Source organism: Myotis yumanensis, unplaced genomic scaffold, assembly GCF_028538775.1.
Source record: "Myotis yumanensis isolate MYYU_CA2020_CCGP unplaced genomic scaffold, mMyoYum1.0.hap1 SCAF_5, whole genome shotgun sequence".
NCBI classification, from domain to species: domain Eukaryota; kingdom Metazoa; phylum Chordata; class Mammalia; order Chiroptera; family Vespertilionidae; genus Myotis; species Myotis yumanensis.
The window spans coordinates 15,876,856-15,998,751 of NW_027223756.1; the positions used below are offsets into that span (position 1 = coordinate 15,876,856).

Genomic DNA, 121,896 nt, shown 5'->3' on the forward strand with positions numbered 1-121,896 from the left:
CCTATTCGTAAGACAATTTGGTTAGGGGCATCCCTGTATAAGGAATGATATTATAGAACATGGTTCAGTGTTTCCTAACTACTTGTCTTCAGGCTAGCCCTGCGCCACCAATTTCAAACCCAGCTTTCTTTTTAATGTCTGTTATGGCTTGGCAACTCTTTAATCTTCCTCCTCTTCCTCAGTGCTGGGATCAGAAGTCAGAAGTTTCCATTGTTTACAGACCCACCGTATAATTTGGGCTGGGAAATATGGGCAACTCTTATGTTGAAAAGCACCCCATTGCAGATCAGCAAGCCTAACTACAAATGCCCCTATCTGCTCATCTATAGTTCCTCAAAACACTGTTGGCTCTGACTAGAGGTCCACAGTCTAAACAAAGCCCTGCCCCATTGGCACTAATTCATCTGCCTCTTTAAGTCATCAAAGTGAAATTCTCTAACCTTAAAGCCACAATCACTTTCATTGCCTTGTTTATTCTTTTTTTAAATTATTTTTTTAATTTTTATTGTTTAAAAAAAATCTTAATTGCTGAGATTATTATAGATGTCCCTCTTTTTTCTCCCCATTGCCCCCCTCCACCCGGTTCCCACCCCACCCCAGGCCTTTGCCATCCTATTGTCTGTGTCCATAGGTAATGCATATATGCATATAAAATCCTTGTTTAACATCTTCCCACCTCCCCCATCCCCCCTTCCCTCTGAGAATCATCAGTCTCTTCTATTTCCATGACTCTGATTCCATTTTATTCACCAGTTTATTCTATTCATTAGATTTCTTATTTGTTTATTTTGATTTTTAGATTCAACTGTTGATAAGTATGTATTTGTTGCTATTTTGTTTATATTTTATATCTTTTTCTTTTTCTTCTTCTTCCTCTTCTTAAAGAATACCCTTCAACAACATTTCATATAATACTGGTTTGGTGGTGATGAACTCCTTTAGCTCTTTCTTATCTGTGAAGCTCTTTATCTGACCTTCAATTCTAAATGATAGCTTTGCTGGGTAGAGTAATCTTGGTTGTAGGTCCTTGCTATTCATCACTTTGAATATTTCTTGCCACTCCCTTCTGGCCTACATAGCTTCTGTTGAAAAATCAGCTGACAGTTGTATGGACATTCCCTAGTAGGTAACTAACTGCTTTCCTCTTGCTGCTTTTAAGATTCTCTCTTTGTCTTTAGCCCTTGGCATTTAAATTATGTTGTGTCTTGGTGTGGCCCTCTTTGGGTTCCTCTTGTTTGGGACTCTCTGTGCTTCCCGGACTTGTAAGTCTATTTCTTTCACCAGGTAGGGGAAGTTTTCTGTCATTATTTCTTCAAATAGGTTTTCAAAATGTTGCTCTCTCTCTTCTTCTGGCACCCCCATATGTGAGTGTTGGTACACTTGAAGTTGTCCCAGAGGCTCCTTACACTACCTTCATATTTTTTTATTCTTTTTTCTTTTTGCTCTTCTGGTTGGGTGTTTTTTGCTTCCTCATATTTCAAATTGTTGATTTGATTCTCAGAATCCTCTACTCTGCTGTTGAATTCCTATATATTAATATTTCAGTCAGTGTATGCTTAATTTATGACTGGTCCTTTTCCATTTTTTGGAGGTTTCTAGAAGATTCTTGAGTAATCTTATAACCTTAAAACTGTATTTGTTTCTATGTATTGGTAGAGCTGCTATGTCTCCTTGAGTTGGTAGAGTGGCCTTGTGTAGTAGGTGTTCTGTAGGGCCCAGTGGATCAGCCTCCCCAGTCACCTGAGCTGGGAGCTCTAGGTGCAACCCTTTGTGGGCTGTGAGCACAGTCTTGTTGTAGTTGAGGCTTGATTGCTGTTGGTGTCACTGGGAGGAATTGACCTCCAGGCCAATTGGCTGTGAGGACCAGCTGCAACTACAGTGGGAGAGCTGCTGTGCAGGAGACACCCCTATGAAGCAGGATTTGGTTCAGTGGGGCTTTGGTGCTCACTGAGTCTGCCCCTTGAGTGTGTCACTTATGGATATGTAAAGTTGTAATCTGGTGTGGTCTGACACTGACCACTGGGTACACTGGCTCTTGGGTCTCCAGGGAGGTGCAAAGTCAGCCACTGCCTGGGACCACACATCAGGAGTGACAGAGAGATCTTCAGATTTCTCCTCTTTGTATCAGGTTTGGAAGTGCCCAGATGAGGCCCAGCTATGAAGCAAAGCAGGCTGGTGCTGTTGCTGGGTCTTGGGCGTTTTATTGATGGTTTGGAGCTCCCTGACCCAGATGCAGCTTGTTTGAGAGATTTAAGCCTGATCAAGGACAGGTCATTAATTTGCAAAAGCCTCTGCCACACAGCTTGGTTAGGGTTGTAAATTGGATGAGGCAGGGTCTTAGGGAATCACCAGGGAGGAGCAAACAGAAATGGCTGCTAGTAAGCTGTGAGGTCTCAGTACAGGAACAATGATCCCTGTGAACTCTTCTGTCTGGGAGAAAGTCGCCCCCAAGTTCCTGCCCTGATGCCAAATGATGCAATTCCTCTTCGTATGTGTCTGTATCCCCCAGAGCCTCACCCTGGTGCTGGAACTCAGAGGAAGCAGGACCTTGTAAGTTCAGTCCCTGGTGTTGGCCTTTTAAGAGGAACAGCTGGGTCTCCAGCAGCATCTGTGTCACTGAGCCCCCAATCTACACTGGTTTTTATAACCCATAGTTCTTACTTCTTTTCCCAGCTCTGGGACCCTGGGCTGGGGATCTGGTGTGGGTCTGGGACTTTTGCTCCTCTGGGCCACCTCCGCAGAAATGATCTCCTGATTAAAATAGCGGCACATGTGGTGCCAGACCAGCCCGTTCTGCGCCTCTGCACCTCCTAGCAGTCTCAGTGGGCTTTCTTTACTTGTCTAGTTGTAGGACTTCCCTTCAGCCGGCTTTTTAGTGGTCTGGTTGATGGTTGTTGTGTATTGTAGTTGTAATTTTGATGTGGTTGTGGGAGGTGGCGAGTACAGGAGTTTATCTACACCACCATCTTCAAGATCTGCCTTGTTTGTTCTTATTATTAATTGGAAGCTAATGATGTTTGTAATAAGAATAACCTCCTTTAAATGTGTGTTTAAATGTCAGTATGTTTAGAATATCAAACGAATCTGTGCTCTGGCTATTTGCAAATAAAAACTGTTTTCATTGCCAATAGACTGGAAATAAATTCAGTCCCAAGTTTTGCATAGAGTAGCTGGCTTATCAAATTTAAAGGCGAGAGCAGTGTTTTTCTAAGTGTATTAGTTGGAACCAAAGCTTTTTAGGTATTCTGACAATATTTGGTCAAATAAGCTCAGGAAACACATGCCAGGCCATCTGGAACAGTGTCAGTTATCTCTGTGAAGGTTCTCAAAAGTCTCACGCTGGAGAAACATGACGAGCTCTGCATATCGCAGCACTCCCCAAACTTACTTACTTACCCGTTTTTTACTTTGAACATAATGTTTACTAACATCTCACAAGTCCACTTTGGCAAAGACTGATTACTATTAGATCTGGTGGCTTTGCTTTTTAGCTGTTAACTTCACACATGGTTTTGTGTATTGATCTTCTTAAATCTTTTACCGAGAGAAGCTGGTGGCCAAATATAATGGGTTTTGCACTAACCGTCTGATAGTATGAAAAAAATGAAGAGCTGAAACGAATAGTTGCAAATGATCATTGTTTACTAAATTGACTTTTTCATGAAAGTTGATATTGCACCCCGGATTTCAAGTGGGCAAATGTGCTAAGTTCCCATGCAAGCATACTTTTCACAGTGTAAGCCAGCTGTTAGTACAATTACTCCTGAGCCAAAAATATAAGCTACTTTTGAACATTGAACTGATTTTGAAATGGAATTCTGGGGAATTTGAATTACAATATTTTAAAGAAGTATAATTTTAATGTGGGCAGGGTAATTCTCAAAATGTTCCACTTTTTGGAATAGACTGCTGAGGCACATCCTTTTTTAGCTTTCTGAATCATCTTTTCAGGATTTTAGAAAAATTCCAAAGGCTTTACAACAAAACTAAAATTAAATGTAGAAGGGGGTTACTTTCTATCCAATTGTACTTGATGAAAAAAATCCATATCTTCTAGACAGATTTAATCTTTATTTCTGCGTTCTCCTTTCTAATTGCCTGGTCCAAACCTACATGTCTCCTTTCTGATGTTGAAACACAGACAAATCTTGCTAAACTTCTCACTAAGTGAGGAAGCTTGTAGGAGACATGGGAAGATGAAGAGTGCTATTTATTTGCTACACCTTTGTGTCTCTGACCCTTATCTGAAACCACTTCAGGGAAATGTTTTCTAAAAATAATGAATAGCGTCTTATATATATTCTTTTTCAAAGGAAGATCTTCAAAAAGCCAAGTGTTTGCCTGTGTTCCCTGAGACACTGTCTGGGAGGCTAACAACCATTTCTAGAGAATGTCTTTTCTTCTAAGCTGTACATTATTACATAAGTCATAGGCTGCCCCAGTTTGCCCAGTACTGAGGGGCAGGGTGTCCAGGGACATGGGACCGTTCAGTGCTGAAACAGGGAAACTCCCGGGTAAACTGAGATGAGCTAGTCACTTTATTCAAGGAATAAAATGAGTGTAAAGTCATCCAGAGGGCTGGCTTGCACAGATTGTGCTATCCAGATGTAGAGTTTTAAATTGCCATGCTTCATTCAAAAAGGCAGAGTTTAGCTGAATTTGTGTCAGGCCTATTACAAAGGCATGGGGTATGTTTCAGGATGGGGTCTGTATGAGAACTGGAGATATGTTAACTGTGAATACCAAGGGTGCTTTTATCAGCTTCATGTTTACTTGGGTGACTAAAAGAAAAAGATCAAAGTGGTACCTTTTAGTGATATTTCATTTTATAAACCAGGGAAAGAGAGAGAGACATGATGAGTTTTTTGTGTGTTTTTTTAAATTTTTTAAAACATTTTTTTTTAATTTCAGAGAGGAAGGGAGAGGGAAAGAGAGAAACACCAATGATGAGAGAGAATCATTGATTGGCTTCCTCCTGTACGTCCCCTACTGGGGATCAAGCCTGTAACCTAGGCATGTGCCCTTAACCAGAATCGAACCTGGGACCCTTCAGTCTGCAGGCTGACGCTCTATCCACTGAGCCAAAGGGCAAGACATGATGAGTTTTGATGTCATTTGAGAGGTCATTTTAGATCTGAGCACTGATTGGCTAGGAAGGCAGGCCCATTCTAGATGGAACTTTGGGTCAAAATATGAAGAATGAGGAATTGAGCGTGTGAGAAGAAAAGTCCCTTCAGCAGGAAGGGACACCAATCCCACTTTCTGGACAGTCTTTGCTTTGTAACTTCCCTTGCCTATTGCTACTCATTCTTCATATCTCAGCTTAGAGCAGTGGTTCTCAACCTTGGCTGCACATTAGAATCACCTGGGAATCTTTATAAAATCCTGATTTCTGGGCCTCATCCTCCGGAAATTCTGTTTCTTTGTTATGGGATGGGGCCCCAGAAATCAGGATTTTAAAAAGATTCCCAGGTGATTCTAATGTGCAGCCAAGGTTGAGAACTACTGGCTTAGAGCTATGCCAGATGTCTCCCAATGGCTGCTTTCCTTTTCTGTTTTCAGTGATAGAACCCTATATTTTCAACTGTGCTTTATTTGAAGCAGGGTGTGGCCTAGGAACCTATGTTCCAGACTATACGATGTCAAGGGAAGATTCATGTGCAACTTCCAGGAAATGGCCTTTAAGGGAGAGATTGTGTCCTTTGCTCTCTTGTCCTTCCAGCTGGGAGGAATATGGGAATGGTGGCCGGAATCTGAGCAACCACCTTGGACCACATAAGCCCATGCCTAGGGTGGTAGAAAACCAGAAAGGAATCTAGAGCACAATACCAGCATGGATTAGTTTCCTTAGGCCTTTATACGAGAAAAATTAATTTCTATCTGTTTACACCAATTTTGTGTTTTCTGTTCCATGCAGCTGAATCAAATTCTAACATATCCAGAATCCTTCCCCTCCAGAAAGTTTTCTCTGAAACTCAGACTAAGGTAGTTGTTCCTGCTTTATATTCCCACATCATTTTCATTTGTATCGCCTGCTAGATTCTAAGTCTCTGGAGGGCCAGCTACGGCAAATATCCTAGAAACTGAAAAACTAAACATATGGCGACCAGTAGAATAACAGGCACAGTCCTGCAGTCTCATCCTCAGTGATCAACAGCCTCAGTGGAATTCAGAGGCTGGCTGATAAGCGGTGCTTATCATATCTGGTAGCCCATCAGAATTACCAGGGACCCTTAAAAAACATTCTGGACCTCCAGATGTCAAATATTTAAGGATGGGAGCTGGGAGTCTGCATCTTTAAGGCTCCCCAGGTGATTATGAAGCCCACTAGACAATGATTCACAAAATGGCATTTGGGAGCTATGGCACAGGGCCAAGATGTTCTTCCCACCAACACCCCACATTCATATTCTCATTCTCTCTCTCTCCCTCTCCCTCTCCCTCTCTCGTCCACATCACTTTAAGAGCCAGTATTTGAAAGCTTTTCCAAACTCATACTTAATGCAACTGTTAAACTCTCTTTAACTTGAAAGTGGCTGCCAATACATAGATAAAGGGGTGGAAAGGGCTTGAATAGGAGGTTTTTTTACACTAATATAAATATAAGCACAGAAATAATTTTATTTTTCAAAGCACTTATCACCATCTGTAATTATCTTGTTTGTTTCCTTGTTTATTTTCTCCTCACCAACCCTCACTGCTTGAAGCTCCCAGAGAGTAAGAGCATTGTCTTTCTCGCTCGATGCATTATCCTCAACACCTAGCACTGTGCCTGTAATATGTTACATACTTAATAATATTTGTTGGATTAACTATTAGATAGGAGTTACACTTTATTGAGCACCTACTATGTACCACTGTATCTGGTATTTTATGTGAGAGACAGGGTACAGACTCCCTTTGGCCTGAGGAGATGGTCCAAAGCACTGATGAACCTAGAAGCACTTGTACAGTGTCTTCCTGAGAAGGCAGCAGCACAGGCCGGCGACTTTATAGAGCTGGGTAGAAGCAGCGTAAGCACACCACCTCTGCTCCTGATGCCCCAGCCTTGGGCAGGGCCAAACCTTGTAACAAATGGATAGATGTCAGAGAAGACCCGGAAGTCGGTAAAGATGCCAAACAAGACGATAATAGAGGCGACTGATTCAGGGCACAATTCAGCTGCCCTGAGAGGAACTCTGGAGTCAGCCTTTGTAACAGTCCAGCTTTGGTTAGCTTATCAAGCCTGGATGGAGCTAAAGCCACCACTCCACCACTCCATCAAAAGCAAGTCTGAACAAGCCGGGCACTGTCCGTCAGACACCCAGGCATTTTTGACGGTTCAGTTCTGAGCACCAGCCAAATGTAAATTGAGAACTCCAAGTCATCCATCATGCTTTAGCCACGCGTGAGGTTAATGCCTCATCTTTTAGAGGCACACAAAGGGCCATTTGAGGAGGAAAGTCCCACCAAATCCCGCTGAAACACACAGCCCACATTCGGATCATCTTTCTGAACAGCGTCTTGGTTTGGAAGGCACAGCTGCTGCTGAGATCCCTGAATACAGCCTGCTGTTCTCTGTGGAAGCTGGGGTAGATTAGGGTGGTGAACTTGATATACAGGAAAGCCCTCCAGACTGCCCCTTCCTCCAAATAGCCAGGCTGCTAAGAGCCAAAGCGTTTGCCAAAGTATCCCTGTCTGCTTGCCAGTGGGCAAAGCTGGGTGGTAGTTGAACTCGTATGACTTTAGGAATGTCAGCACCCCTCTCCGGGGGCCTCGTCCCATCGAATCAGGAATAGAAAGGACTCTACTTCATACTGGAAAGTCCCCTCGGGAATGGGCGCCCAGGCTTTCTGCTTCCTGGGAGCGTGATGATTAGAAGAAGTGGCCTTCTCTGACTCTGACCTCAGAAGTGTGGTTTATAGAGACTTCTATGAAACATGAGACATGGACCAAGAACAAAACTGAAATCAGGTTTAGGCCGCTAACAGCTGTGGTGTTTAGAATGGTTTCAGAATGAAGAAATTTGAGTAACAGCTGCAGATTTACCCCTTGTTCTTGGGACGGGAGGTGATGGGTGAAAATACAATGGAAACACAACTGCAGGGCTATTTTCTCCTTCAGGAAATCCCAAGTGATGTCTTAAGTTCTGTGAAGTAAGATGGAAGATTAGTGATCTGCTACAACCCAACCAAAATGAATACACGGAGGTAGGTACCCTCAACTCCTATACCTCCCCAAATTCAGGTTAATATTTTTGCTTAAAGATGCCCCAGACTCACTGAGTTCTAAGCGACCGCAGAGTTATCTAGTCTACACATAGGAACGATATGGTCCTCCTATGTCATTCCGAATTCTGATGCCCATGGCAGGCATGGCTAGTCACAGAGCTCTTGCTTTCTTTCAGACCTTCCTTCTCATCACAGAAGTGGTCCAGGTAGTCCCTAGCTATGCTATGGAGTTGACACTCAAGATGAAAGTGCATCCCTGACGTAGTCCAACCCATGCATTTTACAGATGGAAAACTGAGGGCCAGGGAGGGGAAGAACCCATCAAAGTCATGCAGTGAATCAGTGACTTTGTAGGAACTGAAAGGAAGGGCTCAGAATTTTTAGAAATGTCAAGTAAAAAATAGGTCACTACTTATTTACATGTTTGTTCTCTCTGTTTTCAAGATTGATCAAACGTTTTTCTATTTTTTTTCATATATAAAAGCAATACATCTCCGTAGAAATATAAATGAATGAAACAAAAAATCCACTTAAAAGCACCACCCACACATGAAACCATTGCGTTAAGCCAAGGTCCATAGACTATAGATATAGATATATAGATGTATAGGTATAAATATATTGATATGTATCTGTATTTTTATAAGGGAGTAATCAAGCTTCCTTTTTAGAGTCCCTGGCCATAAGAAATTCTTCAGGTCGTACCTTCAGTATGGACCCATATTGTACCTATTGTTTTGTGACCTGCTTTGTGTAAAGGTTCATCAATAATAATGTCTAAATATGCATTTGACTTCTGTTGTTAGACATTTAGACTGTTACCAAATTTTTACTACTCTAAGTTAACTCTTTGCTCACAAGTTTCATTGTTTTCTTAAGGGCAAACACATTTTAAAGGCTTTTGACACACATGGACAGATTGCTCACCAATGAGTCTCAAAGCAGGGGCCCATCGTGCCTGAAAACTAAAGTGCATGGTTTTTCACAATTTCATCAACTTGAAATCTCATCATTTCTGTTGTCTTTTATTTCCTTGTCTGTATGTATAACAATAGATCATAGAATTCCCAAAGGCAAAGCCAGACTTTTGCAGTCCCCAGAGGGAGAGCACACTGATAATGAATGAGCACTTACTGAAGTGTACCAAGTGCCAGGCATCAGGCGTTAGCTCCTAAGCCTCACGGCAACCATTTTGCAGGGGAAGCTCAGAAGGGTTGAGCAACTGGCCCGATGCCACATAGGGACCAAGCTTAGGTAAGTCTGACAAGAGCCTGCAAGCCAATCCCTTTGCCATGCTGCCTCCACATAGTCCCAACAAATGTATATTTGTACACAGTTTGAATAATTGCTTGTTTACCACAGGAAGGACAAACCTGAGCAACCCAGAAGGGAGCAGCCATAAAAAATGGGCAAAAATGCAGTCTGAGTTCTCCCAGTCAGTCCTGACTCAAACTGTCCCAACGGATTTCAGCAATGTTAAGCTGGGTTTGAGGGTATGACCCGAGGTAGTATTTTTATTAAGTATTTCTTATGACTGGGAACTCTAAGAAGGAAGCTTGAATTATCCCATACAAAAATACAGCCATCTAAGATTATCAGTGGCATTTCCTTTTTATAGTGTTTGGTGCTAATAATAGCCTCAAACTCCTCAACCCAACTTTCCAGCTTTTTAAAAGAATAGTACTTATGAGAATGGATGCCTGTGACTGGGTTTTACCCCGTGTTTCCTGTGGCTGCCCTGAAGGGGAAGGCGGAAGGCTCGGGAGTTGATGGCTATCACAGTCTCTGTGCTGCCCAGGGACCTGATGAAGCCCCCCGCCCCCGCCATTCCGGGCGCTGAGTGGGAGCCAGAGAGACACATTCCCCAAAGGAAGCCAGGTGGGCATGCGAGGCAGAAGGAGGAGAGAGGCCGTGAGGGTGTTTCTGAAGAACTCAGAAATAAGTCAGTTTATCTGTCCTAGATTCCAGGGAGCTGAGTGGAGAAAACGGGACGCTTTCTCCATGTTTCCCTTCAGCAACCCTGCTCCTGCCAGGCCAGCATGCCCTGTCTCCAAAGCAGAAAGTGATTTTAGAAACGAATATGTTCCCTGAAGGTTTCTTGCCTTGCCTATCCCCATTCTTCCGCATTGTACCCATGGAGGCTGCTCCCTGCCGCAGGGCCTGGGAATAATCACCACGTCTCAAGGCTCTTTTTTGTAAAAAATCACTTTTTGGAGGCATAATAATATGCACCCATTTTAAGTGAACATACAAATGTGCTGACAAATGTGTTCTCAAGATTGAGAACACTTTCATCACCTCAAGAAATCCTTACCTGCCCCTTCTGGCCAATCCTCCTCCCTCCGTCCCTCCCCCTTCTTCAGCCACCACCCATCTGCTTTTTGTCACCACAGCTTAATTTTGCTTTTCCCAGAATTTCATAGAAATTGAATCATAAAGGACGTAGTATTTTGTTTCTGACTTCCTTTACTCAGCAAATATGTTTTTGAGATTCATCAGTGTTGTGTATTAATAGTTTTTTTAAAATATATATATATATATTTTATTGATATTTTACAGAGAGGAAGTGAGAGGGATAGAGAGTTAGAACCATCGATGAGAGAGAAACATTGATCAGCTGCCTCCTACACACCTCCTACTGGGGATGTGCCCGCAACCAAGGTACATGCCCTTGACCGGAATTGAACCTGGGACCTTTCAGTCCGCAGGCCGACACTCTATCCACTGAGCCAAACCGGTTAAGGCTTAATAGTTCTTTTTAAAATATATTTTTTAATCTTTATTGTTGAGATTATTACAGATGTCCCTCTTTTTCACCCCATTGCCCGCTCGGCCCCCTTCCCGCCCCACCCCAGGCCTTCTCCATCCTATTGTCTGTGTCCATAGGTAATGCATATATGCATATAAAATCTTTGTTTAACCTCTTCCCACTTCCCCCATCCTCCCTTCCCTCTGAGAATCATCAGTCTCTTCCATTTCCATGCCTCTGATTCCATTTTATTCACCAGTTTATTCTGTTCATTAGATTTCTTATTTGTTTAATTTGATTTTTAGATTCAATTGTAGATAGGTATGTATTTGTTGCCATTTTGTTGTTCATTTTTTTATATTTTTCTTCTTCCTCCTCTTCTTAAAGAATACCCTTCAACAACATTTCATATAATACTGGTTTGGTGGTGATGAACTCCTTTAGCTCTTTCTTGTCTGTGAAGCTCTTTATCTGACCTTCAATTCTAAATGATAGCTTTGCTGGGTAGAGTAATCTTGGTTGTAGGTCCTTGCTATTCATCACTTTGAATATTTCTTGCCACTTCCTTCTGGTCTGCATAACTTCTGTTGAGAAATCAGCTGGCAGTCATATGGGCATTCCCTTGTAGGTAACTAACTGCTTTCCTCTTGCTGCTTTTAAGATTCTCTCTTTGTCTTTAGCCCTTGGCATTTAAATTATGTTGTGTCTTGGTGTGACCCTCTTTGGGTTCCTCTTGTTTGGGGCTCTCTGTGCTTCCTGGACTTGGAAGTCTATTTCTTTCACCAGGTAGGGGAAATTTTGTCATTATTTTTTTAAGTAGGTTTTCAAAATGTTGCTCTCTCTCTCTCTCTTCTTCTGGCACCCCCACAATGTGAATGTTGATATACTTTAAGTTGTCCCAGAGGCTCCTTACACTATCTTCACATTTTTTTATTCTTTTTTCTTTTTGCTTTTCTGGTTGGGTGTTTTTTGCTTCCCCATATTTCAAATCGTTGATTTGATTCTCAGAATCCTTTACTCTACTGTTGAATCCCTGTATATTATTCTTTATTTCAGTCAGTGTATGCTTATTTTCTGACTGGTCCTTTTCCATTTTTTTGGAGGTTTCTAGAAGATTCTTTTTTTTTTTAAATGTATTTTATTGATTTTTTTACAGAGAGGAAGGGAGAGGAATAGAGAGCTAGAAACATCGATGAGAGAGAAACATCGATCAGCTGCCTCCTGCACACCTCCCACTGGGGATGTGCCCGCAACCAAGGTACATGCCCTTGACCGGAATCGAACCCGGGACCCTTCAGTCCACAGGCCGACGCTCTATCCACTGAGCCAAACCACAAGATTTGTCACTGTGCTTAGCACAGTAGGTCCTACCTAACTCTGGACTGTTATTATTCCTGACCTGAATACATCAATAATATTTACAAAGCTATTTTCCATTTACAAAATATATTATTTGGTGTAATCTTATCCTATTCCATCTCAGGCTTTAAGACCCCGACAGAAAGAGCAGCATGATAGTCATCCTTAAACTTCATCTGTACTCAGTAAACACTGCAATTTCCTGGCATGCAGGGCTGTGTCTTACCCTTCTTTGCATTCTCTCCCAACTCCTAGATAGTGCCCAGCCACACATACATGCTAGGTGCTTAATGGTAGTGTGATTTCGGATAGTGGGACAAGAATTTATCTAAGTTTCTCTTGAAATTAGTCATGTTTCCAGTGTTTCATTTCTCTTTCCCTCCACAGAGACCTCATGGGTTCTGGGTCAGCATTGATGATCAGCCCAACTCCCACATTCTACCCTCTGTCTGGTCTGCTTCCATCCTCCCTCGTGTTTTCAACACCCTCACACTCGATATATTTATAGTACATTCGTGGGAGATATCTGAATCAAGGCTGTTTTGGTTGCAAGAAGCAGAAACTCGCCCTAACTGGTTTGGCTCAGTGGATAGAGCGTCGGCCTGCGGACTGAAGGGTTCCAGGTTCGATTCCGGTCAAGGGCATGTACCTTGGTTGCGGGCACATCCCCAGTAGGGAGTGTGCAGGAGGCAGCTGATCGATGTTTCTAACTTTCTATCCCTCTCCCTTCCTCTCTGTAAAAAATCAATAAAATACATTTTTAAAAAAACTTTAAAAAAAAGAAGAAGCAGAAACTCATTCAAATTAGCTCAGGTAGAAAGCAATCTATTGAAAGTCTGCAGGGGCACTTACACAAACAGAGGATGGGGATATGGGGGGCGGCGGGGTGGGGTTTTGCGCCTCACAGGAGAGTTTGCTTGCCTTTAGTGATCAAGGAGAGCCTCAAAGATTAACAACATTTGAAATGAAGTCTGGCTGTAATTTGCAAAGGTGAACATGGTGTGAAAGGTGTTTTCCAGTAGATGGAACACTTTGCATGGAGGCAAGGAGATAGGAATGGGCTAGTCATTTTCAAATACTGCTTAGCACTGTGGTTATTTGGGAATCTATCTTGTCTTCCCATCTGGATTCTGAGTATGAACCTGATCTCATAATCTTCATATTGATTTGGAACAAAATAATAACTAAGATGGTCATCATCATCACCACCACCAGCACAACTATTTATTCAACACTTACGATATGCCAGGTATAGTGCTAAATTCTTTTCCATATATTTTTTTTCAATCTTCAGTTCACCTTTGACATTTTATAGATGAGGCACGTTCTTTAACGTGATCAAAGTGATTACTTAAAAAGTCCCTAAGAGGGGAGACTGGAATCTAATACAGGTCTGCCTGTTCCCAATTCCCTTAATCTTGAACCCTAAGGCTTCTCTAAAACCTGGTCTTGCTTGTTGAATGAAAAAGACTCCATGTGATTGGTATTGGAGATTTCCCCACAGTCACCTAAAACTATTCAATTGTTAGTGCAGTCCTGAACTAAAGATCTTAATGACGATTTCCTCCATCACCAAGGTTTCTGGCTCTTTGAAAAAACAAAAACAATTGTTTCTCCTGAAAAGCCCTTCTTCAAATGGGATTTAATTCTTAAACCTTGGAATATTGACACAAGGAGGAAGTTATTGCTCAGCCCTAGTTAGCATTGCTAATCTTTGGGCAAACTTCTCCTTTTAAAGTTGGTTTCTTGGCTTGGCTTTTTACTTCGAGAATTTTGGTTACTTAGAACTCGTAGGAGGGGCTTTGCAATTGATACCGACCGAGGCTGGGAGGAAATGGGAGGAAATGATGCACTTACGGTTCCCGGAGGGCCAAATGCACTTTCAGGATCGCTACAAAGGTGTCTTTTTCAAACCCAGGTCCCTGTTTAGAGAAAAAGGTTACCTTGCACATTTGTTGCACTCTTTTTGAGAGGTAATCTTTGGGCCGTCAAGGAAAACCCTGTCATCTCCAGCCTCTAATGCTCCCCGTATACTACTGGACTTACTCAGGGTCTGTAAAAGAGGAAGCGGGGCTATGGAGAAAGACCTTGCCCCAGGAAGCAGCGAGCCAGTCTAATGTGGTTTACCGGCTCCATCCACTATTGGTATTAAATCCCAACTCTACTCTGCCCTCAGCAGCCACTCCCACTGCCTGCTCTGGTGATCTGTCAGCATATGGTTGCATAAATATAGCTCTGAGTTGGTTGCTAACGGCATTTTTTTGCATCTGTGTAACTCTTTGTAGTTTGCAAGGCATTTTGAATTATTTGTCAAACCATCCATCTATTCATGCATTCAGTAAATACATACATACAAAAACAGACCCAGAGACAGAGAAACATCGATCAAACCTCAAAACTCAGAGGGAAGGTAGGGGAGGGTGGGGGTAAGGGAGAGAGATCAACCAAAGAACTTGTATGCATGCATATAAGCCTAACCAATGGACACAGACAACAGGGGGGTGAGGGCATGAGTGGAGCGGGGTGGGAGGGCAGTGCGCGCGGGGGGGGGGGGGGGGGGGGGGGGGGAAGGACACATATGTAATACCTTAATCAATAAAGAACACACACACACACACATTCACAAATACATACTTAGTAATAATAGTAATATTATGAGCCCATAATGGAGCAAGCATTGTGTCAAGACATAGAGGCCATAGTAAAAATCAAAAAAAGAGTTATATAGTCATGGTCACTGCCACCATGGACTAAGGGCAGTGTTTCATTGTTCATGTTGTTTTAAAACACAATTTACTCGAAAGGTGTTGTAAAAGGTATTTCTTACTGAGGATCCTGGTAAAAAAAACATGGACAACACACTGTGGAGGCTATTGTGAAAGATTCCTTAAACTATCCTCCTCACAGCCACTGGAAAGCTGGTGGAGTCTAGCTCAGGAGACAGAAAATATTGCTATTGCTGCTTGTAAGAGTACTCCTCGGTGACTGTACCTCTCAGGGGAAGCAAAGGTGGTTAGCACATCAGTCCCGGCCTTTGATCCTTTTAGGTCTCCTCCCTGTTACCCTCAGGACACAGGCTCAACCACCTTTGCCTGATATGGAAGCCACTTGTGGACGTTCTGGTCTCTATCTATCTCTCTATCTCCCTTCACTGCGTTCATACTACTTCCTTCCTCCTCCTCAGATGCCCTTCTCACCTCACATCAGAAACAGAATCCATTCAGATAGCTTGTACATCTAAATGTAAAATGAAAACAGTAAAACTTTTAGATAAAAACACAGAACATTTTTCCGATCCTGGGGAAAGGCACAATTTCTTGAGTAGGACTCAAAAAGTACTAACCATTAAAAAATGGATAAATTTGACTATATTAAGAATTTATTTTAATCAAAGTGAGTGAAAAAGCTTTTCATAAAGTGGAAGAAGATGTTTGCATACATATATCTGACCAAGGGCCTGTAGCCAGGATGTTTAAAGAACTATAAACCAATAAGAACAAAAGAGACCAATCAGTAAAAAAATGGAAAATAGACTTGAACAGATTCTTCAGAAAAGAGATCATCCATTGCCCAATAGTCACATAAAGAAGTTTTCAACCTCATCAATCATTAAGGAAATGAAAATTAAAGCACAATTTTATCAACACACCCACCAGATGTCTAAAATTTTTAAAAATCAGAAAATACCAAGTGTTATCAAGGATGTGAAGAAAAGACAACTCTCTTAGAAGGCTGGTGGGGGTGTCGTTGGTGGAAACATTTTGTTAAATTTTTTAGCAATATCTGCTAAAGTGCCATGACCCCGCAGTCTATGACCAGCAACGTCACCTCTAGGTATACCCCAAAGAAATGCAGATATATGTTAACCCAAAGGATATTTACAATAGCACTATTTATAATAGTCTGGAAACTATCTAAATGTCTATAATTTGCAGAACAGATAAATAGCTTGTGGTACATACCACTTAAAGAATACCCTACAGAATAATCAATCTATAACTACATGCACAATATAGTAAAATCTCACAACCATAACATTAAGCAAAAGAAATCAAGACATCTCAACTCCCTCAGTCCCCATCCCCAGAAACCATATACGGTGTGTGATTTCGCCTATACAAAGTCCGAAAAGAGGCAAAATTAATCGATTCTGTTAGAAGCCAGGCTAACAGTTACCCTTGGTGGGAGGGGGGTTTATGACCAGAAGGAGGAAAATGTAGCTTCTGGGCTGCTGGTCATGTTCTCTTTCTTGATCTGGGTATCAGTCATATTGGTATATTCAGGTTGTGAAAATGGTTGCACCGTGTACTTAGGATACGTGCACTCAATACATGTTAATGCATGTTGGGTTTCAATACAAAGTTGAAAATATCAATACTAGTAATGCTGCAGTGAACATCCTTGTAGCTGTATCTTTGTAGACATCCCTCTTTGTTTGTTTTTCTTTTGACTAAATTCCTAGAAGAGGAATTGCTGAGTCAAATGCTGTGAACATTTTATGGCTTTCGATACATCTTGCCAACTTGTCAGGAGTGCTTTTATTTATCTTTGTCTCCCTGTTCCTGGCCACGCCACTGCCTAATAGACGTTTGGTTCATAGATGAATGGATGAATAAATGAAGGCCTTCTTTTAGTTCCTTGAATGAACCAAGCCCTTTCAAGTCTAAGATCAGTTTCTGTTTGCTCTGCCTGGAACTCTCCTGTTCTTTATACCGCTGACTCTCAGCTTAGAAGACACTCAGCTGAGAGCCTTTCCCCACCATACCATCTAAAGTAGTCCTCTTCTTATTTTCTTTCTTAGCTCCTCTTCTTTACAAATCCCAATGCTTAACTATTATATTTTATTTATTTGTGGAGTTAGCTGCTTGCTTATTGCCATCCCCACACTGAACTCTAAGTGCCATGAAGATAGGAGTGAAATATGTCTTGCCCACTACTGTAATCCCAGCACCTAGCACAGTGCCTAGGATGGAGAAGCCCTTTATGTTAGAGAGAAATTTTCAGCGACGAGAAACAGATCCCTAATCCAGACCAGCTTAAGCAAAAAAATTAAAAATAAAAAAATTGGGGACTTATGAATTGAGAAGTTCAAGGGATTGGTTTGCTTTAGACATGGCTAGGTGGACAGGCTCAGATCACATTATTAGATCCCTCTCTCTCTTTAACTCTTGCCACTATTTGACTTCATTTTCAGACAGGTTCTTTCTTGCAATGGTACCAAAGGACAATTCACAGCCCCAAATTTTCACTGTTCACCATCTCTTAAGAAAAGGAAGCAACTTTTTGATAGGGCTGTCAGAGTCTTGGAGAGGTTGTTCATCCGTCTGTCTTAGGGCCACATATTCATCTCTGAGCCAAACACAGCAGTTAGGGGGATGGAGTTCTTTGGCCAAGTCATGTTTCCTTGACTCTCTCTGAGGAGATGCATGGGTGAGAGAGGAGGCTCCACCCCACCCAAACCACAAGCACAGATGTGATACGTGCAAGGCCACCTGGTGTTGAATTATTTGTCTAGTTTCTAGTCCAACTTACTACTCAGCCAGCTGCAGGAACTCAGCTCTCTCACTGGGAGTTTGCAGCCATTAACCTGAAACCAGCAACTGAGACCTACAAATAACTGAGCTATTTTCCAGCTAAGTGAGGCTGAAATTAAGTGTTTCCTTGAACCTTGATTGCCATTTTTAATCAGGCAATATATTGTCATTCCCTGAATGCCTTTGGCTTTTGCAGTTTATTTGGGGTTTAGGTGGAGGCCTGCCTTTTGTAACAAACACAGGGGTGGAGTTCACATACGACCTTTTCCTCTCTCACAACCCTTATCCTAAACTGGATCTTTCATACAGTTGTCTCGACCTGTTCAAAGATCACCCCCTTCCTCCTTCCATTGTATTCACATCCCTCTGCTTCAATCAGATCAGCCACAGTTGACTGAGCTAAGTGACAAATGGGAATTTTCTCATTGGTATGCCAAGATGCGTCAGACACATAAACTCACGAAACCTTCATGTTCACTGCCTTGCAGACTCATCACTTTAGCCTTCCAATTTGGCTCCTTTTTCAGGATTTGTGCATGACCTTGAGGAAATCAATTCTCGCTTTCTGAACTTTGGTAGCTTTAGCTATAAAATTAAATCATTGCCTTGTCTGCTGAACAAGATGGTTTTTGAAGTGCCCCCAGATCTCTGATTCTGGAATTGTCTTTTCCCTCCTCAGTAATCTAGTGACGAGAAGGTGACCATTAAGTGTGGGGTGGCTGCAAATCCAGCCACAGGATTTGTCGGTCTCCATACACAATGAGAAAGTGCTGCTCTTGCTCAAAAAGTACTAAGAATGTCAAGACAGCAACAGCAGAGCATTAAGCTGCGTGTGGGCCTTCCTAAGAGTGGGGTCCTGTGCCACTGCCTGGGCTGCACTTTTGTGAAACCAGCCCCAGGTGCCTGAACGAATCAGACAGGAGAAGCAGCTCTGCTCCCGTCCCTCCTCAAATTCTGTATTATGTCCCCACTTCTTTTACAGGGACAGCAAAGTGAGATGCCTAGAAAATAAACGAGTGATGTGAACTGTGGGTGGTCGGTGACTGTGACAAAATGAACAAATGTTCTGCCTAAAAGGAGCAGCTTCTACTGATCTCTAGCCAATTGTCACCATGGGAAAATTTAGGCTTACTATTTTTCAAGAAAAAAACAGGATAAGGAGTTCTTTAAAAATACAAAATTTCCTGATTTTTAAAATGTTGGTAACTGTTGAGAAAAATTAGCCAAAGTTTGAAAAATGAGGCAAAGGATGACTGCAATTCCTGTCAATGGCATCCAAGAGCCGTGGTTCTCCAAATATGCTCCCTTATCAACAGCATCAGTATCACCCGAGAACAAAGCATCAGCATTTATATAAAAGTAAATACAGTATATACATATATGTACACATGTATACATATATGTGTGTGTATATACAGGGTGTCCAAAAAGTGTATACATACTTTGAATGATTATAAAGTTACTATCAGTTAAACCTGAAAGAAGTGAAAATTAAGTTAGTTATCAGCTGTTAAAGTGTGTATACATTTTTTGAGACACCCTATAGTTAACCATAAGATGTAGTAAGCCCACTCTTAATTTTTTTACCTTAGAGTAACGAAAACTTACGTTCACATAAAACTTGAGTATTTATAGTGACTTTATTCATAATTGTCAAAAACTGGAAACATCCACATGTTCATCAACTGGTGAATGGATAAACTAACTATGGTACATCCACACAGTAGAATACTACTGAACAATAAAAAGGAACTATTGAAACTTGGGCAACATGGGTGAATCTTTAATGCATTATGCTGAGTGAAAGAAGCCAGACTCACAAGGCTACATTTTTTATGGTTCCCTATATATGACATTATGTTCAAGGCAACACTGTAAGAACATGAAGCAGGTCAGTGATTGCCAGGGCCTGGGAGTGACAAGAGACAGGAGGGAAATTTTTGGGGTGATCTTGATTGTGGAAGAGGTTATTTGGTCATAGGCATTTGCCAAAACGCAGAGCCATGTTTACTAAAAAAAGAAAAACATGGAGACTGTTAATGTATGTAAATTATACTTGAATAAACTGAACTTTAAAAAAGTGCTGGTTGCTGGGAAAATGATAGCAAATTATCACAGGGCCAACATTATTCTCAAAGTATGGGCCAATGAAGACAATTCTCCCATGAGTAACTTGAAAGTTTGTGCAGAGCCAGAATGAAAAAACTATTATTAATCACTTAATCAATAATTTATTTAATTAAACATGTATCGTGCTGGGAGGATGAGACTAGGAGAAGGTCCAGCTCTTATTCACAAAGGGCTAACGTGTAGTGGGGGTGGGGTAAGAAAAAAACAATTGCAGTATGACCTGATCATTATCTCTGATAATCATGAAAGAATCAGTATATAATTAGGCTCTTCACACATTACGCAACTAAAAGCACAAACTAAGTGTTATAAATATGTTCCCCACCCCGTGCTTATTAGCTGTAGAAGAAAGATCATAAAAGCTAGCATACGACTGCTTACTATGTGAGAGGTACTACGTTAAGCACCCATTTAAGCTTCACAAACTCAATGAGCTATGTTGAGTGAACTCAAAAAGTCCGGAGGCTTTGCTAGAAATAAATGATAAAGATTTACTCAAGGGTCTGATAGTTTGCAAACTGGGAGCACAGCTAGGCAAAACCCCAGAAGTGTTCCAAAGGAGAAAGGAAAGTTAAAAGTTATTCTAGTAAAAAGTACGTTCTCTGGAATTATCAGTCCTGAATGCTCAGCTCTAAGATCACTCCAGGATGGCGATCAGACAGATGTCAGGCAGGCAGGATGAGTGGAGCCTGGAGCTCTGGTCAGACCGGGCATCTGGATAATGGGTGTCAAGGGGGTGTATCCGTTGAGTCAGGTGGTAATCAGATGGCCTGGATCTGTAACTCCTTCAGGGGACAATTAGAGGGTTATCTGGAAGTCCGATGTTCATGCAGGACTGGAATACTTAAAAAATTTAAGTTCCTGGGCTAGTTAGAAAAAGAATGGAGTTTTTCCTAATGCCTCAACCTTCATAATGTTAATTAACAATTTATTAGCTTGGTTAAAGTGATTTCATTATATATACTAGAGGCCCAATGCACGAAATTCGTGCATAGGTAGGGTCCCTAGGCCTGGCCCGCAATCAGGGCCTTCCAGCTGCCAGGTGGGGCCTTCCTTCATTCTGCACTACCCCCTGGTGGTCAGCACACATCATAGCAAGCAGTCGAATGCCCAGTTGGTCAAACTCCTGAGGGGACAATTTGCATATTAGCCTTTTATTATATAGGATTCCCTATCATCACTCTTTCCTGAACTAGGAACTACCATTATCAGCATCCTTTATAGATGAGGGAACAAAGTTACAGAAAAGCTTTTTTTTGCCCCTGGTCCTACAGCCAGTTAAGGACAGCAAAAGGATTTAAACCCTGGCAGGAATGGTCACCTCCTAACCATTTTAGTGTACTGTAGATGGGAACAGTGACCTGGGTCACCTGGACTCCAGAAGTTTGAAACTTGTTGCTCTAACCCTGCCTCAGTTTCCCTAACATGAGAGGAGAGAAGTCAAGTATGCAAAACTTTCTAAGCCACCAGGATAAACTATTATTCCTTCTGAGTTCTTTTCCTGTCTTTACAATTTACCCACCCACCCCCATTACTAAAGTCATACCTAAGTATTGTAGGAACTAAGAGAGAAAAAAAAAAAACACGAAAATAAACAAGCAAGCAAAAAAAAACAAAACAAAAACAAAACAAGCTGAACCAAAAACTTTCATTCATCCAAAGTTTCACCACCTAGAGGTAACCACTACAAACATTTTTAGCACATTTCCTCTTAGTCTTTTTTTAAAATGTCTTATTTACATAGCTGAGGTCATACTTAAATGTAATTTTGGACCCTGCTTTTTTTCATTTAACATCAGAGCATAAACTCTTTGTAAAAGTTATTTTAAATGCCTTCACAGTAATCCATCATATGGATATTCTGTAATTTATTAACTGTTCTTTCACAATTTGATATTTAGGTTGTTTCCAATATTTTCGTTATTATAAATAGCACCACTATGAACATTCTAGTCCATAAATCTTTGTGTGCATTGCAGATTATTTTATTTTTAGGATAGTTTCCCAGAAATGTAATTAGTAGTTATATGTCATGAAGATTTAAAAAACTATGTAGAGATGTAGTATTTTTAAAAAACAACAAATACATTCTTTACAAGTAAATGGGAAGGCTTCCAAGGGGGTCAAAAGTTCTGTATATGTTTGTGCCTGTGTATAACTATGAAGGGGGTGGATAAGAAACAGAATAGAAACTTTATCACTCCTTGGTCAAAGTTCCATAACCACCAGACCTTTTCTCTTGTGAGCCACTTCCCAGTGTTCAGGGGTACATGCTGATTAAATACTGATCAGCTGAGTGCCAGCAAATGGAAACAAATTTCAAGAATGGAGATTGCATGCCTTTTGCAAGTAGATGGTCCATAGAATCAGTTAGACTTGGCATTTCAGCATTTGTTGCCTGGTACAGCACTTTCACCACCGTTATCTGAACGGCTTCTCATAGCTCTTGGGTGAGATGGATCGGGGTAGCCATTCCCATTCCAGGTCACTGGTCAGACATTCAGGCCCAGAAAGAAGTGACTTACCCAAAGTCACAGAGCTGGTTGGAGAGAGCTGGGACTAGAATCCTACTTTCATGGCTCTTGGGGGAAAGCCCCTGTTATGGACTGAATTATGTCCCCTACTTCCATCCATATGTTGAAGCCACTGTATTTGGAGATAAGGACCTATAGGACACCAAGACTGTTGCAATAAGATGACCAATGCAGTTAACCAGCCATTTTAACAGAAGCCAGGAATAGAGATGCGAGTATACCAGCTGAGAACCAGTTTGGACCAAAGGGAACAGAGTCAGGACGAAATAAGAAAGGCTTTTGGGCTCCTGTGATTCTACAGGACAGAACAATGGAGTTACTGGGCATGCTTTATCCTTCAAGGAAAGGGAAGAATGACCCTGAGGGTGATTCAGAGATCATCAGGGCTGCCCTTCCTTCCCTCTACAGGCGTAGAGCATACAGGCCTAGAGGGCAAGGCTCTTTCTTTCTTGGTTTCAGAGGGTGAGTCCCCCTCCTAGGTTCTGGGAGCCAGGCTGTCCAGGCCTAGAGCCCCAAGGGGCAGGGTTGCTGCAAAAAGCCACAGGGGCAGGGCTACTGCCTAGGGCCACGGGGATGACACTGATGCCCCAGCTACCTGGAAGGCAGAGCATCCAGCCAGAGGACTGACTATTCTGGAGCTTTAAGATTTAGTGGATCAACCAAAGAACTGATAAGCAAATGTGCATAACCCTGGGGTGGGGTGGGGGCTGGGAGGAGGGGGAAAGGTGGGGGTTGGGGGACATCTGTAATACTGTCAACAATTAAAAAAAAAGATTCCGTGGAATTTGCTTTGCTAGGTTTTGGACTTACTCTGAACCGTCACCCTTCTTTCTCATTTTTCCCTTTTGGAATGGGAATGTCTATCCTATACCTCTATTTTGAAAGCAGTAACTTGCCTGGTTTTACAGGTTCACTGATGGAGGGAAATTTGGCCTCAGGGTGAATCATACCTAGAACCTCACCCATATCTAATTAGGTATTTAGATGAGACACTAGACTTGTAGCTGATGGTGGAATGGGTTAAGACTTTGGGGGCTATTGGGATGGAATGAATGTATTTTGCATGTAAGAAGGACATGCATTTTGGGGAGCAGAGGATGGACTATTATGGACTGAACTATGTTCCCCCAAATTCCTATGTAGAAGCCCTAACCCCCAGTATGACTCTTTGGAGAAAGAACCTTTAAGAGGAATTGACCTTGAGCAACTTAGCCTCTTAGGTCTGGTTTTCTCATCTGTAAAACAGGATACTCTTAGTACCTGCTCTAGGAAATTATGGGGCTAATGAAAAGAGATGATGTATGCAGAGTTCCTGGCACATATTGAAAGGCAATAAAGGGTAGTCCTTTTCCTAGATTAATTAATTAAATAAATGAAGGGATGTTACGTGCGGAGGACAGTGTCTGGTACTCAGTAAGGGCTATGCCAGCCTCAGTTATAGTTATTTTCTGATTCCTGCAGAAAGTAAGCCCTCCACAGACTTTAATCCGAACCATCCCAAATTCCAACTTCTCCTCAGTACAGCTCAAGGTCTTTCCCGCCCTGACACCCTTGTCTAGGCCACTCTCTCTGCCTGGTGCTCCAATCCTCCTCCTCCCTAGCTCGGATGTCTTCTCCCCTGGGAATCCTCTCTGCTCCATCTCCCCCCTCCCAGTCAGAGGGAATGGCTCCTTGATTTGCGTCCTGCTAAGAAAACAACTCCACATAGCACTTAGCTCTTTGTGCCTGGCGGTTCCATTAACCTGCTGAGTGAGTGGCCTCAGTGTCACCCAAGGCGTCTAGAATAGTGCGGGACGGAGGAACGGGCCGCTGTTCCAGCGTTAAACGGGTCCAGCTTAACTCCTGCAAGCCCAAGCCCAGGACCCTCCCCAGGCCGCGCCCACCTAGAGTAAATCCTTAGCCCTCAGGGCGCCTGGACTCTCCTTCCGCCGCTCAGGGTCACCTGAGCCCGCTGAATTCCCCAGGGGTCCCGCCGGCTCCTCCCCTGGCGTCCCTCCCACCCCCTCCGGGCGGGGCGTCCCCTCCTCCACCCGCGGAGCCCCGCGGAGCTGAGGGCGGAGCATCTCTGATGGCTAAGAGCCGGCAGGGAGGCGCTGGACGGTCAGTGGGTTGCAGACGCGCCGCCGCCTGGCTGGGGTGCCGGCATGGCCGCGGGCTTGTGAGCGCGGGGCGCACGAGGGGCCGCTGCCACCATGCCCGGGGGTGTGGGCGCCGCCCGGCGCTGCCTGCTGGCGCTCGCCCTGCTGGCATGGACCCGAAGTAAGTGGCGGGGCAGGGGGCTGGGGTGACGATGGAGGTGGGTGAGCTAGGTGGTCCAGGGACCTGGCGGTTGCCCCCCCCACCCGCAACTCCGCGGGGCTGCACCCTTTCGCCCCCAGCCCGGGAGCCCCCCGGGAGCCCGGCTTTGTTCCCATGTTGTACGCCGCCGTGGGAGGTGGTAGAGGTCCTGAGCATGCAGAGAGCGGCGGGTCCCCTCCCTGGCTTCCCTTCCTCCCTGTCTTGCTTTTTCCTCTGTTTTTTTTTTTCTCTTTTCTTTCTTTCTTTCCCTGCTGTTGGCTTCTCTTTCCGCTGCTTTCCTAGTCTCTCCTCTTTTCTCCAGTCTTTGTGTGTGTGTTGTTCCTATAAATATATACTGATAAAATTGGAACCATACCATATGTACAGTTTGGTGTCTTGCATTTTCTACTTCACATAATGAGCATTTCCTACATCGTTAAGTTTTCCAAAACATGATTTTAATGACTATAAATTCCATCAAGAAATCGCAGGACTATAATCTTAAAAAAGTTAAAAATATGACTCTCACACAAACGTGGGGTGAATGTGGCAAAGATTCATTGGGTTCATTCTTGAGGCAGTGAATGGAGTGGTGAAGCCAGTTCAGGAAAAGGAGTGGTTACAGGCCTTGGAGGAAGAGTGTGGAAATCTTGTTCTGGGACAGATGCAAAAGTGGTCAGTGCCCCATGGGGCCAGACGACCAGATTTCTTAGTTATCTTTCTACCAAGGTGAAGTCATTTGCATCTCTACGGACCAGAAATCTACAGTGAACACACACAGTCGTTTAATGAATAGTAAATAAAAACAAGTCAGACAGAGGTCCGTTCCCCTAGATAACTTAGTGATCCTGGAAGGGCCCTTAAACAATGCTGCAATGTGACATCCAGAGGACATCCTGCTTTCTCTTTGCCTTGTTTCCAAGTTTTGAACAATTTTTTTTAAAGATGTACTATGCTCCTCCATTACTGAGCCTTTAGATTGCTTTCAGTATTTTTTTTTGCATCATAAAGATCATTTCATTTTTTACATATTCCATTAAATATCATGTAATTCCTTTTTTTTTTTGCAAAGAGTCTGGACTTACTCAGAGATACAGAATATCAAGCACTTAGCATAGTGCTCAGAAAACAGGTAATGAGTAAATGAATGCATTGCTTCAGATTTTTAGCAAAGTGATGAATCTGATGCAAGGCTAATGAGATGATTTTTAGGATATATTTTGATTGAGAACACATTATACCAGAAATCTGAAAAGAAAGTGAATCACTCAGAATCCCACCACTCTAACAACACAGCTAGGGCCATCTTTTCTCTCATCCACTACATTCTGTGTGATTGATGTGGTTGGTTTAGACAGAATTGATTTTGGAGATCTCACCCTCATCCCCAGGAGTCCTATGGATTTAGCCTGTTTTTATGGAGACTGATTTGCCTAGGTTTTGGGAAATGACCACTTTATTAAGATTGTCTGCAGCCAGTGTTGGAGGGTGCCACTGCCTAGAACAAGTCTCTCCTCAAACAAGTTACAATTCGCCTTTCCTAAAAAATAGGATTCCTGCCACCTACCTCCCAGGGCTGTCATGAAGATGAAGGAAAGCTGGATGGTGAGATTGATTTGGAAAGTAGGGAGTGTCATCCAGATGCAGACTTCCCATTAGGAAGCTCAAGTTCATGCTGGGATGCTTTGTGGACTGAGAAGCAATTTCACAGTGACTCTCCCCAGTAATTCTATGAGATGGGCAGGCAGGTATCATTATTTTCATCCTACAGATGAGAAAACTGAAGCACAATTGAAATACTGCCCATGGCCTTAACTCCAGAATATGCCCAGAATCCAACCACTTCATTCCTCTCCACTGATGTAATTCTCCTCTGAGGCACCGTCATCTCTCACCAGGGCTCCTGCAAAGTCTCCAGCCTTGCCTTCTGCTTTTACTCTCCCTTCCTCCCCTCTCCCCCACCCAGCAAGCCCAACAATCTTTTAAAAACTGCATACAGATCATATTGCTCTGTATTTAAACCCTCCAGTACTTTCCAAGTCTATTTATAATAAAATCCAGACACTTTCCATGGCCTCTGTGATACCAGACCCATGGCTGTCTTGCTGACCACGTCTCCTACCAACTTCCCCCTCATTAACTAGACTCCAGCTACCTTTATCTGCTGCTGCTTCCTTGCACAGGACAACTCCACTTCTGCTCACGCAGGGCCATTGTGCCTGTGGTTCCTCTACCTGGGGCCTCTTCCAGATCTTTGCACGACCGCCTTTTTTCTGGTCCCTCGGGTCTCAATTAAATGCCATCTTTGCTGACCATCCTGTCTAAAATAGGGATCCCTCCTTCAGTGTCTCTTTATTCCTGACTCTATTGTACCATATGAGAATACTTGTGTGTTGTCCATCTCCCACCTCTAGAAGATAAACTGTGAGGAGTACAGAGCCCTTGCTACCCCTGTTGAGCACAGTATTGCCAAACCTAGCAGAGTGCCTGACCCATAGTAAATGCTAAGAGCCTGGAATCCAGCAGGTCTCCTAATGACCCAGTATGGGGTTCTTCTCAGTCACAGTGCATGTGGCTAAGCTAGGGTGCAGAGGTCTGGGATTCCAATGATTGTGCATCTTGTGTTGGCAGGAGGAAGAGGGGAAGGCAGCCCCCAGCCACAGCATGAACTAATAATACCTCAGTGGAAAGCTGAAGAAGGCCCTATGGTAGAAAAGGTAAGACCAAAAGTTCTCCTTTTCAGAGGCAAGAGTTGACAACATCATTCTGTGAGGGTGGGGGCCACCTACTCGACTTTCCTGGAGGCCCTGTCATCACCGTTAGTTCTGTTTCTGACCCACTCTATCCTGTCTACTTGTCACTTTTGAAATCCTAGATGGGACTTTCTTTCATCGTGTGACACACTTCTAGAACTCTTTCAAATGCTATTAGTTGAGGAAATGAAAATCCACATTAATGCTGACACAAGCTAAGTGCAAATATGTGTCACAAAAATCACTGGCTCTATTGGAGTTAATTAAATATCGCCATTGTTATTTTCGCTCTGCATAATACATGCTTCGTTTTATTGATGAGGTAATGTACATGGAGAGAAAATGCTAATCCAAACCTTTCTATATATATATATATATATATATATATATATATATATATATATATAAAAGACTAAGCGACTGTTATGACCAGCCGGTAGCTATGATGCGCACTGACCACCAGGGGGCAGACGTTCAATGCAGGAGTTGCCCCCTGGTGGTCTGTGTGCTCCCACAGCCAACCTCCTGCGGCCCTTCCACACCCCCCCGCCTCCCCGCCAGCAGGCCCCGATAGCCAACCAGGCCTAGGGACCCCACCTGTGCACGTTTTCGTGCACCAGGCCTCTAATTTTTTAATAAGAGTTCAGGTAGGGACCCAGGACTCACTGGGGAATGTATATCTTAAAATTCAATAGGCATCTTGGGCCACAACACCAGCAAGTACACAGGCTTTATCAAGGAGCTTGGGAATATGTCAGAAAACACGATCCTGTGCCTGCAGAGAGGGCCTGTGCATCTAGGATATTCTTTGTGGCTCTGGCTTTACATGGGAGAGCTAGACAGGAAGATGTGATTGTTGACCTCCCACTTTGTGAACTCTGTTTCCTCATTTAGAAAATAGGGCTGAGAGGGAATAAGAAGGAAGAGGGCTGGGGAGCAGGGGTAGTGAATAAGATCCCTTTGGGTTTAAAGGATCAGTGATTTATTGGGCAACATCTGAGCACAAGATTACAGTAGCAGAGCGAGGAGAGAGCTATGTCAGATGAGACTTCAGACTTTGTGGCTTTTGAGTCCAGAAAGGTAAATAGAGAGGAACAATGCCTAGAGAATCCTTACAGTTATGGTTCGAGTAATACAGACATATCCAAAAAAAATGCTCCAATTTGTATTTGCTAAGAAAACTTACAGAGAAAATGTTAGGATAAATCAAAGCAAGTAACATTTTACCCTCAAGACAGTGAGTGCATGGGATTCATTTCATCAAAAAGTGAGAAAGGCTGAAAATAGCTTCAGGAAAAGTCTAGACAAATTAATGGATGACCAGTCTTGAGCAGGTTATTTTTAAAAATTAGTCCAGCCTACCCATTATTACCGAGCACTGTCTCATACTCTTTGTAGAGGCTTCTCTGTTCTTCCCAGATGTGGGATGCCTGGCATCCTCAGGAAGGGTTTGAGAAACAAAGTGGCGTGCCAGATCCTGTCTTTGTTCCCAGCCATTGTCTGCCCAGAATCTGGGTCATTGCATTTTGTACGAATAGTCAGCACAGTGCCTGGCACCATATGTATTTTTTGAATGAACAAATGAAGGGATGGAGAGGGGTGGGGCGGGGGCGGGGGGGGGAAGGTGGGTTTCACTCATGCCTCTTATTCTCATTTACATAATTTATTCATCAAACATCAATTGAACACTCACTGTATAGTAAATATCATACTAGATCTTAACGAGGATGCAATACATAGGACAGATTTCCAATACCTGGTGGAGCTGAAGACCTATTGAATCCAGCACTAAAGTAAAAGGAATTTTAACCCTTCTCCGGGGTCAATATACGAGTGGGTCAGCTCCCTAGGAGAAGTGACATCACCCATTCCAAGCACACAGTGGAGCTGCAAGGGAAAAGCTGGGTAAAGCTGGACTAGGAAGCTGTGTAGATCCTTGCAATGCTGCTTCATTGTTTTGCTTGAAACGTCTCCTGGAAACAAGGAACATCATCTTTTAAAAATATCAGTGTCTGAGCATCTTCCAGACCAGAAAGAAATATATTTGGATGGCCCACTTAACGATAAATATTTGCCCTCCTGTTGCAGCTTGTGTCTCTGTTGGGGAGAGGAGACAGTGCTTCCAATTTCTATCAGCTTTCCTTTTTTTGTGTGGGCTGTCACATGGCCACCTGCCTGTTGGATAAGAGGATTGCTGCAGCTCTGTCACCATGTGCTTATTCTCAGATAACCACTTGGGACTGTGTCCCTGAAGCCTAATGTGATTGCACAGGGCCCTTGCTCCAGAACTCCCCAGAGTAAAGTGGCAAAGGACCAGCAACCAGAATAGACACGTGTTGGCAGAGCTGAAGCAGGACACCAGAAACAGAGAAGTGAATCCCTTAGTGGAAAGCTATTGGGCAAGCATCCACCTAACTTCCTCTCCCCATAGTTTTGAAATGTACTTCTTAAGAGACGTCAATAGGACAAATTAGCCAAGAAAAAAGCAAAGGACAGGGTTGCTCAAGCATCCTGGATCAGAAAGTTCAGATCTCATCAGAGCCCTGAAGGGGTTGCCCAGGACTCTAATGGTAAGTGGGTTTTGAGGCAAAGAAGAGGAGGAAATGTGCTTGGAAGAGGCAGAGCCCCAACCAGAAGTGGCAGACGAAACAGGTGACCTACTTTCTCAGACACCACAACGAAGGTTTTAGGTTCACCTTTAAAGGGGCAGAGACTTCACTCTAGTAGAGCTTTTTGGATTGAAAGAGACTTCAAGAGTTTATCAGTGTCTTGGTATCAAGTTAGAGAGCATATATTTAAAATACCCCAGAGAATTGGTGCTGTTTTAAACAGGTTTAAATATGTAAATACCCTGATTTAAATAAATAAGCTTTCCTTCAAAAATAGTTTACCCACCCTATGTTGAATTGTTGAAGCATGGAAGTTTGTTTTGACTTCGATTTTTAATTTCTTTGAAAGTGTCCACAATAATGAGGTAAAAAGAGATAAAAGCCCATTTCTTAAGCAATGATAAAAACATAGAAAATTACACAAAGGAAGATAAAATTAACCCATAATCCCATTGCCTGGAGGTAACTATGGTAACTTATTGGTTTAAGTTTTTTTCTCTCTACTTTTTCCTTTTACAAAAATATATTTAAATAAAATATATAGTGTTATATTTTGAGTCTTTGTGCCAAATGGTTATCATGTATAGCTTCTTGATAATTTAGAAATTATTTAAATGATTGTCTAGTGTTATGTCATATGAATGGATCATTGTTTATTTACCCATTCTCCTATTTGGACATTTAGGTTATATTTCATTATTCAGGGTTGTAATTAATGAACATCCTTCTATATAATAAACCTTTGCCCATTCTTCCATTTGTTCCTTCCAGACATAGTCTTATATTACTGGGTCAGAAGGTCTAAACCGTTAAAACTCTTAGTCCATACTGTCAAATATTTTCCAGAGTTGGTGGTGTCAAATTGAATTCTCACTGGTAGGTATGAGAGTGCCCACTTTATAGTGTGCTCTGTTGCACTATGATTCATGGTTTTAAAAATCTGTCACTTTGATTTCTTTTAAAGGTATTTAAAAAAAATTAGAGGTGGCTAGTTACTAGTGATGTTGAACATACTTTCTTGTATGATATCGTAAATGACCTATGCTGGGTGTATAACAACTTTAGGCATCAGCAAATTTGCTCTAGTATGTAAAATGTATCTTCTTTTGGACTTATAAAACCTTAGTTTGAAGTGCTCCTAGTTGTCTCCTCTGAGATGACTAGGGTATTTATTTAAACTGGGAGCCAAAACAAAATAATGTAAAATGAGAACGCATTATGGAGGGGCTTTCCCTGGTATTTTAGATAATAGCCACCATGTACTGGGGGCTTCCTATATGCAGATAAATTCTTTGCATTCACTATGCCACTTAATCCTTCTGAGAGTCCCGTACGTTTGGCTATTATTATCTGTTTTATAAGTAAGGAAACTGAGTTGTAGGCAGGTTTAGGAACATGCCCAAGTTCACATCACAGTAGTGCCAGAGTCAGCACTTGAATCCAGATCTGACTCCACACAGAATTTGCTGCTGAAGATCACGTTTTCCAGCATTTGCCTTTATCAGATCTGCATGCAAGCACTTACAGCACATTTCAGCTCGGGAGTTTCTTTCCTTTGTCTTTTAGGTGCAGGCAGATGGGGGAGGGAAATTGGTCCTTCTGGGATTGCAGCTATTTTATGTTTTGGCTGGGAATGCAATTGACCCTTTCCCGTTCACTTCCTGTGGATCAATGTCAGAGGGCTGAGCTAGAGCCTGTGTGTGTTCCTGGGAGCCTCCACCCTGCTTTTAGGAACTGACATTCTTTTGTTGTTGCTTTTAGCATCCACTCAAAGCTGAGCTCAGGGTAATGGCCGAGGGGCGAGAGCTGATCCTGGACCTGGAGAAGAATGAGTAAGTGGAGTCCTCCTTTGTCTAAAATGAAACAATTCACTTCCATGTCAATGCCGGACACAGGTGCTGCTGTTTTGGAAGGATTGGAAGGAAGTGTTAGCGAAGTGACCCAGGCTCTCAATCTGTGGTTTCTTTGTGCAGATCCTCTTGCAAATACAGTGTTTCCACAATCTCTTGACTTGCTGTGAAATTGCTAGACTGTTTAATGGGCTGTATTTCCGGGGCTGCTTCTTAGAGTTCACTGTGTGTGTGTGTGATGAGGGAGGGATGGAGGGATGGGCTGGAGGACTCCAGCAGCTGTCTCACTAGCTGCAGCACAGGGCATGGCAGGAAGCGAAGGAGATTAGAGGAAAACAGAGAGGAGAGAGGCAAAGCGGAGTGTTCTGGGATTTGCACCTTCAACCCTGGCTGCTCTATCTGTTCGGGGTCGGCTAAATCCGAAATTCTGCCAGTAGGGGCATGGTCAGCAGTCTCCTGGCTTCTTTGGGCTGGTTCTTCCATCTTTTTAACCGAATTCATCTTGGGTGGTGGCCTGAGTCAGAAATATTTCCACATTGATTTGCCATCAAGCACAGTTATATCTTGATCCATGTTATGGAGCAGGTGAATAGATAATGCATAGCCCTGTCTGTTGCCTGTTCTTGGGCTATTCCCAATCTGCTTGGCCACTGGAGAGCTCTCCTTCATTGGCCTGGAGACCACGGAGGCCTTTGGTCTTTCCCCGCCAACGGTCCCCCTTTGATGCTGCCACACAGACCTTGCAGATAAGGCTGCCGGGCTCGGACAACTGCCCATCTCTTCTTGGCAGCCGCCCCGGAAGCAGATGAGTAATCAAACGCGTTACTGCCAAGAAAGGGATGGATGGGCGCCTTCCCATAACCAGAAGGATGGGGAGGCTGCTGAGCTTGGGTGGAAAGCGAGAACATAAATTATTCCAAATTTGGGCTTTTGGTCCCTTGCGAAAGGAGGGTGGGTGGAGTCGGAAAAGTGGCAGAAGTGAGACTTGAGCACTCGCAGTAATGCGGCTTCATCCACGCCTTTCCTCTGCCTACAGAACGTTAGACATCTCAGTCATTTTTGCTTGACTGAGACTATGTTCTAGATCAGTGTTCGGCAAACTGCGGCTTGAGAGCCACATGCGGCTCTTTGGCTCCTTGAGTGTGGCTCTTCCACAAAATACCACATGCGGGTGCAAGTACAGTGCGACTGAAACTTCGTGGCCCATGCGCAGAAGTCGGTATTTTGTGGAAGAGCCACACTCAAGGGGCCAAAGAGCCACAGTTTGCCGACCACTGTTCTAGACTATGAACTAGAATGTGTTCTTTTTGTTCCATTTCCCTGGAAAGACCTGGCTGCCTCTGTCCCAAAGGGTGCCGGCTCTGCATGCCTGCGATTTCTCCTTGCGTAGTCTTCCCTTTGTCCTGCAGGAAAAGGCCAGTAGAGGGTCTGTTCTGACAGTCTCTCTCAGGGCTCTGCTTCACTTTCTCATGGTCCCAGCCCTCTAGCTCTGGGCTAAATGCTCCCTGTTGCCACTCAGTCTAATCTGCTCCATTCTGCCCCCAACTGGAGTATTTGACCCCCCAGCTTCCTCTGGGCAGTCCGAGTGGTGGGGTTGCTGTCATGGGCAAATCCTTAGGAGTTGGACTTGCCAAGTAGGGATCCCAGCATTCGTCCTTCCCGTCTGTTTTGGAGCCTTTGTAAGAGGTCATAGGAAGTTGTAGTGGGAAGACACTGAGTACAACTGTCTTATGTGTGGATGTAGAAATTTCAACTCAGAGAGGGGTAGACACTTACCTAAGGCCACACAGCAGGTAAGCGAGAGAGGTGAGAGTAGGATCCTCTGTGTTCTTGGCTTGGATCTGAAGTTAAGGAGAGTGCGTGGATGTGGTTCTATGGTGTATTGCTCTGAACGGCTCTCTGGCTTCCCAGTGAGTGGCAGGGGCCTGGTTGTGGTTCCTGGGCTCCTTGAGTTGGCAGGAGGCAGGAGACTTGACAAAAATGGAAACAGCAGCGTCAAGCACTATGACCTCATCAGGTATCCCTGGGGGACAGCTTCCTGCTATTTTCGTCTAAATTGGGCTTTTTGTTTTTGAACATGTGTTAGTAAGCGGAACTCCAACTGCACACGACTTCCTATTGTGTTTATTTCCCAAAGCCTTCTCATTCATGGTGCCTGTGAGGCCAGATGCAAAACAGCTTGGGGGTGGGGATGATGCTTTTCTGATTTTTCAAATCTCTCTGTTAAAGTTTTTATAATCCTATGACATTCGAGGGGAAACTGGGCCTTGTGCTAAGCGACTCCTCAGTCTGTTTTTTAAGTTCCTCAATTCATTCATTTTTTTTTCCATCTCCTATGCATCTATAGCAGTGCAGGCACCAGTGTCAGTACTGGGGATATAGCTGTGAATAAAACAGTTCAGCCCTTATGGGGCTTATAGTCTGCTGGTGAGAACAGTAAGCAGATAAACAAGTGAATGTGTAGTATGTCTGGTGACAAGTGCTATGGAAACAAAGGAACATACGGGCTCAGAGAGCAGGGATGGGGAGGGAGGTGCCGTTTCAGAATGATGGTCAGAGAAGGGCTTGGTGGTGAATTGGTATTTAAGTCAAGACCTGAAGGAGATGAGAAAATGAGCCATGTGGATGGCTAGGGGATGGCTATTCCAAGGAGAAGGGACAGCCAAGTTCAAAGGCCCTAATAGATTATGAAGGTTTCTTCTCTCCCTTCCCAACCGCTATACATTTCCCCTTACATTGGATTCTTGGGCGCCCCGGGGAGCTTTGGGCAAGAGCTTCTGGCACTCTGAGGGGAGAAAAGACATTTCTAATGTCTTTTTCATCATCCTGAGGTGTCTGGACTTCTCCCATCAAATCAAAGCCCACGTGCTAATGCATGGCCCAAAATAGCAATGAGCAGACCTTTAATGGAATTCGCACATGGAGAGATTGCCAAGAATGGTGAGGATGGAGGAGCATGGGGGTTGGGCCAGGAGAGAGGGAGGGGCCTTTAGCTCAGGCTGCAGATACCCAAGGTGCCTTAGTTCAATAGCATGGCAGCTGGCAGTGATTTTCTGCTGTGAAGCAACTCAGAATAAACAATGATGTTTATCTACTCAGTGCACAAGCATCGCAGAGATAATCTCCATTTGGCTTTCCTGTCAGATAGTCCTGGGTTCAAGTCCCAGCTCTCCCACCTCCTGGCTGGATGTCCTCTCTAAACCTCAGTTTCCCTATCTGGGGTATAATGAAAGTCACACGCTCTAGAGCCATGAAGATGAAATGAGATGGTTCATGTAAAGGACCGAGCATAGTGCCTTGCTCATATTATATACTCAGTGAATGGCAGCTACTGTGATTTCTCATGAGTGTCTTATTTTTTCTCTCACTCGAGTCTTTTTCTCATAGCAACATGCTCATTGTAAAACACTTAGCAATACCCAAGTATAATAAGTAAAAGTATGAAAGTCTCCTACCCACAAGTAGAATCCACTGTTAACAATTTTGGTGAGCATACCTTGGACCTTTTCTATGTGTGTGGGAATCTGCACATAGATACTCATAGACACAGTCGCACAGAAGCACACCCACAGGCTGCTGTTTTTGTTGGGAAGGGAGGAGCAGAAATGAGATTATGCTATACATATTGGTCCACGCCTGTTTTTTTTAGACTCAACCATATGTCATGAAGGTAGTACACTGCTCAAATGGAGTATATATTACACATTATTCACACATATACACGTAATTTGCAAATATTGGTGCATAGCTGTTGTTATGAGACCCTTACTTGTGGTTAAGGCAGTGTGATACGGTACTGAGCTCTGAGGCAGACACGTGGAATTGGTCAAGAAGCCATTTGGCCCCTCTGAGCCTCAAATTTCTCATCTTTCAAATGGGGGTTTTGTCCCAGTTGGGTTTTAAGAGCTACTACTGTTCCACCTATTTCAAGGATAACATGCAAGTGGAAAAATGGAAAAGAAGCATAGAGTTTGCTCTCCATTCATGGAGACATCCCTGGAAAGAGGGGACAGTGGGATAAAGGAAAATCGCCTCCAAACCATGGACCTTGAAGCTGAGGATGAACTACTAGTTTAGGTAACATAAACACGAGAAGGGAAATTACAGAGAAGAAATTATGGTGCTGTTTCCACAAGCCACAGTTTGGAGACATGCATCCATAATGTTTTTTCTCCATGTAATCTTCCCTATGCTCTGAGGATTGGCTCATCAACCCAGAGACCATAATGGGCATAAAACAATAACCAAAAAAACTTGTTTGCTGAAATGAAATGGAACCTTGCTGAGCTGTCGACATCCGGAGAGAGGCACACCTCAGGGAGTTTAGGCCTTGTCTTTCTTCCCTTCTCCTTTCTTTACTTTTTCCCAAGAGGAGGGCACACTGAACTCTTGAACCAGCTTGCAGGATGCTCATTGGGCTGCATTACTAGAGGTCAGGGCCACTACATTAACTACATTGTAAGGTCACCTTCAAAGGCAAATGAACAGCTCAACTAGTGGGCACTGAGCCCAGAGGACCTCTTACCATATGCTTCTCTCTGCTCGTCTCTTACACACATTCTGGAACTCTCATCTCTTCACTATACTGCCCTTCCTTGGAGTCCCAAATGATGATAAGATTTGGGTTTTGGCTTGGAAAAGGGACAGCTGTCCTTTGGTCTCACCCCATTCATTGTGCTTCAGGCCTGGCTAAAGACAGATCCTGTTTGCATCAGTCTAGCTAGTAAGAATGGATATTTATTTTCTCCTGTGTGTGTATATCTACCTCCAGACCTCCTGAGGAACAGTAATTGTCAAAGCAGAATGGGGGCATTTAGAGGTTTGCTGGTCCTAGTACTCACCATTACTTCTGACTTGAATCTCTCTTCATATCTCTGACTTTTTTTTTTTTTTTTTAATATATTTTATTTATTTTTTACAGAGAGGAAGGGAGAGAGATAGAGAGTTAGAAACATCGATGAGAGAGAAACATCGATCAGCTGCCTCCTGCACATCTCCTAGTGGGGATGTGCCCGCAACCCAGGTACACGCCCTTGACCAGAATCGAACCCGGGACCCTTCAGTCCGCAGGCCAACGCTCTATCCACTGAGCCAAACCGGTTTCGGCCATATCTCTGACTTTTTATCCATCCCTCAGAGATCCCCTAGGGAAGGAGACTGCTTTTGTTGGCTTGGAAATCAGGCTACCACCTGGAAAATTAAGTCATTCGTGATTTAGCGCCCTCATTTTCTCCTTTCCCCCTCCATCCTATTTGAGTTGTACAGGACTGAGGAGCAGAGAAGGGGAGAGCTAGCAGGCAGGAGAGGAGTTTCTCAGCACTAGACAGGATGGATTAGCTCTCACCTCTTCTACTACACTTCACTTCCAAGTAGGCCTGGCGGAAATATGAAGCCAATCCTGAGCAAAACCCTGCATACCGCCCAGGCCTCGGAGCTCTCCCCGCCCCCACCCTCCCGGCTTCCCCTGGCATCAGGAGTACACTTTAGCACCTTATCTAGGACAAGGAAAAAGGACCACTCCCTTTGTCCCTCTCTTGTCAGGAGCTTCATTTGTTGTTGGCAAAATTCAGTGTCCTGGATCAAAGAGAAGCTTAAGAAAGGCTTAGGACAATATCCCAATGCTTTTGGGAAACCATGTTTCACTGAGTTGCATTTAAATGAGTCGCACACATATGGATTACATTCCACTTAAAATACACATGGCTTAAGAAATTAGAGGATATCATTCTTTAACCAAGTACTTGGCAGATCTCAAGTATTCATAATGTTTTCCCAAACTCAGCACGCAGCTGGGCTCCCCACTCCCTGCAGCTGAGGTTGTCCAACCCAAGGAGACCGGTGCCGAGGAAACAGTTGGATGGATGGGTGGGGACGCCAGAATTTGATGAGAGCTGCTTGTGACTGTTGGAAGCTTTTTTCAAATATTGTTTTTGAAGTATGAGCAACTGAATTAACCCTGCCGCATTGACTCAGAGGCGGTGAGTGCGCGAGTGAATTTGAATTCTGAGTGCTGTGCTTGGCTGGCACCTTGCCCCCTGAGACACCCTGTGGTCCAGTTGGAGATGCCATTCCCAATGCTGGCTTTGCAGACAGAGGTTAATTCCATTTCTAGTTCTCATAATGTCCAGAACCTCTGAAGTCACAGACCAAGTGGATTGCCAGCCGATCTGATGTGATCTTCGCACAGGCCAAATTCTCAACCCTCCTGCTGCCTAAGCAGAATCCCCCTTATTTCTACATCATTGGAAAAGTGATGTTACTGTCATAGGGTCCGTTGCATAAACTCGGTCTCAGTAATTAGGACTGGTGATCGGCAGGGGTGCAGCTATACAGGTGCTGGAAGAGAGGACCAAGGAGCATCCGGAATTGAAATAACCCAAGTGTGTTGATTCTGAAGGCCGAGAGCACATAAACCCCAAACCCCATAATCCATTGAGCAAAACAGGCTTGGGCTTTGGTGCCAGAGCGACCCAGATTGAATTCCGGGCACTGGCACTTCCTGGTTAGTTGGCCTTCAGCCAATCACTTGCCCTCCGAATGTTATTTCTTCACCTGTGTTCACAATAATACTCCTCAGTGAGCATTTACCGAGAGCCGTCACTGTGCAGTGGCAGTTCACACTCTGTCTTATTTAATCTTCACAGCAGCCTTTTGAAGGAGATATTATTGATTCTCACATTTTATAAATAAAGACACTTCGTGTAAGGAATTCAGGTCATTTACCCAGTGTCAGCCAGAGCCAAGAGTTCAACTCAGGTCTACCCGCCACTTACTATATTCTACTGCCTCATAGGAAATAGACATTAATACCTTCATGGCCGGGTGGGGTAGGCTGAAAAAATACCCCCCCCCCCCCCCCCCGCCCCCATACTGTTCTAAGAGAGCCACATTCTATTCTGAGGCTGTGCTACCTTATATGGCAAAAAAGAGACTTTGTCAGTGTGACTAAATTGAGAATCTCGAGAAGGGAGATTATCCTGGCTTGTCTGGGTGACCTCTGTATGAGCGGAGACAGGAGGACTTGCCCATAGTTAGAGAAGAAGGCAATGCTGACCTTGGAGGCAGAGAGTGGAGTGTTAAAGCCACAAGCCAAGGAATGCTGGGAGTCACCGGAAACGGGAAGAGGCAAGGAATGGAGTCACCCACAGGGAGATTTCAGCTCAGTAATACTGATTTCATGCTTCTGGTCTCCAGAACTGAGGGAGAATAGCTTTCTCTTGTTTTAAACCACCAAGCATGTGTAATTTGTTACACAGCAGCCACAGGAAACGCATACTTGGGTGTGTGAGGTTTAGAGATAATGTAGTACAGTACCTGGCAAATAACAAGCAGTTTCTCAAGATGTGCTAACATTCATTAATGCCAAGTTAAGAACGTGTTTTCTGAAGTGTCGTGGTGATGCAAAACATTGTGTGTGTCCCCTGTGACGGTCTTCAAATAGGAAAGTGACAACAGAAAAACATATTGACAAATAGTACGTGGGGTTATCGTTCATCAGCATTTCCCAAGTTCCGGGTCATGCATGCACGCTGATGCTCTGTCTGCCTTCGAATTCTGGCTGAGGAATGGGGGTCAGATATGCATAATGATGTCATCAATCATGGTGATAGCTGCAGTGTAGGAGATGCCTCTATAGCAGGCCCTGTTCTGAAGTGCAAGTGCCTATATTATCCCTATTTGGCAGATGGGGACCCTGAGGCATGGAGCCACGTGACTTGCTTAAGGTCACCTGGATGAGAAGGGAGATCCAGGCTCTTAGCCATGGCCTCACATTGCCTTTCAGATGCCCTGTCCTTGCTGTTCTTCTGTGTATGCTGTTCTTCCGTTAGCGCTAGCGTTATTTCTCCGTTATTCTGCCCTCCCTCTTTTCTTTCCTTCTTCCTTCCCTAGGCCCTGGTTAGAATTTGGCTTCCAGTGTTCTGTGGTGGTGTAATCCAGGCCGGCCGGATCCAGAGCCTGGCGCCTGGCGCCCACTGGTGATAAACGCTTTGGCAAGTTGCTTCACCTTTACATGTCTCAGTTTCCTCATCCACGTGATGGGGCTAATAAGAGTGGCCTATGTCAGATGTCGTGTGAATTTGCTAATGCAGTGTTCTTAAAGGATTTATACCATGCGTGGTACACTGAGAGCCCAACAAAACAGTCACTATTACTCATATTTTGTGGGGTTGGAAAAGCATGCAAGAATGAAGTAAGAGGGAATTCCCCTGAGTTGGTTTCCAAATGTAATTATAAGCCTTGACCTTAAAACCCATTGCCCCCCGGGAGGAAGCTCACTTCTGCTCTGCAGCCAGTGCCCAGGTTGACCTCATCGTATCTCAAGAATACAGCATTGCAGGGTCCCTCGGGCCAAACTGTATCTCTTCTCTGTGCCTGCGGAATCAGTGCCCGGTCCCGCCCTTGGCAAGTCCCTGAACTGTACGATAAGGAGTCAGGATCTGTTCCCCGGTTCCGGCTTGCTCTCCTTCCAGGGACCCACAGCCAGGGCTGCCTTTGTAGCCAGGAAGGATGTCCACGGTTTTCTTTTGTCTCCAGCTTATTTCTGCTGGCGGCCCTTCAGCAGGAGTGCAGGGTAAATGAATGGGAGGAAGCTGTCAGCTGGCCTGTCGGCCTTAGGTGGACCCTTGTCAGAGTGCAGGGAAGCTGTGCACTCGGAGGAAGTTGGGAGTTTATTCTTGAGTCTGAGGATTCCTTTACCGTCAGTCTGTGCACCTTCAGGGAATGAGAGCTGGCGTCCAGTGAGTGAGCATTTACATGAGCATACTATTTTACATAGATTTTTTTTTCAACCCTACGTATATGTACCCAAATAGGGATATACGGTATCCTCAGTTTATAGCCTTTGTTTTTTCACTTGGAAATATAGCCTGGACAATTCCAAATCATTTTTAAAAATTTTTACATGAGAACTTTTGGGACTGTTTGAAAACTTTGATAATAAAATTCTAGAAAAAAATTACACAAATAATAGAGTTTTAAAATAAATCAGCTCCTACTTTATATACTATTCTGTAACTTGCTTTTTCGTTATTTATCTCTAATATCTTTCTATGTAGCACATTTATAGGCCCGTTTTATTCTTTTTAATGGCAACATAGGATTCCATTGAATGGATGACCAAAATTTATTAATTTATCTTTCATGGACAGTTAGGCTCGCAACTTCTTGCTATTACAAATAACGCTGCAGCAATAGGCTTATACATAATCGTTAAGCACATTTGCAAGTATTTCTGTAGGATTGAGAGAAGTAGCGTTGCAAGGTCAAATAGCATATGTGTTCCCTTTTTTTCCTTCACTTTCAGAAACAGTGCTGGAGTGAACACTCTTGTATTCTTTGGAAGGTTATACCTATAGTGTAAGAGGTGCCTGCTATAGAGGCATTTGCTAGACGTGAGTCACTGGGTCACACCTCCTAGATGTGAACCATTGGGTCAAAGGAAATTTACATGGAACACATAGGTAGATTAAGGCACGTTACCTTTGGTTTCTCTCTAAATTACATCTCATCACCTTTATTTAGATAACTTGCTTCACATACTATTACCAGTGGTTGACTTTGTAGTTTGGGCAGACTAAACCCGAACTCTCCTGCATTAAAAAAACCCCAAACATCACAAATAGCTTTATTGATATATAACTTAGATACCATATACTTCATCCACTTAAAGTACACAACTCAATATATTTTTAGTTTATTTACAGAGCTGTGCAAACCCACCATATTCTAGTTTTTGAACATTTTCATCACTCTGAAAAGAAGCCATCAGCAGTTATGAGTTGAATGTGTGCCCCCAAATTCATATGTCAAAGTCCTAGCCACTAAGTGCCTCAGAGTGACCTTATTTGGAAATAGAGTCATTGTGGATATAATTAGCTAAGATGAACTCATCCTGGAGAAAGGTGCCCCCTAATTCAGTATGACTGATGTTCTTATAAAAAGGGGAATTTAGACACAGACATGCACACAGGGCGAACTCCATGTGAAGATTAGAGTTATGCTGCCACAGCCAAGGCACCACCAGCACCTGGGAGAGGAGCCCAGGACAGATCCTCCCTGAGAGCCTTCGGAGACAGCATGGCTCTGCCAACACCTTGATCTTGGACTTCTAGCCTCCAGAACTGTAAGACAATAACTTTGTTCTTTTAAACCACACAGTTTGTGGTACTTTGGTTGAGCAGCCCCAGCAAACTTGTATAAGCAGTCCCTCCCCACCTACCCCATTCAGCCCTAGGAAACCACTAACCTGATTCCTGTCTCTATGCATTTGCTTATTCTGGACATTTCCTATAAAAGGAATATACAATATGTGGCCCTTTGGGACTGGCTTCTTTCTATTTAGTGTATTGTTTGTGAGTTTTATCCATGTTGAACAGCATGTGTCAGTACTTCAGTCGTTTCTGTTGTTATTCCATTGTATGAATTTATCACTTTTTGTTTATCCATACATCTATTGATGGATCTCCTGCCTTTTCAGCCACAGCTAACTTGACCCCATTCTACAAGGTTGATTTCAGCAAATACGGATTAAGCACCTATGTGTACTAGTAAAGCCCTATGCTAGGTGCTCTAGGGAGCAGGAGCAAACACATTATCCTTGCCCTCTGGCTGTGTACTCTCTGAGAGAGAAAACATGGACAGCCAAATCCAGGGCATATTACAGTTTTACATAAGAGAGTTGAAAGTTCACTGCTGAGGAGGCAGGAGGGAAGAGAGGATTTCTGACTCCGGGAGAGAGAAAGCTTCTCTAAGGAGGACAGCCTGGAGCTCTGTCTTGCGGGAGTAAGGAGGAGAGTCTTTGGATGAGGGAGGGAGGGAAGAGAGGTGAGTGGAAGCATGAAAAGGAATTCAGACTGAGAAATTAATATATAAATATTTGGTCTGGATCAAGGGGAGTCAAAGCTGTGGTGTTAATAATCTCTTAGGAATTCAGTACTCCAACCAGCCAAATCATTTTAATTCTGAAGAGTGGACATGCTGTGATGGAGGAAGTTGAGATACTGTGGGAGCATGGGGAAGGGGAACCTACCCTGGATTGAAGGTCAGCTTCTAGGAGGAAGTGAAGTAAATAAGAAATAGGGCTGTGGTAAAGTTCCCTACTATGACTGTATAGGTGTCAATCTCTGCCTTAAAGTCCATCAAGAGTTTTTTTTTAATGTACTTTAATGCTCCTATATTGCGTACGTATATGTTTACAAGGGTTATATTTTCTTGTAGAATCATTCCCTTTAGTATTATGTAGTGCCCTTCTTTGTCTCTAGTTATGGCCTTTATTTTGAAGTCTATTTTGTCTGATATGAGTATTGCTACCCCAGCTTTTTTGTCCTTTCCATTTGAATGGAATATATTCTTTCATCCCTTCACTCTCAGTCTGTGTGTATCTTTTGTTCTGAGGTGGGTCTCTTGTAGTCTGCATATATATGAGTCATGTTTTTGTATCCATTCAGTCACCGTAGGTCTTTTGACTGGAACATTTAATTCATTTATATTTAAGGTTATTATGGATAGGTATTTATTTATTGCCATTTTTATTTTCTTTATGATCTTCTCTTTCTCTCCATTTCTTCTTCTTAAAGCAGTCCCTTTAACATTTCTTGCATTGTTGGTTTGGTGGTAATGTACTCCTTTAACATTTTTTGTCTGGAAAGCTTTTTTTTTCTTTCCACATTTCGTCTGTTAAAAATATTGCTGTTGTGTGGATAAATTTTTATTTCTTTTTTTTTTTGTTTTGTTTTGTTTTTTTGTATCTTTTTTTTATTGCTTAAAGTATTACAAAGGGTATTACATATGTGTCCTTTTTTTCCCCCACCCTTGACAATCCCCTGGCCTCCCCTACCCCCCAGTGTCTTATGTCCACTGGTTATGCTTATATGCATGCATACAAGTCCTTCGGTTGATTGGAAAGCTTTTTATTTCACCTTCAATTTTAAATGATAGCCTTGCTGGATACAGCAGTCTTAGATTTAGCCCTTGCTTTTCATTACTTTGAATACTTCATGCCATGCCCTTCTGGCCTGAAGTATTTCTATTTAGAAGTCAGCTGTCATTCTAATGAGAACTCCTTTGCAGGTAATTTTCCGTCTCTTTCTTGTTGCCTTTAAGATTCTTTCTTTGTCTTTAACATTTGCCATTTTAATTATGATGTGTCTAGGTGTCGGTCTTTTTAGGTTCATCTTGATTGGGGCTTTCTGTGCCTCCTGAACTTGTGTGACATTTTTCTTTACCATGTTGGAGAAGTTTTCTGTCGTTATTTCTTTAAACAGGTTCTCTGTTCCTTGCTCACCCTCTTCCCCTTCTGGTATTCCTATAATGTGGATGTTGTTACAGTTCATGGTGTCCCAGAGCTCCTTTAAGCCATCTTCCTGCTTTTTAATTCATTTTTCTATTTGCTGTTGTAATTGGGTATTTATTTTTCTCTTGTCTTCCAAATCAGTGATTCGATCTCTGCTTCATCCAATCTACTTTTAATTCCTTCCAGTGTGTTCTTGATGTCATATGTTATTCTTCATTTCTGTATGGTTCTGGTTCATGGCTTCTATTTCCTTTTTCATGCTGCTATAGTTCCCACTGAGTTCCTTGTAATTTGCACTAAGCTCCTTAAGCACCTTTATAACCATTACTTTGAATTCTATGTCTGATAGATTGCTTGTTTCCATTTCATTTAGTTCTTTTTCTGGAGATTCCTTCTTTTCTTTTCTTTTTTTTTTTAAAATATATTTTATTGATTTTTTACAGAGAGGAAGGGAGAGAGATAGAGAGTTAGAAACATTGGTGAGAGAGAAACATTGATCAGCTGCCTCCTGCACATCTCCTACTGGGGATGTGCCCACAACCAATGTACATGCCCTTGACCGGAATCGAACCTGGGACTCTTGAGTCCGCAGGCCGATGCTCTATCCACTGAGCCAAACCGGTTTCGGCATCCTTCTTTTCTTTCATTTGGGGGTTGTTTCTTTGTCTCCCCATTTTAGTTGTCTCTTTGTATTTGTTTCCATGTATTAGATAGAACTGTTATGCCTGCCAGTCTTTGTGGGATGGCCTTATGTATTAAATGTCTGGAGGGATCAGTGGTGCAGTTTCTTTGTTCACCTGAGCTGGATGCTCTAGGAATGCCCCTTGTGTGTGTTATTTAGGCTCTCCTGTTGTGATTGGGACTTGATTGTTGATGTCCTATTGGTGGGATGGATCTTCCCTCCAGCTTGCTCCTGGTGAGGTTCAACCCCAACATCATGGTGCTAGCTGTTATACATATACAGGTGCTGATAGAACAGAATAAGACACAACAGGACCAAACCCAAAACCACGAAAATCAAACTACTCAGTGTAACAATAACAGGAAAGACTAAGTAGAACAAGAAGAGAAAGCAAAGAAAATAAAAAATAAAAAAAGAATACTAAAAGACACATGACCAAAGACTTAGAGTGGATTTAAAGAAAAAGGGAAAAAATAAGATGAAAAAATGGCTCTATGGAAGCAAACAGGAAGCTAAAAGAACTAGTGTAGGAGAAAAAAGAAAAGAAGACAGAAAATAAATGAAATAATAATAATGAATCTAAAATATAGTAATAATGGGTGTACTAAGCTATAGATAGGAAAAGTAAAATGGAAAAAATGAGGAAAAAGATAAAAACAAAATAAAATAAGAAAAATTAATAAGAATAAAGTAGAATAGAATCAAAGGAAAGAGAGAAATTAGAGATATGTAAGAAAAAAAAGAAGAAACAAAGAGGAAAAAACCAACAACAAAAACAAAAAAATCCACACACACACACACACACACACACCAACAAACAAAACCACACACACACACTCAAAAACCTTTGGGTCCACTATTTGTGGAGCTCACTGGATTTTGCTCTGATGTTGTTGAATCTTGTCCCTTGGTGTGTCTATCCTGGGCCTCCTGGGAGCTTCTCTGGTGCAGGTCAGTGTGAGTCACTATCCCTTTCTGGCCGTGGGCAACCTGATTGAGGTCTGAGAGGTAGAAGCCCCTAGTAGTCCAGCTGGTGAGGAGTTCTTAGCCCAGAGGCTGAGTCTGCCTGGAGTCTCACACCTTGATTGTTCCTGTTCTGAGCTGTACTCCCTTCCCCCACGGAGCTGGTCCCAGAGGTGTCAGCTGCAGGCGCTCAGGGTCCTGCTGGTGTTCACTTTAGTTGTGAGGTCCGGGTACTGTCTGTGGCAGGTGCTCATGGGTTCTGGGTTGTGTCCTGATAAAGAATATTTTAATAGCCAGATAGTGACAGCACCCAAAAAACATTTGAGCAGGACTACTTCCAATGAAGTGTGAAGAATGGATTGGAAGAGGCAAGACCAGCATTAGTAACAAAATCCATTCAAATGCTTTATTATAATCTAAGTGAGAAATTATGGTGATCTAATTTAGGGAAGAGGTAGCTGATATGGAGAGAAGGGGATGGATTTCAAAGATATTTATATGGTGGAGTCATGGAGACTGGAGATGGGTTGAATAGGGTTGAGGGAGAGGATGAATTCAAGAACCAGTCTGAAGTTCTTGCTTCAGGAAGTAGTAGGGCAGAGGTGCCAATCCCTGGGTTTGTCCTTAGCTTGTGGTGGGACCTGGAACAAGCCACTTCTTTCCTCAGGTCTTTAGGTTTCTCATTAGATGAAGGTAATAATCCCTAGTCACCAACTTTGCAGGATTGTGGTGGGGAGCCAGTGGTAAAATCTATGTGAAAAGTAGCATCCTGTATTTTTTCCATGGCCCCCAAAGGAAGGTCTGTCCTTGTCCTAGTATTCTCTGTAATTTGTGCTCTGACATAGTCTTTCCTCCTTATCTACAATTCTAAGCACTTGATATTCTAGGAACTGGTTAGACCTCTGCCCATTCTAGCAGCTGAGGCCTCACTGGGGACCTCTCTGAGGGTTCTCAAACCAGCTTTTGTTGAAAACAATGATATCATTGAATGGGTGGACCAGGCCAGGCTTCCCTCAGCCAGTTTAAGGAGAAATGGGGTCTTTATGACTTCTGTACTGATGGCTCTTTTCCAGTCTCTTCCATAGTTCCCATGGGCCACACTACCCCCTTTTCCTCCTTCTTTTTCCCCTGAGGTTATGGGTTTGCAGAAAACTGGCAGCCTCCACATTTTCTTGTCTTGCATCAGTCTCCCCGGAGAGAGGTCCAGATGGGCCAAGGGGCTATAATGGCTGCATTATATCAGGCATGGTTTCTTTTTCCAAGCCCCCTCCCCGCTTTCTGGGGAAAGGAAGAGAAAGTCACAGAAAGGGATTCCTTTGGAGGGAGGTGAGTGCTAGCAAAAGAGGTGATTCTAAGTGTTGGCAAAGATGACAGGCTCTTGGTATTCTAAAAGTTCTTTATATCTTGATTTATTTTATTTTATTTTTCAATTATAGTTCACATTCAGTATTATTTTGTATTAAGTTTCAAGTGTTCAGCGGAGTGGTTATAATCATATGTTTTACAAAATGTCCCCCCTGATATTTTCAGTACCAACCTGTCACCATACGTAGTCATTACAATACTAGTGGCCTGGTGCATGAATTCATGCACATTGAAAGGAAATTATTTAGAAGAAATATTTTAATATCACTATTCACCCTTTCTCTATGATAGAAGTGTCAGCCAAATTCATGATTGACAATGACAGATGGAAACACACACACACGTGCGATTAGCACCAGTAGGAACTTTATATGTATCACACATGCGCGAGTCAACTTAGCCTTTTATAGATATAGATAAACTTGCTTAATTAGACCTGCTTTCTGATTTAGCTAAACTTTTTCCAGCCCAGTGAAGCACCCCAACTTCTCTTTCAGGTAATTATCAGCAACACAGCAGTAAATATCAACATGAAGCAGATTATTATTGTAGATCATGCAGGGAGAACAAAAGGTAAAATATTTAACTGCAGCAGTGTTTGACCATATTCTGTGCAGTGAGAAAACTTGAAGTCATTTTCAAGGTCCACCATTTCTTCTTTTCAATCGGGTCAAGTTTCTAAGCTTTCTAAATCTCCATTTTCTGGCTAATGGAAAGAAAATAGGATTCCACCAAGTCTCCTGTCTACCTACTCCAAGACTTCTGTGAGGATCAAATGAGACGAGGCATGGGAAAATGCTTCACAGACATTTGGTTACAGTACAAAATGTTTCCACCTGGCTATGAAGCAAGTTGTGTTCCTGGGCTGAAGAAACTCCAAGGAGGATAGTCGCTACAGAGAGGAAGCTGGGCATTGCTACATGACATCATTACCCAGACGGACACTTAGCATATTAGCCTTTTATATAGAGAGATTATTGACTATATTCCCTGTGCTGTGATGTATATCCCTGTGACTGTTTTGTAATTACCAATTTATACTTCTCAATTCTTCACCTTTTTCACCCAGTTCCCCAACCTCCTTTCCCTCTGACACCCATAATTCTGTTCTCTGTGATCTCTTGACTTCTTGATATTAGATTTGTGGTTTGGATAAACTTGCTTTCAGTTGTGTGGTTATAGGAGATCAGCAATGTTGAGTGAGCATTCTGAGTACCTGATCTGTTGGTTGTCTTTCTTCACCTTACCCGCATGCAGGCATGCATGCACACATGCACAAATATGCACCCCTGCTCTATACCTGTCTACATGTAGGCAGCTTGTTAGGGGAATTAGGAAGTTGGTTGCAGCCCTGGTTTGCAGCAATTCTAGGAAGTAAGGAAGATGAGCCTTGAAACAGTGACTTGGGTTCTGAGAACCAGATAGTGGTATCTACCTTCTGTGTGTCCTGTTAGTGTTTGCAAAGGACTTTCACAGATGACCTTATAGGGAAGAAAAAAATAATTTTCCCTCTAGTTGTCTAAGTTCTCAGCTGATTAGCAAGAGGGATTAGCAAGAGAAAAACAAACAGAAGTTAACATGTCTACATGAGAGATATCCAGGGAAAAATGAACAACTCACTTAGAATTCAGGATTCTATAGCATCCTCAACAAAGAACAATACATGTGTAGAGAAATGACAGGATAAAGGAAAGAGCTGTTAGGCCTCTAAAGGCAGTAAGCTGTGGGTAAATATATGGTATATAAATGGTGGATAAAGGCTAGTTAGTCAAGTTTGTTTTGCAAATTCCTTTGGTGCCTTCTTCAAACTGATAGGCTCTAAAATTGTCTCTGGTAATTACCTTCTTTCCTTGAGAGAGAGGGGTGAAGGGAGGCCTTTGAAAATTGATGTCCTTCTTCTAGACAAATAGGGGAAGGCCAAGGTGCTTTGCTTGTAGTATCTGCTTCTTCTCAATTGCCTTCAGCTCAAAATAATCCTGTGCTAAAGTGGTATATTTGGGGAGGCATATTCTGCCACCATTCAGCCTCCTCTAATCTTCATGATGGGAGATATAGGTGCAGGAAAACCGTGCATGATGCTTGGCACACAGTTGGCCTCAATAAGTGTTTGCGGCATGAGTGAGTGGGCTTGCAAATGCAGAGCCTAGGGCTCAGAAGAGGTACTGCTGCTTGGCCCAAGACCCAGAGCAAATAGGTGATGGATTCAAGCCAGGAGGAACTCGGTCTTCCCGATGCCATGTGCCCCATAGTTTGTACACTATTATGCTGCTTAATAAGCAATTATTGATGAGATTGCATGTGCATCCTTCCTCTCTGCCCTCTGGGAGTGTCTGGATGGCTGACTCTTGGATTACTTACCACTGACACTTAGCTTATCTTACTTTCGTTTATTTAGACTGATGGGTTTAGAAGCAAAATCGAACTGTGTGATGGTAGATATGTTGCTTTTGCTCATTTTCAAGTTCTTTATCTGTAAAAGTGAAATAGGGTAAGCATTGGACAGAGAGGGTGGCATAGAGGTTCTTTTTTTTTGTGGTAAATTCTGTAGTTTCTGCACTAATGCCCCTCCCCCAAAAAAACCCTTCATGGAAAGGATACGGGACAGCACATCGAATGAGGGAAAAGGTGTAGGACTGGGGCTTGGGAAGGATAGGATCGAGGAATTCATAGACAGTCTCCTCAGGTGCCACCACTGGAGTGACTCAGCTCCAGCCATTTTCATGAGGTGTCACTCACCTTGAAATTCAGCTAAATGAGACCTGATTGTGCTGGCTTAAAATGACCGACTCTGGGTGCTCCCAGCCAGTAGGTAGCGAAAGGGGAACATTTCTCTAAATGCAAATCAGGGCACTGTTCTCCCAAGGAGGCGGCAGGGATGCTGGAGGCCAGGACAGCAGATGTTCATGACGACTTAGGAGGCCTTTCCAAGTTCTAACCTTCTTGGCTTGTGCTTTGGCTGTGGTTTGTGCTTTTGGATGCAAAGAAACGTTAGGCAATATTTATCAAAGTTATGGGATTTTTAATCAGAGCCTAAAAGGGACCAGGCACCCACCTGTAGGGCAAGTTGGATTGTGGTCTTCAACCACCTGCTTTTTGTTTGTTTTTCATGGGATGGTCCACCTATTCCCTTCTTTCTAAGCATATTCTCAAAGGTCCTGTGATCTTAGAGGTTCATTTTCTTCACTTCCTCTGTCTCATCCACAAAGTTTATCTCTACAATATGGCCAGTTACCTCTCACATTGGTCCTTCCTTTCAGGTTAATCTGATAAACAAGCATTCGTGGTTATTTATCAAAGACTGGTTGCTAAGAGGCTACTATCAAGCAATGTTTCACTTTTTTATCTTTCTCAGAAATAGTAAAATAGTACCCCATTTCTCGTATCTGCTCTTATCCATTTTCAGTAAATACCCATAGTGGGCTACGCAGGACTGAAACAGAGCTGTAACCTCTGCGTGGGTGAGCCATTTTTAGGGCTCCACAGGTCCCTGCCAGTTAAGCTCCCTGATCCCGAGAAGTTGACCCTGTCTGCACAGAGAGCTTGCTCATCTTTATGGAGGCAGCCAAGAGGGAGGCCTGAAGAGGATTAAATAAAGACCCTGCTGACCAAAGGAGTAAACAGCGCTTATCCAAACATCCTTTGGTATTTAACATAAAAGCAAAACACGGGATCAGGAGCTGGTCAGAAGAAAACAAGGTCTTGTGGGGACTAGGAGCCGATGTAAGGTGAAGTGGTTGGTGAAAAGGAGTGTTGATTTAACGCATTGTTGGGAAACTTCTTAATAGAAGGTTAAAAAAACACACATGCCAAGTAGCTTTGGCTTTGGGCCAGGCTTGCGGGTGGTGCCATCTTGCTCCCAGTGCTGCTGCTGCAGCTGGTCCCCAGCAGCAATGAGGCTTGCTCTGGGGAGGCCTTGGGGTAGGAGGAGATCCCTGCTCTTTCAAGTTCCCCCTTCCATGGCCTTCCTATTCCCTCAGAAAGGAACGTGGGCCCTTGGACTTGTCAGTCCCTTATTTGGCTTTGGGGCTTGCCTTGGCATGTTTATTTCCATTCCTTTGGAGTCAGGGATGGAATGAGCACTGGTTGGGAAATCTTGATTCTAAAACAGCTCGAGCCATCTCTTCTTCCCTTGTCTTCTTCGAAAACAAAAGAAAACAAAGCAATACTTAACTGAATTTGGTATGTGACTGTCCCAAATATGGCAGGCCTTGTCCGCTCTCTGAGACTAGCGCTCCGCTTCTCTCCAACCCTTCCCAGAACCTGCCCGTCCTGGGCATCACCGCTTTCATTTGATAGGGAAACAGGCTGAGTAGCTTGAGACTCGCATAGTATCTCCTTGCTCATTAAAAAACATTAATATTAAAATTTCCAAACATCCTTGAGGGGAGAGAAACTAAGATTATGAACCCTCAAAAACTCATCTCTATGTAACAATGATTAAAGCTTCATAGGTAGTTCTGGAAAAAACGATACCAACGATATTTGTAAAACACAAAGACTTGACACTGTTCAAGGAGTTTTTAAATTTTTTTTTTACATTTCTTCATTTTATTTAAGCACATATTTTAAATTAGCTAGTCTTCTAACCTTTCACAGCATATGAAGTAGATTGCCATTTCCCCCATTTTATTGATGAGAAAACTGAGGCACAGACTCACAGAACTAATAAGCATCAAAGCTAGTGTTTGACTGTATTTCCCCATTCGATTTTCTCGAGGAAGCTGTGGGTAGTAATTATTCCTCTGTTCACTTGCCATCTGGGAAATGGGGGGCTCGAGTGAGTGAAGCTCTTCTCATACAAATGCACCTCTCAGTCTTATTCACTGACAAATGGGGGACCCGCAGGATGATAAAACTGGTTTAAACATTAGAAAAAAGGAATGTTGAAATGGATTGCTTAAATTAGATACAAAGCTTGTTAATTAATATCCTAGGGGCAATGAAGCCCTGCATAACCCTTGGCGTTCTCTCTTCCACTGGATGGAAATAATTTGTGTCTCTATTGTACCTTATCAGGTTTTTACAAGTTACATTCTCGTTTTAAAAAGAGCTGCCCTAATTAACTGTGAATAGTCTTTTCCAGTTTAAGGCAGCTGGCCTCTCAAGAGTCTATGACCTGACAGTGCCCTTGTTGTGACATTGAAGGGGACTTCAGGCATCTTGACTCAGGGTTTGAAAGGCCAGTCATCTAGAGAGTAGTGTGGCTGGTACTCAAACCAAAGCTTTCTGAGCCCCAGGCTTTCCCTATAACTTGTGCTGGTATCGTTTTTTAGGTTTGGGGAGGTTAGAAATGGGAAACAGAATTTAAAATGTTAAAATTGATCCAGTGGAGCAGGAGAATTCTCAGAGCCGGAAAAAGTATCACCTGGAAAAACTATTAGAAATACAGATTTCTGAGTCCTTCTCTAGAGAATAAAATTCTCTGTGGGTCTGGGATGGGGCCTGGGATACTATTTTTTTTTCACAGCATTTCCGGGTGTAGTGCAGTTACTGGACTAAGTCCCATAATGATGGCGTTAAGAGCATGAGCAAGAAATGAAAGAGGCTTATGTCATCACCAATACAGGAAGGCAGGGCAAGGATCCTCCAGGGAAAATAAGAGGGACCAGCCAGGCTGCACCTCCCAAGCATCACCAGTGTCTAAGTGCCCGGATACTCTTGGAAAAGCAAGATGGGGCCAAAAGCTGGGGGAAGAAGCTGTCAGTAAAAATAGCCCCTGGGATGGCGGAGTGATGTTTGCTTCCGCTGAGCTTGTCTGCATAGGTTTTTCAAGGTGGTTTGGAAATTGTTGGCACTCTGTCTTCACCGCTTTGCTTATCTGAAGCAGCAGGAAGGAGAGCTGATCTGAGAGATATTTTGCAACGTTGCTTTGAGTTGAAGTTGAGAGAGGCATTTCAAGTTTGTCTGACAGTAAACAGCCCCTCAGACGATGGTGCTGGGTTTGAAGGCCCCGAGCCTTAGGAAAGGTGGGGTCAGGGGAGTGTGCCTTTGGGATCAGACGACACGTTACAAAAAGGTTCCAGGCTGCCACGGGCAGTTCACGTGTCCTTCCCTGGAGAGCAACCTTGTTTTATGTCTGATATTTGGGAGCTTATTTCTCCAGGTGGCATTCAGAAGATGCAGGTCTTGCTCAAGGACTTTGGGGTCTGGGGCAGCCTGGGTTTCGCCAGGTGGACATTCCAATGCTGGCTGCTGTTAGCATTGGACAGGATGTGGACCTGCCTGCAGGCTTGTGAGCCTGGAGGGACCCGCAGGGGGCTCTTACAGAGGGCAGGAGGGTGCACAGAAACTGCTTTTCCATCAAAGCCAGAAAAAGGAGGGGGCGGGGTGGGAAATCTTAGATAGCCCTTCTCTCTTCCTGGACACACATCACTCACAACTCGTTTCCTGAAAATCCTAATACACTCCAGTGCTGAGAGACGGCTTCCTGCCGATCTGCTGAGCCAGCTCCTTGTCAGGGAGGAGATGAGAACAAGATGTGGTCAGAGAAGGGGCGGGTGGGCCGAGCTGGGCTGCTCAGTGGCCCCGTGGCCACTCTGCGAAGGGACAGCAGTGTCTGCAGGTCCTGAGAGCAGTGCCAGGGCACCGCATGGGCACAGATGGGCCCAGCTCGGGGCAGTGGGAAGTATTCGAAAGCAGTGTCTCATCTATCAGTAAAATTGCACAGATGGTGGTGATGAAACATGACCCTTCCTTTTGCTTCAAGAAGAAAGGACCTTCCTGGCCAACATCTGCAACCCCATTTGGGGAAAGGGTTGTTATTGCAAAACACACACACACACACACACACACACACACACACACAACTAGCCCTGAAGTTCTCACATGTCCATCCTCTTCTTCCTGCCCCATGTTTTGCTTTTATGCCTATTGCTCCTCTCTGCACCCAACAGCACTTAAGAGCTGAATCTCCTTTGTGTGACAGCGCATGTGTCCTCAAGGCCACTGTCATCGCCATGAAACTGTGCTTTGGACTGCTGGTTCCTGGCAGTGCTGTAGTTTTCTGCTTCCACCTTCTAAGAGAGACAGACAGAAAACTGCTTTAAAAGTATGGTCAGAACCAGCAGACCTGGTTGGAAACCGGGCTCTGTCACAGTACCGTGAGAGCCTGGACAGTTACACATCCAGTTCCCAATGTCCTCAGTTACAACATGGGGAAGGGGTTAGTACCTTCCTCAGAGGTGTGTCGTGAGGGTGAAGTAATTGAACACGTAAATACATGTGAACGATTCTGATGGCAACTTTTCTGGGTTTCCCAAGCTCAGAAGGATCCAGGGTGTGGTGGAGGCAGGGTGCGATGGAGGCAGGAAGGTGACCCGAGCTTCTTTGATATTTCTGAAGATTGCCTTCCTTAGAAGTATGTTGAAATCAAAAAAAAAAAAAAAAAAAAAAAAAGAAGTATGTTGAAATCTTGTGGTCTAGAGTGTTCGTTTTGATCTCAACCCCAGAGGTCTGCCGGCTTCGGTGTACCTGGGGTGGAGCCCGACAAGCTGCATTTTTAACTACCTCCTAGCAGGGCTGATGCTGCTGGTCCCAGGAGGGCAGTTAGGTAGACGAGGAAGCCGATTGTTCCTTGGAGACTCAGAAGACAGAAGGAAAGGCCAAGTAGGCGCTGCTCACAGAGAGGTAGTTTCTGGTTCAGTGTAAGGACTTTCTTTAACTACTAGATGCGGTCTCAGGAGCTCCCTGTCGCTGGCTATGTCCAGAGATGAATGGCCATCTGGCAGATTCCCGTACAAAGTAGAATGTTCATTCATTTATTCATTCGTCCACTTATTCACCAAATAAATATGGGCCTCCTGCCTGTTAGCAGCTGGAAGCTGCGGAGAAGCCTCAAACAAGGCAGCCATGTCCCCTGCTCTTAGGGAGCCCACAGTCCAGTGAGTCTGGCTGATTCCTAAAGTCCCTTTCAATGTGGAGACTCTGAGAGTCTTAAGAGTGGCTGAGGACTGGCAAGAATGTGGTCACCTGTGAGGTTCACTCTGGATGGCTTTCTTTGGAGCGTCTTAATGTTGCCGGATGAATAATTCTCCCCGTAAGACTGAGAAGAGGCTGATAATGTATTTATCAGGAGTACATTTTCAATGAGAACGTTTACATCCCACTGGCGCCTGGATAGACCATTAAACTCTGAACCCCTGCCTGGCTGTCCATTATGCAGTCTCTGAAACCAGACCTAGGAAATGGGGCTGCAGGAATGAGCTAATTGCTTTTTTTGCCACTCCCAAGTGATCTACTGGAGCGTTACTGGCTGGGGAGATTTAAAGGGAAATAGGTAATTCCATCAGTTTTGCTGGGTCCTTCCATGGTACTTCCTGTTGAAAGCAATAGTGATAAATGCTAACCTTTACTGAGCTCTACTCTGTACCTACTTGGAGGTAAGCCCTTTTCATGCATTTTGTCGGTTTACTCTTATGGCAATCATGTTAAGTAAGGATATTGTCTTCATTTTTGAAGAAGAGAAAACAGATATTCGGAGGGAAAAAGTGAGTCATTTATGGCCATAGACACAGCAAATGTTAGAACTGGTATTGAAACCTTAGTCTCTCTGACACCAGACCATGTTCTCAGCTCCTAGCATGCTGATCGACTCATTCGTTTACTTGTTCCTTCATCCAATAATTAGTCAAATTGTTCTTTCATTGAGTAAATGTTAAACAGGGATATATACTGGTGAGCAGAGCAGCTTGGCCTCTGTCCTCATGGGGCCCACAGTTTATCTCCCTCAGACACATAAGTGACTCCTCCCTAGATACTTGGCTGCTTAGATGCTCAGGAGAAAGAGAAAGGGCTGGGAGGCAGAACTCGGCAAGTTAGCTACTGACCCAGAGTTTCCTTGTAATGAGAGCTTCTCTCCACAAGCTGAGTTTTGGGCTTTGCTTTATTTTGACATTTCCCCGTTGGGTTTCTTTTCTTGTTGTCCAAGGCTGGATGTTGAAGGGCTTGACATGATACAAGAGATCATTCTGTAGCATTTGCCTTCTGACTGCACTCTAGGGGTGGAGGGGAATCTGAGCATCAGGAGTCCCAGAACTCTTAGAGTTGGAAGTGACCCTAGAAACACTCTTCAATGACCCCATCTTTTGGGGAAATGTCACCTCTTCCAGAAGTAGAGTGGTCCCTGCAGATTCCTTTGGCTTTCCATGCTGGCCTGAGCCTATATTTTCTTCTTCTGAAAAGGAGTTTCAAATTAGGTTTTCAGTTTTCAAAATAAACGCAAGATCATTATTTTAAAAAATCAACCGATTTTCAGAAATATGCAACTGACATTGTGAACATCTGCAGTCCCCTCAGATAACCACCATCAGCATTGGGCACTGGCTTCCCCAGTTGTTTTCAATGCATACACTAGGGCAGCGGTTGCCAACTGGTGGTCCGCGAGGTCCGAAAGGTTGGCAACCGCTGCATTAGGGTGGACTATTATTGTTTTTCACTTAAAAGGATTTTGAAAATGCATATTTTCCTAAAACTTATTTTTTTGTCGAACTCAATTTTAGACATTCTTTCCAGTTAGTACATATAGATCCACTTAATTCTTTGTTTTTGGTTAGACTCCAATTTCTCTTCCATTAGAAACCTTTTTGCCCTCTGACCTTGACTTTCTACAGGTACATTCTGCTTTCAGTGTGGCTGAGCTAGTTGGAGCATCCGTTGGCTCCTTTATTATTATTATTATTACTAGAGGCCTGGTGCACAAATTCATGCACGGGTGGGATTCCTCCTGGCTGGGCCTGGGGTGCGGGTGAACCAGATTCGGGGCTGTCAGGGCCCCAGCAGCAAAGTCTGGGTCAGTGTGCATCATAGCTACTGGCTGGTCATCTGGTCATTCCGGTCGTTCCAGTCATTTGGTTGTAACGGTCACTTGGGCGTACATATATATATCTATATTATTTTTTACTTTTAGAGAAATTCTAGGAACCTTGCTTGGTGTTGCCTTTCCTTTGGTGAGATATTCTTAACCTCAGCTTCAGGCGGTCTGTAGTAAGAGAGAAACCAATGTTTAATTTTAGAAAAGAATTTATTAGAAGGGTAACACACAGAAGTACCAGGTCTCAGGAAATCTGAACCACTAGGTCTCAGAAAGGACAGGCCAAGGCAGACTCAGGAATCCATGCAGCAGGAACAAAGGAACAGATGGATTGCTCCCATCTGTTCAGCTCTTGCGGCATTATTCCATTGGCTTAGCTTGGATCATGGCCACCCTTGGCAAGACTAGGGAGGACACCTGGATTGACAGTCTCACCAAAACATGCAACAGGGGAGAGGTATTTCCTTAAAGAAAAATTGGTGTGCTGATTCTTGCTTGGATGCAGTGTAGAAAAATCAATCCAGGTAAATTTTGAGTTATGTGTTTGCATGTGTGTTCCCAGGACTCAGAAAAAGTTTAAGATCACTGCTTTAGTCTGTTGACTCCATCTGGTTGTCTGAACTCAATGATGACCCCCACAAATACAAAATTCATAGTAAACTCTTCCTCCTGGTTTTCTTTTAGTTTCTTAGTCCCTTTGGCCACCCCATTTCTCCTGCACTGAGACGTGGGGGATAGTTCTGCCTGCTTCAGTTAGAATGGCCAGCCATAGTTCCCAGGAGGGTGGAGTCCATCACCTCAGGAGACTAACGTCTTTTCTTATTCTTCACAGATACCTTTTCGCTCCAACCTACACAGAAACGCATTATACTCCAAGTGGCAACCCTCGAACCACCACGCTGAAATCCGAGGTAAGTTCCGGTCAACAAATAGCTACCAAACAACTGCCCTCCCTAGTCCCACCCCTAGGAAGTGAGGAGACAACAGCGGGACTGGATGGAGATGTCCCTCCTCCAAAGCGATTGTTTCCCCTGACTGAAGACCAAGGGAACCAGCAGGAGAGGCCAAGTGTGAACCTGTTGTTTCCTACATGCACCCTTTCCTTTGATGGCTAAAATGGTCAATTTTAGGATAATTGTATCTGATTAAAATTGGTTAGATAAACCAATGTTAACCATTGGTTAGAATCACCATGAAGCATACATTTTCCTTGCTTTATGTTAATTTCTCACATATTAACAGAAGGTTAAGCAAAAGGAGTGATTTCTGGTAATCCTGTCATCTCACCTAATCAGAAGTCTAATTATTCCTTTTTCACTTGGATCTGTAAGGTTTTGTAGTCTGCCAAGGTTTTTGTAGTCTTTTTTTAAAAAATATATTTTATTGATTTTTTACAGAGAGGAAGGGAGAGGGATAGAAAGTTAGAAACATCGATGAGAGAGAAACATCGATCAGCTGCTTCCTGCACACTCCCTACTGGGTATGTGCCCGCAACCAAGGTACATGCCCTTGGTCGGAATCGAACTTGGGACCCTTGAGTCCGCAGGCCGACGCTCTATCCATGGAGCCAAACCGGTCAGGGTTGTAGTCTTTTTTAATGTGACTTTAGGTTATGAAGATTTTCTTATTTTGCTTCTATATCCATATTGGGTATTTTCCCCCTCAAAGTAGTTTTTCAGTACAGATGTTTGCACGAAGATTTGTCATTTAAAAAATGGTTTTTCAGATGGATACATTTTAGTTGGCTTCACAACCCACTGGTGAACATTGAAGGTAGTGAATCATGCACATTTCATGGTTTGCTTGCTCTTCCTACCAGGGGGCATTAAAGCAGCGGTTCTCAACCTGTGGGTCGCAACCATAGGAAAACACATATAGCATATCAGATATTTACATTACAATTCATAACAGTAGCAAAATTACAGTTATGAAGTAGCAACGACAATAATTTGATGGTTGGGGGTCACCACAACATGAGGAACTGTATTAAAGGGTCGCGGCATTAGAAAGGTTGATAACCACTGCAAAGTCATAGGCTCAGAGCAGAGCAGAGGTTCTCAATCAGGAGTGATTTTGTTTTCAATCATCCATTTACTTAAACTTTTGTTGATATGCGGGTAACTAATATGAAGCAAAGAAAATATGCTTCACGATGATTTATACCAATTTTAATTCAATGTAATTATCATAAAATATACTATTTGTTTGTTTGACCATCTGAGCCAGCAAAGGAGGGGGCACTCGGCAATGTCGGGACAGTTTTGATTGTCATGGCCAAGAGGTGGATGCTATTGGCACCTAAAAGGTAGAGGCCAGGGGTGCTGCTAACCTACAGCACAGGACAATCTCCCCTTTCCCCCCAGGGAATTACCTGGCCCCGCGTGTCACTAGTGCCCAGGTTGAAACACTGGGTTGCAGTGACCCTTCTCAGACTCTGGGCTGATGGGATGGGCTGAAGGAGAGGGGAAGGTGGACTCTGGCAGGGGACATAATGGACTTGAGTGGCATGTGGAGATGGGAGATGTGGCGTGAAGATAGCAGCACAGGCCACTGTCAGTCATTACCAACTCGGGTTACTTTATCAGATTACTCTTGAATGATGAAAGGGACACTAGATGTGTGGTAGCAGGTAGCAGGCAAGTTGGCTGTGTCTTTGTATCTTTGAGGAGGCTGTCCAGCTGTGGTGTGTCCACACATATTCTTCAATGCCCCTTGGCCAAAAGTCTTTCCTTCCTTAAGATTTCTGTTCTCCGCCTTGGGGAAGGCAGGGAGGGGACAGGCGTGCCTCGAAAGTCCTAGCCATGCCAACCTCACAAAGCACCCTCCTCTGAGTTGGGCTCTGCATTGATATACCAGCAGCTCAAGAAAGGGTCTTAGTGCACAAGTTTGCCGTGACCTCATGCTTCCTGCTATGAAAGCCCCTCAGGGTTGCCCTGTCCGGCCGAGAAGCTGAGAAGGAATGAGATGACTTCATGACTATTCATTTACTTGCTCTTTGTGCTCTCAGAATTAGGCAGAGAACCAGCCCTTAATCCCAGAATGCCCCTCTTCCCTAAAGGTCTTGCTGACCCAAGTATGGCAGAAGTTATTGTTTTCTTACATCCCCTGCTACAGCAAAGCCCCCACCCTGCCCCATGGGGCTCCCAGTCAGCTTTCTTATTTGGGAGCTGAAGACTCAAAGAGAAGTGGGAATAGAATGAACCATTTAGCTGCATTTGACCCAAAAGTTGAGGACCACACTCTACTACCAAACTTGGCCTGGGGCAGCGGGAGTTCTGGGAACCTTATCAAATTCATCAGCTGGGCCGCTAGGCTGTAGGCTACAGCCCTAATCTAGGTCAGATCGCTGGGGGAATGGGTCTGTGAATATGTTCCAATAGAAAGAGTTACAGCGTTTGGGGTCTAAAGCCAGGGTTTTAGTTTTGGCTTTAGCTATTTGACCTTAAACAACCCTTTTGACTACACTAGTGTTGAGTTTCTTCTTCTGAAAATTAGATATGCTAAGATCTGACTCTCAGGGCTGTGGAAGGGTAAGATGAAGCACTGATTTTATGGGAATTTATAAACATCTCTTGCAAAGCCACATTTTACACATGAGGAAATTGCGAGAGGAGAAAAAGTACCATGCTTCAGTTCAGATAACCAGCAAATGGCAAGGCTGAGAGACTAGACCTCAAGTTTCCATTGGTGCTAGAAGATCACAGTTTTGACAAGTTAATTGGTATGCACTTTGCTGGGAGAGGCAGAGCATGGAGTCTGAAGTCAGCCTGCTAGGGTTTTAATCTTCATTCTGCTGTGTGGCCTGTGAATGACAAAACCTCCCCAACCTTTAGTTTCCCTTTTTTTAAAAAAATGGGAGTAGTATTTCTACCCCATAAGGCTTTGTAAGTTGTTTATCCAGTAGTAAAAGCTGGGTGGATGTTATCCCTTGTTACTAACGCTGAACGGCAGGCGTTATTACAGTACACTTGGGACGTCATGTGTGAAAGCCCTTGGGAAATGTAAGGCATGCTGCAAGTCAGTAGGGATGCTGTTTCGGAGAGCACCAGGCAGTGAGCAGGTCCAGTGGAGGAGGTACCAGGACTCTCATGCCCAGCCCTGGCTCCGAGTTCTCTTTATATTTCTGAACTTCTTGACTCTCCATCACTCCAAAATCTGTGAGCCCCATTTACTCCATACAGGCTCGACCCCCTCTTCTACCCACAAATGATTCTGGGTTGTGGAGTCCATGGCCTTGTTGCTGAGTTCTAAGGACCAGGTTTAGAACTTAAACGCTGACAATGTGCCTCCAGGTCTCACAAGAGCGGGGCGGGGGGGGGGGGGGGGGGTCGGGTGGAGTGGAGTAGTAGGAGATAGGTGGAGAAGCCATGTGGCAGGCTGGCATTTGAGAGTAGATGGGCTCCTGGCTGGAAGGAGGGTCGTGCCCACCTTTCTCTTTCACCGGTGCTGCAGGATGTCCCTGGTACAGTGGCTTTCCTTTGTGCGCCGCTAAAGGTCGGGATCTGACTTGTTTCAAATCCTTAACTGCCTCCTCCTGACTGCCTGGGCATGAATGGGGGAGGAGCCACCCTGCCGGTAGCAGATTGTGTCTGAGCAGGTGAAAGAGCACCGGACTGAGATTGACCCTGAGTAGAGTGCCAGCCTGGCCCGCCCACTGTGACCTGGCTGCATGGCTCAGCTGGGCAGGGCATAGAATTGGCACAGCACAGGCCAAAGATTCAGCCCGTTGGGGGGCTTGCCGCTCCCTCGAGGCCACATTCTGCCTTTGACAAAGGATCACTAATGTTTATTGCCGGCTGCCCTGGGCCAGTAACCTTGCATTCACCCCTGGAGTTAGCACTTGAGGTCAGACAGAGGTTGTGCAATTGTTCACATAGCTGGTCGGTATGGAGCTTGCATTTAAACCTGGCCTGAATGCTCAAGTTTAATTATTAAGCTATTAATTAAATAGCCCTGGGCAGGAGATGGAGCCAGAGAAGACAGAGAATGGGTCGAATGGGTCGCTGTCACCTATGTCACATGTTCCTTGCTGGGTACCAAGGAACATCCTGCTGGTGGATTGCTGGGACTGCTCAGCCCCAGGGTGTTGTGGTGGGTGGGGGAGGAAGCTTCCAGCAGCTACATAGTTTATATCCTTCCTAACACCTACCTAGGTCTGCCCTGGAGGTTACCTTCTCTCTCTTCTGACCAGCTTCTCTCTCTCAACCAGTTTGGGAAGGAGCTTGTAGCGATGGCCCTTTGTTACCACCCCTCACTGTGCCCAGGACAGTCCCGGTTTGCACCCTCTGTCTGGTTTGCACCCTCTGTACCCCTCTCAGCAGTGTCCTGGTTTGCCTTTTAAATGCTCTGTTTGCCCTACTTATAAACCCCTCTGCTGGCATCTCCAACCTTTATTTCGAGCCACTCTTCCTGGTTTGTAATTATATCTCTGTGTGGCTTTTTCGTTAAGATTGGCTCTCACCAGACCGTGAGTCCCACTGCAGCTGGAGCTCTGTTTGTTCATTGTTGTGTCTCTGGGGCCTCACCCGGGGCCTGGCACACAGCAGTGCTCCACAGCTGTTTATAGTCACGGAGGAATCCAGCTGGGTTGGGAGGCCACATGGCCCTGAGACACACTGACTAGAGAGCAGCATCGGGCCTCTGGCGTCCACGGATGTAGGTGCCAAGTTCAGGCACGCAGGGATTCAGGGAGGTACAGAAAAGCTGGGGTCTCTCCATTTCCAGGGGCTGCTGTAACAAAGCACCCTGGACTTGGAGGTTAAAACAGCAGAAATGGATTCCCTCATAGTTCTGGAGGCTAGAAGTCCAAAATCTAGGTGTCGGCTGGGCCACGCTCCCTCTGTAGTCTAGGGAAGAATCCTTCCTGGCCTCTTTCTAGCTTCTGCTGGCTCCTGGCCATCCTTGGTGCTCCTTGGCCTGTAGCTTCATCACTCTAATCCCTGCCTCTTCTTAAAAGCACACCAGTCTAGTATCACTTCATCTTAACTTAATTACATCTGCAAAGTTCCTCTTCCAAATATGACCACATTCTGAGGTTCTGGGTAGACATGAATTTTGGGGGGACGCTCTTCAACCCTATAGAGCAGGGGTGGGGAACTGTTTTTCTGCTAAGGGCCATTTGGACATTTATAACATCATTCGTGGGCCATACAAAATTATCAACTTAAAAATTAGCCTGCTATATTTGGTCAAACATTTCATTAACTTACTCCTAATGAGTTGGCAGGGCCAGACCAAATGATTTCACGGACCTTACATGGCCTGAGGGCTGGATGTTCCCCACCCCTGCTACAGGGGGTCACAGGTGCCTCTAGTGGGGAGACAGGCTCTTCAGAAGCCAGTGTTCCTGTGGCCAATATCATGGAAAGAACTCTGCACTGGCTCTGAAATCCTGGTCCTGCACTAGCAGAGGGACCTGCAGCAAACCTCTGTGCTCCTCTGAGCCTCAGCTTCTTCATCTGTTCTTTGGGGACGATGACATCTGCCCCATCCCACCTCCCAGGACTATGATGAGGATCAAGTAAAGTGGAGGCTTGGAAAGCTGTCCGCAGGTTGTCAGGTTAGGCTACAAATATGATCATCCGTGACCTTCACGGGATGTTAACATTGCTGGGCCTGACCTCCCCTTTCTCCTGGCTAGGATCACTGCTTTTACCACGGGACGGTGAGGAAGGCGGAAGAATCCAGTGTCACGCTCAGCACCTGCCGAGGAATGAGGTAAGAGGCCCTAACAGTGCTGGGGGACACCTGGCTCTCTCCCAGGAGTGGGATTCTCAGGACAGCAGGGCTGGCCTTGGGGAGGGGCCTTGAGAAGCCGTCCATTGGTTGTGCATGCAAGCCAGTTGTGAGAAGGGCCGAGCTTGGGAATGAACTTGAGGCTCTTGAGTTTCAGTGATACTCAGGTATGATGAAGCATCGGAGCAGGAGAGGGACGACTCCCCTGAAGAGATAGTTGGCTGTACTCAAGATCCCAAGAGGGGCTTACTGTGCATGCATGCATGAGTGCATGCGTGCGTGCGTGTATGCATGTATGGGGGGGGGGCATACCGAAAGCACAGGGGTCAGTCAGGAGGCAGCGAGAGAAAGGGAGATGTGGCAAGAGTCTTTATTGCGGCTTCTGCAGGAAGGAACAGGCAAGGCTTGGGATTTGTTTCAATAATTTCCATGGGATCTGGGGCTCAGGGGCTGTCCCTAGTTGTCTGGAACCTGGCCTGGGGTGAACAGGGCAGGGGGATAGTGGCCCGGAGGATGAAAGCCACATTTGAAATGCATGCTCACTGGCGAGTTTACTGTCTCAAGGAATTGGCTAACCCTGGGAGCAGATGTCAAAGCATCAAAATGTAGAATATAAATGATGGGGTCCACACACTTGAAACTGAGTTGGAGCATTTATTCCCACTTCCGCTTTGCTCTTCGCTGGTAGAGTACTTATAGGTGGCAAAAATATGAAATAGGCAATAGTGAAAAGAGAGGACGGGAAGAGAAAGGAGAAGCAAGGGTAATGTTCAAGACAGAAAGTTAACTCAAAAGTTCCGCCTAGGAGGCACGTGGGGGAGAGAGTGACTCTTCATTCTCCTGGCCAGGCTACCTAGGTGTGAGCAAGTGGCCCTTTACCTGCTGGGTGACCTTGGGTCTCCATGGTCTGCCTCATTTGTAAAATGTGGATAAAGGGACTATATTCCTAGTGTCATCCTCATTAGATGGGTTAATAGATACCTAATGTGTACAACTGGCTGTCACATAGGAGCACCCCGTCACCTCCTCGATCCTTGCCTCCTGGGTGTGGCTTGCAGAGGGCCAGTGTCACCTGGGAACGGGTTCAGTATGCAGTGTCTCTGGTTCCACCCAGACCTACTGGGTTATAATCTGCATTTTACCAAGATCCCCCAGTGTGCCCAGTACAGTTTGTCCCTGAGAATGTAGGCTCCTTGACAGTATAAATTCTATCTCCAATATCTGTTTCTCCAGCCTACCTGAGTGCTTTGCATATAGTAGGACCTGTACATGTATACTGAAGTAGTAAATACCACTTGTTTAGACTCTTCCCATACTCCCTTTCTTTTGGAAAAGAGATGAGCTGAAAACACCTGTTTTTTTGTTTTAATATATATATTTTTATTGATTTCAGAGAGAAAGGGAGAGGGAAGAGAGACATATCAGTGATTAGAGAGAATCATTGATTGGCTGCCTCATGTATACACCCTACTAAGGATTGACCAGGAATCGAACAGTGATCTCCTGGTTCACAGATTAATGCACAACCACTGAGCTACACCAGTCAGGCTAATTTCCTGGGTTTTAATGTGATACCTATATCTAATGTGTTAATACACTGTCTCTATAGAAAAGAAAAAAGAAAAAGCCCTGATGTGTATCATCTGCCAATATGCTGGTAAAGCTATTCCCACCATGAGCAATTTAAAGTAGACAGCATGACGATACTGCAGGCAGAATTGGGAAGATATGCACATGACTGCCTCTTACGATCCAGTAGGTTTTTCCACTGTGTACCCTTCTTCTCTGCCAACTGACTCATTCAATAATTGTTTCTTTTATTCAGCATATTAATAGTGAGTGCTTGCTCTCTGCCCATGCCCTACACAGATGGTGGAAAGACAGGCATTGAAGAGTACTTTTCTCAATTTTCTCTTCTGTAAAATGGGCATCAATGACTGGCATGGTAGAGAATGAGATGTGCTATGTTAACTGTATAGGCATATGCAATTATTGTCGTCTTACACCATTTTATGACAGTGAAACTGCTCAGATTTACCAAGGCCCACATGCAAATGCAAGGCTGCAGATCCCACGTGTTTGTTTATAAATTGGACCATGTCTGCTCTGTAGGGCTTCGTGGTGAGTCAGCCGGTGGGAATTAAGCAGGAAACAAGCTTTGGCTGGGCCATAACCGTGGCCTCCAGTCCCCCTACTCAAGTGTCTTGGTTGAGCCAAGCCAACTGGCCTCCCGGTGGTGTTTACAGGCCCAGCCAAGGCCACCTGCAGTCCGCAAGTAAACAACCGTCTTTCCCAAGAAGCAGGAAAGGGAGCATGCAGGTGTGACTTGCATCTCTCCGCCTCTTCCTCTGTCCCCTTGGTCTGGAGCGGTGGGAAGTTGGCTTGGCCTCTTGTAAATCATTCCCGCAGCCGAGCTGACAGGGGGAGACCGGGTGAGCCGCCCATGTGTTTCTGTTTTGCATGCTTCCCTCTGGTGGGGTCCACCCGCCTTCCTTTCCCAGCCGTCTCACTGCACACCTTAAGCAACCAAGGGTGACTGTGGTCTCGACTGATTTAAGAGCTGGAGACTCGTGCCAGATGGCTCCATTCGGACTCGGGAAGGAGCAGCTGCGGCAGCTGCAGCCTTCAGACCCGTGTAACACTCAAGTCCCCCACCCCCACCCTGGCTCATAAAGCGATGTCGCAATGGAAAAATCTTTTAGCAATTGAGCTTGTCCTGGAAACATGCTCCTGTGATTGGAGAAAGTAGGTAGGACTTATACCAAGTGGATTCTTCAGATACAGAGGAATTCAGCTGAGTTTCTAGATGGTTGCTAGACCCCCCTCTTCCCTCCAACCAGTTCTTTGAGCTACTTCAATTGAAGAAGTAATACATGACCACAGTAAAAAAAAAAATCAGATAGTACAAGAGTGTACAATGAAAGGTAGGTCTCTTACCCTGAATTTACAGAATCTTCCCTTCTAAAAGGTGGGCATGGTTATCAGTGTCCTGTGTGTCCTGTTAGAAATATTCCTTGCAAAAAAAGAACATAGATATGTAATGAAGTGCTTTTGTCATCTTATTTGGGCCACTGACCCCTTTGAGAATTGAGTGGAAGCTATGGATACTTATAAGCTACACCCCTAAAAAGATGTGCTACAGCATTTTGTTACGAATGGGTGTCCATACCCATCAAGTCTGTCTCCAATGAAGAGCTCATCCTCTAAATGTCCACAGGATGCTTGGCAAACTAACACAGAGTAGAAATGTAAGGAGCGATGATTATTTGTGAAGAAGTCTAGGCAGCATAGGGTGGAAATGTTCTTGATTGAACCTGTGGGACGTGGAAGGCACTGCGTGTGTGTGAGTGTGTGTGTCCCTATCTCACTGTCCATCAGGAGGAGAGATATTGATTCCAGTAAAAATATTTTTAAAAATCTGATTGGTCAACTTATTTTTAAAGAAACTGCTTATTAAGAATTGTCATTACATAATTAATTAGTGTGTCAAACATTCAAATAATGCAGAAGTGTAAAACGAAAAAAGTGAAAGTTCTTTCTTCTGTCCACCCTTTCAACCAATCCCATTCCCCATCTGTAATCACTGTTGGGTGTATATATAATTGAAATATATAATTGTGTGTATATCGTATGTATGTTATACATATATATTATTTTTTAATCCAAATGGGATTACCCCATACTTACCATTCTGTAATTTTTTTTTCCATTTAACAAAAAATTGTATTTAAAATGAGTAGAAATCACAAAGTTTACATAGCAAATTCTGTAGAATTAATAGATGACCTCAAATGTTCCATACTTATCTATCCACATCTTGTCCTCATGAGTTCTACTCTATAGTCAATTTCCTTACACTGATTTGATTTCTTTTTTTTTTTTTAATTGAATTCATTGGGGTGACATTAGTTAATAAAATTATATAGATTTCAGGTGTACAATTCTATAATAATTATCTGTATATTGCATTGTGTTCACCACCCCAAGTCAAGTCTCTTTCCATCATTTAATTTTGTTTCAATCTAACATTATGTCTTAGGCATACATAGATCTATCTCATTCTTTTAATAGCTGCATAGTTTCTTATGTACTAATTTCTGGTATAGTTTCTTATGTACTAAAGTCTGTCAAAAACACACAGTAGGTCATCTGGAGTGATCTATTTGATGCATTACTCTTATAACAGACCCGTCCTCAAAACTCTAAGACCCACACTCACTGTGGTTGGACTCGGTTCCGTGTGAGGCTGAGGATGAACAGAAGCGTATGCATGGGAAGGGTGCATGACGGCCTGGAAGGCACCTGAGTTTCTGATCTGGCTCCACATCTCCTGCCATGTGATCTCTGAGCTTTCCTCTCCCTATTTCATTTTCTCCTTAGCTTTGTCTTGGCGGGGCTGGTGCCTCCCTATGGTCCTTACTCGGTTCTATAGATGGTGCCTGGGAGGCTGCTGAGTCCTGGGAGGGGTTTGGGGATGGTGTCTGGGCCCCGCCACAGGCAATGAGCCTGGTCAGGAAACCTGGGATCTGCCCCCTGCCCCAACAGTAACTTACTATGTGACCTCGGGCAAGTTCCTTTTTCTCTGGGCTTTGGTTCCTCTCACCTGATAAAGGAGGGTAGACCAGACCACTTCCTTCAGCGTTGGAAGTTCTGCTCTGCAGAGAGAGTGGGCAGAATCTCAGGGAGGTGGCACCTGGCACAGAAGGAGGTGGCTCATAAGCAGACAGCCAGTCTATACCGGCCTGCCTCTACCAAGGAGTGGCAAAGCCCGTTCTCCTTTGAATACCTGGCCTTCCTTATGCAGAATGGAGGATAAGTGCTACCTCTGAGTCAGGCGCAGAGTAAGCCCTCAGAGGGAGTACCATTAAATTGTGACATGTGTAGACTGGAATCAGACAATTCCTAGTTCAAAACCTGACAGTTTGCTTCAGTTCTCCAGCCTCAAATTTTCTCACCTGTAAAATGGGCACAATAGTGACATCACTGGGTGATGGGTGCAACCTCCTTGAGAGCGGGGACCTTTTTTCCCATCGTGCTGCATCCCCAGTGCCTGCAATAGTTCCTGACAATTGTAGGTTCTCCATACACATGCATCGAATGGCTATCAAATAAAATGCTCTGTGCCCTCCCTGTGTAATATATGCTATTCTTTTTAATGTTACGTGGATTGTTAGTAAACACTGCCTATTCCGTCAGTTATCATAGCAACCTTGGGAGATGGGCAGCGTTGTTGAGTGACTTACCACACAGCTAGGAGATAGCAGAGCCAGAGTTCGAATCCAGACGTGCCTCACCCCAGGTCATGCTCTTCACATGTGCCACCCCGGGGGTAGCACATCACCTGTCTGCCTTCTTTCCTCCCTTCTATGCCACCTTTGAAGCTCCTCCTAACTCCTTCTCACTTGGATGCAAATTGGGGTTAAGGGGGAGGAAGGAAGGGTAATGGAGATTACCTCCTAGGGCCGCTGGGGATGTAGGGAGGCAGGGTGTGTCCCCTTGGGTTTAGCTCTGAATGGACAAGTTCCCAGGAAGCAGTCTTGCTTAGTTCCTTAAAGGATGCCAGTGGACCAGTCCTGCAGTCACTCAGGGGTCAAACCCCAATCGGCTGCTGTCAACCTGCCCTGCCCTGCCAGGGTTCCTCTGTGCAATTTCCTTTGTATCAAGCGCTTAGCAATGAGGGATAGGATGGGGAGCGGAATGGAGAATAGCTTGTGAGGTCCCAGCCGCCGGGCCCCCTCCCATGCCCCTGGTGAAGCTCCGCCATGCTTATATTTAGCAAATTAGATCAACCGAGGCTGCTGGAAGGATAAACAATTGGTGAGTGTTCACAGGAGGGCAGCCAGCAGGACCTGAGGGTGGTGACGGGGGAGGGCTCCAGGAACTAGATTCTTAGAAAACCCCTGCTGTCAAAGCTGGGGTTGGCTGTGAGGTGCTGGGACTTGTGCCAGCCTCATCCCCGACCCCGGGCAGTCTGGGAGGATTGCAACTGTGACATGGGGTGAGTCACCAGGGGCCACAACGGGGGGAGGGGAGGGCCACAGAGTCCTATTGTTGGGAGGACTTCCGGTGTCCTTCTGAGCCTGTGTTTCTCAGATTGTCATCTGCTCTCTCCCTGAAACAGAATTACTGGGGGCTTTGTGAGAGCTGGGCCCCTGCTGCCCAGCCTGGGCTCCAGGCTGCAGTCCCAAGTGTGGCTGTGCAAGGAATTACTGCGGGACTTGTTAAGTTCCAATACCCAGGCTTGTAGAATCCAAGATTCCTACATTTGTATTTATAATGCACTCCATAGAATGTTCTAGTATAGAACTCTGCGAGCTCTGATCCTAGCAAACTCTGACCCATAGGTTTGGAACTCACTGCTGGAGACAGCGTAGAGGTTAAGGGCATGGTGTTCAGAATCTACCAGACCTTAAATCTTTGGCCCCAATCTCATGAGAGCTTGTTACTTAATCTCTCTGGGGCTCAGTTTACTCGTCTATAAAATGGGACCTCATAGTGTTGATGGGGAATGAAATAAGAAAGATGGTGTCTTACTTTAGATAGGCCGGCTGGGTAATGGCCCCTCAGAGGGGGTGCTGGTGCCCGACATTTGTAGCCATCTGTAACCTGGGGATACCTTTCTGACCCACTCTACAGTGCTATTGTGACAGAGGCAAATGAGGTCATGGTTAAGGTCGTGGGACCTGGAGCCAGATTGCTTAGGTCCTTGCTACCTGTGTGAGTTTGGGTTGGTTATTTAATCTCTCTGAGTCTTAGTTTTCTCATTTGCACATGGGGATAATGTTTGTAAGAATCATGGAAGCTGGTGTGCTGAGTGAAATACTCAGCACAGTGCCCGGTCCTTAGCAAAGGCTCACTCATTTATAATCACTGTGATTATTAATATTCACCCTGCACTAAACTTTGGCATCGTCTCTGTCCACTTGGCCCAGAGGCCTATCCAAGTGATGCCCCGTCAGCTCCTCTGGAACTTGCCCCAATCCCTACCTGGAACTTTCCATTCACTGGGTGTTATCTCCACAGCCCAACCTGACCTACACACTAGCATTAGCTGGTCTGTAGTCCAGCCCTCTGTGTTTGCAAAGTTCATAGCCATCGGGGGAAACTGAGGTGACGGGAAGGGCCTTGGTTAGCCGAGATGAGAGATAGTTTGGGAACAGGATGCCCGTAGCAGCTCTGCCCTGTGCCCTTTCCTGTCTGGGGGTTGGGAGCGGATGTGACCCTTGCTCTTTGCCCCATTCCCACCCCTAGCTGTCCAGGGAGCACCTTGGGTGTCCCACCAACGGGCAGCTGCAGGATAGCTCTGGGACTGCTGTGTCAGCCTGGGTGAGGCCGCCTGGAAGCCGCCAGGCTCCGGACCCGGAATGAGGTCAGGCAGGCATGGTTCCAGGAAGGGCTGCTGCTGATCAGTCTGGCTTGTCTCTCCTGAGAGCATCACAGGCTCTCCCCAAAGGGCAGAACCTGCGTGGGGGTCCTGAGGCGCTCGGGTGGGGCTGGAAGCCAACACAGCTGAAGAGAGAGGTCCTTCGAACTTGGAGTGGCAAAGACTGACTTGGAAATCATTTAACTTGTGCATTTTCTGGATGGATGAGAGCCTGAGGTTTTGGAGTACATGAAATGCTGTCGGGGCCCCTGGGCTCAGTGCTGGGTTTCTTCCTCCCCCGGAGTCCTGGGTGCATTTCCTTGTAGTCATGTCACTGCATCAAGGATGGCAAATCGGCTTCTACTCATTCTTCCATTGATTATTTTAAGTTCTTTTAATCCTCACCCGATGGTATGTTTTTTTTCATTTTAGAGAGACAAGGGAGGGGGAGGGAGAGAGAGAAACATCAACTGATTGCCTCCTGTACATACCCTGACTGGGGATGGAACCTAAAACCTGGGTATGTGCCTTGACCTGGAATTGAACCCGTGACCTTTTGGTGTTTGGGACGATGCTCCAGCCACACTGGCCAGGGCTACTCACCCTTCCACTGATTATTTGCAATAGTGATCCATAATAAGTCGTAGCACTCTTTCTCACCTCCCTGATGCAGCCCTTCAGGCAGCTGCGTCCAATCCATCAGTGTTGGGTGATGAAACCTTGCTGTCTCTGTTCTGTACCGTAGTGATTTACTCCCCTGTCCAGACCCCAGGCTCCGTGAGGGCAGGCACTTTGTTTATTTTGTTCGCTATGCCATCTTCAGCAACTAGCAGGATGCCTGGCCCATAGCAGGGGCTCGGGAAATATTTGTGGAATGAATGTCTGTCCTCCAATGGGCTGCGAATTACTCGAGGACAGGGATCATGTCTAGATTACATCTAGTACAGAGTAAGGGCTCAGTGAGTAGATATGATGAACAAATATATCTTTATTCTGCGTTCAAAGCTAGTGTCTATAATCAAGAGAAAGAGTAGACACACATTCTTGGCTGTGGATGTCGCTTTACCAAAGAGCTGCCTTGCTGACATGGGCAAGTTGGGGCTAGAAGGAATGCCACTGGTGATGCCTCCGACTCTGGTTTCCAAGGACAAAGATACTTGTCATCCCATTTAATCATCCCAAGAGTCCCCACGAGTTAGTAAATTACCATTTGCACTTGCACCTGGGAAAACTGAGGTTCAGAATTATTTAAGAGAGTCTGTGGAAGAGCATTGGGCAATTTCATGTTGGAGCTAAGACCAGGACGTGGGTCTCACCTCCAGGCCAGTGTTCTTCCTCTGGTCAGCATACCATCTTCTACTGAGTCCGTAAAGTTTTGACCTATGACCTACCAATGCCATATTTGGGTTTGGGAAGCTTTTTGGAAACCTGGTCCTACCACATTTGTAACTATTAACCGTGCCTGATCCAGCCTTTTTAGAACCTTCGAGCTTCTCTGTGATAAGCTTTAGTACCTGAAAGTGTGCACCACATTTACACACATGCACATTTCTCTGGAGAGGAAGTCTGAGCTTGCCTCAGCTTTTTGCCAAAGGGTGCATGACTCCATAATAAGGTTAAGAACCAGTGGTTAGCCCTGGCCCTTGTGCATAGTCGCTAGAGCGTTGGCCCATGCACTGAAGAGTCGCGGGTTCTATTCCCAGTCAAGGGCATGTACCTGGGTTGCAGGTTTGATCGGCAGGGCACTGTGGGAGGCAACCAATCAATGTGTCTCTCTCACATCTATGTTTCTCTCTCTCTCTCTCTCCACCTCCCTCCCTCCCTCTCTTTCACTCTCTCTAAAAATCAATGGAAAAAATATCCTCAGGTGAGGATTAACAAACAAAAAGAACCAGTGATCACAACCAACTGTGCCATTTTGCATGTGGGGAAACTGAGTCCTGAGCAAGGGACTCTTCCAGGGCCTCAGTCTTTAACCAGAGATTCTATTTATTCTATTGACAGAGGACTGATTGTGGTGAACAGTAACCTCAGCTACATCATCGAGCCCCTCCCCGACAGTGGGGGCCACCACCTTATTTACAGATCTGAACATCTCAAGCTGCCTCCCGGGAACTGTGGGTTCGAGCACTCTGGAAACACCAGCAGGGACTGGGGCTTTCAGTTTACAAACCAGATCAAGAAACGACCTCACCGGGTGAGTTCTCGGTGCCGGAGTCACCTCGAGATAGGCTTGTCCCCTCTGAGGGCCCTTACTTTGGAGCCAGGGGTAATTCTGAAGTAAAGGGAGATGGCTAAAAGGAGTAAATAGCTTTTTCTTTCATTCTGAGTCATTGTTGAGTGTGGGTTATCCTTGTATTTGATAGACTAATGCTTTGGGGAAAACACTACTACACCTAAAATACTCTGAGATGCTAATTTCAGAAACTTCACAATGTGAGGGGGAAAAACCTGTACTTCCTGTTTTTGAATAGCCTCTTAACCTGATGCCCAAAGTGTTCGTTTTCTTATAGAGGTATGTGGTTTAAATGGTTTGGGGGAACTTGATGTCAGCATGTCCCACACACAGTGTGTTGGCCTCTGACCTTCCTGGACTAGGCAGCTGGGACTAGAGGACAGGACCCAGTGTCCCAGAGCAACTACCGGCGGTACCCAACATGGCAGGCGGAGGGGGCACTGAGGGCGGTGGCGACCAAGGCTGGAGCTGGCCCGAGTGCCCACGTACAAAATTCAACTAGCACCACTGCTTTGAAATGAGGCCACGTCACCATTTCTACAGGCTCTGATCTGCTTGTCTCTCCTTCCCAGATAAAAAGGGAAGACTTGAACTACATGAAGTACGTGGAGCTCTACATCGTGGCTGATTCTGCGGAGGTAAGGGGGAGGCAGTGGCTTTCAGCAGAACTGCTCTTTTAATAGCTTCCATCCCACGCTTCCAACTGCTTTGGGGGAATGCTGAAGCACTCGTCTTTCTCCCGTTTGTCATAGGATTTTGACCTTAACTCTGACCCAGGGCTCTTTTGGCTGTTTTAAACATGGTTGGAGGAGAAAAACAAGGAAAGTCTCTTCTAGCCTGATACATTCATCAGATAAAAAAAAACCAGTGCAATTGCATTAGTGGGATTACCATTTCTTAGACTGGGTCTGAGGACTTCTAGGTTTTGGTGCTTGTTCTTGAGGAGTCTGTGAATTCTCTATAGAAATTTAAAAAACAATTTTTTTTTTGCACAGATAATAGGTGTATTCTGAGTCATCAGACTTAATACAATTTTCTTGCCCATGTATGGGTCCATTTTTATAATCAGGTTGGCACTAAATGAAAACCGGAAGCTGTGATTCCCAAAATGTAGTCCCTGGACCAGTGGTATCAGTAGCACCGGAACTTGTGAAAAATGCCAATTCCTGGGCTGTACCCCAGAACTACTGAATCCTGAGCTGTGGGGCTGGGGTCCAGCAATCTAGGTTTTAACAAGCCCTCTGGGTGATTCCAATACACAGGCAAGTTGGAGAACTACTGACGCAAAGGACTAGCTGTTTGGCCTTTACTTCTATATGCCTCAAACTAGACAGGTTCTCGCAGGCCTTGACTTCTAAGATTTGATGAACACTCATCTCTCTCTTTCATTTCATTTATTCATCCGTGATGTCTCAATTCTCTCTTATGTGCCAAGCATAGTACTCACAGAACTTGGCCCCAAGAGATATAGACAGACCTGCCCCTGGAGTCACAGAGCTGACAACACCAACAGGGAACTGCATACTGGTTCCAGGCGTGGTAACTGCTAGGATGTTCCGTTGCAGAGGATTAGAAATGCAGACAATGAGGGTCCAACACAGTGGCTTTGGAAACAGGCAAAGCTTCTCCAAGGTGGTGAGGTTGAAGTTGACACCCGAAGAATGGGTTCAAGCCCCAGTGCCCATATTTGCCCAAATGAGCCATATTTTACCTCCAGTTCTCACTTTATGTAGCCACTCGACCACATAGCTAAGCACATCTTCTGGGCATGGAAAACATGAGCAGCTGAGCACTCACTGGGCTTGTGCTCGCTGCATGCTCGCCTGGGGCTCCCTGAGGCCGAGGCTTATCCAAGCTCCAGTCTGTCTCATACTCCGTCCAAGTGGTTTAGTTACCAGCTCCCCAGAGGGCCTCCTTCCAAGGCCGCTCTACCTGGTCCACAGTCCCAAAGCTCAGGTCCTGGAGGCAGTGCAGGGTAGTGGGAAGGACACTAGATTCCAGGCTGGACGACCTGCCTTTGTGGGTCAGTGGCAGGAGGAGGTGGCCTTGAGCTGTCCTAAAGGACAGGATGTTAACTGCGCAGAGAGGTGGAGGCGAAGGGCACTCCAGGCCCGGGAACATCGTGTTCTGCTTTGAGAAGAGTTTTGCTTTTAAATTGCTCTTGGTGTTGGTTTTTCACAGCCTCCTCTCCCCTTTTTGTTTTCCTTTCCGAAGACTGGTGTGTGTGTGTGTGTAGGGGGGGTGGGGGGTGGATGAGGAACGGTGGGGTCAGGATCTAAAGCTGATGCAAAGGCCAAGGTCACAGGGTCATGGGAGGCGAGGACCCTCACTGGCCCCTGGCGGGAGGGTTGCTGGAAGAGCTGAGCTCTTCTGACTCCAGGACATGTTTTCATTTTAACTTTGCATCTGAAATCATCCAATACAGTGTCATGAACCAGTTTTTTTCAGCCACAGAATCCTTTGTTCAGAGGAAAGCTCCTGGGACCCAGGAGTTAAGCATATAGAAACATAGCCACTCTATTGTAAAGGTGGGGGACCCTCCCCTGCAGCCCAGCACTCTCCCCCGTGGAAACCTGGGGCAGGGTTTTAAAACCCACTGGATGTGAGTCTCCGCAAACTGCAAGTCAGAGAAGCGGGGGCAGGGATGGGATTGGGCATCTTTAGTCTGTTGACCTCCAGGGTCGCAGAAAACGCCCACAAGGAAAACTGGCTGCTCAGGGTGCCTTCAGGACTAAGGTGTGCCTGGGCCGCCATCCTTTTTCGGAGGGGCTGCCTTCAGCAGCAGCCGGGCAGGGACAGGCGTTCCTAACAGACAGGCAGGCTCGTGCTGCCTGGGGAGTGCTGCCTGGAGACGGGAACTTGCTTATTTCTCAGGGTCCTGGGCTTTGAATGAGTCATGGGGAGGGGTGGAGTGGGGGATACAATAGGCCAGGCTGGTTCTCAGGCTCACAAGTCCCTCCCCCTCGCCACCTCTCCCCCACTCCCTCTCCCAGCGGCCTCTTGGCCTGGCCTCTGCAGGCAGAAATGTATTCCTGACAATTAATCTGAAAGGATGGGAAGGCAGGGAGGGGGAGGGCGGCCTTATCTGTGATTTACAACCTGGTGCTTAGATAGGCCAAGCTCCTCCTCTGGGCTGCACAGGGAGCAGAGACTGGGATAGTGCTGCTATTGATGAGAGAGAGGGAGAGGGAGAAGGAGAGGGAGAGGGAGCAGAATGAGAGCGAGTATTGTCAGCAGTAAAACTGACTAAGCAGCTGCTCACTCCCTGGGTCTAGGTGGGAGCACCTGGGTGGGTCTCAGCTTATGTCCTCGAGCAAAATGGGAAATCCAGGAGAGGGAAGAGCAAGCCGGGGTGTTGCAGAAGGGGCAGGACAGCTGTAAGGGCGGGAATGCCAAGAACTTGCATGATGCAGGCGGAATGTGAGGCAGTTGGGAAAGGCCAGGTGACACACTGTGTTTTACTTTCTTATCACCTAGAAAGTATAAGGTTAAGACAGTCCTTTCTATAGATCAGGGGTCTGCAAGCTATAACCCATGGTCAAATCCCGCCCACACGTTTTTGTAAGCAAAGTTTTACCGGAACACTTCCATGCCTACTGCTGCGAGTATTGTCCATGGCTGAGCTATAATGGCAGAGTTGAGTAGATGCAACAGAGACACTATGGATGCAAAGCCGGAAATATTTACAGTCTGCCCATTTAAGAAAAAGTTTGCTGGCTCCTGCTGGAGACTCTTCTGGATGACGCGGTACATTCCTTAAAGGGTGGTGGTGTTATCAGACAGTTGCTTGAAGGTAGTTGCAATATCTTAGAAAGGCAATAAAATAGGACGGATTTTATAGTAAATATTCACTAAATCCTGCCACACTTGCTGTGCAGTGAGACCAATTTAGAAATGGGATGACTGTATAATGAGAAGCTTCAGGATTAACACCTCGTAAAGGCTAAGTCACAATGCCTGATACTGACTTGAACTCTTAGAAAACACTAGTGAAAGTGAGGTGATTGACAGTTCAGATGAGTGACAGCTCCCAGGATGCCCAGGAAAATCAGTGCAGTGGAAGAATAGGAAAGGGCGGTTTTCTCGCCTGTGTCATGGCAGAGACACACCCATCACAACCAGTATCCTTGAGAGTTTTACCTGGATGTCCTTTATTTCTTGTTCTGCTATTCTTGCTGAAGGAGGTGGAGGAAGGGCGTGGAAGTTTGGAATTGAAGTAGCATATATAGTTGTGTACCCCAGGTAAATGAGCGAGGTACCCACTTTCTGTGTAACAATGATAGCGGACAGGACATGCCCAGCGCTTGCAAATTTAGGTCAGTTGTGGCAGATTTTATCTTTACACGGCGAAGCTTTCCTTCATTGCAGCTGAAAGAGGCCTATCCTTTTGAAGCAGGAAGGATAAATGTGAGGCTGCATCATGAAATGTCTTCTTCCTGGTGCCCATGGCGGACATTTCCAATCGGGCACAGCACTCTTTCCTGCCAAGCCCCATGCAGTCTCAGGATTCTTCTCACCGTAGAAGGCACTGCCAGTCCATCTGAGTGGCGTGCCAGACAAAGCCCGGGTCTTATGATCCTCAATACCAGCACTCGCTTTGTATCACTCCTGTGGCCTCCTGTTGCCATGATTTCTGTCCATGTTTTCTCAGTCCATTTCAGTTATATGCCCCTTCAATACAGAACCTGCCATTGCTGTTATTTCTGGCCCTCTCTCTGTTGTAGCTGAAGCTCCTCTAGGCTAGGACCAGGAACTCACACCTATGCCAAGTCCAGTGCCATGTATAGAGCAGGCGGTCAGCAACAGTTTGACCACTGCTGATCGATCACATGAAAGGAGCCCTGTTGAAACCCCTGGGTTGGTGGCTTTAGGTTGGATGATGCCCAAGGCAGGGATCAGATCGGTCCCTCTTCTGAGGCCCAGTGAGTTTGTGGGAGGCCTTCTCATTTGGAGGACAGGGGAACAAGGTTGACTTCAAGGGCTGGAGAAAGAGAATTCAATTCACTGTACAACCATGGCGCGCCTGCTCCGTGCTGGGCACTGGTGGGTGGGGCTACCAGGATGGATGTGATCCAGCTCTGCTCTCCCTCAGCTGACACTGTGTGTGTGTGTGTGTGTGTGTGTGTGTGTGTGGTGGGGAGACAGCTGTGTAAAAATGACTGCTCATAGAAGATGGGAGCAAGTAAAAACTAATTCAAAGACAAGTACTGGGCATGGGAGGGGTTATGAGAGAGGCCCTGGTGTCTTACCTAGTTTTGCTTATCCCATTTAGTTTACCAAGAATGGACGAGATCTGGAAGCCACCAAAAACAAGCTCATCGAGATCGCCAATTATGTTGATAAGGTGAGACCAGGTGTGTACTTTGTGGGAACGGTGCCAGCACTCAGAGGACGGGCGAGCACATGGCCCCTGAGCTGCCTCGTGTGTAACGGACTGGCCGGCCCAGCCAGCCTCTGAGAGGGAACAGCAATGCCTCAGAGGCGCAGGTGAACTCGAAGCTCAACTATGTGACCGGAGCCAAGTGACTCATCTTCTTTGGCTTGAAGTTTTGTTTTGTTTGGGATTGATAAAATAGAGGGGTTGGCCTAAATCAAATGTTTTGGATCATTTTTCTTTTTTCTGGTGGCTTCCTTTTTTGTGGTTGTTTAAATATATATACTTTTTATTGATTTCAGAGAGGGAGAGATAGAAACATCAATGATGAGAGAGAATCATTGATTGGCTGTCTCCTGTACGCCCCCTACTGGGGATTGAGCCTGCAACCTGGGCATGTGCCCTGACCGGGAATGGACCCTTGACCTCCTGGTTCATAGGTTGACACTCAACCACTGAGCCACATCAGCCAGACAGGTGACATCCTTTTTTAAAATAAAATCCTACACCACTGACCATGTATTATAAGCCCTGGCATTGTTTGCTTATTTTGTTTTTGTAACACAAGTGCCTGGCTTAAGCTTTGAGTGCCCAAGCCTTCATTACCAAGAGGCACCCACTTCAAAGTGGGCTCTCTCGGCCACTACAGGAAGGCGAAGATCCAGGCCCCCTCGCTCCGCTGAGGCTCTTCTGGTTTAGAGATCGTGGTTGATTTTAGTAAGAGACCATTTGGGTACTTGTGTGTGTTTTTTTGTTTTTTCTTTTCCTGTGCTTTAAATTCCCACTCGGTGTTTTAAATTCACCAAGAAAGAGTGAGTCCTCAAAAACCTGGATCCTCACCCTTCACCCCAATAAAAGCTGAACCCAGGCCCTTTCGCACTCTTCCCCCCTCACCTCCCCCACCCCCACGCCCCACCTCGCTGTGTGGCCCCAGGTGTGCTGTGTGATTTCCAGGTCTTGTGAGTAATACGCCTGTATCTGCTCAGTTTCCTGATGGTTATTGCTGAAGGGAGTCTTGCAATCACAGTAAGAATCACAAGGGTGGTCCAGCTCTCTAACGCTGGTTATGAATAGGCTGAGATCAGTTCAAAACCGTCCAATATAAAAGTCAGATGAAACGGGCTGCTCCAGGCTGAAGCAGGGTGAGGACTAGAGCTCTGCCCTCTCACCCCTTCTCTCCATCCCTGCAGCGGCTCCCAGGGAGCCGAGGACATGGAGGAGCTCGGTTTTAGAATGCTTTAAGGTTCTTTAAGGTTCCTTCCAGGCACGGAGCTCAGGAGTTCTCTGCCTGAGGAGAGAATGGAGCTAGGTCAGCAAGGGAACAGGACAGAATCTTAAAAGTTGAGGAGTGGCTTGTTTCAGGAACAATCTGTATAGCCTCTGTCTGTGAAAGGTTCTAAAGTGATGTCCTGTCTTAGAAAGACCAGGCTAGACCATGGCTAACTTTCCTAGGGCAGGCCTTTCAAACATGCTCTTAGGGAATGCCCAAATTCTTGACATTTATTAGAACAGGCTGGTCTGGGACATGGTCTTGAAAATATTTTTCTTTACATTTGTTATAGTGCAAAATGTAGTAGAGCAGGTAATCTAGCCTCTTCTTAGGCTAGCAGCCGTTTTAAAATGTAGGTTTTAATATGTTTGGGGTCACGGGTCTCTGTGAGACTCTAACAACATTGTACAATTTCAGGCCACTCACAGAACTCCTGCAGCTTTCACTCTGGGCCAGCTAGGGAGTCATGGGTCCCAGGTCCAAAGGAGAAACCATTTTTTTCCTAAACACCAGAGTATAAAGGAGAGAACTGAAATATTTTCTAGACATTTACAAGCAGATTTGGTAGCATTCTGATGCCATCAGGTGGGAAAGTCTATGCCAAAAATGGCTCTGGAAATTCCAGAAGGCCCGTGGTCAGTGACTGGTGAAAGTCAAACACCGGCATTTCCTGGGAGGAAGGGCTCCAGGAGCGCAGTCCAAGTCCTCCCTAGCTCTCCACTCACTCAACAATAACATCTAAATGGCCCTCCAACCCACACACTCAACATCTGGGAAAACAAGAAAAGCCTGATTCCCTGCGGGGTATACAGGAGGCCGCTCTGTTATCACCCACGTGACATCTATTGTTCTGCAGACACGGCAGGTGGCAGGCTTGGCTGGGTCTCCCCTTTGTGAACTGTCCGGCTGGTCGGGTGATAGGACCAAGGGTGCTGATGAAAGATGAGAGGAGAGGAGAGCCCTGAGCAGAGCCCAGCCCGCCCTCGGAGCCCGGCCTGGCGAGCTGGTCCCTTCTGTGGAGCAGTCTCGGTTCTGTCCTCAGCAGCTGACACCCGGCTTCCTGGCTGGAAGGCTAGCCCACTTCTCTGAGGCTGCTGACCCAGCTACTTGAACTGAACTGTTGTTGAACTAAACCTGGAATGAACTGCACTAATTTGCTGAATCATGAACCCAATCCAAAATGCTTTTCTTTAGCCATAAAAAAAAAGCCAAGTTTAAGTCCTTAAAAAGCTCCCTGAGTAAAGCAAGTTCAAATTGGAATCCAAACCTTTTATTTGCTATAATGATTGGCCTGGCACAAAACAGGAAAATCAAAATTTCCGTTGAGATCAACGGATGTTTTGCTGAATCTGGAGCCCATCTTACAGCACAGCGTCCTGGAGGCAAGTGGATGGTGTGGATGGAGAACCGCCCACACTCAAGCAGCGTGGGCCACGCACAGGCTCTGAGATCTGGTCATTTTGGCTCGAATCCTGGCTCCACCATTTTTCTGTTGAGAGTTTGGACAAGGAAGGTATTGAACTTCAAGCCTCAGTACATAGTGCGTAAAAGTGCTCCGCTTGCTGCTTTTAGCCAGGGCAGTACTTGCCCAAAGTCATCCAGTGTTTTTATTTTTTAAAATACATTTTTATTGATTTGAGAGAGAGAGAGAGAGAGAGAGAGAGAGGTGGGGGGGAGAGGAAGGGAGAGAGAAACATCAATGATGAGAGAGAATTACTGATTGGCTGTCTCCTGCATGCCCCACACTGGGGATCAAGCCTGCAACCTGGGCATGTACCCTGACCAGGAATCGAACCCTGACCTCATGGTTCATAGGTCAGTGCTCAACCACTGAGCCACACCAGTCAGGCAAGTCATCCAATTTTAGATTAAATGGTATCTCCTTACTCACATGACCTAGATTTACATGCAATTTTTTTTTTCCTTTTTGGTAAGTCACTGCCTCAGTAGTCTCTAGGGTATGCCAGTCAAAGAATTGCTTATACCCACACCTTCCAATAGTCATCTTTAAAGAAAGCTCTCATCCTGTTATATGTATACGACATAAAAGACACAGTATATCATAAAGGTTAGATAGATCTGTAGCCTTAAGGTCCCAAGAGTCAGGTCTCATGTACAGAATTTGCAAATCTTTGGATTGGATGGAACCCTGACAGTTATCTGGGACCTTTGCAGCCTAATGCTTGTAGCCTGTTTACGGCATCCTTGACCAAAGCTGGACAGCTCCAGTGATGGGGAAGGACACTTCTGAGAGTAAGCATGTCTACCTACTAGTATACACGTGTACTTCCTAAACGAGTGGAGACATCTGACCATGAAATGTCCATATACAATTGGGTGCGTCCATCCAATGGCATGCTGTTTAGCCACCTGAGATGTTTCAGCTCCTCCCTAGCATTGGCAGATGAAGGTGATGCTGTAGCTTTTCTCTTTCACCCGACAGTTTTACCGACCCTACAACATCCGGATTGCTCTCGTGGGCTTGGAAGTATGGACTCATGGGGATCAGTGTGAAATTTCGACGAACCCCTACACCACCCTCTGGTCATTTCTTCGTTGGAGGCGCAAGCTGGTCTTTCGGAAGAAGCACGACAATGCACAGCTGATCACGTAAGTAGCCTGTCCCCATATGCCTTGTCTTTGCCTTGGCTGCAGAGCCCCTGCCCGCAGTGCTGCGCCGGCTGCCCCTTCGTTTCCTGGTGCTGAGTGTCGGTCGCACTGGGCCACCTTGACTCTCGGCCCCAGGGAATCGGGCATTTCTCAGACATGTGCTCTGTACCTAGCACACGCTGGAAAAGATTTAAAAAGAGGCAGAGCAGTCCCAAGAAGTACTTACAATCTAGATGAGAAAATTAGACCGACACATATTCAGTTGAGCGTCTGAAACAATTGGGTGTGTTTGAGGAAGTTGACTGACTGACTGGTGGTCATGGGCAGTTTTGAAACAGACTTTGTAAGGGGCTCATCTTCATCTAGGGACTTTGAAGCAGGCCCGGGCCCGCGAGGAGGGTGAGGGCTCCCTGGGTTGTCCTTCACTTTGTTCTGAGGGGCTGAGGGCTGACGGCCCAAGGTGGTCCACGTGGCAGATGGTGCAGGAACTGTGTGCTCAGTCGGAGGGAGGCCTGGAAGGGGGTGGGGTGAGGATTGTGTTGGAGTTTCTTCCATCCCAGGGGGAAAAAGAGAAGACGCGGATGGGGGTCATGCTGGCGTGTGACAGTCCCCGGGGGTGATTATCTGGTGTTTATTAGGGTTGACTTCCAAAGGTATTCTGAGACAGTTACAACAGAAGTCCCATACATAGTAAGTCACTGCCTTCCTGGTGCTTAAATACCTTTCTGAATCAACAATCATTTAAACCTTTGTTTACTCATTTAAAAGGCCTCGTATGTCCCATTGGTTTTAAAATATAACGCTCCAGTGTCCTTGCTAATTGTCACTTCAGTTTGTTTTCCTTTTAAGCCACGAGTTATTTAGAAGTTATTAGAAGTCATTTAGAAGTTTTCCACAAAAAGCTTATTTAAACAAATTACGTTTTGTGGCATGCATGAGACCACTGGGTTTTAGTTACTCCTTGGCCCCTGCCCTGGGGAGGGATGGATTAAACTGGGGGAATGGAGTTTGGCTGTTGGCAGATTAGGATCACAGTTGTGAAACAGAGGCAGAAACAGGTCATTCTGGCACCCTGCTGCACTTTGCAAGGCTTCCGATGGGACACATCTGTTTCCTTGGCCCCGGGCGGTGAGGGAATGAAGCATCAGCCCTCTGGCAGCTGCTACCCCACATTCCCCCCACCTACCCCCAGGCACATACCCCAGAGCCAGGATGTGGCATGCGACCCTGCAGCTGGAGGAAGTGGGCATGATTCACTTCAGCATCAGCCCCTGTGCCATTCTTCCCTTACCTCACCCCTCCCTGTGACCTTTTCCTGTGCAGCAGGGATGGGATGCAACTTTGCAAGCCCTGCCCATTTCCTTCCAGGGATCGGGGCTGTGGGCATATGTGGGACAAAGGGACCTTTCACTCTCTCTTTCTGTTTTTTTAGAGCAGTGAGAGGGTAGGTGAGAGGAAATGAGAGGCCTGGCTGCCTGGACTCTGTCCAGCTGGCCTGGAATACCAGGGCCTCGCCCCTTGGGAATGATCTGGGAGTGTCAGAGGGGCCAGGGGACACCATGACGGCCACCTGCATGGGCACGTTGAAACAGCCCCACTCAGTCCCCTCCCTAGTCACCCTCTCCTTCCATTCTGCAGGGGCGTGCGTTTCCAGGGCGTCACCATCGGCCTGGCCCCCCTCAACGTCATGTGCTCCGTGTACCAGTCTGGAGGCGTGAACATGGTGAGTCTCAGCTGATACATCGTATCGTGTGGCAGAAGGCAGAAGACCGCCTCACAGGACAGGAGGTCATCTCGTCAAAAACAATTGGTGGGGGGTATGCGGGGGGCAGCTGATGAGTGATTCTCTCATCATAGGTATTTCTGTCTCTCCCTCTCCCTTTCTCTCTGAAATCAAGAAAAATATATATAAAAAACAAACAAACAAAAAAACCCCCCAAAACCCACAATTTTATATTTAGTATTGCAGAAAAAAGAAAAGCTTCGAGCAGTTGTTTAAAAGGAAGTCAGTCATTGATCAGAGATGGAGATACCAGGGGTAGATTTTCATGGGTTGTAGTTTATCCCCCAATTGTCAAGCCCAGGAAAACCCGGAAGCAGTCACATTACTACATCGCTAGGTCTTTCATATATTCCAAACCAGGGGAGTAGTAAGACAACAGATGGAGGTTTTTTTTAGTTCTAGGTTTTATGTTTTGTACATCATTATGAAACTAGAGCCTGTCTCAAAGTCATGATTAGGAACTTCCTACCTTCTTCAGAAATTCTCTCTCACTTGGCGACTACTTATTAAATGACTTTGACTGTTCATTTCTGACCTGTGAAGTGGATATCAAGGAGCCTGCTAGCATCTATCTGCTCATCCTTTATCCAGCCCTTACGATTGGCAGTGCAGCATGTAGTTAAAAGCAAAGGTTTTTAATCAAGCTGCCAGGCTTGGCCAAAGGAAAGGCAGGGTTGGGGTCGGGGGCTGTCTTCCTGACCTGCACTCTCTCCCTGAGCAGGACCACTCTGAGAATTCCATTGGTGTGGCTGCCACCATGGCCCATGAGATGGGCCACAACTTCGGCATGACCCATGATCTGAAAGGTTGCTGCCACGCCAGCGCGGCTGACGGTGGGTGCATCATGGCAGCCGCCACCGGGTGAGTCATATAGGAAGGGGAGGGCAGGGCAGAGGGCAGAGCAAGGGAGCCTCTGTTAGACCTTGGAGAGAAATGTGATTTTGACAGCAAAGAAATGGGAAGAGGACAAAGGAAGCAAATGCATGCAGGGAGCACCAGGTGTCTAGCAGGAGGTGTGCTGTCCTAGGTCTTCGGCTGCAAAATTCACCCGACGACCTGTGTCCTTTTTTTTTCAGGAATTTTTGATGAGGATCCATTTTGATAGCAGTCCCAATTCTTAGTCCCTCCACCCCAAGGGGGTTTGATGAGTGCTCTCACTTCCCAGGCTTGATTGATAGGGCTGATGTAGGCTCCAGAACAAGGGCAAGAAAGAGGAGCATCTGTACACCCACAGCGAGCCCACAGGGGATTTACAGGCTGCGTTTACCCGGAACAAGGGCAAGGCAGCCCCATCTCCCTGTAGCTGTGAGGGTTTTAAACCCAGAGCCTTTAAAGAGAATTCTGGAGTTTATTCAGAGGCCGATAGTGTCTGGACTCACTCAGCAGAGAGCATTGGGTTCTCCCAGGACCTCGGTCACCCTTTGGAAGGCCTCATGGTGGAAGCCTGTGTTCTCCCACCCCAAACCATTAGGACCTGCTTATGCTTCTTAAAGAAATGGTGTCAGTGTCTCCAGGAGCACATTGGAGCCCCCGGGGCCGGTGCCTTTCCCATCCCTTCTCTGCTGTGACACACAGAGGAGGGTGTTGCCATGCATAGGATGCAAGGCCATGGGCCATGCTCACATCCCATGAGCTCCTGGTTAAGTCCACCTCTTTCTTCCCCTGTCTAAAGAGCATATTCGTAGACAAGCAGCTGAGAGTTATATTAGTTACTGCTCCAGTTTGTTTTTAACCTAGTTATTAATTTGAGTAGTTTAACAGTTAGTAACAAATTCCGTGTGGCATATCTGATAACTGAGGAAAACCCTCTAGTGTCTAACCTGTAGTTGGCTTAGAGACTTGGGATCAGGATGACTTCTTTTATAGACCCAAATGGTAGTACTGACCTGATACCAGGGAGTGAATGACTTTTAATTCTTTTTCCCAACAGTGGGCCCCAGGCCCTTTCATACCCTTGTGATAAAGAATGTGCCTTTGCGAGTTGGCTGGTTGAATTTGGAGCACTGCCTGAATCCTTAGTACAGAGAGCAGATCGCTGGCCCAACCGAAAATTAAACCCTGAATCCTTAGTACAGAGAGCAGATCTCTGGCCCAACCAAAAATTAAACCCATGGTCTTGGCCCTTTTTGGCCCAGTCCTCAGTCCCAAGAAAATCTCTATCTAATATCAGCTTCAGAAAACGTTTGGGTTGGCTGGTATTTTATTCAGCTCTCAGGCTCTGGAGACCTGTTGTAACACTCGCATCCCTTTCTTTATTGCAACCCCTTCATGCAAAGGGCAGAAATTGCTGCCTCTGATTCTCAGATACTTCCTCTGGGCAGAAGGAGGGGGAAATATTATGAGTGGTTAATATTTCTTCATTCTTAGAATTGTAAGTTAATATATCGCTGAAGTTCTAAAAGAGCAAAAGGTATGTGAATGGGACTAGTGGGGGTCTGAGTCCATCAGCCCGATGGGCAGAAGGATTGACAGCTGTCCTGGCTGCTTGATGTGCAGACTCCCAACTGACTCCAACTCATTCCCTTCTAGGCATCCTTTTCCCAAAGTGTTCAATGGATGCAACAGGAGGGAGCTGGAAAGGTATTTGCAGTCAGGTGGTGGGATGTGTCTCTCGAACATGCCAGACATCAAGATGCTGTACGGAGGCCGGAGATGCGGAAATGGGTACCTGGAAGAAGGGGAAGAGTGTGACTGTGGGGAGGAAGAGGTAAGGTGTCATGGCGGCACAGGCAGGAGAGAAAGAATTTGCGTTAATTTCAAATCTCAAGGTCAAAGAGGATGCAATTGAAAGATTTCTCACTCATGCACATTTCCTACGACATCACAAATAAGACGTGGAGGGTCAGCCTTCACTGTGGACCACCTCTGCAGACTCCCAGTTTGAGCCTGGCCCTGTTGGTGTCCAAGTTTGGGTGGAGTTCTTCCTGTGAGTGTCTGATCTAACCACAAACCACAGTCCACACCAGTGCAGTGACAGATGCCCTTCTTGGCCTTCCAGCTGCACCGAATTTATTCTGGGGGCCATGCAGCCGGATATCTGAACTTGACCTTGGGCCTTTGGAGGATGCTGAAAGTAATAAGCTGTGCTGCGTAGCCTGGAGACGAGATGGCGGAAAGGGGAAGTAGAAAGCTCGGTCAGGTTTGAAAGGGCCGCCAGGAGGAAGAAGGAGCAAGCTGTTTTGATCTTCAAAATGAGTGGCAGGCATACAGCATAGCTGTGTCATTTTAGCGGACGCGAGTGGTTCTGCAAAAAGCAGAACTGGGTAGTTTCATCTCTATTTTTTGAAAGATGGAAATATGTACATTAACAAATGAAAACAGTTTGGGGGAGAAAACATGAGAAACAGCTATGGTAGTGAGATTTCGAGTCTGTTTATGCGGGAAAAGTATTTGATTTTATAACCTTCTCTATGGCTTGATTTTTTTTTTACTGTCAGCATGTAAATATTATAATAAACTGGACACCCAGTGCACGAATTTGTGCACAGTTGGGGTCCGGCTGGCCTGCCCCAATCAGGTCCGATCGGGCCGGGGCGGCCAGGGAGAGGGGACACTGTAGGTTGGCCAGCCGTCCCCGCCCCCTGGTCAAACTCCCCATCGAACTCCCAGTTGAGGGGACAGTTTGCATATTAGCCTTTTATTATATAGGATAGGACCAGACCTAGTTAAGGCTCTTCCATGAGTTCAGAACAGTCAGTCCAGACGCTTCAGAAAGGAGGTGTGGTTGAGGAACACCCCTGGGTGGGCTCAGCCAGTTGGCTTATGTTCGGAGCAGCTGCTGATTCTACAGCTTTTTACTAAGTGGGGGGTACTATGCTGGTGCTAGGGCTAGGGTAAATGCAGCAAAAATAGACGTGGTCCCTGTCCATGTGGAGCATATAGTACAGCAGGGGAAACACACTTTGACCAAATAGCTGCAAAGGTATCTAAATACAATCCATGGTAAACGCTAGGAGGGCCAATGACAAGATGCTGTGAGTATTTGTAGTATGAGGGGAGCTGCCCTCCTGAGTGTGGGTGTGACCTCTGACCCCCATATCGAAGGCTATGAGAAGTGAGTGAGGAGCACAAGGAGAGAAGACACACTGTGCCTAGAGGTGGGAAGAGATATGATATGTTAGGAGGGAGGGAACAGGGGTCTGCCCGGAGCCCAGGGTGGTGAGGGATGAATGGAAGGGAAGTGTTCTAGTTCCCTCTCTTGGGGAAGATGGGTGGGCATCTATAGTCAGGCAGTGGTGTCTTCAATATGCTTGACCTGGACAGTTATGGTTATGATATGGTTAATAAGCATGAAGTGAGCCCCAGGGAGACATGGCTTGAATTCTGCTCCAACACTTGCCAGGTGTGTGCGCCTCGACTTGTTTCAGCCCCAGTTTCCCCGCCTGTGAAATGGGAATGGTCTTGCCTCACAGGCTGTGATGGTCCTATGCACGGAGACCGGCACTGTCAAGAAATGTTTGTGGCCAGGCCTGTGACTCTAGTTGGAGTGTTATAAGGACACTCACAGCCACTGGCCATCTCGTCATCCCTTTAAATCTCTTGCTGTCAGCAAATGGGGAGCAGTAGGGCAGGAAGGAAGCGAGGAGAGCGTGGAAGCCCTAGAGACCTGTCCCGGAAAGGCCCGGGCCGGCGAGGCTTGAGGAAGAGCAGCAGATGGTGAGAGAAGTCTGAGGAAGCAGGCCAGGAGCTGACGTAAACTGTGTGCAAGGTTGTTGCAGGATGCCCTGGCTCCTGATGGCCTCTTTTTGTGGGATAGGAAGACCCGGGGGTGGGGGGACGGGGGGCAGGGAGGGCAGTGTAGAAAAGCACAGAAGACAGAGTCTTGGGGTGTTATATTGGGGATGAGAAAAAAATCACAGAATTTCCGTAGAGTGGGATGCTATTCTGAAAATCAGGTTTTGGAAGGATACATGATTATAAGGAGGTGTGTGCCTAGTACATTGTGTTAAAAAGCAGTGTGGATACTTTGATTTTATAAAATAAGTGTATGTGTATAGGAAAATGCCTGGAAAAATATCCACACTCAAAATGTAGTTGTGTCTGAGCTGATGATTGTGTGTGTGTATTAAATATAAATATAAACAATATATATTCCCCCACCCCTAAGATAAATATACATTACCTTAGTGATTAAGCTATAAAGTGATTTTTTTATAAAGGCTTCCGGGCATGCGGACAGGGTTGGGGAGATGGGAGAGGCAGGTGAAGGGCCTGACCTCTCCCACACTCTGTCTCCCTGTCCTGCTGCCCCGGAGGCTCACGCCCACTCCCACTGTCTCCCCAGGAGTGTGATAATCCCTGCTGCAATGCCTCTAATTGCACCCTGAGGGAAGGGGCGGAGTGTGCCCACGGCTCCTGCTGTCACCGCTGTAAGGTGAGTGGCCCTTTCCCTGACCTAACAGAACCGCTGTGGGGTGATGGACAGGACACGGCCTCCTCTGGGGGAAGGGAGGGCCTCAAAGTTTCAGAAACATGGAACCCGGACCCCCGTGAACACATAATGAGCACATGTGAGTATACATGTAGGTATTCGGGGGAAATGTGCATATGTATAATTTAGATGCATATGTGTAAATGGGCCTATATATTTGCTTATGTGAGTTTATAATATGTGTGTGTTGTGTGTGTGTGTGTGTGTGCATGTGTATATATTAGTGGGCCTGATTCTTTTGCCATTTATTCACCATAAGGCTTTGGATACATTGCTTAGCCTCTTCGGCCTCAGATTTCATAATCTGTAAAATAGGGATAATTATATTACATAAAACTGTCATGAAAACTAAATGAAATAATAGTTGTACTGGCACCTAAGCGGGAGCTCCATAAAAGTAGCCATTATTACTGAAGTATTTAGTCAGCTGTGAGTTGTTGCATGAATATGATCTCTGGCCGACCTCCTCTGGAGAGGAAGTGAGTTACCTTTGGGAAAACGCCTGGAAAACTCGAAGTCACTGTTCACATTAGAGGGTGATGATGGTTTGAACTCCTGAGGGCCTGTGAAATAATGGGAATGGGAATTCCGTTCCACAGAGCGATGCTCACGGGCCTCTCTGGGAGGCTGGAGGGAGACTGATGCTTTCCCCTCTTTTCCTCGCCCAGCTGGTGGCCCCTGGCACGCTGTGCCGCCCACAGGCCCGGCAGTGCGACCTTCCAGAGTTCTGCACGGGCAAGTCTCCCCACTGTCCCACCAACTTCTACCAGATGGACGGCACCTCCTGCGAGGGCGGCCAGGCCTACTGCTACAACGGCATGTGCCTCACCTACCAGGCCCAGTGCGAGCAGCTGTGGGGTCCCGGTAAGTGGGCGGGGTCAGCCCTTGTCCCGCCCACCTCTGCTGAGTGTGGAATATTGGCTTCAACGGAGCATCTCCAGATGCTGCCCTCGGGTCAGGGTAGACTTTTAGGGAGAGGCAGTGGACTGTGTTCCTCCCAGTTCCTCGATGCTGTCAGTTCTCAGAGCGAGTAAATGGGTAAGAATCATCCAAAAGACAAATGGGCAGAGGATGGAGACAGAACAGGAAGATGCTTACCCGCACTCATATGAAGTGAAGGCAAGTGCAAACTACTGTAAGATGGGATTGTGCATGCATCAGATTGGCAGCGACGTAAGAGTTAATGTAATGTAGTAGTAATAATAGTGATACTCTAATGACCACAAGAGCAATGATAATATAGATGTGGAGAGTGAGGGGGTCACAGATAGGTACAGCCCCTATGGAGAGCGATTTGGAGATGTGAACATTTTATTTTTATTTTTATTTTTTTAAATATATTTTATTGATTTCTTACAGAGAGGAAGGGAGAGGGATAGAGAGTTAGAAACATCGATCAGCTGCCTCCTGCACACTCCCTACTGGGTATGTGCCTGCAACCAATGTACATGGCCTTGACCGGAATCAAGCCTGGGACCCTCGAGTCCGCAGGCCGATGCTCTATCCATTGAGCCAAACTGGTTAGGGCAGAGATGTAAACATTTTAAATGCACTAGTCATCGGGCCCATCCATTCTACTGCTTAGGCATGTATCTTCCACTGTACTTGAACATGTATGTAAAGATAAATTTATAAGGATAATGGTTGCAGCATTCTTCTTTCTAGCAATAACAGCCTATACATCCTTCATTGGGGCCAATTAAATTAATTCTGGTACATCCATACAGTGGAACACGATGCAGCTGAATAAAAGCAGCAGCTCAGTGTCTACTGAATAAAATCTCCCACAGTGAATTGAGAGAACAAGTGCAAGAGGCAGGACGGCGAATAGAATAGGCTGTCATTCTTGATGAGATAAATTGTCTCCAAAAGATACACGAGAATTGTATCTAGAACAGTAGTTCTCAACCTTCTGGCCCTTTAAATACAGTTCCTCATGTTGTGACCCAACCATAAAATTATTTTCATTGCTACTTCATAACTGTAATGTTGCTACTGTTATGAATCGTAATGTAAATATCTGATATACAGGATGGTCTTAGGTGACCCCTATGAAAGGGTCATTCAACCGCCAAAGGGGTCTCGACCCACAGGTTGCGAACCACTGATCTAGAAGTTAACATAGTTCTCTGTAGAAGATACATCATTAATTGTGATTACTTCTCCAGGGTGTAGGGAAGTAAGAATTGGAATGGCTAGTCCCAAGAAAATTCCCAAGACATACTTTATTTCTTTAAACATTTGCATGTGTATTACTTATTTTTAAAAATCCCTAAAAGGACAGGGTTTCTTTACTAGAGAGAAGAAGGTTTAACATACAAACCCACAGGTAGATACAAAACCTCGGTAAGGTATAAAGAGCTGATATGAAAGCTTTTGCTATGAGTAGGAATGGAGTAACCTGATGGGAGTAAAGGAAGAAAACATTCTCTCCCCAAAAGCTTTCTTCACCTTGACCCTTTACCAAGGACCGGCTTTGCCCATTGGGGGCTTCTGACTTCTCCTCAAGCTGGCTAGGGTACTGACGGATGTTTCTTGCCCACTCAGGTGCCCGGCTTGCTCACGACCTCTGCTTCGAGAGGGTGAATGTGGCAGGGGACACCTATGGGAACTGTGGGAAGGACATGAATGGGAAACACAAGAAGTGCAACATCAGGTAATGACCGCTGGGCAGACCCCGTGGGATGCGGGGTACCGAAGCCATTCCTTCTGTGTCCTCCTCACTCCTCCCTCCCACCGGCTCAGCAGCTTGGCAGCCCCGGAGCTGGGCAGCTGTTGGACAATGCCCCATTCAGCCTGAGGAAGTCCGGGGGAGGGTGTGATGGCAATACTTCCTAGAAAGCCGATCAGACTTCCTTTCAGGACTTTCTTGCAGTAGGGCAGGCCATCAGCCTTCTTGGGTCATTTCTGCGGGATGCTGATTACACCCTCATCTGAATAACCCATCATTCATTCACTCAGTCACTCATTCATTCATGTATTCATTCATTTCAACCACCCATCCATCCGTTCACCTATCCACTCTCTGTGGAGGGTGTACCATGTGCCAGATACTCTGCTGAGTACATGGAACTTTTAATTAACAATGTAGCATGATAATGGACATGATCTTAGTGGGTGTAGATCGTTTCCCAATGGAAGTTATGCCTAAGTGGAGATCTGGACAAATGATCTCGTTGAGTAGGGTGGGGAATGGTGCTGGTCCCTGGGAAGAGTGTCCCAGGCAGAGAAGAGAAGAGAAAAATCAGTGGTCAGTAGAACTAATAATTTGATATAAAGTATAATGTTGGGGTGTAATGGAGAAGGTGCTTCTGAGAAATGAGACTGAATAGTTAGAGACCAGATCATAAATTCCTTAAAGACATGGCTGAGAGAGCGTGGACTTCGGCTTGAGAGCAATTTAGAAATTAGATTCTAATGGGGCAAGACTGGAGGCAGAAAGATCCATTTCCTGGTGTCCAGATGAGAGAGGACGATGATGTGGCAGCATCTGGGTGCATGGGGAGCAAGGACCCTACGGGCAGGTTGCTCAGTTCCGGCCGTTGTCCTGGCAGGAAAGGGGACTTCCTAAGGCCAGCGCTCCGGCCTGGATCTGCTTGGGGATAAGGATCCTGTTTTTTTCCCTTTGTCTACGCCCACGTGGGGTCTCTCCTGGTGGGTCCCTCGACCATGCCCGTTGCTCCTTTGCCCTTTCCCCAGGCTTGCAAGCCTGCTGTCCTGGTCAAGAAAAACTAAGCTCTTCTGTGCTCAGCTCTTTCCCAGCCTCTGATTCCACCTCCTTCTCTCCTGGGCCCAGGGATGCCAAGTGTGGGAAGATCCAGTGTCAGGCTTCTCAGTCCCGGCCCCTGGAGTACAACGCCGTGGCCATCGACACCACCATCACCATAAACGGGCGGGAAGTCCAGTGTCGGGGCATCCACGTCTACCAAAGTGCCGAGGAGGAGAATGACATGCTGGACCCAGGCCTGGTGCTGACGGGGACCAAGTGTGGCTACAACCATGTGAGTCTCTCCCTCAGCTTCACTCAGGTTTGGGCTGCAGGAGGGCAGTGACTGAGGAGCGTGAACTCGGGAGGGAGGATGCCTGAGCTCAAATCCCAGCCGGCCCAACATGACTGCGCTTCCACAGGCTAGCTTCTGTCGTCATCACCTTTGTCCTCATCATTAATGTCATATGAATTAAGACCAGGAGTCAGGGAAGCCTGGGGGAATAGTGGCACCATCGCAGAGTTAACTATGAGAACGAAATTATTTTTAAAAACAATAGAACGCATTTTTGTATAGCACCTGGCACAGAGTAGACTGCTGTCACCATCATCATTATTTTTAAATTTAATATTAAAATTAGTGCCTATTAGCATACAATTAAGAAACTAACATATACTAACATATAATAATATAGGATGTAATAACACATATTTATTATATTATTACATATTTCTATTATTGTTTTAACAATATAATATTTGTTGTTTTCTCGCTAATCACAAAAGTAAAAGTGGAATTTAGTTAACCGCTATCCAGCCCTTGGCTTTTTTTGGTTTTTGAATTTTCACTGTAAAGCATAGCCTGAAGCGGGCCGCCTTTCTGAGCCCCATAGGTCGTAGGTGCAAAGCCCCAGTCTTCTGATTGTCGAGCAGTGTCTCTGTGCTCGTGCTGACGGTTCGGTCTCCTCCTCACTGCAGATTTGCTTCGAGGGGGAGTGCAGGAACACCTCCTTCTTTGAAACCGAAGGCTGCGGGAAGAAGTGCAATGGCCACGGGGTATGTGCGTCCAGGGTTCTGGGGCTCCTCCGCTAGTGTCCCGGCTGCAGGCCCTGTGGGAGGCGGGAGCTCTCCAGGGTGCTGACACCCCTGCCCGTCCCTCGCTCCAGGTCTGCAACAACAACCAGAACTGCCACTGCAACTCAGGCTGGGCCCCACCCCACTGCAACACGCCTGGCTTTGGTGGCAGCATCGACAGCGGGCCCATGCCTCCCGAGGGTGAGTGCCTGGCCTGCCCACCTTTGTGAGGAGATGTTGGCACCATGGGGGCAGGTGGCATGTTGCAAAGGGATGATGCATCAGCTTTATTATCCTGATTTTGTAGATGAGGGAACAAGAAAAAGAGGAGCTGAGCCCAGTGTGGGGCTCAGCTCAGTTGCTCTTCTGTCCTTTCTATTGAGGAGAGTGAACCTTCTTAGAGAGAGAGGGAGATTAAGACAGACCATAGGTTACTGAATGATCTCACCCTTTTGGGGTGGGTGGCAACCAGTCCTGCTCAGCCACTTAAAAATAATCAGGAACCTGGGGCACATTCTAGTGCTTTAGATTCCCTTGGATGAACAAAGCTTACAATGGAGAACCAGACACGCGAAAAACGTACAGTGTTTTCCTGGAAATCTCAGAGATTCCAGCCCTTTGGCTTCCAAGCTTTTTAAAATATATCTTTATGATAGTATTTAAATTAAGTAATACACATTCACTGCACATCAAATATCTGAGGAAGAACCAGGATCTGTTGTTTGGAGCCCACTGCGGTTGCCCAGGCAGTGTCTGCATCTCTCACCGGGCTCTGTTCTGGAAGGCGTAGGTCCCGTGCTGGCTGGCGTGTTCTCAGCCCTCTTCGTGCTGGCGGTGCTCGTGCTGATATACTACTGCTGCAAGCAGGACAGCAGGCTGGGCCAGCTCAAGGCCTTTGCCCTTCCCTCCAAGTTGAGGCAACAGTTCAGGTATGACGGGGTGCCACGAAGGCCTTGGGGTCCCTTGTGAATCGTCGAGCTTTCTGTGGTGGTGGGTCTAATTCAGGGAAGTTCAATGCAAGGTGCATGCCACCCTCTCCCCCGCGCCATGCTCCAAGACCACGGCTGACAGTGCTCGTCGACCTTACTCTACGTATTCTCTGCGGAGCCTGGTGATCACTCAGAATCCTTCTCAGCAGAATGCCCCCAATCAGTTAAATTGAAGGACTCTATTTTCCACCCTTTATCTAATTGACTTGTTCCCCATTTTAAAGAGCAGGAAACTGAGGCAACAGAGAAAGAATGACGAGCCCAGGACACTCACAGGGGTGGCTGGGCATCAACTCAAGACAAACACTAAGTTTTCTTTAAGCAGTTCATCCCTTGGGATGTTGAAGATGACTAGTCTCTGAGTCCCGTATTATATTACACTTGTCCTGCAGGGGATTTTAAAGCCCTGGTCCTTCTGAATCGATGCCCTAAGGGGATTAGTTGATGGTTGATGACATCCTTGAGTTTCCTTGCAGGAGAAAGGTCTTAAATGGGTGAAGAGAAGGTGCTGAGGAAAACTCTGGTTTGAATAAGGCCAACTCTTTTTCCCTGGGAGATCTCCATTGGCCACACATCTTTATACCTTGGGAGCTGGGGTTCAGGGGGACCAATCCCACTTCCTCCAGAGCAGACTTTGGGGAGGATTTAGCTGTTTACTGGCCGTGCTCGGGTGAGAGGGAACTCAGGCACTGACCCTCGATGATCACCCCATTTCTTCTCCCCCCCAATCCTTGTTACCAGTTGTCCTTTCAGGGTGTCTCAGAACAGTGGAACTGGACATGCCAACCCAACATTCAAGTTGCAGACCCCCCAGGGCAAGCGAAAGGTAAGGACTTTGCACCTTGAACTTCACTACTTTTCCTTCACCATCGGGACCCTGCTGGGTTTTCCTAATAGCCTCTGTGGTTTGTGAAATTGATAATAAAAACCCCTAGTGACTTGAAAGGTTGCATCTGGCCTCTGGGATCCCAGGGATTTAAGAAGTCACCCAGTTCTCCCTCAGCCTCTGGTCATCTCACAAGGGCTCCCTGAGTTTTTAAGTGCATTAAGAGTTCCTTTGTCTTAGACCAGTGGTTCTCAACCTTCCTAATGCCACGACCCTTTAATACAGTTCCTCATGTTGTGGTGACCCCCAACCATAAAATTATTTTCGTTGCTACTTATAACTGTAATTTTGCTACTGTTATGAATCGTAATGTAAATATCTGATATGCAGGATGTATTTTCATTGTTACAAATTGAACATAATTAAAGCATAGTGATTAATCACAAAAACAATATGTAATTATATATGTGTTTTCCGATGGTTTTAGGTGACCCCTGTGAAAGGGTCGTTTGGCCCCCAAAGGGGTCTCGACCCACAGGTTGAGAACTGCTGTCTTAGACGCTCCTTGTCTTATCCATACAGGTGATTAACACCCCTGAACCCCCACGGAAGCCTCCTGTGCCCCCTCCGGACTATCTGCAGGGCAGCTCCCCACCTGTGCCATTGCCAGCACACCTCCTCAGGACTCCTAGGAACCCCCCTGGGGCTGGACCCCAAGTAGAGAGGAAGGAGTCAGCCCGGAGGCCGCCCCCAAGCCGGCCAATGCCCCCCGCACCACATTGCATCCTCTCCCAGGTAAGTGGATGCTCAGCCAAAAGCTGGGGACGTTGCTTTTAAGGCCTCTGGCCATGGAGGGTGACTGAGGCTGGGAAGGGGGAGCTCGCTAAGTCTGAGCTGACTGCCTTTTCTGCATTCTGGTAATACAGGGTCAGAGTGAAGAGTCTGGGGAAATATGCTGCCAGGCAGCCCCTAAACCACAGAGGAGTTCCTCTCTGGGTGGCCTATTTTATGACAAGTCACTACCCACCCACCTTCCACCCCAAAGTTACTTCTCCCAGTTCCCAGCCATCATCTTCCCTTCTCTAGGCTTTGCAAAGGCTGTTTCCTCTGCTGAATGCCCAGCTCCCCTTCATCCTCAGGTCTCCCCTCAGATGCCACCTCTCCCAAGAAGCCTCCTCTGACCCCAGAGCCTGAATGTGGCAGCCCCAGACTTCCCTCACCTTTGTAATTACCCCACCAAATTGTACCTATGGGTGCCGTCCACTAGTCAGGAAGCCCGAGGAGGGGTGTGCCGTGACGCCTCGCTCATGGGGACCGGTCGGGGGCAGGAGGCTGTGGGGGGTGAGTGGGCCTGGGCTCTACTCCCACGGGTGCCCTTCGGAAGCCGAGCAGCCCCGCCCGCTGCCTGTTTACCCGGCGCCTGTGCTCTGCGGCTGCAACTGTACCTCCTGGCAGAAGTTCCCGCAGGCAGACCCAGATGTTTCCAGGGCGGTGGCCGGCCTTCCGAGCCAAACTGTATTTTGGGTGTGACCCCACCGTGGAGCGGGGGATTTGCTTATTTTCCTCCTGGGACTGCTTTTCTTGGGCACAGTCCAGAGGGCGTCACGGGGGCCCAGCCTGTCTCTGAACCTGGGACTGGTGTGTTGGCACCAGGTCTCAGGGGGCCCATGGGGCACAGGCAGTGTCACCGTTTGGCAGAGATCGGAGCACTGGTTTGGTTCTCTGATAAGCTGAAATGGGTGGGAGAAGCTGTGTGGACAGGGAGGGAGGGGAAAGCCTGGTAGAGAGGGGAGGGGAGGAGATGCGAGCACATGAGTCTGCTTGGGCAGCCATAGCAAACATCATAGGCCAGTGGCCTGAACAACAGAAATCTACATTCTTACAGTCTAGAGGCTACAAGTCCATGATTAAGGTGTCAGTAGATTTGGTTTCATCTTTGGCCTCTCTCCTTGGCTTCTCCCACGTCCTCATACGTCCTTCCTTCATGCATGTGTGCCCCCGTATTACTGTGTCCAATGGCCTCTGCTGAGGACACCCGGGGAATTGAACCAGGACCTCATTTTTAACTTAATCACCCCTTTAAAGGCCCTCTCTCCAAAGACAGTTCTATTCTGAGGTACTGGGGGTTAGAGCTGCAACATACAGATTTGAAGGGGCACAGTTCAGCCCATAACAGAGGGGGTGCAGGAGGGAAAGGGAGCAAGAAGGGAGAAAGCAGGGCAAGCGACAGGGTGTGGAGGGAGTACAGAGTGCGGGAGGAGAGACAGAGGGAGCAGTCTGATGAGATAGCTGTCCCTGTGACCCCCACACTGGAAGCTTGTTGAATGAAGATGGTGTCAGCCTCACCCCAAGGCACTGAGCAGGGGTGTGCACCAGGGGCAGGGTGTTAATTTTAAATAAGATGGTCTGGGACGGCCTTATAGAGAAGGTGATAAAACACGAAGGTAACATAAAAGCAGAGAGGAAAGAATTCCTGTTCATTGTGCCCCCATAACCAACCAGTCATTTTTCCACTTTATTTTTATTTGCACAAATGATACACATATATGCTCTTGCGGAAAAAATTACACGTTCTCCTGGGTGAACGCCCTCCGCGCTCACACACCATCCCTAACCTCTGTTATCAGTGTGGTCTCTGTCCTTCCTGGCTTTCTTCCATACAGTTGTATTTACCCCAGGGGCGGGTGAGAGGCCGTGTTGGCAGATTGTATGTGAACTCGCCTCTGTAGCTTATAGGTGAGCTCACAGTGACTCTTGGTCATCTGTCCACATTAGCACATATCAGCCTACTTCATTCCTTTTAAATGCTGCATCCTGTGTCACTGTAAATGTAGTCATTTGTCTGCCGGTGGAAATTGTGGTCATTTATAGTTTCTTTTGCTGTCACGTATGTGCTGCAAGGACCGTCCTCGTTATCTCACTTTTGTGCACCTGTGCAGGTGGTTCTCTAACCTGAGTCACACGAAGTGGAAGGGCTCGGTCGGAGAATGGTTCTTTCTCATGTTCATAGGTGCCGCTGACTTGCTCTCCAGGCTTTTTCCTGTGCGTTAACACACAGCTGCAGGCAGCTTCTCACATGGCTCCGCATAGGAGAGCATATCCCCTTACACCTGATTCTGCTCCGTATAATGGGAAGGTTTTCTTTTGAACAGGCCCCTCGGGCTGTGAGTGAGGCTTGTGGCTTTCTCCCCAGGATATCTCCAGGCCTCGGCCACCTCAGAAGGCGCTCCCGGCAAACCCCGTGCCAGGCCGCAAGAACGTCTCCAGGCCCGGCGGTGCCGCCATCCTGCCACCCACCGCCGCGGGCCGCCCTCAGCAGTCCTGGCCTCTGTTAACCCCTGCCCCAAAGGTGAGTCTGCAGAAGCCCTCAAGGTCAAAGCGGAAGCCAGAGGGTCCCGGGGGCAAGAGTGTGATTGAGAAAACACTGAGTTCACGCTTCCTGCTGGAGGGCTGAGCTTCCGAACCAAGGCCAAGGACTAAAGCTTAGTGTTTCTCGGTGCCTGTGTGACTGTCCCTTAAATGGGGTATAGGGGTCTTTTTGTTTTGTGTGGAAAGTGATGCTTAGGAGCCTGAGCTCTTGATGGCTTAACACCTGGATCTGCACCCGACTGGCTGGGTGGCCCTGAGCAAGTCAGCCTCCTGAGCCTGTTTCCTTTCCCCGGGCTGCCATGGAGGCCAAGGCAGTTCACGGATGCAGACTGCCGGCCTCTGGTAGCATGTGCACAGTGACTCCTCTTCCCGCTTCCCTGGGCTGACCTGCTCTCCGGCTGCCAGGCTAGGAGCACAGGGGAGGGGAGGAAGCTGGCTGACTCCCTGTGTTCCCAGGGGGCCCCGGGAAATCTGTGGACTGAGCTGCAGCTTTGTGGGGAGGAAGGGAGATGGCTTGTCAGCTCAGGGTGGGGCGCCAGCATGCAGAGTTGATGTCACGGGAAACCATTCCTCTCACTGACCGGCTGTCCGCGTCCGACCTGTCCACACCCCAAAGGACACCACCGATCGCAGGTAGCTGACGCTTCTCTCCCTCCCCTCCCTCTCTTCCCACAGTTTCCTGACTACACAGCGCAGAGGGCTGGATGGATGACTAACTCAAGAATCTAGGCCTGTCTAGGGGCTGCTCCCTTTCCCGGGACTCAGCACCGCAGTCTGGAAGCCTCCTGGCCGCCTCTGAGCCCTTCCTCCCGGACCACCGCATCTCCGAAAATCTCCTTCTTAACTCATTGCCTCCCAGCCTCCTCTCAGGCCCAGAGCCCCCACCATCCAACGGCATCCCAGAGTTGTTTTGTGCAATATACAGCCCGGGGGGAGAGGATGAATGGCGGCTTCTCCAAGCTCCCTTCAGCTGGCCCCTCACCGCAGAGATGCCCAGGCCCGGGCTGTCTGCGCTGAGGAGCCCGGCTGGGAAAAGTCCCCTTAGCCCTTCAGGTCAGGACTTAGCGTGGAGGAGCCCATGGTGGAAGGTGTGCATGGGAGCTTGCCAGTGCTTGTCTTCCTGAAGGTCCTCGGCTGGACGGAGGCCGGGCACTTCCCCATCCTTCGTAGCTCTGAGACAGAGGGTCAAACCAGCCACTGCTGTGTCCCTGCCCAGGCTTGGTGGGTGTCACAGCTTCTGGCTCTGCGTCCACACGGGAACAAGTCTAGTTCCCTCCTCTGCCCTCCCCCATCCCTTTATTTCTCGGGTCTCTCTGACTCAGACAGGTACTAGTTGTAGGCAGTGTCGACAGCAGGGGGAGTACCAGGCCTCCCCTGAGCCGTAATGCCAAAGGTTTAGACTCCTGACTCACGATCATTATTGGTTGCCATTGTCTTCTGCACTTTCTAAGTGCCCCACGCTTTCCCCCTCTTGGCCCCGCCCCGTGTGAGGTGCTGCGGGGAGTGGACCCACCGCAGTGCTGACTTCCTGGGGACCTGGTGCTAGTGTCCTGCCCGAGGGTGCGTGCCATCGGTTCTCACGGGTGTTGACCAAAGTAGACTCGGGCCCTGGCTGTGGGGCGTGGCTTCGTTTTCCATTGTGTTTTATAACCTCAGCAAGGTGTCTCCCCCTCACTCCCTGACCTAAGCCTAAGCAAGGTCACTAGGGGCAGGGACGGCAGCGGGTGCAGTGACCTAGGGAGCAGACGTCCTAGGAACCCCAGTCTGTGCCTAGGTCTGGTCACGGCCCTCGACAGAGCAGCCCTGTCTCTGGAGGTCCCTAAGAAGCCGCAATCAGCCATCTCGAAGGAAGAGAGTCTGAGCTGGGGCCAGCCAGGCTGTTTAGGCTCTACTTCCTTGCGTTCTCTCTGGTCACTGCCTTACCTGCCCTCACAGAGAGAACTTGGAGCAGCCTCAGACGCCACTCAGAGAGTCCTGCCCTCCCCGGAGCAGGAGGGAGGGCTGTGTGGTGCTCTGCACGGTCAGACCACTTGTCCCCGGAATGTTCTCTGGGACTGCCACCCCCGGGAAGGTGCTCTTGGAAACCTCAGTGCACGGAAAAGACTTGAGCTCTCACCCCCGACCCCTTACAGTTCTCTGCACACAACAGGTGCTCAATAGATTGGGTTCGTAGGCAAGTGGGAGATTTGGGACCTGCACCTGGGGACACACATCGGTGGGTTTAGAAAGGTCTCAGGGAAATGGGGTCTCTTCCCTCAGGTAGTCATGATGTTCACGCCCCGTCTCCCTGACATGGGCCCTGGTGGCCCCCCCCCCATCGCCAATTTCTGCCTTCCTTGCTGTCGATTAAGTCAGGGGGCAGTCTGTCATTGAAGTGTGGTACTGCAAACGTCCAGACCTCAATGCTGGGTCCCAGTAATGTAAAGAACAACCCCCTGAAAAAAAAGATCACCCTGAAGCCACCCGTGGCTCACAGGTTCTCCTGTGGCGTGTCCAGCTTTTCTCCCTCGTGTCAGGGGCAGATGGCCCTGCAGAGGAAATGCCCCCGCCCTGTGGCTGCTTGAGCCTTTTGAACCCGAAGTCTACACTCCCTGGAACCAGAACCCAAAGAGATCTGGGTTGTTGCTTTCTTGTTTTTGTTTTGTTTTGTTTTTGTTTTCCATGATTACCACCTCCATCCCATAAAATTGTACTGTGAACTGGAAGATGGTAGAATTTTTTAAATTTGATAGAGACTTTTGGCAGCCGGTTCTCTTGGCTGTTTCACTCCGGGCTCTGTGTACGGGGCCAGGTGTCGCCACTCTGGCAGGCCACGGTGGCTGCCCAGGAGCAGAACCGGCCATGCCGTGCCCCTTTCCCGCCTGTGCCCATGTGCTGCAAAGATAAATCCGGACTCAAGGAAGGAGGGGCTGTATTTGAAAGGATCACTGCAAGACGGGGAAAGGGAATATTTCAGCCGGGAGAATGCTCAGGCAAGCTGCTGCCAGGGCTGCCCGCCTCCCAGAGCTCCAGAAGAAAGAGACCTTTGCTTTTGCAGGGAGTGAACTTGGCGAGAAAGAGGTGTGTTCAGGGACCATCTTGTGCCCGGCCTTTTGCGGGAGGGGCTGAATGTTGGGCCCAGGGTGGGTCCAGGTTCAGAGTCCCATGGGGAGGAGAGGAGCAGAGCTAAGGTTTCGTGGACTGAGTTAACCAGCGCTTTGTTCAGATGGAGCTGTGTATAAATCTTTTTTAAAGCTAACTCAGCCTTCTGCCAGTTTTACAACCTTGGAAATGTTTTCCTTACGAGCCTGGGAGCCATCTCTGAAATGTAAACCTCAGGGGACCTCAGGGAGACAGCGCCTGGCTCCCTGCCTGTCTGGGTGCGAGCGGCAGGCCAGGCTTGGGGCTCCAGGTGGGAGCTACCTGTGGCCTGGGTTCTCTTTGGCCTTGTTTACTTCTCCCTATAAAAGAAAAGGCCTTTCCGCCGCAGCTCTGAGACGCTCACAGGTCTCTCGGGATTGCAGTAGCCCCTGGCCCCACCGCCCTTGCTGCCTCTTGCAATAATCCTTTTGAATACAGCCTCCCCTTACCCAGGTCCGAATTCGTGTTTGGCAGAGGGGATGGCAGACCTGCATATTTAAATTGGGGACGAGTTCTGCAGTTGGTGACTGTGTGAACTGCGTGTACAATAGCTCTGCTGGACACCCCAGGAAGCCACGGGTATGCCGACTAGAAAGGTGCTAAGCGGGGTTCTGCAGAATCTAAGCCAGGCGCCCCCAAAGCTCCCCTTCCCCGCATCCTCTCACACCATCCACTGTGTGTGCGTGTGTGAGTCTGCGATCCAGGGCAATGTGAATTTTCTTTTATATGGGAGATTGTTCATAGGAAACAGATCATCTTCTCTCTCGTCCACCTAGTAATTGTTTACAGTATTTGTACATCTATGCAAAATACTTGAATGGGCCATGGTGCCTTTTCCCCTTGTTTGTATTTAATTAAACTAAATTGTCATTTGAAATGTCTGGTTTGGCTATTCCTTGTTTGTTTGTTTGTTTGTTTGAATGTCCTGCTGCTCAGCCTGGAGAGGATCTGTTGCCAGAGGACTCCTCAGGAGAGTGCCCACAGAGACCACAGCCCGCCGCCTTAATGGGAGAAGCTGAGCCGTACACAAGCCTTGGGCAGCCCCAGACCAGTCGAAGGGGCTGTTTGTCTGCACTTGGATATAGGCTGGTCTAGTTTAATTAGGTTCTAGGTTAGGAAAGGCATGAATGACCCTGGGGTTCCCTGATATGAGTTTAGGAGGCAGCTGAGACCCTCTGTTCTCATCTTAATTGCTAGGATCCTACACTTCAAAGAGAGAGGACTTGCTCTGGTCTATTGGGCTGGGTGGGCACGTGGGGCTAGGGGGTGTGTGTGCTTTCAGACTCCAGAGCTCATCCATTAATGCTTCCCAATCCATGAAAGGGTCTCACCCTCATTCCCTCACTGGACCCACTTCAAGTTTGAGGCTCTCTCAGACAGGATCCGCACCACCGTGATAGCAGGAAGCATTTACTGAGTACTTGCCCAGCTGGGCTCCGAGTGCTACTTCACCTCATTTGTTCTTCACAGCAGCCCTGGGAGGGTCCTTGGTTCTGATCCTACTTTTCTAGTGCTGAGTTTGCCTAAGGACATCAAAGGCGCCAAACACAAGTGCCCTGCCTACTAAAGTGCCTGCTCATGAAATTAGCCACCACCCCACAGCCCTGCCTGCCTAACACCATCATCGATGCCAACCACTGTTCAGACACGGAGCCTGGCTGTCCAGACCTGGGTTCAGATTCTGCCCGTGCTGCGTGCTAAATGTGTGAGAGGGGGTACGTTCCAGAGCCCCGAGTGAGTCTCCTTTTAATGCAAGTGGGAATAACTCCCGCCTAGGGAATGCCGTGCTCATTAGCAAAGTGCCCTGCGGGGACCCGCCCAGTTGGGACTGGCCCAGACTAAGTGCTCAGAGATGATGTCCGTGTCAGAGCTGAACATGGGGTTCGATTAGCACTTACTCTGGGTTGAGAGCTGGTCCCCAAGAGAGTTTGGGCCAAGAAGGACTATTTGGAATGGTACTGTTCCTTCATTCAATACAGGTTTTTATGAGTCCCAGCTATGTGCTTAAGACATCCATCTGGTCCGGGCCTTGGTGATCACTCTGTACTCCAAGGTGGTGACAGCACAGATCACAGAAGAAATGAGCAGAGTCATATCAGACTGTGCCTGGGGGTTAAGACTGTGGGCTTGGAGCCAGATATCAACGTGGACTCTTCCTGGCTGTGTGGCCTTGGGCGATTTCTTAACCTCTGACTGAGACCCTTTCCTCATCTATAAGATGAGGATAAAAATCTATCTGCCTTGAGGATTTTGGAGGACATAAAGAGAGAATTTACGTGAAGCTCTTAGCATGCTGTAAGGGCTCGGGTGTCTTCTACTGACTCTTCCCTAGTCAGCCTTGTGCTGTAGGGACTTCCTTGGAAGCCACAACCCTCCGGAGATCGGGGACCGGCTTCCCAGCACTAGAGGCACCAGGGTAATTAATTGCTCCGTGTCCAAGGAAGCCTAAGACGCAAGTCTAAAGTAAACACACCCGAAGGTCTTTATTCTTGACCCTGCAGACCACACTCTCAGGGCCCTCAGATTACTGCTCTTCCCAAGATCCAACATGGTGCATTGATTTTAGTCACAGGCAGAAATCCACATTCCTGAACAACTGGGGATTTGAGGCTGGAGGTGCAGGAAGCCAGCCTGTTGGTCAGCTGCACCTTGGGAGCTCCAAGGCCGGCAAGAGACTGGCCTGGGCTTGGCTGCGCTGAGGGGTTGGGGGATGGTATGTAAACACAGGGCGCAGCAGGGAGCTCTCAGGGGAGGTGCTGCCCCAGCTCAGGGACTGAGGGTCAACTCCTCCCTCTTTACAGATACTTGGCTCCATTCAGTAGTCCTTGTACCAACTCCCACTCTCCTGCAGCTGGAAAGCAGATTTGCAGGGAAGGATATCAAGTGTCTCTCGCTCCAGCTGCTCCTGTTTTGTGAATGCCTCTGGCCAAGTGTGAGGCGACCAACGGCAGACCCCAAAGCAGGTGGTGTTGGAGCATCATGACACGCTGCTTCCCAGGTGGGCAGCTCATCAGTGGAACTGGGGGCTTGGTGGCAACCTGGTCAACAGCCAGATGCTCCCGTGCCAAGCCTACACTCCCCTTGGTCACTGAAGTTCAAAGCTGGTCCCACTGGCCAAGCCTCTAAGGCTGGAGCCCAGCAGTTACCCAGAGCCCTCTCTGCCTGGGGAATTGGTTGGGCAGCAGAGTAAACACAAAAGTTAGCTCCTGGTTTCCATGGAGCCGGTGGCCGCTTCCTGCCAAATCCTGACTTTGCTCTTCACTCTCCCCATCTCCCAAATCATATTTGGTTTCACTCCTCGATGAAAAGAAAAGTGCATCTGCCAATAGCTCGACAGGGTACGTTTAAGAGCAGTGCAACTGCTGTTCTCTGAGGCAGAAGGACACGCTGGGTTTGGCCAGCAGCGCTTGGCTGCGAGGCAGCTTTTGTTGTGGTGGTTGTCGCTTTGCGTTCAGTTCTGAGATAACTGTTTGAATGTCTCAGTGACGGACTCCTTAAGATGTAAGGAGAGAGGAAAGGGCAGGCGTGGGGGAGGAGGCCATGGGAACGAAGATGCTGACCTCCGGACTGGAGTGCTTGGGGAGTGGGGCTGGTGGAAATGTTTCCCTGAGACACCAGGTGACTTTCACAGTAAGAAGGTCAGTTGAGGTCTTACTTCTGTTTCCAAAGAAAGAGGAAGCGGCGAAAGCAGCAAGACACATTTCACGAGCTGTGTCTCTGGACAGGGAAGCCTGGCGATGGCTCTCTGAGCCTCATCTTTGGGCTGCGGAATGGCAAGTCAGTCGCAGGAGGATGGCGCTGAGGATTTCCTGCCAACCAACATCTCAGGGAAGTCCTTAGTGCTACATTCAACAGGTCAGATTCTGTCTTCTCCCCACCCACATACAGATGGCACCCAGGAAACACGTGGGAAGGGAGGTCCAGGGGTCCTGCTGGCAACAGTGTAAGCAGGGCGTTTGGTCACTGAGGCTATGATTCCAGGAAGTTCTGTCCCCACCACTCAGTGGGTACGGGTTTTCCTCCTGGAAACAGCGATGAGGTATAAACGAATGTCTCAGAAAAGAGAGCCCATGGGTAACAGCTGTGCTGAAAATAACTTCCCACACCGAGAAGTCAGACTGTACCACAGGGCTCATCCTCACTCGGGATCCCTGAGCTTTAAGAATGGACGATAAATACTTTGGGCTTCTCTTCTGGCGAGGGGGTCCTGGAGAGTTCTATATTGTCCACGAGGACATTCTTGTCTTCGAGTCTAATGACAGTGGGCTCGGGGGCGGGAGCGGGGGCGGGGGCCGGGGTGGGGGTTTTGTGCATGTGAGGCAAGCGTGTCTGGCTCATGTCCAGGTCTCTGAAAGCATGAAGCATGAACACACCCAGGATGATGGTGACGAAGCCTGAGAGGGTGCCCACGATGTCCACGGCGGACATGCTGTGCCACTCCTTGAAGAGGATGATGGAGGAGGTGACCACGATGGTGGTGAAGAACACGTAGTAGATGGGGAACACCAGGGAGGTATTGAAGATGTCCAGCGCCCTGTTGAGGAAGTTGACCTGAGTGCTGAGCGAAAGGGCGAGGATGAGGGACAGGATGTAGGGGAGGGGGTGCCGCACGACTGGCATCCCCTGGAAGAAGTTCTTGATGGTGATGCCCAGACCCTTGACGGCAGACACCGAGAAGGCCCCGATCACAGAGCAGATGACGATGTAGACGAGGATGTTCCTTTGTCCGTAACGTGGGGCGACGACAAAGATGAGGATGAGGCAGAAGACCAGCAGCAGCACAGCAAACACGATGTACCCTTCAGAGGAGAGGGGGACAGAGAAACCCCAAGGCTGTGGTAAACTAAAGCTAATTATAAGACCTTCCTGGGGAGGGTGGGTGGGAAGAGATCAACCAATGAACTTTGTATGCATATATGCATAACCCGTGGACATGGACAATGGGGTGGTGAGGGTGGGCGGGGGGTGGGGTGGGGTGGGGTGGGGATGGGAGCGGGCTGGAAGAGGTTAATGGGCGGGGGGAAGGAGGACCTATGTAATACTTTCAACAATAAAGATTAAAGGAAAAAAAGGCCTTCCACAGAGAGCTTTCCTCACAGGATTAAATGAGATCATGTATGCTGTAAGGCAGAATGTGTCCCCCCAAATTCATATGTTGAAACATAATCCCCAAAGTGATGGTATTTGGGGGTGGGGCCTTTGGAAGGTGCTTGGTCATGAGGATGGAGCCCTCAGGAATGGGGTTAGTATCCTTATTAAAGGACTTCAGAGAGCTCCCTCGACCCCTCCGCCCATGGGACACAGTGGGAAGATGGTTATCTATGAATTCGGAAGCCAGCTTTGGCAAGACACCCAGTCTGCCAGCACCTTCATCATGGACTTTCCAGCCTCCGGAACCTTGGGAAATAATTGCTGTTGTTTATAAGCCAGCCAGTCTACAGTATTCTGTTATAGCAGCCACAACTGACAAAGACAATGCCAGGGGAGGGGGACCTGTTTTCTGCCAAGGGCCATTTAGATATTTATAACATCATTCTCGGGCCAGACAAAAGTATCCACTTAAAAATTAGCCTGCTCTCTTTGGTCAAACATTTCATTAACTCACCCCTAATGCTTTGGCAGGGCCAGACCAAGTGGTTTCACAGGCGTTATATGGCCCACGGGCTGGACGTTCCCCACCCCTGGACAATGCAGGTAAAGCATTCAGCACAGTGCCTGGCACACACTGCACACTGAATAAATGGGGTGGGTATATATCGGGCTGGGAAACCTAAAAGCTGGCCTTAGCACCAGCCGCCAACTTTCTGTAGCTTGCCTTCTCCTCCAGGTGGCAGCACCTGAGATGCTTCCATCCCAGTCAGCCCTTCCACTTGATCCCCAGGGCTTTCCTGCTCAGGGGTGGAGGGAGAGGGGCTGCAGGGTCAGTGGGGGGCCTGGGGCCTACCTGTGTCTTTCATCTTGGCAGCCATCTCAATGACAGTGGTGACCTTCTCCTCCTCGGGGGCGTGTATCACCATCACTGTGCTGCCAGTCACACAGATCACACAGCCCAGCTTCCCCAGCAGGTTCAGACTCTCTCCCAGGAAATAGGAGGAAAGGATGGCACTGCGGGTGGGAATGGGAGGAAGCCATGAGGCAGCCAGGCCTGTGCAGCGCCCAGGAGAGAAACGGGGTCTGCGCAAGTGCTCCCCGAGAACAACAGAGGACGCACTCCTCTCTCACAGGGAAGCTTTTCGAGACTCCCCCAAAGCCCTCACTGATCGAGGGTTACGGCGTGTGCTGGCGGGACTGAGGACGTGCCTGGGAGTATCTTTCACTCTAGAGACTGGAAGTATTCCAAAACAGAAGATTTGGAAGAGTCCTTCAAAGCACTCTTGTCTAACTTCCTCCCCGATGAGCACGTCTTTGCAAACGGACACCTTTCAGCCTGGGCTTGTATACCTCTGGTGGCAAGCAGCTCACCCCTTCACAAGGCAAATGAATCCACTGTAGGCTCATTTTAATTATACACCAAAAATTATGGCAATTTGTACTCATTATTCCATTTCTATTCCGTGAGCCATACAGAACAAATCTATTCCTTTTTCCTTTTGTATATCAATATAAACAACCACAATAACAATTCTAGGCCTGTGTCTCAGGCTTGTGTTACGTACTACGTATTACACTAGGAATTTTTTATTTATGATCTCACTAGCATCTCACGACTCCTTGAGAAGTAACATATGCTATCCCCATTATACAGATGAGAAAACTGAGTCTCACAGAAGTTAAAATAACTTGGAAAGGTCATACAACTGGTTAGTAGCTGAGCCAGGATCTGAGCTCCAGTTCTGTCTCATTATAAAGCCTCTGGGTTTTCCTCTATACATCACTGCAGAAAATTCTCACAACTTCCCTGAGTCTCCTCTTTCTTGTCTGGGCAAAGAACCCCCACTTCCTTGCTGTTCCTAGATGATGTAATTTTCATTCCCCTCACATCTTCCAGGTGAGCCAGCAGAGGTGAGGGAGGTAGGGAGAAGGGAGGGAAATCGGGCAAGACCGATACAATCTCTGGAGCATGCTTTTGTTTCTTTACAAAGGTAACATGTGTTTAGGGTGAAAATCTGTTATCTTGATCCAGGCCCAGTTGGAGGGGATTAAAGCCCAAGCTCCTTGGGATGTCTCCCATCTCTCCTCTAAAAAGACCAAAAACATTCTACCCACACGGCCTGTTCAAGAGAGCCTGGGGCCTTCGCGTGGGCAGAGGTCACACACGGGAGGACTTCCGACCCTCCCAACTTCCCACGGGTGGGAATTTGTAAACGAATCAGATAGGCAGCTGCTACAGCAGCCAACTATGCAAGATGAGTCACAGCTCTAGTTGTTGTTTTTGACTGCGTAAATGTTGCAAAGCTGTCATCAAGGAGGTAAAATGAAGCAGCGAAGTCATAGATGCTGGGTGTGGGTGGCTAGGATCTACCAGGGCTCCAAGGTTAAGCCAATTCGAGGCAGCTTCAAAGGGGGCTACAGGACCCTCACAGAGGAACTGTGTTTGTGGATCGGGAGGAAAGGGGCAATGGGGAAGCACACACACTGAGTATCAGTTATTTTTAAAACTAGCTAATATTTGCAAGGCCACACAGCACAGTGGCTGAGCACCCAGACTCACGTTAGACTGCTGGTGGGAGACCCTGCGTGACCTTGTCCAAGTTGCTTCACCTCTCTGGGCCTCAGGTCTCCCCTACTATTAACAGGGATGCTGTCAGGATTAAATGAGTTACTACACGGAATCCATTTAGAACATCTAGCACGTAGTAAGCCGTTCATATATGTTAGCCATGGTTACTTTTCAATGCCAGTCTAACTATGCACTTTCTGTGCATGATCTTATTTAGTCCTTGTGGCAATGCCTTCAGGTAGGGGTTATTAGCATCCCCATTTAGCAGGTGGGGAAACTGAGGCTTAGAGAGGTTAGTGACTTGCACATGGTAATGTAACTGCAAAGCGGTAGAGCTACGGTGAGAACTCAGGGAATGCTCATGTTGGGTTCATGCTTTTCATTTGTAAGCTTCTCCTATCTGGGAACCAAAGCACTGATGTGAAACTTTCGGGCTGTTGGCAGCGGAAACCCTTCCCATGGGTTTGGGCGTGGCCTGCCCCTCCATTGCCCGGTGAGATGAGGAGATGCTAGAGCCACTGGCAGCAAGCAATTCCAGGAGCTAGAGCTCTGAATAGCATCATGCCTCCTCTGGGAGCTGGGACCGACCCATGTCCCTGATTGCAAGTGGCAGTTGACCCCACTTGGCAGTTCCAGACCTCAACAAACTGCAAATAGGAAAGAGCCAGGGAAAGCAAGAGAGGTGGCAATAACCTGATGAGGACACTCAGCGCTCCCAGAGGTGTGATGACTGTCGCAGGAGCGAATGCGTAGGCCCCGAAGTTGGCGATTTCTCCAGCAGCCACTAGGAAATGAAGAGAGAAAAGAGGCTCCAATGCCCCATCTCCAGTCCAAGTGAATCTGGGTGGAGGCGGCTTCACTCAGTGTCGGGCCATTCACAGAATCCCAGGCCAGCAGTCCTTAAAGTCCTGATCCTTATGTGCTCTCCCTGGAGCCTCTGATCAGAAGGCCAGACCCAGGTCACCCTGATCAAATCTTTCCATGTTAAAGATGGGGAAGCCAGGCTCAGAGTTCAAAGTCACATGACATGGTTGTGGGTAGACACGGTCTTACTGTTGGGATCTCCTGGCTTCTAGTCCAGGCATAGTTAAGTGTGTCTCAAGGACTGCTCATATTTGCTCTGTGTCTTTAAGGTAAGTTCTAAAAAGTGTTAATTATCAAATAAAGAGACCGTTACAGTTACCAATTCTCCAGGTACCAACTGGTCCAGAGTCATCTTTCCCAGAGGAAATGTGGGTGGTTTACAATAGATAGGCAGGTGGTTAGAAAGCCTGACATTCTCAAAGGGCCCAATTCTCCCCCGTTTGCAGACTCCTACCATGCCTCTTCTGTCTCTCCGCTGGAAGAGAATGACCTGGGTCTGCTCTTTGAAAGCAGATACAAATGCGATCGCTCTGGCTAGGACTGGAATCAAAATCTGACATGGGAAATTATAAATGGAAAGCTGACTAATTTTCCATCTGAAAGAATTAGGGCTTAAAAGCCAGAGAAGGTGGGTGGAAAGTGGGGGAACTGTGTGAATGTGCAAATTTGGGCAAACCTTAAGTGGCAGACCAGCCTTGTTCTAAGTCAGTAGTTCTCAACCTTCCTAATGCCGCGACCCTTTAATACAGTTCCTCATGTTGTGGTGACCCCCAACCATAAAATTATTTTCGTTGCTACTTCATAACTGTAATTTTGCTACTGTTATGAATCATAATGTAAATATCTGATATGCAGGATGTATTTTCATTGTTACAAATTGAACATAATTAAAGCATAGTGATTAATCACAAAAACAATATGTAATTATGTATGTGTTTTCCAATGGTCTTAGGCGATCCCTGTGAAAGGGTCGTTCGACCCCCAAAGGGGTTGCGACCCACAGGTTGAGAACCGCTGTTCTAAGTGAACCCACAGATTGCCTGTGGAATGGGGGAACTGGCTCAGGAGCACCAGCTTCTGCACTGAGAAGTCCAAGAGACGCCAACAGACAATGATATCTCCCTATATTTTGGGGGAAGTTGAGAAATTGCTCTTTTATCATGACCAGCTCTGTACAAACCTCTCTGGGAACAGATGCTTCATGGATGAAAAACCAACTTGGGGTTGAGAAAGTGATCTGAGACGCAGGTAAGATGTTCTACCTTCAAAGACTCTCAGGTGTCCCCCTGAAAACCTGGGCCTCGCGTTCATACTTTGCACACTAGAGACAGAAATATCCCCTCCACCCTTCCTTTCATCTCTGCCTCTGCCATCAACAGATCACTGTCATTTGTAGCAAAGCCCCCACTTACTGGTGAGAAATCCGGCCCACCACATTGAGTCCTTCAGGTAGCCAAAGCCTCCGTCCACTGCAGAAAGAAAGGGACAGAAAGGTAGAGCTTGGCCACACTTTCTCCAGCACCGTTTTTATCTCTGCCTTCGCTCCACAGTCTCTAAGGTTCAATATGTGTTGGCTGTGGTTAGTCCTCTGGCCTTGCTTCTGGGCCCTTTCCTAGTGAGTTCACCCAGTCCCCAAATTTTAAATTCTATGTGTCCCTATTTCATGTATGTGCCCTGATCCTTTCTTCTGAGCCCAGATGTATATCCAGTTGCTTATTTGACATCTCTTGGATCTCTGGAAGGCTCCTCAAACTCTGTCCTAAATGGAACTCTTGATTTTACATGCTCCCCATCCACCCACCAAATGAAACTCAGAAACTGGCACCTCCATGTACCTAGTTGCTGAAGCCAGAAACCAGGCTTAACCCTCAGCTCCTCCCAACCCTCCACCTTCTGCATCCAGTCCATCCTGCTCATTCTGTCTCCAAAAAGCAACTTACATGTGTCCTCTCCACAGCCACCACCCAACTCCAAGGACTATCATCACCTCTGGGCTGGGTTGAGGCACCAGCCTCCTCTGGTTCTTCTCTTGCCCCATTATAATCCATTCCTTTCATAGCAGCCAGTGGTCTATGATTTAGTCATTCTCAGCTGATAGCTGGCCAATGGCTTCCAAATACTCTTAGGATAAAGACTATGAACAAGTTCATAGTTTTGACCCTGCTCACCTCTCCCAAGGTATTATCTCCTGTCACTCTTCTTACTACAATCTAGCCGCTGAAGCTTTATTTTAGTTCTTCAAAAATGATGAGTCTTTTATATATATCATTTATATACATATTGATTTCAGAGAGGGAGAGGGAGAGAGCGATAGAAACATCAATGATGAGAGAGAATCATTGATTGGCTGCCTCCTGCACACACCCTACTGGGGAGAGAGCCCACAACCCGGGCATGTGCCCTGACCGGGAATTGAACTGCGTGACTTCCTGGTTCATCGGTCAAGGCTAAACCACTGAGCCATACCTGCTGGGCTCGGCCTTAAGACCTTTGCACATGCTTGTCTGTGTTCGGAAGAGTCTCCTTAAGGATATTTGCCTGAATCTACACCCACTCTGTAGGCTCTGCCTCAGTGCTGCTGCCTCTGAGACCTTGCTCCCTGAACCCGTATCTCTGTGACTTCCCCTTGGGGTTTTCTATCATCTCACCCAGCTCTTCTTCCTCACGTGTATCATCTAGAATGTGAATCGATCTGTTTACTTTCTGGCATTTCTCCCACTAAAATGGAATTGTGTCTGCTTTGCTCACATGGTGGGCAGAGAGCCTGGTCCATAGTCAATACTCAATAATATTAGCAATGATGATGATGATGGCTGGGTTAAAGATGGTTCTGTGAAGATCCAGAATTGCATGTCATTTTTTTGTAAATTCCCATTTTCCTAGAAGGTCTTTAGGTTCCTAAAGGAGTTAAAATCTCTCACACATACACACAAAAAAGTTAACAGCTCTGAAAGCATTTTACTCTAAGGTTTGAAATCTCAGAAGATATTAAAATAGCAGAAAATTAAATTGAACATGTCCCAACTTGAACACATCATCTTCCCACAAACCTGCTCCTCCTGCATTATTCATCTCTCAAAACAGCACCCTCATTTCCCCAGTTGCTCAAACCGTAAAGCTGTGTCATTCTTGACTCGTGTCCTTACCCTCCCCTTCAACATCAAACCCAGTAAGTTCTACCTTCAAAACTGGACTCCACCGCTTGTCTCCATGCCCACTGCTCTCTCTCAGGCCCAAAGTTCTGTTGTCTCTCTCCTCTAATTGGTCTTCCAACTTGTCCCTAATCCATTCTCCACCCAGCCACCAGGAATTATCTCACATCATAAATTTCAGTCACTTACAATCACATTCAAATTCTGAAGCCCAGTTTACAAGACCCGTCACGATCTGGCCCCAACACCATCTCTTCCCTGGCTATGCTCCAGCCATCCTGAACTACATTTAGTTTCTAACATCACTCATGCTCTCTCACCTCTGAGCCTTCACACATGCTGTTCTTTCTGCCTGGAACACTACATCCTCCTTTCCCCCCTCACCTTGTTATCACTTCATTATTTAGGTCTCAGCTTCTGAATTGCTTCTCCAGAAAACCTCCCCCAACCCCCAAAGCCCAGGCTTTACATGCCCCTCCAAAATATTGCCATAGCATCCTATTTTCCCCATCACGTAACACACAATGAAACAACTGCCTACTACATGCCTGTCTCTCCCACCAGATTCAATGCCCCACAAAGGCACTGCATCCCATGTCCAACGTGGCACCTGGCACACAGCAGGTACACAATGAATGATGATTAAATGAGGAAATTCTTGTACACATGATGCCATTTCTCAAGAAATGTTTCACGGGTACACGTCTTATTTTCCAAACAAGCACCTCCCGGTGGACAGAGATTCTACAATTTTGTGTAGCCCATAAAGGGGTCAATATGTTAGCAAGTGAGGGCACAGTAGTGTCTGACATTGTTCCATCAGAGGTATTTGTAGTCTCATTTTGTAGGGAAGTTGTGACTTGTCTATGATGACACAGCTGATAAGAAATAAAACTGGGACTAGACCTGGGGTTTCTGAGTCTTGGCCCTGAGACTATTCCCTCTCTTCACCCCAGTTAACGAACCATGAGGATGTCAGGAAATTGGATTATAAACGAAGGTCTCCTAGTGGTGGACTGGATTCCCAATGGGGTCGACAGTGAGCCTTTTGCGCCCTTACAGGCCAGGCTCTCAAACTGCTGCAGTGAAGTGAGGTTCTCAGGGCTGTCTGAGGGTTCAGCTGCCCAGCACCTCATCTCTACCTGCCCCCCTCCCCCACCAGGAGCCTACCAGCCCGAGTGGCCCCCGAGGCCACCAGACGCTGGAGGCCTTTCTTCTTGAGGATGACGCTGCTGCCGATGAGGAAGCTGGACAGGAAGGCCAGACCCAGGCCGACGTAGAAGCTGTAGTTCTTCGTGAATCTCTCATGCCAGCTGATAGAGGTGACATTGCTGGGCGCCTGGGGGTTGAGGTCACCGACGATCTGGCATAGGACTTGCTGGGAGGAGCAGTATAGGGTGATCAGGGAACCTAGGCGGGAAGACCAGGGGGAGAGAGTCATGTAGGGGGACATCGGCACGCTTTAAAAATATTAGAATCGACCACCGTTTCAGAGCCCATGCTTCAACTATGGCAGGACTCCATGCGCACACTAGGCCCCGCACCTAAAAGCAGCAGTTAGCATTCACTGGAGCTTACGCCAGGCCTGCATGAACTCATCAAATTCTTATAACCACCTGTCACATAAGTGCTGTCTTTAAATCCCATTTCACAGACACGGATTTGGAAGCCCTGAGAGGTCAGGCACCTCGCCCAAGACCACAGATGGATTCCCGAACCCCAGCACCTAGCCACTCAGCTATCCTGATGCCCAAACAACAGGCGAGGTTCCTGAGCTATCCTTGAGTCCAACCTTCCACCTCCACAGGAATCCCCTCCCAGCCTCCAGGCCTCCAACAGCTCAGGATCACACCGGATTCTCCCTCCCAGAGGCCTCCTCGCTTACATCTCCCTAACCAGCCACAATGGAGACCCTGACAGGTAACACAAGGCAGTGAGGTTAGAGAGCCCACAGCCCTTTTTAGGCCTGAGGATGATGAAATATGAGCGTTCAGTTGGTTATAACCGGCCATTCCCAGGCCTTACTTCTGAGACCTCCCATGCTTGTGGCCAGTGGCCATGACTTATTTTTAGGCCTCAGAGGGACCAGGGTCCCTCTCAGATTCTGATTGTATTTTGCTTTCCAAGTCCTAGAGTCTGTGAGTCTGAACCCACCCTCATGCCCCAGTGCTGGAAGCCGGTCCACCCTTGCTGCTTGACACAGTCGCTGCAGGGAAGAAACTTCTGCACAGCTTATGTTTCAAGGGACCTGGCGTATATGGCATATGTTTGCTCCCCCTCTTAGCACTATGTGTTTTAAACAGGACCACCTTCCCGAGAAAGGTTGTTTCCCCATGTTAGGGATTAACAGGACTAAGGAAGAGAATAAATCAGTAAATCCCCCTAGTATTACAGAAATACCGTGTACTACTTATGAAGAACTTGGACTAAGACTGTTGGCAATAAATTTAGGACTTGTTGGGCCCACATCCCCAGGGGTCTGCCCACCAGGGAAAGCACCAAAGCCTATACCCCTGGAGACCCACCGACACAGGGCAGTCCCAGGGAAGGCAAGCAGCGAGGCTGGGAGGACATAACCTTTACTGGGTAGGATAATCTCCTTCAGTCACTTCCTTGTAGTTTATCAGTAGAGCAGCGACCTTGGAATAGCCCTTGTAATGGAACACAGAGATTAACCTAGACAAGATTAAAATCAACAGAACTAGCTAGAGACAGGATTTTTGGCTAAGGTCAGATAAGAAACAAGGAACTGTAGAACGGTACCCAAAACATACCATGATGTGATTATAGAGGCATGCTTATAGGATCAAATGGTATAAATATAGATGTAATAGGAGAATAAAAAAAGAACCTCGCTATGCTGATCAACTGAACGCTGCCTCCGTGTCCTTCATTCTTCGCCGACTCCGTCCACACCTTTGGGAACCCCTGGACCTGCTGGGGCTGGACCCCAACACCCCAGAGCCAGTCCACTTCTGCTTGCTCTTCTGGCACAAACACTGAGGATAACAGGACAAACTTGGGCCTGAGGGGCAGACCCTTAGTAAAAAAGCTAAGCTGTCCAAGTTCAAGGAACAGTACAAAGCATAGCCAATGGTCCTCCATTGCTAGTGCTCCTGTGGCCCTCTGCTCTGGGCTTTCCATGGACCTTCCCATCATGAAAATGGCACAGTGATCATGTCCAGGGTTTTAGCTGGCGAAATCGGAACCCTGATAAGTTCCGCAACCTGCCTAAGGCTACATTGCTGGAAACTGGTGAAACCAGAATTGGACCCCAAGCCTACCTGCCACCAAAGCCCATGCTCTCAACCACCACCACCCCTCAAAACAGGGAGCAAGGGGGTGGTGGTGTTTCATTTGGCCTCTTGAGGGTTATTTTAAAATATGAGTTTGTTACCAACATTTAAAAATCAGGAGACTTCTCATGAAAATGCAGCTCTTGGTTACCTTATGGGGCAGACCTTCCCACTGTCACATTGGCTGCCGCGGAGCACTGCTGTCCCCCTAGACCAGCCGTGGGCAAACTACGGCCCGCAGGCCGGATCCGGCCCATTTGAAATGAATAAAACTAAAAAAAAAAAAAAAAGACCGTACCCTTTTATGTAATGATGTTTACTTTGAATTTATATTAGTTCACACAAACACTCCATCCATGCTTTTGTTCCAGCCCTCCGGTCCAGTTTAAGAACCCATTGTGGCCCTCGAGTCAAAAAGTTTGCCCACCCCTGCCCTAGACGGACATGCTCTTTTCTATGCCCCGGAGTCCATACCAGGCTTCCTTCGTTCATTTTTTTTTTTTTTACGTACTCAGCCCTTGTAGGCTTTTGAATTTGTGACCTCTGGTGGGAGAAGGTCTTTTTCTAACTGTGTGTCATAAAGACCCGTATCCTGTGTCAAGGATGTAAGCCTGGGCCAAGCACTTCTCCTTGGACCAACCCTGCAATAATTCAAAGTCAAGCAGCTCTGGCTTTGGAATACCCAGCCCGCAGAGTGGCATCTTGGTGGAGCTAAATAAGGGCAATGTTGATCTTTCTTCCTTGGCACGGAAGCACGGACCAGCCGAGCTGGCACCGTCCTTAGAAGGCACCTGTCTGGCCTTTTTTAAGCTGGGGAAACTGAGGTCCCGAGAAGGGCAAGTACTAAGTTGTGTCACACACCCAGTGGCAGCTGGGTGTGGAACCCACCAGGGGACACCTCTGTCCTTGGCAGTGGGCGATCTGTCTTTCTGACATCAGCGTCACAAACGAGAGAAGATGAGACAAGAAGCCATCTTGGCCCCTAATCAAACTCGTTCTGATTGCTCACTCCTGTTCCTCAAGAGTCAAGCCTGGGAGTTCCCTGCGCTCAGGAAATGAGCCAGAGCCTGGGAGGTCGTGGGCCAAGGAAGGCGACTCCCAAGGGGAGGGTCAAGCCCATCCCCATGCCATCCCCTGCCCTCCTGAAGGTGCACCTGCGGCAGGTGGAAGCAAAGGCTCCACTGTGGGTTTGGCTGTTTTGGAGAGGCTTGAAGCCCCCAAGGGCACAGCACCCTACACTGAGCCAAGTTCTCCCATAAGGATAAAAAGAAAAAGAGAGGGCTGAGGGCCAAAGGAAACCCAGTTCTGGGAAGGATGCCATCGGACAAGCAGGTGCTGGGCCCATCATTCCTGCTTCTCTTCCAGAATACACTGGGGCTGGGGAACATCTTCTTCCCCGGGGGAAGGAGAGGCTGAAAACGAGCTACCTTGTTGGTCAGGAAACCAGAGCCAGCCAACACCCAACAGGCCGGCTTTGAAAGTTTCACCGGAGAGAGAAGTTAGAGCAACAGGGGTATCCCAGAGCTTAGAAAGGTGAGAAAGCAGACACAGCGAGAACGAGTTGAACACAGTGGTGTGAGTATGGGTTTCAGAATCCAAGAGCCCTCGTTCTGTATTCCACTTCCCCACTGTATTCCCCTGAGTTATCAGACTTTCCGGAGCCTCGGAATCTCTGTCTCCAGACAGTAAGGCAATCACATCCACCTGTCTTCCAGGGTTGTGTTCGGAGTGAAATGGCAAGAAGTCAATGTAAAGCCAAGGGTCTTGCCTTATCCTTTCCTGGCTTGTTCTTTCCCACCTTTTTCTAAAAGGTGTGTGTGGGTTTGGGCGGGGGGGTGCCCTCACCTGTCTTTAATGGGCCCCAGGAAGACAGCTGGACATGGATAGGTACTAAAATCTGAAGCAAGTATCACATGAAAAGAAACCCGGGATCCCACACCTTTAGGTCGACCTATTGCAATCAATGCCTGCTTCCCCCTCCTCCCTACCCGGTTTGTGCCCCTTCCTCCCATTGTCCCTTCAGCTACCCAGCTCCCAAGATGGGGGAAGTCACCCAGAACCCCTGCTCCTTCTCAAGTTAGGTCTGAGAACTGGGTGGGAGACAATTCGTGCTGACTTCCTTCCCCAACCCCAATCCCCCACACATCACCCCTCGGTTTTGGGCCCCCCTGGCAGGAGAGGATGTGAAGGAAAGGAGGCGGAATGGAAGGCGCGCAGACCCCTGGGTTCCCCCTACCCCGCCCTGCCCCCCCCCGCCCCGCCCTCCCTTCCTGGCCCTGTACCCACCGTTCTCGCAGCTGGCATAGCTGGCATTGCTGGCGGTCGGCTCCATGGGCCCTGGGCGCACGCACCGACGCGGGCGGATGGCGCCCGGGCGCCGGGGCTCCGGAGCAGGTGGCTGGGACTTGTCCCGGGCGTGCGAGAAGCCGCCCGGGTCGGGACCCAGGGTGGGGAGAATGACGCGCCCCAGAAGGGGAGGGTCCCCGGGGAGGAGTCACCCAGGGTCTTGGGCAACTCTGAGGCCGGGGTCCCCCCCACCCCCACCCCACGCACTCGAGCTGCCGCAGAGGGGCGCACGCCCTCTGGGGGGCGGAGGCTGCCGGGCTCCGCGCGAGGGAGTCACCGCCCCTCGCCCAGCGCAGGCGGCTGGGGGCGGGTCCCCGGGCGCCACCACCCTCCGAAGCTGGGACTGGCACCCAGTTCCCTCTGCAGTGACAGCGTTGATGGGCCCCAGGACGGCGGGAGAGAGGGCAGTTTTCTGGCCAAGGTGGAAGTGGGGGGTGGAAGGGGACACTGGTGCCAGTTGGGGCCCTCTCGGGCCCAGGGAGGGGGTCCAGGACCCTGGTTTTTTCCTTCCCGCCTGCCTTCCTCACTTCCTACCTCCCTGCCTTGCTCATTCATTCAACGTAGGTCTGATAGCGCTGGGCGCATAGTGGGTGCGCAGTGAATAGTCGGTATACATGTGGAGTGAATGATGCCAGGCGCTTGGTAAAGGAATGAAAGAGGGAGTGAAGTGACTGGAGGCCAAAATGAGTCATACCTGGTCCCTGTCCCCGGAGAACCTTATGTATTATGGGGGAAAACACAATGGGGTCAATTATCTAAATCACCACTTAAAAAATAGGGCGGTGGAAAGACCGTGTTACTGTTGTGTAACAATAAAAACAGAGGACAAGAGAGGTGGAGCAGGGCCCCCGTGGCCTGGCCGTTTCAAATCATGGGAGAGCCTGTTGAGGTTACAGTGCATTGTGCAGCCCAGATTCTGAGATACAGACGCCCACGTGTTATTAATACACTTATTTTTGTATGTGTTTGTGACTGGTGGAGCCACTACATTTCAGGGTGCAGGGCTGGGCCCCCTTACCCAGAGCGAAGGGCAGTCCTGAGTTCATCCTGTGTTCTGAGACAGGCTTTTCAGAGTTAGGCCAATTTCCGGTTTCAGCTCAGTGGGCTGAGCTGGAGGGAGCTGGGGTCCACGGGAGGGCCCCCACACCCCCTCTGGGCCCAGGGACCTGTTTGTTCTAGAAGGGGGCGGGGCCTCGGCCGGGCTGCCATCCGGTGCATCCTGGGAGTGCGGGCATAAAGGGCCCATTGAACTGCAGGCTCCTCACTGCTTCCCGACAAAGCCCTTTTCTCCCGGAGCCACAATAGCCCTGTCAGGCAGGTAGCAGGGCCTGCAGCGTTGTCTCCCCAGAAGAGAACAACAGGGTGCACTGTCTGTCCCAGGCTCAGTGCCCCAGGGAGGGTGGGTGGCTTTGGGAAGAGTCTAACCAGCCTGGGACAGATGGGCTCTGCCCTCAGCCCGCCAGGCACTGGGAACCTGCCACATCTCATTTGGCCGATCATTTGGGGACGAGTAGAAAAACAAACTTACCAAAACCCCAGTTCCTAAAAACGTGGCTTCTCTAAGTGCATGACTAAAT

General features: G+C 46.9%; 2 protein-coding genes across 2 annotated transcripts; one reads left to right on the forward strand and one right to left on the reverse strand.

The window, feature by feature from the left end:
* Positions 1-24,635: 24,635 nt before the first annotated feature.
* On the forward strand, positions 24,636-103,872 carry ADAM19 (ADAM metallopeptidase domain 19). Its single transcript, XM_070414514.1, has 23 exons — positions 24,636-24,775; positions 27,425-27,510; positions 31,917-31,987; positions 57,948-58,026; positions 63,756-63,832; positions 73,218-73,410; positions 74,022-74,087; positions 78,722-78,793; positions 82,537-82,703; positions 84,342-84,426; positions 85,208-85,347; positions 87,016-87,193; positions 89,771-89,860; positions 90,586-90,781; positions 92,465-92,573; positions 93,714-93,918; positions 94,602-94,679; positions 94,790-94,898; positions 95,482-95,626; positions 96,428-96,512; positions 97,095-97,307; positions 99,706-99,861; positions 100,557-103,872. The coding sequence occupies exons 1-23, from the start codon at positions 24,709-24,711 to the stop codon at positions 100,608-100,610; spliced, it is 2,721 nt and encodes a 906-aa protein (XP_070270615.1). The 5' UTR covers positions 24,636-24,708; the 3' UTR covers positions 100,611-103,872.
* A 1,588-nt stretch (positions 103,873-105,460) lies between these two features.
* NIPAL4 (NIPA like domain containing 4) lies at positions 105,461-120,508 on the reverse strand. Its single transcript, XM_070414515.1, has 6 exons — positions 120,260-120,508; positions 115,848-116,087; positions 112,938-112,994; positions 111,355-111,445; positions 108,946-109,106; positions 105,461-107,800 (listed from the first exon to the last, which is right to left on the reverse strand). Exons 1-6 carry the CDS (start codon positions 120,303-120,305, stop codon positions 107,160-107,162), a joined length of 1,236 nt encoding a protein of 411 aa, XP_070270616.1. The 5' UTR covers positions 120,306-120,508; the 3' UTR covers positions 105,461-107,159.
* Between the last annotated feature and the right edge of the window lie 1,388 nt (positions 120,509-121,896).

Bases quoted from the DNA above. Each gene is read 5' to 3' on its own strand.
- ADAM19 (XM_070414514.1), top strand. From the start codon at position 24,709: ATGCCCGGGGGTGTGGGCGCCGCCCGGCGCTGCCTGCTGGCGCTCGCC. The intron at 84,427-85,207 runs GTGAGTCTCAGC...CTCCCTGAGCAG, and splicing joins AGTCTGGAGGCGTGAACATG to GACCACTCTGAGAATTCCAT. The intron at 97,308-99,705 runs GTAAGTGGATGC...CTTTCTCCCCAG, and splicing joins CACATTGCATCCTCTCCCAG to GATATCTCCAGGCCTCGGCC.
- NIPAL4 (XM_070414515.1), bottom strand. From the start codon at position 120,305: ATGGAGCCGACCGCCAGCAATGCCAGCTATGCCAGCTGCGAGAACG. The intron at 109,107-111,354 runs GTTATTGCCACC...TCCCACCCGCAG, and splicing joins GCGCTGAGTGTCCTCATCAG to TGCCATCCTTTCCTCCTATT. The intron at 107,801-108,945 runs GTAGGCCCCAGG...TCTCCTCTGAAG, and splicing joins TGCCAAGATGAAAGACACAG to GGTACATCGTGTTTGCTGTG.